Source organism: Lampris incognitus, chromosome 2 (assembly GCF_029633865.1).
Source record: "Lampris incognitus isolate fLamInc1 chromosome 2, fLamInc1.hap2, whole genome shotgun sequence".
Lineage (NCBI taxonomy): Eukaryota > Metazoa > Chordata > Actinopteri > Lampriformes > Lampridae > Lampris > Lampris incognitus.
The window spans coordinates 14,553,478-14,697,049 of NC_079212.1; the positions used below are offsets into that span (position 1 = coordinate 14,553,478).

The 143,572-nt window shown below is 43.4% G+C and overlaps 7 protein-coding genes and 1 pseudogene across 9 annotated transcripts in view; 7 read left to right on the top strand and 1 right to left on the bottom strand.

Moving 5' to 3' along the window:
• The window catches only part of slmapb (sarcolemma associated protein b), a 16,908-nt gene extending 3,633 nt beyond the window's left edge, over positions 1-13,275 (top strand). The window contains exons 4-13 of one of the 2 annotated variants that reach the window (XM_056273204.1): positions 218-594; positions 950-1,009; positions 3,569-3,697; positions 3,859-3,933; positions 4,208-4,513; positions 9,564-9,834; positions 10,017-10,188; positions 10,378-10,512; positions 11,018-11,105; positions 11,502-13,275. In XM_056273204.1, the coding sequence (XP_056129179.1) occupies positions 958-1,009; positions 3,569-3,697; positions 3,859-3,933; positions 4,208-4,513; positions 9,564-9,834; positions 10,017-10,188; positions 10,378-10,512; positions 11,018-11,101 (1,224 nt within the window). In that variant the 5' untranslated portion in view covers positions 218-594; positions 950-957 and the 3' untranslated portion in view covers positions 11,102-11,105; positions 11,502-13,275. The remainder of the gene's footprint in view (positions 1-217; positions 595-949; positions 1,010-3,568; positions 3,698-3,858; positions 3,934-4,207; positions 4,514-9,563; positions 9,835-10,016; positions 10,189-10,377; positions 10,513-11,017; positions 11,106-11,501) is intronic. The other variant, XM_056273205.1, reaches the window with a different exon arrangement.
• A 9,237-nt stretch (positions 13,276-22,512) lies between these two features.
• LOC130108412 (filamin-C-like) lies at positions 22,513-44,809 on the top strand (annotated as a pseudogene).
• A 4,224-nt stretch (positions 44,810-49,033) lies between these two features.
• abhd6b (abhydrolase domain containing 6, acylglycerol lipase b) lies at positions 49,034-53,015 on the top strand. Its single transcript, XM_056274855.1, has 8 exons — positions 49,034-49,158; positions 49,741-49,897; positions 50,635-50,748; positions 51,428-51,560; positions 51,720-51,877; positions 52,065-52,119; positions 52,229-52,329; positions 52,836-53,015. The coding sequence occupies exons 1-8, from the start codon at positions 49,034-49,036 to the stop codon at positions 53,013-53,015; spliced, it is 1,023 nt and encodes a 340-aa protein (XP_056130830.1).
• Positions 53,016-53,356: 341 nt separating this feature from the next.
• Positions 53,357-57,075, top strand: kctd6b (potassium channel tetramerization domain containing 6b). Its single transcript, XM_056274160.1, has 3 exons — positions 53,357-53,507; positions 54,470-54,576; positions 54,845-57,075. Exons 2-3 carry the CDS (start codon positions 54,550-54,552, stop codon positions 55,529-55,531), a joined length of 714 nt encoding a protein of 237 aa, XP_056130135.1. The 5' UTR covers positions 53,357-53,507; positions 54,470-54,549; the 3' UTR covers positions 55,532-57,075.
• Positions 57,076-58,722: 1,647 nt separating this feature from the next.
• Positions 58,723-60,188, top strand: LOC130107216 (ubiquinol-cytochrome-c reductase complex assembly factor 5). The gene is made up of 2 exons (XM_056273696.1): positions 58,723-59,081; positions 60,047-60,188. Exons 1-2 carry the CDS (start codon positions 58,928-58,930, stop codon positions 60,136-60,138), a joined length of 246 nt encoding a protein of 81 aa, XP_056129671.1. The 5' UTR covers positions 58,723-58,927; the 3' UTR covers positions 60,139-60,188.
• A 372-nt stretch (positions 60,189-60,560) lies between these two features.
• Positions 60,561-62,897, bottom strand: ognb (osteoglycin, paralog b). Its single transcript, XM_056273695.1, has 6 exons — positions 62,719-62,897; positions 62,508-62,586; positions 62,077-62,241; positions 61,722-61,924; positions 61,026-61,118; positions 60,561-60,881 (listed from the first exon to the last, which is right to left on the bottom strand). The coding sequence occupies exons 1-6, from the start codon at positions 62,815-62,817 to the stop codon at positions 60,711-60,713; spliced, it is 810 nt and encodes a 269-aa protein (XP_056129670.1). The 5' UTR covers positions 62,818-62,897; the 3' UTR covers positions 60,561-60,710.
• Positions 62,898-65,383: 2,486 nt separating this feature from the next.
• On the top strand, positions 65,384-69,908 carry LOC130107988 (14-3-3 protein beta/alpha-1-like). Its single transcript, XM_056274812.1, has 6 exons — positions 65,384-65,477; positions 66,545-66,846; positions 66,972-67,095; positions 67,295-67,458; positions 67,816-67,911; positions 68,038-69,908. Exons 2-6 carry the CDS (start codon positions 66,553-66,555, stop codon positions 68,092-68,094), a joined length of 735 nt encoding a protein of 244 aa, XP_056130787.1. The 5' UTR covers positions 65,384-65,477; positions 66,545-66,552; the 3' UTR covers positions 68,095-69,908.
• A 7,941-nt stretch (positions 69,909-77,849) lies between these two features.
• LOC130107129 (embryonic polyadenylate-binding protein-like) lies at positions 77,850-116,513 on the top strand. 2 transcript variants are annotated; one of them, XM_056273548.1, is made up of 15 exons: positions 77,850-78,042; positions 80,025-80,218; positions 80,911-81,026; positions 82,254-82,393; positions 85,534-85,628; positions 102,966-103,103; positions 104,351-104,446; positions 105,366-105,640; positions 110,329-110,393; positions 110,490-110,612; positions 110,725-110,850; positions 114,849-114,863; positions 115,418-115,498; positions 115,623-115,753; positions 116,439-116,513. In XM_056273548.1, exons 1-15 carry the CDS (start codon positions 77,850-77,852, stop codon positions 116,499-116,501), a joined length of 1,851 nt encoding a protein of 616 aa, XP_056129523.1. In that variant the 3' UTR covers positions 116,502-116,513. The 2 variants fall into 2 exon arrangements, with proteins under 2 accessions (XP_056129523.1, XP_056129522.1); XM_056273547.1 differs by lacking the exon at positions 114,849-114,863 and having other exon boundaries at positions 105,366-105,629; positions 110,306-110,393; positions 110,725-110,840; positions 115,390-115,498.
• Positions 116,514-143,572: the final 27,059 nt, after the last annotated feature.

Below are 143,572 nucleotides of genomic sequence, written 5' to 3' on the forward strand. Positions count from 1 at the left end.
CCCCACAAGGCAAAAAAAACAAGGAGAGTGAGAGCGAGAGAGAGGGAGAGGGAGAGGGAGGTAGAGGGAGAGGGAGGTAGAGGTGCATGTATGGTTCATCCCCTCACTGTCTGGCTTGTGGCAGGCTCGTTGTGTGTCACCCTGTAGATATTTTACATCAGTACCAACTGGCCGGGGAGCAGCTCGATTCCCTGAACAAAACCTCTCTGTGTTTCAGCATGCAGCTGCAGCTTCCGAGATGCCCTACTCGGATGCATGACCTAGTGTGGTGAGGCTGGGAACTTCAAACCTAAGACGGGGAAGAGGGGGGATTCTGTGTCACGGCAAATTCGTCTGACTCACCTCCGGAGTGCCATTTTAATCAGCCTTAAGGTATTTCCTCGCTCTTTCCTGTTGGTTTTTATTCTCCAAAGGGTTCAGTTCGACAAAAGTGTGGAGTCTGGTCCGGAGCGGTTGTCTCTGCCTGTGTTCTCCCCCCCTCACCAGATGGACTCTTCCATTTCGCATCTGAAAATTCAGATAGTTGGAGAGGAGTTCTTCATGTCAGGGACTGCTGTAGCTCAAGCACATATAATAGCCCTCGCAGCAACTAAGGTAATATCTTCTGCTAAGTTTATATTTTCTTGAAATATCTTAATGTAAATTGGACTTTAGGTCATATTCAGGGAAAAAAATGTATGTTGTGTAGTGACTGTCTTTAGTATGGTCATAGATGAAGATGCATTGTTTTTTTTTTAGTTTTTTTTTTTTAGTTGTCCTTGGGAAATGTTGGACAACTTTAATCCATTTACATTTTCAAATTCCACCTTTTCTCTGACAAATGCAGCAGTTTCCAAGCCGTACCCATGAATGTGCGTGTTAGCCTCGGCACCTGATTTAGTGACGTGATGTGTATCTCAGCCGTGTGCGGTCCGCTCAGGTGAACATGCAGTTTGGTCTTGTCTTACAGCACAGCAAATGGACGGGAAGGAGTTGAACGACCCCCTGAACAGCGTCTCCCTCATTAAAGGTAGAACAGCTCCTTCATCACTGTGTGTAGCACACGGAGGGACACAACAAGTGTGGATGACTTGGCAGTCCTTTGCCGGGCTTACCTGAACAGAGCCTGTTATTTACTTTTTTGATATGGCTGTAAAAAGGCAAAGAAAAGGGTGTCAAGACTGACAGGCTTGTCAGTCTTAACACCCTTTTTATATATAGCCTATATATATATATATGTGTGTGTGTGTGTGTGTGTGTGTATATGTATGTATAGGCTATATATATATATAGGCTATATATATATAAGGCTTTGTTTTAGAGGTTAATTTCTCCGGTTTCAACTTGTTACGAGAGTCTCTTAGCACCGGGCCAGCTCGGATGACTCATATGATTGTCCTCTGACATTTTAAGTGGCTTGAATGAGAATAGACTGTGATGCTAAGAATATGGGCAATATGAAGGGGGACGTTCATGACAAACACTACTGGAGTACATGTTGTTGAACATATCGGCATTTTGATTAATTATGCATGATGAACGAATTTGTAACGCCACACTGTACTGTAGGAAGGAGGCACAGGCACGCTATTGACATTTTTGTCCCTCGAGGCTTTTTAAAGCAGTTTCTAATGCGTTTTGCCACTTTGGGGCAGCATGGCTCAAGAGGGAGAGCGGGTCGTCTAGTAATCGGAGGGTTGCTGGTTCGAGCCCCGGCTCCTCCAGAGAGCGCGTCGAAGTGTCCTTGAGCAAGATGCTGAACCGCCTCACTGCTCCCGAGGAGCAGGTTGGCACCTTGTGTGGCAGCCTCCGCCGCCAGTGTGTGAATGTGTGTGTGAAGGGGTGAATGTGAGGCATGCACTGTAAAGTGCTTTGAGTGGTCGGTAGACTAGAAAAGCGTTATATAAATGCAGTCCATTTGCCATTTAATGGATATGGGTAATTTACAGCATGATTAGCAACAGAAATCCCACTGTGTTTTTTGGTTTTTTTTTTTTCTTTTTGTCAGGCGTTGTTATGCTGACGCTCGGACTGAAAGGCTAGCCATGTCATGTTACTAAAGATAAAACATGAATGCATCCGAGCACAATTGGAAGCCCTCTTGTCACATACACAGACAGGCGCATGGTCTAGCACGCAGTCTCGCTCAGCTTTGCACATATACTCGCACAGAGGACACACACTCAAGTGCATTTATCCACAACTCCCTCCGAACCCACTCGCATTCTGATGCTCGCTCAGCCAGTCGTACATATGCATGCATACACAAACACAATCTTAGCAATGGGCACCCCCCCACACACACACATATGCAGACACACACACATATACACACACATACACACACGCACACAGGGTCAGTGCTCCATAAACAGCAAAGCCAGAGGGGGGGAACATTCTGCCCTCCCATTCTCAGTCTGGCACACAGTGGAGTAGTCATGTGTTTGGGCCAGGGGGTGGCACTAGCCTCCAGCACTCATTCTACACCCTTTCATTTTATAGATGTCTATTAGCATAACTACATCTGATGGCGATGCAGTGTGTGTGTGCGTGTGTGTGTGTGTGTGCACGTGCACGAAAATGAAAGCAATACAAAACCCTCAGCTGAACTTCGGTGTTTTGTATTTCAGGTCCAGTTGCGTGTTTTGCATGTCATCTTACCTTGTCCTGTCTGAAAACCTGGATGACTGAAACCAATCTACACAGACATGTGTATTATATCTGTGTGTACATCCAGTCATGTGAACATACACACTTTGTGTGTGTGTGTGTATGTGTGTGTGTGTGTGTTTGTGTGCTCCTTTACATGCCTCGACGTGTGTTTGTATGTGATAAAGTGGATTCCCAGTTTTCAGCACTAATATAGCATTTCATGGTGATGTCACAGTCCTCTAACGTGTCCATTTATGGTGCACATGCTTGACCCGCTCTGGCTCTTGGTTTTTGCCTCTGCCAAAGGCTTGGTTTGAGATGAGGTCATCTCTTTTTCAAGCTGTAGCAGATTAGGAGGATCAGGATGTTCATTGGGTATTATAAAGCCCGAAAGTATTTGGTGAGCTTGTTTCCACCTTTAGGAAACATAACATAGCCCATGACAACCTGGGTTAGTTTATTTCCTTTGTGTATTGTTCAGCCTACTGTATTTTTATCACACTCTGTAGCTGTGTCAGAGACGTAGACAGCTTCTCACATGCTGCTGTGGTGTTCAATCATTTGGAATGAATGTTTTGATAGTATTCGGGCAATGTATGTCTGTTTCTGGGTTAGCAATTACTTTATATAATAGGCCCATTTCTTTTTAATGTCCTGGGAAATTATTCAGCATGTCAGCTCTGGCTAAATTTGTTTTTTGGGTCTGAAGCAAGATTTGGTTATTGTGGTTCTATTTTTATGACTGTCGTCGCTGTCTGAAGTGCCATTATCCACTGAGCTTCACGTTTCGGTGTGTTGCTGTGGGCTCTGTTTACCATGCAGGCAGGGGTGCTGATGAATATGTTACTTCAGAAGTCAGCTCTTACAGCTCACCAGATATTAGCTGAGTACAGAAATTTCCTTCCGTTAACACATCTGGCTTCCTTTCTGCTGTTAGATGAGCTAAACCAGTCAAACATGGGGTCATCTGGTGACTCGGAGAAGATCATCCAGCAGTTGATTGATGAGCTCCATGAAGCCCAGGAGCTCGCCAGCACTGAGAAACTCAAATGCATGGAGCTACAAGGTGTGTAGTACAAATACTTTGAGGTTAGAATGTGAGATATGACAATCGGTATTATGTAGCTCCACCCTCCACAACACACATCCCCCCACACACGTATACATACGTACACCTCGAAATAGTTCTACCATATGAAACCTTATTTTAAACTGATGTTCTTATAGGTCTTCTGGAAGATGAAAAACATGAAAATAAACTTCATGCTGAGGAATCTGCAAAACAGATAAAACTCCTCCAAGGTAAACCTGCATGTTGTTATGAGCTTGCTGTCTGTTTTCTGGTGTGTTTAAGTTGCAAATTGGAAATTTGTTATTAAGAATAATCCCTTGATGGGCCCTCTGGTTTTCATGGGGGTCCACAAATGGGCAAAAAAATGTTTCCAAAAGCTATCAGGAGGAAATGTATGCACCCACTTGACTACAAAATAGCTTGATCAAATTGCTATTCTCTCTCAATATAAACCTCATTAAAAAAAAATTTTTTTTTCATCAACACCGACTTTGTTTTGGGCAGGCCAACTGCAGCAGCTTCGGGATGAAATTGGGCTTCTCAGGGAGCAAAGAGATGACGCCTCCTCCACGTCACACCATGAACTCAAGAGTGCACGTGACGAGGTGAAGTCACTGCAACGTGCGCTGGAGGCAGCCGCCGCTGAACGCGAGCATGAGGTCACCGCTATCCAGAGTAACCTAGCAACTGTCACTAAGGACCTGGACAAATGGCGTCAGACTGCCAGCAAATATGAGCACGAGATCGGGGGCCTACAGGGTGACCTTCAACAACAGAGCAAGCAGTGGCAGAAAACTGCAGAAATACAAGGTACTATATGGTACAAATACACATATTGATACACAACGGAATAACAACATTTGGAGAACGTCGCCTTTGACGTGCGCAAATATTTATCATGATCATCTGACAGATCTTTATTTTACTAGGGTAAATTGCAACCTCTAAAAGAGAACTTCCACGTTGTTGTAAAGGTCTCCCAAATTTAGAATCCAGAGAATTAAAATGTTTATCCTGTGATGTCTTAAAGCACGCTTTCTGTGGTTGCATCATCGACATTAAATGACAGGATGAAATGGAACATTTTCAGAAGGTTTGTTTGAGCCATCAAAATGAGCTGAACTTTATTTTAGGTTTTCAAGTTTTGAATCGGATTATGTAGCCATAGCCCAGCATAAAATTGAGCCCTTGTTCTTTTTTGTCACAGCCGCCCCCGCACCCTCCCAGGGCTCACCCCCTTCATCCCAGTCTCCCTAATTGTCTCCCTTGTCTTGGCCACTCCCCCTGCCCTAGTTTCTCTCTCCTGTTTGTGAGTGTATGTGTGCTTCAGGATTGGGGGCACATGTGTGGCAGGCAGAGCAGAGGTCCACCGCCAGCATCTCAGCTACTGCAGTCAACCCTACCCAGCCTTGCCACATCCGCCTTGCCAGATCGTAGTGCCTGCTTATCCCATCTGCTCTGTCCAGCCCCTGCCTCCGGTCATTGATCTGTCTCCGTGGAACCTCACTTGTCTTCCTGTTTCCCGGTTTGGTCAAGGTCCCCCTCCCTTGTGCGCTCTTGCCCTGGACCCAGTGTTCCCTGTCTGCTCCTCGCTCTACTGGCTCCTCGTCTTGTCTGGCATTAAAGGACTTGTTTCACTGAAACCCTACCTTGAATCTGTCTGTGTTGGCATATTGGGTTCGGCCTTGCAGCCCCAGTTAACAGTATGATCTAGCCAGTTTGGACCCAGCCACCACAGACAGGCTCCAGCAAGCCCTCGCCAATCAGGGCATACTACTCGGGCAGCATGACAAGACCCTGAGAACCATCATGGACCAATGGGTTCCCCAGTCTCACCTATAGTGACCAACTTGTATAAGGAGGAAGTGGAAGAGAGGGCTCTGATATCCTAACCAGGGGCACCATCTAGCCATTGGTTCAGATTTGTGGACGACACCTGGGTTAAAATTAAATCTCAGGACGTACCACATGTCACTGACCACATTAACTCTGTGGACAACCTCATCAAGTTCACCAGGGAAGATGTGAAAAATTTCAGGTTATCCTTCTTCGATTGTGAAATTGCAATTGGTGATGGGGGACATTTGATTGTTGATGTTTACCATAAACCAACACATACTGATCAGCACTTAAGGTTTGACTCTCATCATCCACTGGAGCACAAACTAGGAGTCATCCGGATGCTGTACCACCGAGCTGACAACATCCCCACTGACACAGCGGCCAGGGAAGAGGAGAAATCCCACATTAAACAGGCCCTGGTTAAGTGTGGCTATCCTAACTGGGTGTTTGTCAAAGCCAGGAAGATGCTTAAACGGTGCACCAGCTGATTGAAGAGAGGACAACAGCTGCCTAAGTGTAAACCAGTGGTGATTCCATATGTGGCGGGAGTGTCGTAACAGTTGAGACATGTATTTTCCAAACACCGCTTCTCAGTTGCTTTCAAACCTCAAAACACGTTGCACCAGAAATTGGTCCACCTCAAGGATCAGGGCCCCTGGCACAAACAGAGCAATCTAGTGTATGCTGTTAAGTGCAGGAGGATTGCCATGACTTGTACATTGGGGAAACTAAACAGACGCTGGCCAAGAGGATGGCACAACACAGGAGAGCTAACACGTTAGGCCAGGACTCCACAGTCTATATCCATCTACAGGCCAGTGGCTACTCTTCCAAGGATGAGGATGTGCACATCCTTGTTAGGGAGGAACAATGGTTTGAACGGAGAGCCAAAGAGGCCATCTATGTTAAGAGGGAACGGCCATCCCTGAACTTGGGGGGGGGGCACTAAGAGTACATCTTTCACCATCTTACAATGCTGTGATTGCAAATATTCCCAAATCCTCTGTGAATAGTACACATGGCCATTGAAACTCTAGTTAATGGTCATGTCTGTTTGCATATGAAACTGATAGTTGGTTTCAGTTATTATGCAACTGTATTGTTTATAAGGGTGGGGATACCTGCAGTCACAGAAGAGGTCACTTAGATGAGTGATGAAACATTTCTGTCAATAAACGCTGAATCCAGAGGAACTGATTCAACTTTCTTTGAGTTGTCTACACTGCAGCCAGGCTGGCCATTTTATAGCCACATGCCCTGCGCACCCAGCAAAAGAGTCAGCTCGGCAGTAGTGGGAGAGATACTGCTGAGCCAAACCACTTACCCCTCCCTCTCTCGCCCTCAACTGGAGGCCACTTTGGTGTGGCGGGGCCAGCCTTGTCCTCTGTCGGCTCTTGTTGACTCTGGTACTGATGCAAGTTTTTTAGACCGGCAAGTGGCCAGACAGCTGGCTCTGGACTCCACTCCAGCGTCACGAAGAAGACCGTCCCTGTCCTCCTCCGTCTCTCCGTCAACCACCAGGAAAAGATCAGTTTTCACATCATTGACAGTTCTTGGGCACCTGTGGTTGAGACTCTACAACCCATATTTCAGGTGGACCATGGGTGAGATTAATGCATGGAGTTCATTTTGCCATCATAACTGTTTGCACTCAGCCTCTGCTCCAACTCTCCCCAGTGCACAGTCTCTTCCTGAGCCCCCAGACCTCTCCACGTTTCCCTCAGGATATCATGATCTATCCTCGGTTTTTAGTAAACACCAGGTTCTGTCTCTACCGCCCCACTGGCCCTATGAATGTGCCATAGACTTGAAACCTGGAGCACCTCTGCCCAGCAGCCGGCTTTACAACCTCTCCCAGCCAGAGCAAGAGGCCATGGAAATGTACATTTGTGACTCCCTGGCTACAGGTATTATACATCCCTCTACTTCTCCAGTGGGTGCAGGGATTTTCTTTGTGAGTAAGAAAGACTGCTCACTTAGACCATGCATTGACTTTCACGGCCTTAATCAGATTACCATTAAGAACAAATAACCGTTGCCTCTAATCAGCTCTGCTTTTGCCCCCCATCATGGAGTCGTGGTGTTTTCTAAGTTGGATCTCCACAATGCCTACCACCTTGTGCGCATTAGAGAGGGGGATAAATGGAAGATGGCATTTAACACACCTCTGGGACACTTCGAGTACCTGGTGATGCCATTCGGCCTGACAAATGCCCCCGCTGTGTTCCAAGCCCTGGTAAATGATGTAAGAGATATGATTGGATGGTGTTTGTATATCTTGACGATATTTTAATCTATTCCAAGGACCTCGACTCTCACCAGCTCCATGTTTGCCAGGTGCTCCAGCAGTTGCTGGAGAACAAACTGTTTGTGAAGGTTGAGCAATGTGATTTCCATGCGGCTACCATATCCTTTTTAGGCTACATCATTTCTCAGGGACAGGTGGAGATGGACCCTGCCATTCCTGCAACCTGCAAGCAAATGCAGCGGTTCTTGAGGTTCGCTAATTTTTATCGCCGCTTCATCAGGAACTATAACTGCCTGATAGCCTCCCCTCATGTCCCTCACCTCCACTGCCACGCCATTTTTTTTCTCGTACGCTGTTCCCCACAGAGATTAACTATGTTGTTGGGAACTGGGAACTCCTGGTGGTGAAGATGGCACTGGAGGAGTGGCGCTACTAGCTGGAGGGTGTGGAGTACCCCTTTATTGTCTGGACTGACCACAAGAACCTGCGCATCTGGAACCAGGCCCACGCTGCCCTGCTCCACACCTCCACCCAGTCCCAGTCCCAGGTTAACCATCACTGCACCCCAGCTTCTGCATGTCTCTGGTCAAGAGGTGTGGCTTTCCACTAAGGACCTGCCACTGAAGGAGGAATCCAAGAAGCTCGCTTCCCGCTTCGTAGGTCCTTTCCCAGTGGACAAGGTTATTAACCCAGTGGCCATATGGCTCCAGCTCTCATCTCCTCCATCTCCTCACATGGAAGGCGATGGCCCAGTATATACCATCCAGTAGCTTCTGGACACTGTTGGGGCTGCGGTCTTCAGTACCTCATGGATTGGGAGGGGTATGGTCCCGAGGAACGCTGCTGGGTCCCTTGCCGTCGCATCCTGGACCCCCCGCTCATCCAAGCTTTCCATGAGCCCTATCCTGACAATCTCGGTCAGGCGCCATTTGGCACCCGTGGGAGGGGGTACTGTCACAGCCACCCCCGCACCCTCCCAGGACTCACCCTCTTCATCCCAATCTCCCTAATTGTCTCCCTTACCTTGACTACTCCCCTTGCCCTAGTTTCTCTCTCCTGTTTGTGTGTGTATGTGTGCTTCAGGATGGGAGGCACATGTGCAGCAGGCAGAGCAGAGGTCCAACACCAGCATCTCATCTACTGCAATCAACCCCACCCCTTATATACCCAGCCTTGCCACATCCACCTTGCCAGATTATAGTGCCTGCTTATCCCATCTGCTCTGTCCAGCCCCTGCTTCCAGTTGTTGGTCTGTCTCCATGAAGCCCCGCTTGTCTTCCTGCTCCCCAGTTTGGTCAAGGTCCCCCTCCCCTGTGCGCTCTTGCCCTGGACCCAGTGTTCCCTGTCTGCTCTTCGCTGTACCGGCTCCTTGTCTTGTCTGGCATTAAAGGACTTGCTTTATTGAAACCCTACCTTGAGTCTGTCTGTGTCGGCATATAGGGTTCAGCCTTGCAGCCCCAGTTAAAAAATTTTTAAAAAACAACTTGGTGTGTTGATGGATGACCTCATGGTTTTAAGGCACAGTGCTTTTGTTTCAGGTTTTATGCAGGTTGTTCGTGCAATCAGATTTAGACTGGACCTGCCTGAGATCACCATAAAATGTCAATATGTGATAAATATGTTTTCAGAGAAACTCCACTCAAATCTAGGCGTGTTTGCCATCATTCCAGATAAAGCCATCTACCGATTTACCTCTAATGTAAATGTAATTTAAATGACCTCATGCACCTACCCTCACCACAGACATAAACATCTAAATGCTTTCCACAGCGAGTGAGCTGCAATCTATGCAGAAGGAGTGTAATGGCCTCCAGAAGGAGTGCTCCCTCCTGCGCTCTGAAAAACAGGACATTCTCAACAAGCATCAGCAGGAACAAAATGGTCTCCAGAGCGAATGTGCTGCCCTCAGGGCTGAGAGGGAGGAACTCCTCAAGGCTCACCAGAAGGAGAAGGGCAGCCTGCAGAATGACTGTGCAGCTCTGCACTCTGAGAAGGAGGCCTTGCTGAAAAAACAGCAGCAGCTAGAGAAGGACCTTGCCAGGTCAGTTTGTTTGCTGAGCATAGCCGTCGAGAGCCCAACTCAGCCCTCTACCTTCCTGCTCCCTGTCACATTTGCTCATTGTTAACTCCACTCCAAGTTTCAGAACCCATTTGGCGTTTTATACCTGACACTGCACTCTTTGTGACCCTCCGTCTCTTTATCCCCTTTGTTTCTTTTGCCAGTTTGCGTGCCCAGAATGCAGAGCTGAACAACAGCCTGAAGGCCCTAGAGAGATCCCAGGAGGAGCTGGAAAAGAGGCTGGGGGCCTTGCAGCTGCAGCACCAGGAGGAGAGCACCAAGCTTCAGACCCAACTGGATGAGGCTCAGAGCCACACCAAGGACCTGCAGAGAGAGGTAAGCTCTCAAAATTGATTTTCCTTAAGCTCATGGATAAGATAATTTTTCTACCCATTTTGTGGGAACCCATTTTTCTGTTCAGCTTAATTGTCTGAATAAAGAAGTAGCTGAGGTGCTTGTGTCCATGACTTTGAATGAAGTGGATTTGGAGTTGTAGTTGTAACGTGACTGTTGTGTCCTACGCAGTACGAGGAAGCTAAAACTGAGCTGTCAGACCTCAAGGAGAAATATGAGAAGACAGAGCAGGAAAAGCAGGCAATCACAGATGAACTTCAGGGGTGCAAAGCTGACATGAAGGACCTACAGGAAAAAGGGACCAAGGTAAGTCTCGCTCTGTCCATGTCTCACTAACAGGAACAAAGTGGGCTTTGCTTGTTCTTTACGAAATTACACTTTATTTTCATAAGCATCTTTGTAAAGTTCAGAAAAGCATCGTGGCAGATATCAGCGCCGGCAGCAAACAGCCTCAGCGGTGTTCAGTTCGGCAGCATGAGCTTTGCTTCCTCAAGTTTTGCAACCGAAACTGTTCTGGAACTGAACACTGATTCATTGCATAAAATATCTCCAGGCACCAAAGGTGAAACTTAGCATAAATCCACAAAAAACACTATTATCCCATCACACATTCTCCCCTCTAAACTCATCTCCTGTCTAGTTCCACTTACATGTAGACCTTGAGACATACCTGAGTTTGTAACTTCAACATTTGTAAATACACTGATCAGAAAAGCTGACTTGTGAAACGAAGGGTCAAATAATATACTCATTACCAGCTACAGTGTCTCCCTTTGTAGCTGATTACTGTAATATCCCTTCCCTCCTGTAGACTTCCCTTTTGCTGCCTGTTCAAGCCATAGTCACCGGCCTTATCCTGGCTTTGCTGTATTGGTGCTTCGGCGCATTGTGGTAGAAAGGTACCTACTACTCCTGTCAAGTCAGCCTACATCTCCCATCCTCATCGGTCTCGTTTCAGAATACTGCATGATTCAGTCAGCTATTCTTCATTCCTTCCCTGAATTCAGAAACTGTCTCCTCCGAGGTCTAACCTCTCTAATCATACAGTGTCAACATCTGACATCTGCTTGTCTTGTCTGGATGGCTAATACCTAACAACTGTTCCTCGCAGTGGGTTCAGATGGGCTTATCTCTCTGTTTGAAGGAGCTGTTTTTAGCCTGCATTGTTTATCTGTTCGCTGCCGCATTGGACTTCAAGGCGAGCTTCCTCTTTTCAAAGCTTTGGCCAGATTCAGATGGGTGGGTCGATGCACTGATGTTCATGTCTCCGTTTCTGTGTCACCACCTGTTTTCAGAAACCATGGATGGTGTGGGGGTCTGCGGTTGCTGTGGCTCTGACAGCTGTGACTGTTGCCGTGCTCTTCAGGACCTGAGGGCGTGTATATACACACATATACACACGCACACTGACGCAAGTGAATTTGTTTTCCGTCATCGGGTTTCTCCGCACCGAAACTGAAAAATCATTACCTCCTTATCGATTCTCCACTATTAATTGAGGGATGGCTCATAATTACACTCGTTAATTTTTAAAATGCTATATCATGGACAGAAGAGAAGCCAGTAAAAGTATGTCAGGTATGTGTGCAGATGACTGATCTTTGCGTGCAGTTTGGTCTAAGTAGATTTTTTTTTTATCATAGGGAATCTAGCAGGCCCATTTCTCCCCTTTACCATTTTGCAGTAGGACCTACAAGACATCCAGTAATGAATGTAAAAAATAACGCACACGCTTCACTAATTCTATGTAAACGATGATACTGCAGACGGATTCCCTCGAGGACCAGCTGCCCTAAACACAACTCACCTGTCTAATTCAAATGAACTGAAACTGCCACAGTTGTATAGGCCGCAGTTCAATGCATGATGAGACCCCGTAGGTAGTTAAAGCATTGGTACATGGTTGTGGTGAGCGCCGCTATGATATAGTGAGGCTATCTGTTAGCTTAACCAATATCAGTATAAATAAAATAGATGAAGAAGATATACCAATCAATCCTCTGTAGCATTTGCGAACCCATGAAATCGCCGGGAACATCAAGAACCGGCTCTTTTTCTCATCTCATTCATTTTTCTACCATCCAACAAGGTTTCTTTCACACATAGCTTGTGGAAAGTAATGAAAACAGAGAGTCCAGAACTGATTTAATGGATCTATTTTGTAGCACTTTACCTCGAACGATTGCCGAAACGTTCAAAATGTAGCTCAAAGGAAAGCCTTTATTTTTCACGCGTAATGAAATGAGCACGACAACAGCATCAGTTCTCATTAAACCGTGGGACGAGCGTTTCCCCCCCATCGGCTCACGCAATGTTGTATTCCATGGAAATATCCACTTTCCTTGTGTTTGACTGCTGTTGTTGTATTTTTGGTTCTTAATATTTTCTTTTTTTCCATCTAACATACATTACTTTGCAGGGAAACAAAAATCAAGCTAAACAAGAAAACCTGTTAGGGTTATAGTTCATGTTTATACCAAGACCTTCTCTCATTTTACTTGATTGACCACGGCAATTAGCTTCCAACCACTTCCCATGAAGCATCCCGTAATTTTTTGGGGAGAGGTAGAAGAGAACAACGGATTTTTTTTTTTTTAGTTGCATTGTTGGAACACGGCTGCATGTAGAATAGCGGGGTTTTTTTATATCTATATACAGCTTATCACAAAAAGCTACTAACTTTCACATTATGATATTGTTGTCCGCCACTAATAACTGTTGTTAAAAACACTATCTTCTGGTCCATGAAACTGATGTAACCCTAAACTTGACTGGTTAATTGATAATAAATAATAAAAAAAGCTTCATGTTGGCATTCACTCAGAACTTTCTTTGCAGTACTGTAAGCGTTCGGATGCATTTTACCACACGGCCTAAAGGTTCATGGGAAAATTACAATGCACTAGTTTATTTGAGAGTCACTGTGTTTAAATTTGGACTTTGCTTACATCCCTGTAAATAACTGCAAAATGTATTTTGTTAAAAGATGGAAAGGTATAGTTTCTCGAGTTCAAAGCTTATGACTAACTGTTCTGAAGTGTAAGTGTGACCTTGATTAAAGATCATAAATATCATCACGGCCTGTCTTGCAGTCATTCCCTGGAGGAGGCTTTGCATCATGTCCACGCTGTGTTATAGGGTTTAGCGCAGTCATCCTCGATGAAGCCCAAGCTTCTGTTAGATTTGTCCAAACACACACACACACACACACACACACACACACACACACACACACACACACACACACACACACACACACACACACACACACACACAGCATGGACAACCAGGTATGTTGGGAGTAACATCCTTTCCTATGCCACTGTATAGTTTATAAGGGTGGGGAAACCTGCAGTCAGTTTAGACCGAAGAAGTCACTTAGATGAGGGAAACCTTCCTCCCACTAAGTGTTGTGTCCAGATGAACTGATTCACCTTTCTGGAATATTCTTACCTGGATTATTGAGCATGCATCAAGACATCCTTTTCTGCAATATGGCTGTATGATTTGACCTGTCGCGGATGCCGTAATTGTTATAGGGATTCATTTTTATGTTATTATGGTTGTTGGCCAAACTAAAAAAAAAAGAAAAGTCAGCATGATTGGTTGTGCAGATATTAAGTTTGAATATATTACACTCCAGTCACCAAAAAGAGTAAAACAGTTTCAAATTTGGTGTTTATAAGCAAAACTGGAAACTATCTCCCATATACCACATGGGGATCTTTTATAACTCCCTGGGTGCTCTCTCTCTCTCTCTCTCTCTCTCTCTCTCTCTCTCTCTCTCTCTCTCTCTCTCTCTCTCTCTCTCTCTCTCCCCTCAGTGTTGTCCTGCCATCCATCTGAATGAGTCATGTCCCCCCCCCCACATACACACACACACACACACAGGAAGGAAACACAATGACACACTGAGGGGCCATCTACAGAGTCTATGTGATAACAATGACATTCAGTTGCATGATATGAATAACGTCAACACAGGCAGGGGGGTGGTTTTAAGATGAAATAAGGGCAGGAAGTTAGTCATCGAGTCCCCAGGGGGTGATCAGTTCTACTCCGGTGGCTCGCAGACAGTCTTACTGACCTCTATCCCATAAATCCATACATGTATATCCATCCCAGTGAGGTCGTCGGAGCCTGTTGTCGATGTACCTGTCTCTCCATAGAGAGACACCATGATAATGACAATACTAGGTACATATGTCAGAGGTTATGATCTTCCCGTGTGTGTATTCTGCTTCCCTAAGAATAATCCTCAATGCCCTTTGCAGTGTTGTTTTTTCTTGTACGATAACATGGAAGGAGAATATTTTGTCCCTCCCCCGAGCAAAAAAAGAACTCAGTGAGGTTCGAGCTTCTCTTATTTCCCACCCTGCCGTTTAAAAGCTACCCTTGCAAGTAACAAGGGGACCCTGCAGATTTAATGTCAAACAACCTGGCTGATATGCACCAGGAGCAGTATGTGGAGACTGTATTGTAGGCTGAGCGAGGTCTCTCGAGGTGAACACAGCATGTATGCCGCCGGGTGTAACCTGGGTGACGATGCGCCGTGGAAAAAGATTCAGAAGAATTCATTCACTCGGTGGTACAATGAGCATTTGCGTCACATGGACGGGGTGATCTATGACCTGCAGTTTGAGCTAAATGATGGACTGACCCTCATCACCCTGTTGGAAGTCCTGAGCTAAAAGATGACGTCTGGGAAATACCGCACACAGCCTGCCTTCAGGCAGATGAGACTGGACAATGTGTGTGTGGCCCTGGAGTTTCTGGAGCAAGAGAACATTTAGCTGGTATCTATAAGTAAGTCAGAGGTTAGAATGACATGAGTTGTGCTGAAGAAAGATGCCCAAGCATCCATGTGTATTCTGGTCGTTGGATTCAAGGTTCCTTGCACAATGAAAGCAATAAAATTATATTTTTCAAGACTTTCGTGAGAATTTTAACAATTCAGTTTCGTATTCATTGCAAATATTTCCACTCACAGCTCGTGCTCATGCTGGAGGTTTTATTTCTCTTGTTAGGACTTCCTTCACATGTATTGTCTCTAAATTTTACATCTAAGATTTCCAGCCTTTGCGTTTGTTTAAGTTTGATGAATCAGTGGTGCCCTTCCAGACAGTAAGGCTGTCGTGGATGGTAACATGAAGCTGATTCTGGGGTTGGTGTGGACTCTGATCCTCCACTACTCCATCACACTATCATCACACTATCAAGCAGTCTACTCTGTGTCTGTGAAATGCACAGAGACTGTACACAAAAGTGTCCGCCAGTGACATCAATGGGAGACGGTCTGTAAATGTGCAAAAGTACACTTAATTCCTGGTTTGCCGCTACCTGTGGTGGGCTACATCATATATGAAAGTGAATAACAATGCTACATAGAGCTTTTGTACCTAATGCCACTGAAGATGTTGATTAACTAAACTAAACAAAGGCATGTTATTATACATGATATCCACGACTGCAAGGATAATCGTAAGCTGCTCTGTGTGAACTGTCTGGTGTAACACTGAGCGTTTCTCTGGCTGGCTGCAGGCCTGTGTCCTGACTGGGAGAGCTGGGAAGAGGTGTAGTAGGTGGACAACTCCAGAGAGGCCATGCAGCAGGCAGATGAGTGGCTAAGGAGTACCACAGGTTAGCTCCAGGACATCTCTGGGTTAACGACAAAAAGGTTTATACTCAGTTAGAGACCGGCTGGGTGCTTTCCAGATGCTATACTTTACCTAGCAACACATCCCTACAGTACATCCAGGGGCTTAGCCTATTAAGGCTCTCATTATGTTAAAGTTGAAGTCTGTGATCTGTCCCTCCCTCAGGCAGCGAGGACTTCAAAGTGCAGCAGCCATTGTTGCTTGTGTGCCATCAGCTCGTCAGTAAACAGTTCCCACCCTTGTAAAAATGGCATCCTGAGATGAAAGTTAAACAATCTATTACAAACAGTGTTGTAGTCGAGTCACTAAACCTCGGGTCTTGAGTCCCCAGTGTTCGAGTCCAAGTCTGAGTCCGAGTCCCCAAACAAGAGTCCAAGTCGAATCCGAATCAAGTCCCCATTACCTGAGTCCGAGTCCAAGTCATCAAGGCTGAGTCCAAGTCGAGTTCCAAGATGGGCTCCAGTGCTCCACTCTGGCGCCGTAAAAAAGCTGACATACAAATAAAAAAGGTCGACATGAAACAAAAAGGACACAGCTGTCCCCATTTCAAAGGGAGTTTATTTACTTTGTGACACAACAGCCAAACAAATGCACTCGCAAGCATATGCACACACACCAGTGTTGTAGTCGTGTCACTCAACCTCGAGTCCGAGTCGAGTCTCGAGTCCCCAGTGTTCGAGTCCGAGTCCAAGTCATCAGTGCTCAAATCCAAGTCAAGTCACGAGTCCTGAAAATCGAGACTCAAGTCGGACTCGAGTCCGAGTCCTAGACTCGAGTACTACAATACTGATTTCAAACTACATCAAACTGTATGGCAACACTGTTTTACTGTAATATTGATTGTAGAACTGGTAGATTAACCGTCCAACAGAAGCATCGCCACATCATCATCATCGTGTTTCAGTTCTTTCTCCTGTTTGAGTAGGAACATGTTTGCCACCGCTTCAGTGCTCGTCCTACCTGGTCAGAAATTTCACTAGCGGCATATGGTGGTCTAGAGGGCCGTCTGACAGGACGCGGGAGCAGGGTGGGCTAAGTTAACTGCTAGCCTATGCAGACTGGCAGTTCTGACAGTCATCCTGGCTGGTGTTCATTCCCTTGGACAGTGATTTTTTTTGTTTAGTTTGGATATATGTGCTAGTTTGGATATACGTGTTCTTGTAGTTTTTGGATGTGTTTTTGTCTTTGTGTTGCACTGTTGTGGGCCGGGGGAAACGATATTTCATTTCAAATGAAATGACAAATAAAGTGTCCCTGATTCCTGATATGGAGAGTGTCTCCAACCGTGATACAGATGCCAGTGTTAGTATTATGTAATATGACTATTTTTTGGGGAGAAGGATTCCAGATTTCAGCTTTAATTCTGACCTCTTAGCTAGGAAACCGAGACCATGATCTATGCTGTGTGTCACTCTCTCTTTTTGCGTGTGTTATTTTGCCAGTTTTTTTTTTCAGTCAAGCCCTTCTGTTTCCATCCTAACTATTTTGTAAGAGATTTTGCAATTGCAGAATATCCTCTGGGGAACTTGAAGGTTACCTCATCATCACTCATAAGAGCATTTACCAAAGTATCAAATCTCAATAACTAGTGTCATTACTTTCACATTGTGGAAATATGACATCATTTTAACCGCTTTAGTGTCAATGGGACTGCTTTCATGACCTTATGATTGTAGAAATTTGGATTAAGCACAAAGTGGTGTCACATATTTTGCAAAAAGGCATGGCCAAACTAAAGGGAAGTGTTTCCAGCAGAATGAGGAATCTACCATCAACTTGTGGTGCAAGTTTTAAATCTTGAAATTGCCTCATGTCTGTAAGGTTATTGCTCCAGAGGACATCGTTACCCCAGTGTGGATGAGCAGTCCGTTATGACCTACCTGTCCATGTTCCCCAAAGCTCAACTGAAACCTGGAGCACCCCTCAAACCAAAATCAGGTGTGTCAATGCCAGTCTGTCAGGCCTGGGGCAAATACATGCAGCTGACAAGTGTATCATCCATCTTTAGGTACCAAGTGGAGTAAGAATGATATATTTATAGCCTGAGATATTAAATACTTTTTCAGTAAATCCCCTGAAATGAGAATCATTATATCACTGAACCTTTATTGAGTTGCTGAACACTGTCAAAGGTGTCTTGGAGATCATGAAATTCGTAGTAATTCAATTATGGGTGGCTAAAGTCTTACATTGAAGTTATGTTGATAAAGGAGGATTTCAGAAATTGTAAACTGAAACACCAAATAAATCAAAAACCAGCCCAGCTGTTGTGAACTGAGAGAACTGAAATGAAAGCAGTGGGTTATTTCTGTTTACAGTGTTGGTTACTACTGATGTACCCACATGTTGACTTCTTCTTCTTCTTCTTTCGGTTTGTTACCTGTTTCTCAGAGGTCGCCACAGCGTTGTTTGCCCACCATCCAAAGGAGCTGAATCGAGTGCAACTGGACTTGGTATTGTAGAGCCGAAGTAACGGAGAAGACCGTAGGTTCACACTTTAGCCGTGTAGGCAACTTTCTTTAATCCACGGTAAATCAGCGAGACAAACAAAACCCACAGCTCGACTGAGCGGAGGTGGCAAGAATAACCAGAAAACTGGCTGGACAACCATAACTTAACCCTGCGTTAACCTGCCAGGGCAACCATGACTTAACCCTTAGTTCCTGGGTTGAATTCTGTCCCCAATACGTGTCCACCACATGAGCCCCCCCAGAATTCGCCCTAGTAATCGAAGTCAGGCAGGCGCGGGTGGACGATAGGCCGTCCGCGGCGGGTCCGGATAACAGGGGCCGGAGTGTCTGTGGGAGGCATTGACGCGGGCCTGTGGAGGTCGGCCTGAGGAGCAGAAGAGGCAGCTCGGGCCTCCACGGGGGGAGGAGGCGGAGCCGGGGGACGACCGCGACGAGGAGGTTGGGCTAACTCCAACGGCTGCGTCAAGTCCAGGTGTGCGGGTTTAACTCGGTCCACTGAAACATGCTCGGCCGTGCCCCCAAAATCCACCACCAGGTGCTTAGTTCCCCGTTCCAGGACGCGGAAGGGGCCGTCATAAGGGGGTTGCAGAGGGGGGCGGTGTGCGTCGTGACGGATGAACACGTAGTCCGCTGACTGCAGACCTGGGGGCACCTGGGACACCGGAGCGCCGTGTTGGGCGGTAGGGACGGGTGTGAAAGCTCTGACCCCGTCCAGCAAGGAGGCTCGTTGGTCCACAGCTGACCAGGGACGCGTTGCATTGGGCATGAAATCGCCTGGGACTCGCAGCGGCGTGCCGTACACCAGCTCCGCAGAGGAGGCTTGTAGGTCTTCCTTCGGGGCGGTCCGCAGGCCCAGCATGACCCATGGGAGCTTGTCAACCCAGTTGCAGTCCTTGAGAGTAGCCCGAAGCGCAGCCTTCATGGACCGGTGGAAGCGCTCACATAGGCCGTTCGCCTGAGGGTGGTAGGCGGTAGTGCGATGAAGCTTGACGCCCAGAGCCTCACCCACAGCATTCCATAGCTCTGAGGTAAACTGTGGCCCACGGTCAGATGAAAGGTCGGAAGGCGTACCGAAACGTGAGACCCACGACCCAATAAAAGCCCGGGCCACATCAGCAGACGTCGTGGATGCCAGGGGAACAGCTTCAGGCCAGCGCGTAGTCCTGTCCACCACAGTGAAGAGGTAGGTGAACCCATGGGAGGGGGGTAGGGGACCAACCAGGTCTCTGAGCGCGAACTGTGCCTCAGCCTGCGCGAACCATGTAGCCGCGGAAGACTCCCAAAACTCCGGCAGTTTAATTGCAACGGCGTTCGTAGCCATAATGTGTGTGGTTTCAGAAAACTTATCCGAAAACCGACGTCGGGGTCACCAGTGTAGAGCCGAAGTAACGGAGAAGACCGTAGGTTCACACTTTAGCCGTGTAGGCAACTTTCTTTAATCCACGGTAAATCAGCGAGACAAACAAAACCCACAGCTCGACTGAACGGAGGTGGCAAGAATAACCAGAAAACTGGCTGGACAACCATAACTTAACCCTGCGTTAACCTGCCAGGGCAACCATGACTTAACCCTTAGTTCCTGGGTTGAATTCTGTCCCCAATACGTGTCCACCACAGTATATATCAGTGAAGACGTTTCGCCTCTCATCCAAGAGGCTTCCTCAGTTCGTGCCTTTCTGACTAGACCAAGCTAGTCTGACTGGCTGGTGATGAGACTCCGAATTTATCCTCTAGGGGTCGTTGTCAGAGCTATTGATATGCGTGGCTCTTTGTGATCCGGTGTTTACCAACGCCCGTCGCTAACAGAGCCGTAGATATGAGTGGCCCTTTTGTGTACCAATGTTTGGCCGCGCCCGTCGTTATCGTAGCGCATACGCTTCCGATGGCCTTTCGGTCTCACCACCCCACTTCTGATACAGATGTAGCGAATTCGGGGGGCAGTCCGGGAGACCGTCGCCATAGCCGGGACGCGAACCCGTATCTCCCGCTTCGCAAGCGACAACGTTAACCAGTCGACTGAAGGGTCCGACCCGTCAGCCAGCGGCCAACGTGTCTACTTATCCATGCACGTTACACTTCCGACACCAGTGCAGCGAATTAAGAGGGCAATACGCGAACCGCCGCAGCCGGGACGCGAACCCGGCTCTCCCGCATCACGAACGACAACGTTAACCAGTCTACTAAAGGGTCCGACCCGTTACCCAAGGGCTAACGAGCCTATTTATCCATGATCGTCCAGCTGCACTTGATTAAACTCCTTTGGATAACCATGACCTGGATGAGTGAGAACATTCACAGACATTTTGCCCACCATAGCTTTCTGTCTGATACATCCCTCTCCCACAGTCCAACCCTCCTCATGTCCTCCTCTATCTGGTCCATCTTTTCCTTTGTTGTCCTCTTTTTCTTTTGCTAGGTTTTTCCAGGTCCAGTATCTTTTCTGTATAGTCTATGCCTCCTCTCTGTAAATTGGTGCCACTGTGCTCTTTCTCCATTCATCTGGCATTTTCCCAGTCTGTATTATGTTGTTGAAGAGTCTAATCAGGAACTCTATGCCAGTATTGCTTAAGTATTTCCAGACTTCTGCTGGTGTATGGTCCAATCCCACAGCTTTTCCATTTTTCATTCGTTGCAGCACTTTTATCACCTCATCCCTTGTAATCCTTCCTCCTCTTTGGTCCTTGGTGGTTCATCTGTCCTTTTTTTCTCTGTTGTTCTCTTCATTAAGTTGGGGACTGAAATAATCCCTCCATTTCTGTAAAATAGCCTCATCTTTTGAGAGTACTCTTTCATCTGTGTCCTTGATCAGTTTTACTTGTTCAGCATCCTTGCTTGCTCGTCTCTCTGTTTGGCTATTCTATAGATATCCTTCTCTCCTTTTGTACAGGTCCTCATATGCTCTGGCCTTGCCATCACTACTGCTCCCTTAGTTTCTTTCTTAGCTTTCTTGTACTCATTCTTGTTTCGCTCATTCTCGTTTTTGTCCAGCTTCGTTTTGGCTAACTTTTTCTTCTTTATGCAGTGCTGCACTTCTTCCTCCCACCACCAACTTTCATGTCCCTTCTTTTTACCCCCTTGAGAGTCTCCTAGCACTCGCCTGCCTGCTTCCCTTAGTCCTTCTGCTGTTCTATCCCAGTGGCAATCTGTCTCCCGACAGCTCTCCTACCTTCATCCCAAAGCTTTTTCTACAAGGTTCCTCTTTCAGCTTCCACCATCGACTCGTCTTTACTACAGATCTTTGTACTCAGAATTTGCTTCTTGTCTTTGTTTGGTAGATCAGTGGTCTATGTTGCGTTGTTACACACTCACTTGGTATTACTTTGCAGTTCACAGCTTCCCTCAAGTGTGGCTTTCTGCATAAAATGTAGTCTATCTGCATAGTTCTGCCTCCACTTGTAGGTTGCTGTCAAATTTTCCCTCTTTTTGAAACATGTATTGACTATAGCCATATAATTCCTTGTAGCAAAATCAACTATCAACTCCCCGCCTGCATTTCTCATTCCCGAACCTGAATTTTCCCATGACATCCTCATCACCACCATTTCCTTCTCCCACGCGTCCATTCAAGTCTGCTCCAATAAAAACTCTTTCATCCCCTGGTATACCTGCCATTATTTTGTCCAGTTGTATCCAGGAATTCACCTTTTTTCCTCATCACAACCCACCTGTGGTGCATACGAACTTATTATATTTGCCAGATGTCCATACAAATCCAACCTCATCCAAATCAGCCTATCCGATTCCCTGTTTACTTCAAGGACCTTCTGTTGTGGCGCTCTGTCTAGGATTATTCCCACACCATTCTTTTTACTGTCTGTCCTACAGTAGTATATCTTATAATCTCCTCCAATCTCTCTTGCCTTGCTTCCTTTCCACTTTGTCTCCTGAACACACATCACTTGTATTCTTCTCCTGTCCATCATGTCTGCTATTTCTCCCCCTTGCTTGTCATTGTCCCAACATTAAGTGTGGCCAATCTAAAGTCTTTCTTCCTCAGTTGTCTCTTCTCTCTTTTCTGTCTTGCTTGTACCCCTACTCTCCTCCGTCTTTTCCCATGTTCCCCAACAGGCACATAGTTTCCATTAGTACCCTGTGAGGGCACAGCACCAATGGCAGTCATTGTTAATCCGGACCTCGACCGATCCAGTATGTCATTCCTGGTCTTATTAGTCTCCATAATGATTTGGCAGAATTTTACATCAGCTGTCCTTTCTGACACAACCATTAACCCTATAGATGGAGCACAGGTAAAGTGCTGGATCCCATCCCATTATTCATGGACTTAGACCCATGCCTGTCACCTGTGTACCCAAATGCTGACTAATACCTATAAATTCAAAATTAAACCTGTTAGCATATTTTTTCAGTCTCAAAGGCGAAAGCTTGCGGAGCCAGTGAGCGAAGGCTGAAGCCTCAAGCGGTGAGGGTAGGCCAGTTGGCAGCAGGGTGGATTCAAGCAGGACTGCATTTGGACACCTATCAATGTCCTAGGATCAGGTGAGTTTGTTTTGTTTGCTTGTTGTGTCTGGTTTTCTTATCCTCAGTTTGCCATCTGTTTATTTGTCTTCTATGTACATGGGGCAGTTTACACCCCTTGTGTGTATTATAACGTGCATGGATAAGTAGAAACGTTAGCACTTGGCTAAAGGGTGGGTGGGTGAGACCCTTTAGTCGACTGGTTAACGTTGTCGCCCGCGATACGGGAAACACGGGTTCGCCTCCCGGCTGTGGCGACGGCTCCCGGACTGCCCCCCTGAATTCGCCACAGTACTCCTTTATCTCTTGTGTGTGTTCTTTTATCTTCTACTACTACTTTCGGCTTTTCCCTTTAGGGGTCGCCACAGCGGATCATCCGTTTCCATCTCTTCCTGTCCTCTGCATCTTCCTCTGTCACACTAGAATCCGGGCCTCTACCGATCCGGTATGGAAATCCGATTTATGCTCCGCATATTTGATTTGATTTGGCAACCCTCCCCATTTATCTGGGCTTGGGGCCGGCACTAAGAATGCACTGGCTTGTGCAACCTCAGTGGCTGGCTTCTCTTGTTGTGTATATTCTTTTACGCATTTTTTTCTTTTCTTTACAGATGTCCTCGATGTACCTGTTGAATAGAGAAAGGCTACTGAAAATATGTTTGCCCTTCAGTATGAGCCCAGGCTAAAGGGCGATCACATCTTAATTACATGGACGGAGGAATGCATCTTCAAAAGGGGAGCAGATTGGCCGCCCTGGTGGCCGAGCGGAATAAACCGCCGTTCTTGCAGTCCGCTCGTCATGTGGCTGGCAGGTTCGTATCCCAGACTCGCCGTAACCGGTCACGGCCACCGCGTCCATGGGGTAAGGCATTCATTAGGCCACCCTTACTCGACGGATAGTCGGTGTAGTGTTCGGGGACTCGTCGTTCTTCAGCGCCCCCTCTGGCCCATCCGGGCGCCTGCAACCGAAAGCGTTCTCCCTACGTCTCCTTCGCGACCTGAGGGTAATGCAATCCATGCGAGGCTTCAGCGTGTAAAATAGCGAGAGCAGCCGACACGAGATTGAAGGAAGCTGGTGTTACGATTATCTCTTTCCTGTGGAAACGTGAGTCAGGGGAGTTATTCGACAAGAGTTCCGGCCATATGCCATTGGGTTAATCGGGTGGGATAACGGGAAAAACTAGACATAAATTTAGAAAAAAAAGTGGGCGGGGCGGCAGATTGCTTGGTTGCAAGCAAAGTATATCCTAAATTTTATAGAGTCAAAATTTGACTGTACGCTTGGTAGATGCTGTACAATAGAGTTCCCCCTGTATAAACTATAATATTTATAGACTGTTTACAGTGTGTTTTCTAATGAGGATAGCGCTGCTTTTTAACTACACATTTTTGTGTTTGTTGATAGCCCATTTGAGGTTGCGGTTGGTCCAAAGAGAGGTCCTCTGATGATTCGAGCATGGGGTCCAGGACTGGAGCATGGCATGGTGGAAATGTCAGCTGAATTTGTAGTTAAATCTACTGGGATGCTGGGTAGGAGTCACTGACAGCTCAATTACAGGGCAACATCCATCCATCCATCCATCCGTTATCTGAACCGCTTATCCTACTCTCAGGGTCGCGGGGATCCTGGAGCCTATCCCAGAAGTCATTGGACAGCAGGCAAGGAGACAGCCAGGCCATCACACAGGGCCCGCCCTCACACACACACACACACACACACACACACACACACACACACACACACTCATACCTAGGGGCAATTTTGTACGGCCGATTCACCTGACCTACATGTCTTTGGACTGTGGGAGGAAACCAGAGCACCTGGAGGAAACCCATGCAGACACAGGGAGAACATGCAAACTCCACACAGAGAATGACCCGGGACGAGCCCCAAAGTTGGACTACCCCGGGGCTGGAACCCAGAACCTTCTTGCTATGAAACGACCGTGCTAACCACTGCGCCATAGTGCCAACAGGGCTACATATTAATATGAATATTTGAAGTGTAATACACAGCCCAGGGAACAACTTTTCTGATAGGAGGGAACAAACTTACCTGAATGGGAAGTTGACATTTAATAGTTCATACACTAGTTATGTAATTTGTTTTCCGCAGGCTTTGCCATTAAGGGTTCATCTCAGGCTGGGATCTATTGCAATGATCAGGATGATGGTTCATTTGATGTAAGGTTCTGGCCCACAGAACCGGGGGGATATGCTGTGTATGTGACATATGATGAGCAGGAGATTGAGGACAGTCCTGTTATGGCCTATATCAGTCCAAATAAGAAGAAATGTTACCCGCACAAGGCGAGTCAGTTGCTCTAACCACAGAGCTCCTGTGTCCATTTATTCTGCTCCAGTTTGCATCTAGGTCATTAGTGGTGGACCAGCGATGCGGCAGTCCTGCAGCCCTACACCGGGTTAGATTCTATTTGCGGTGAAATCTCGAGGCATTGTTATGATTATGATTACACCGAGATCATGCCGATTCTGATTAAATCAGATATCTTTGTCTGATCTGAACATGTAGAACCGTTTAAACCCACCGCATAGATAGCAACACTGTTAATAGCATGTGGTTTCATTCGGAAACTCTGCATTAAACAGGAACTGAAATACAGCTGTCGGTTGATTTTTTTTCAGATCAACTAATATTGAATCATGACTAACTCTTGTTATAAAGAAAAATGCTAGAAAACCAATATGATGTAACGAATTATGTTGCTGAGACATGTTCTCCAGCGCTTTACCCTTGGCAGCATGTAGAATGCATATTTATGGGCTACAAAAATGTGCAGTTGAGCTTCAATATGCAAATGGGTTTCATTCAACAGTATTCACGTGAACATGTCTGAAGTAGAAACGGTATTCATATTTCCAGATAATTGCTGTGCCCTAGAATTACATTTACAACGCCGAAACATATTTGAATTTTTTACCAAGGTAGATCTTACATGATCTTTTCCATTTACTCATTTGGCAGATGCTTTCATGCAAAGTGACTAGCAAGACTCAGCAGTTAGCAGATAAATTATAATGTTATGGCTACCATCACCGAGTGCTACATGGTAATCATATCAAAGCAGTACTATAAGAAGTAGTAGTGATAGTACATTTTCTACAGTCATATCATAGTGACAGAGTGGTACAGAGTCATCATAGTCAAGAGCACGTGTCATATCAAGTGCATTTAGTGTAAGTACGCCTTCACCAAGAAGTGCTGAATAGCAAAACCAGAGTACAAAGTAGATTTACATTTTCACATATGAGTACAACCAGAATCAGAATCATGTATATTGACCGTGTAGGCTTGCACATACATGGAATTTGACTCCGGTTTCGTGGCTCTCTCAGTGTACTTAACATAGAATAGCAACACGACCACACAACAATCTTCAGATATATACTCAAGGATTGACTTTATACAGGCAAAATAAGAGGCACTTCATCACCATAAGACAATACAATGTCAGGTGCAGGAAGGAGGCCACATATCTTCAACTGAAAATGCTGTTTTTATATTTTGGGTGAAAGTCTTTGGTCAGTTGGGGCGAGTCAAATGGCTCCATTTTAAACAGCTTAATGAAGTTCACAGTGGATGCCAGGATGGCTGGAGATGAAGGTCTGGACATTAGGACTGGACAGGATGTTGTTGTTTGTCCGTCGCAGCGACGAGGACCATCTAGTCAACATGTAGGGGTCGATTTCTGTGGGTGCGAAGACGGCTGGTTAATCCAATCTGTACCCTGAATGTTCTTTGGCAGTGTGGGCATGGGATAGTGGGAGTAGCTGGGCTGGAGGGTTGCTGGCACGATCTTTCCTGGCCTGCCTGCGGCTGCAGCAACCCTAGTGACCTCACACGTTTTCACCATTTCGGACAGCTGCACGCCACTCTCCTCAGTTCAGAGCTTTCTGTTCCCATGTGTCGGAGTTGATGGTGAAGGCCTTTAACGAAACCTTCAAGGCGTCTTTGAAATGCTTTTTTTGACCATGGGAGCGTTTGCCTTGCTTGAGTTCGCCATATAACAGTTTCTTTGGGAGCCGGTGGTCTGGCATGCGAACTACAGGGCCCGCCCAACGAAGCTGTGATTGCATGAGGATGGTGTGTATACTCGGCAGATTTGAGCGAGTGAGGACCTCTGTGTCAGGAATCTTGTCATCCCACTTTATGCCAAGAAGTTTTCTGAGGCATGTGGTGTGAAAGCGGTTAAGTGTTTCTGCATGGCGTTTGTAAACCGTCCATGTTTTGCAGCCGTAAAGCAGTGTGGTGAGAACTATGGCCCGATACACTCCACGCATTCTTGTGGAGTCTGCCAAAAGCAGTACTTGCTTTAGCAAGTCGTGATGACAGGATACACACCGAACAAACCGTTAAACCAACTGATTATGCACGTTCTATAAATACACTGCCATAACCTGCAAGCACTGCTTGAAAATTATAACTGGATGTTGAAAAATGTCTGCAGACACACAACAATGACTACTGTATATCAACTTGCCCTGCTCTGTAATGCACAGAGCAATGTTGGGGTGGGATATGTGAAGAGCATGGCCTGCCTGCCTGCTCCTACACACCCAGCACCCCTGATAAACACACCATCTCTGTAACCTGAGGAGGCGTCAGTGTTCCTGGCAGCCCGTTCAGAATGACTCCTTAATACACATCCGGATGTGTGAAGAGGCAACCCAGTGATTATATAGTTTCAGTTAGGGCCATTAAGTCTAAAAGGTTCGGAATGAGATGGGGCTCTACATAATGTGTTTTGCTGGTAGTATGTATCTTTTTTTGGTATATTGTTTACAGTCCTGCTTCTGGCATAAAGTAGCAAAGCTCTTAAGTAACTAGGTGGCGGCACGGTGGCGCAGTGGTTAGCGCGGTCACCTCCTCTGTTGTTCTCCCTGAGGTTTCTTCCTATTTTTTCTCCCTGTTAAAAGGTTTTTTTTTAGGGAGTTGCTCCTTATCCGATGCGAAGGTCTAAGGATAGGATGTTGTGTTGCTGTAAAGCCCCTTGAGGCAAATTTGTAATTTGTGATATTGGGCTATACAAATAAAATCGACTTGACTTGACTTGACTTGACTTGACTCACAGCAAAAATGTCCTGGGTTCGAGCCCAGGGTAGTCCAACCTTGGGGGTCACCCCAGGTCATCCTCTGTGTGGAGTTTGCACGTTCTCCCCGTGTCTATGTAGGTTTCCTCCTGGTGCTCTGGTTTCCTCCCACAGTCCAAAGACATGTATGTCAGGTGAATCGGCTGTACTAAATTGTCCCTAGGTGTGAATGTGTGTGTGTGTGTGTGTGTGTGTGTGTGTGTGTGTGTGTGTGTGTGTGTGTGTGTGTGTGTGTGTGTGTGTGTGTGTGTGTTTGTGTGTGTGTGTCTGTGTGCACGCGTGTGTGTGTGTGGGCCCTGTGATGACCTGGCGGCCTGTCCAGGGTGTCTCCCCGTCTGCCGCCCACTGACTGCTGGGATAGGCTCCAGCATCCCTGCGACCCTAAGAGCAGGATAAGCGTTTTTTTTGCGGTTTGTTGTGTGTACACAATGACAATAAAGTATCTTTATTTTATCTTATCTTATCTTATCTAAGTGGATGACATTTGGCAAAGATCTGAATCTTATTAAATGCATGATTACAGAGGTTATGTATGTTTTTATTGGTATAAAATACCTCGTTTTTGCTTCAGATGAATCCTTGATTAATTAGGTTTGAGCCTTCATTCAGTGCCTCAAACACGAACTCTATAGAGTCTGTTGAAAACGGTGAGTTGTATTCTTCTCATATGATTTCTCATAGTTTCCATCAACCTCTCGAGATGACAGTAAATAACTTCTGAGTGACTGAAACACAGTCTGAGAGAAGGCAAGTAGATAAGGCAAGTAGAATGTTGTTAGTATTTGAAATACAGTTTAAATAATGCAGTCCTATTCTAATGTCATGTTGTGTGTTGCAGGAGAGGCTATGAGCCCGGATCTTGCTGAGAGCACTGGCCCTAATTCTATATTCAAACTTGATTTAAAAGTCACCAGTCCCAAAATGTTGTCAGCTGACCCCAGCATGGTACCTAAGGGCCCACACACAGAGAGAGAGAGAGAGAGAGAGAGAGAGAGAGAGAGAGAGAGAGAGAGAGAGAGAGAGAGAGAGAGAGAGAGAGAGAGAGAGAGAGAGAGAGAGAGAGAGAGAGAGAGAGAGAGAGAGAGAGAGAGAGAGAGAGAGAGAGAGAGAGAGAGAGAGAGAGAGTAGATAAGATAAGGTAATACTGCAGGGGAGGGGCAAATCTGGTTATGGTGAAAAAGTGGTTGGACCAAAGGCGAAACACACAGCGTCACTGTTTTTTCTCATGATCTCTGTCCAGGTCAAAGCCTCTTGACCAGGTCTGGAGGCTGGACTTGTGGGAACCTTGTCTGACCTGACAATTGACACAAATGACTCCGGTAGGACTCAGCTCACAGTGACAGTGGATGGTCCCTGCCCTACTAAATTAGAGTACTTGGAAAATGAGGATGGTACCTGCACAGTGACCTACCTACAATCGGAAAATAGAGACTATCTCATTAACATTCTCTTTAAGGGATGCTGGATCACCCTTACAAGCTGTGATTCAGATGCCCTTTGACCCCTCCAAGGTGGTTGTTTCAGGGCCAGGGCTGAAACGGGGCAAAGGTGGGGAGCCCTGTCTTGTGGACATTGACCGTGCCTTAGATGAACTCGGAGTTGTCTGTGGAGGCAGTGTCTGAATCTGGACAAAAGGCTACGACCGAAGTTCAGGCTAACAAAGATGGCACCTACACAGCGGTCTACGTCCTCCTCACTGTTGGTGTCTACACACTCCGGTTGAAGTATGGAGGAAAGGTGCTGGCTAACATCCTTATGAGGTGACAGTAGACCTGTAATGGACTGGCAGCCTGTCCAGGGTGTCCCCCTGCCTGCTGCCCAATGACTGCTAGGATAGGCTCCAGCATCCCCATGACCCTGAGAGCAGGATAAGCAGTTCGGATAATAGATTTGGATAATGGATGGTGCTGGTAGACTCTGCCATTTATACCAGCCAGGTGAAAATCTGCCAGAGTCCAGCTGATACAGCTGGTGAAAGTACCACAAAGTCTCATTTGGCCAATTCTATAATAACATCGCAGAGACTGAGGTTTTTCCTAATAATCATCTTATACTACCTTGTCTGGATCATTCCCTACATTTTTCTATCACTTTGGCTTTGTTTAATTTTTGAATATCAGAGAACAGCATCTGGGTAGCGTAGCGGTCCATGCCGTTGCCTACCAACATGGAGATCGCCGATTCAAATCCCCTCGTTACCTCCGGCTTGGTTGGGCATCCCTACAGACACAATTGGCCGCGTCTGCAGGTGGGAAGCCAGATGTGGGTATGTGTCCTGGTTGCTGCACTAGCGCCTCCTCTGGTCGGTCGGGGTGCTTGATCAGGGGGGAGGACGAACTGGGGGGAATAGCGTGATCCTCCCACGCGCTACGTCCCCCTGGCGAAACTCCTCACTGTCAGGTGAAAAGAAGCGGTTGGTGACTCCACATGTATCGGAGGAAATATGTGGTAGTCTGCGCCCCCCCCCCCCCCCGGATTGGCAGAGGTGGTGAAGCAGTGAGGGGAGAAAAAGGCAAACTAAATTGTTCCGAGGGTGAACATAGTAAAGCATTACCAATGGAGTTGGGCTCCTTTGGGGGCTAGCAGGGCAGAATTTTATATATATATATATATATATATATATATATATATATATATATATACACACACACACACACACACACACACACATACACACCTTCACCTGAAACGAGTAAAACACAAGTTAATACAAAGATAATATATACACAAGATGATAATAATTAAAGTTCATGAACTTGTCTCTGAAGGATCCTTTTTCCTTCTCCCCTTTTCGCTTTTTCTTGTATACTCTGACTCTCTTCTCATTTACTTGGTCACAGGTTTGATGAATCAGTTGTCTCCATTCTGTTCGGTTCTCTGCCTTTGGTTTCCATTGGTCAAGTACATCACCACATTTCAGAGCACTTTTGCACGTGTCTTTATATCTCAGTTTAGGGCGTCCAACAGGACGTGTTCCTTCAGTTAATTCACCATACAATAGGGTTTTTACAGGTCTTTCATTATCCATTCTGGACGCATGGCCTAGCCGGCGTAACCGGCTTCTAACTAGTTTCAGCTCTATGTCTTCCACACATGCCCTAGCAAGAACTTCTTCATTGCTTATGTAATGGTCCCATTTTATCTTTAAAAAATGTCTTAGATGGCGCTGTTGAATTGCACGGAGTTGCCTGACTTGATGATTGTATGAAGCCCAAGTTTCACTACCGTACATTAGTAGAGGCATAAGGCATTGCTTGTAGGCTTTTACTTTGGTGGTAGTGGTGAGGCCGCGTGAGTCAAAAACTCGATGGTGCAGTCTTCCAAAAGCACAGCATGTTGCTTGAATACGAGCTGTTAATGCTTCCTTCATTAAACAGTCTTTACTTACGTAGCTGCCAAGGTACTTGAAACGATTGACATTCTTTATTTTAGTACCGTCAATGAAAAATCCGGCTTCTGGTCCAAGGCACATAGTTTCAATTTTTTTGGTGTTGATGCACAAACCCATCTTTTTGGCAAGGTCATTGTAAGCAGTGAGAAGAATTTGTAAACCGACGGCAGTGTCACTGAAGATTGCTATGTCGTCTGCGTATTGTGCCTCTCTGATGTGTTTTGTGAGGACTTCGGTCCTACTCTTCAGTCTTCTTAGGTCAAATAAGTCACCTTCATAACAAAACCTGACTTTAATGCTGTGAGTGTGTTTGAGCTTCTTGTATGCAAGCCAGAGTAGAACAGCTGCATAAATGCCATAAAGTGTGGGTACTAGTGTGCAACCTTGTTTAATGCCGCTGTTGTAATCAAAAGGTTCTGTAAGCTCACCGTCGACGATAAGTCTTGCATGTACATTCGTATATAATTTCTTAATAACTCTGATGAATTTCGTTGGACAACCGAGCCTGCCCAAGATGGTATAGAGGAGGTCCTGGTTCACGGTGTCGGAGGCTTTAGTGAAGTCCACAAAAGCTATGTACATGTTTCTTCGCTGCTCTCTTGATTTCTCCATTAGTTGTCTAAGAGTGAAGATGCCGTCAGTAGTGCTTCTACCACTACGATATCCAGATTGAGATTGTGGATAGATCTTTTATACCAGATTTTTAAGTCTCTGCAGAATAATATCAGCAAACACCTTTCCAGTAATAATCACTTTACATAAATAACAAGCTAATACAATTGGCTTTATATAATTTTTCACTGACATGGTGGAGCAGGAAGCATGGCTGTGACAATAGAGGGCCCATCAGCTGTCAGGCTATGCTGTACAGACAGCAGCGGTGGCCATTTTGATGTATAGCACTGATGCCAGGCCTTTATGAGGTAAGACTCTATGGATAATTTTTCCTGTTGATAGCCTGTTACACTTGGAGCGAACAGTCAATACACATCAATTCTGATTCTTCTCTTAAACACAGGAAGCCCCTTCAGAGTGCCAGTGAAGGAGGATTTCCACCAAACGGAGGTCAAAATCTCTGCTCCTGGACTGGAATCTGGTACGTTCAACATCCCACAGAGTTTAATTATAGACTGGAATAAAGCTGGGGAGACCCTGCAGTCCCTGGCTGTTATGACACCCAGTGGTACATCAGCATGGCGTTATATTTCTCTCTTTTTTTTCGTCATTGTGTTTCAAAAAATGTGTTTGTATTTCTTAATAGGAAGAATAGAACTTGTGGAAGTAGAGGACAACTGTGATTTACCTACTCTCCTTCCAAAGAAGGGCGATCACTGCCCGATGGTAAAATGTGCCGACAAAGAGACATTTTCCAGATAAATTATTCAGAAAAGACAGAAAAGCAGCACTGACAGATGGATGTCACCCTAATTTTTCTTCATTTCTAAATATCCGTTGACTTTAGTTGACCTCCTATGTTTTTGCATATCAAAGCCCTGTAGTATTGCAAGTGCTGCCAGCTAAAATGCCGACAAGGCAACCATATCAGAAGAAAAACTGGGATCAGAGGTTTGTGCCCACATCCCTCAGACATTTACTCTTCCTCCTTGCAAGACTGGGGAGGCCCCGAACACAGCGGCTCTCATGACACCTGGTGGTCAGCCTACGTTAGTATATATGCTCTCTTCTGCAAGAACACCACACTTCTTATTTACTCCTTTGTTCCTATTTTTCTGTCTACACTTTTGGCACTTCATGCAAAGTTTAAGCTTTGAATGCTATTTATCTTTCACAATATTCAGCATTTCTAAGCTTTGTGACGCCCCCCATTGAAGATGTTTGATACCGTTTAAACCGTTTGAGATATTGAACTGTTTTCCTAAAGTTGAGAGGACTCGTGATGTGATAATTTACCCCTCATAGACTTTCGCTGAACTTGTGGTTCAACTGAAATGAACACAAACATTTCCCCTCTGGGTTTTTTGTTGTTATTTGATGCAATAACAACGGGTTAAGTGATGTTTGCATTATTTAACGTGATCATGCAAGATGGACCCTGTCAAAGTGACAGAGAACAGGGATGGGACATGCTGGATAGTCTGCTCTCCCTCAGTGGAAGGTGTTCACTGTCTGGTAGTGAAATACACTGACGAAGAGCAGTGTGATAGGTGAGAGTGTGAGAATTAATGGTAGATTTCACAAGTCAGTCTTGTACATGAAATCATTATCAGTGCATTTCCTGTTTGTTGATCTTTAATTACTCACAATTTGTGTACTTGTGAATTTCAATTGATTTGTTCATGTTCGTGTAGGTCCTTCAACTTCCACGTTCTTCAAGTTTCTGGTGTAGTCCCTCAGACCTTCATCATTACCTCTGGCAAGACTGGAGGGGCCCCAGAGTCAGGGGCTGTTATGACTCCAAACGGTAATATTCTTCACTTGTTGGGATATTATTATGTCAGCAGTAATATCCATCCTTTGATGAAACAGGTAACATGGAGGTGTGGCGGTCACAGACAACAGGGATGGGCCAGACTCGGTGTCCTACTCTCCCTCTGTAAATGGCAAATATTCTTTAAGTAAGTAAGTAAGTAAGTAAGTAACCTTTATTGTCACTGGACACAAGTGCCAGCGAAATTAACCATCAACCCGTCCGTACATACACACAAACATACATACAATATGACAAGGGGGGTAGACAGGACAGGAAGACAGGGATGGAAGAAAATACAGCATAACATGAGGAGAGGGGAGGAGGAAAAAAAAGCAACCCCCAGACTATGCTCCTGTGGGGAGTACAGTGTGGGAACAGGAAAGAAAACCTCAGCAACATAAGCACATAACACTTTACAACATGAAAGCTCATGACTTGCAACAGGGGAGGGTGGAGTGGGGGTGATCAAACATACTGATGAAGATGAATATATATGTCGAGTAAAATTTCATTTATGAAAATGGTCAGGATTGCAATGAAGTCAAGGCCAAGAACATGACTTGGTAGTCGATTGATGTCAGTAATGTCCATAAAGTGTCCTATATGTCACGTTAGGTGAAACAAATGTTCAATTGTAAATACATATACAACTGCCATATATTGGTCACAATTATTGCTGTTATTGTTGTGGTTGTAACATAGGTATCTAATATAGTATGTAGTGGTGAGGTGGATGGTAGGTGAATATAAAATGCATACTTTGGTATACAATATAGTGTAATATAGTGTGAGTATATAGCATTGTATATGGGCATGATGGGTTGTGGTATTGGAATATAGTATAATGTATAGGCAATATAGTATATAAGCAATACGGTATAATATATAGGTTGTTGATTCAACTATAACAAAACCCTGTATGGTATAGGCATAGCTGTTGTGCATACATGCTTGCCTCCAATGTCCTGTTGTTTTTCCATTTATTTCTTGTGGGACTTTTTTTCTTTTTTGTTTTTGATTTGTTTTCTTTTTTGTGTGTGTGAGTGAAGTCTGCAAATGCTAGAAGCTGCTGTGAATCGGAGTCAAATTCCTCGTGTGCATGGGCCCACTTGGCCATTAAAGTTGATTCTGGTTCTGATTCTGACACAGGTTTTGGAGGTAACCGCAAACACAGAGAGGACGAGTTCTGCTGCTTTTTCTCCTTCTGTGGATGGTTCTCATTCTTTCGCAGCTGAAACCACAGATGGAGATGAGCCCAGATGGTAAAACTATTAAGGTTATGTTGCCAACATTATACTATTATTGCTGCAAAAAGCTACATTATTTGACACAGCACACTATCCAAACACATTATGAACTGGATGAACGATCCCATCTCGCTCCCTTCCGGTCTCTCCAATTTCCAAGCGCTGCCCACTAATGAGACCATTAAGAAAAACGTCTCCGGGACGAGGACCGGAGTCAGAACTCTGTGCCACCGTCACCCAGACCTTCAATACTGACTGTGGCAAGAATGGGGATATTCCTGTGTCTGTAGAAAAAGAAAGAAAGGAAGAAGAAAGCAGGCCACTTTATTTTGTCATGGTGCAGGTTACAATGACATGTGTCTTCTGCATTTAACCATCCTATTGTATAGAAGCAGTGGGCAGCTGCAGCGCTCGGGGACCAACTCCAGTTCTTCTTTCCATCTCCTTGCTCAGGGGCACAGACAGGAGTATTAACCCTAACCTGCATGTCTTTTTGATGGTGGGAGGAAACTGGAGCATCCAGAGGAAACCCATGCAGACACAGGAAGGACACTAAAACTCCACACAGAAAGGACCTGGGACGGCCTGGGGTTCAAACCCAGGACCTTCTTGCTGTGAGGCAACAGCGCTAACCACTGGGCCGCCATGCCACCTATAGCTGTCTGGACACCGAATGATGAGAGTGTCTTTTCATTTTTTTTCTGTGTAACGTGAACCCCTTTCATATACTGAGGTAGTTTCATTGTTCCATTCTCTAACAATTTGGATTCTTCAACCAGGCATAATGGAGCCTGTTGAGGTGACAGATAATGGAGATGGGACTTTTTCCATGGCCTACACTCCCCATTAAGACCGTGTCCACTCTCCGGTGGTTAAATATGCTGGCCAAAGAGGAGTTTTGCAGGGGTGTGTGACATTAAACCTGTTCAGCTGAACCAACGTGTGATAGAGTTCATCTCAGTGCAGTAGATGTGCAGTAGACGTATGGTTTTAAGCATCGTTGGTTATCTGGTTATCATCAATGGCAGAAATAATCTGAATGTCTTAGGTCCAGGACTTGACTCGGTCAATATTCCTCAGACCTTCCAGATGAACTATAGTAAGACAGATGACACCAAATCTGTGATACGAAAGGAAAAACAAAAACCAAACATTAATACATTTGTTGTAGACATAACTACTATATGTTGATGTGTAGTAATTATTTGAATTGGCAAAGTAGAGCTTACTGAAGCAACAGACAGAGGAGTAGAGCTGTTCTCTGCGGGGAATTTTTCCTCTGTGAGGGATCTTCATCCTCTGGTGGTCAAAAATACTGACGAAGAGGTGTCTTACATGTACAGGTGGACTGTAATGGTGTCATACAGCGGCCTCGAGGCAGAGGAGCTCCACTTGGTTATTGCAGTTTTGGTCTGATGCGTTGGCATGTGTGTGTTCGAGCTGAATGGGAATATGGAGGGGTTGTGAGAGTGTGGAAGAAGACTTTTTGAAGTGGGAGACAAGGAAAACTGTCCTCGTCAGGAAGGCGCACAAGTTCGTGACCACTCTCGCCATTATGTAAACATTGGATATGCTCCCCTGCAATGGTAATGTGTAAAAACCAAAACGTTCACCAGCGATGCTAGCTGCGTTTGCAGCTCTTTTACTGTGCGATCAAGTGACGACTTGATTCTTTCCCCCGTCTCGGTCAAATATGAAGGCCGCTGACTCTGGAAAGTGCCGGTTTCTAAGTATGAGGGATAGTGCACTTAAAGAGTTGTTGACGGGGACGTTGCCTTGACGAGAGAGCGCCACCTGGTGGTTCCACCCAACAACAAAATGAGTTTTTGCAGTCATCATTAAATACATTAGAGGCCGCTGTTTCACACCATCACAGATTCAACCTTTGTTTTTGTTATTGTTTTGTGTTGTCTGGTTGAGTGCATATACATGTATCTGCACTGAAACTGTACTTGTGGTGGTATGGGGTGGCACGGTGGCCCAGTGGTCAGCACTGTTGTCTCACAGCAAGAAGGTCCTGGGTTTGAACCTCAGGCTGTCCCAGGTCCTTTCTGTGTGGAGTTTGCATGTTCTCCCCATGTCTGCGTGGGTTTCCTCCGGGTGCTCCGGTTTCCTCCCGCCATCAAAAAGACATGCATGTTAGGATGAATACTCCTGTCTGTGCCCCTGAGCAAGGCAATGGAAAGAAGAACTGGAGTTGGTCCTCGGGTGCTGCACGGCAGCTGCCCACTGCTCCTAGCTACACAGCTAGGATGGGTTAAATGCAGAGAATGAACATCGTTGTATGTATGTATGTATGTATGTATGTATGTACAATGACAAATAAAGTGTATTCTATTCTGTGTTCTATTTCCTTTTTCCGTCCTCATCACTTTCCAGCATTACCAAGTGATTTCATTTGGAAAGTGAAAGTATCAGTACCTGGACTGGAATCAGCCATCTTGGCCCAAATCCCTCAGCTCTTCACTGTTGGTTGCAGTAAGACTGGAGGAGACCCACGCTATAGAGCCCTGCACGGGCCATAAACTCCAGCCCTAGCCCGACCCAAGGCCGGCGTAGTATGCAATTTTTCAGCCCGCGCCTGACACCAATATCACGTTACACTCTCTCTGATACATGCAATCACACATACTGCATGGTCAACTGTCACGTGTAATGCACACGTCATGCGTATGAATAATATTTATAATATAATCAATATAACTCATAGAGTGGCCGATGTGTGCTCTGCACGTATATGGGAAGTTAAATGAGCCCGAGTCCGACCCAAGCCTGATCTATAAAAGAAAAAAAAATGGCCCAAAGCCCGGCCCGAATCGACTCAGTATGTCGGGACCTGACGGGCTTGCAGACCTCTACCCCACAGTCAGTGACCCTTATGACATCCACTGGTAAATGCTTTATCATAGAGGATTAAAACCAAGATTTAAACATTTCCCTGGTAGTAGCATTTGATGGGAAATCATGCTTTTGTTTAAATTGTTAATAAATAAGCATCAAATACACAACTGAATATTCAGGGTAACGGAGGTTTTGGAAATGAAAGACAATGGAAATAGGCCATATTGTGTGGCCTACTCATGCTCATTCAACCATGGTTAAATATATCAAAGAGGATGAATTCGACAGGTAACATTTAAAATTATACATGATGATTAATGGAAATATAGTATCTCTGTCATAGTATTTTTTTTACTTCCACAAATTGGACTTGCTTAAAGTGATGTCGAGTTATTCTCACTACTTTTCAGTTTATCGGGTTTCTGGTCCAGGACTTGAGTCAGGACTTTGTGTCAAAGCTCCTCAAACTTTCAACCTTGACTGTAGCAGGGCAGGAGAGATCCCAGATTCTGTAGCACCAAAAGGTAGCGATATGGTTTAGGCTCATCTATTGTATCTTTTTACAAAATTGTACATTTTTCCTAACCCTGTGATAGTCATAAAATGAAGGCAACACTGTGTTTCACTGATTCTCTTAATGAATAAGGTGACATGGCACTTGCTGCGGTGTCAGACAATGGACACGGGACCTACTCGGTGTCTTACTCTCCCTCAATGGAGGGTGCTGATTGTTGATCAGATATGCCGGTGAGGAGCAGTTTTGCAGGTAAACCAGTGGTTGTGCTGATACCTTTGCAGTTTCATTTGGACTTCACTGATGTAGTACATATTTCACTATTTTTTCCTACAGCCCTTACAACTTTCATGTTCTAACCACCAGTGATGACAACACACTGATGATCTCTGGTTCAGGTCTGGACACAAAAACTTGTGTTAAAGTCTCTCAGACCTTCAATATAGACTGTGGCAAGACCGGCGAGGCGCCAGAGGCTGTGGCTGTGTTGATGCCAAATGGCAGTGGATTTCGTCTGTGTTTATTTTGCATTGAATCATGTTATTCAAAATCTGAATCAACTTTACTAGTCAAGTGTGCATGCACACCAGGACTCTGGTACACAGCAGCTTCTAGCACTTGAAGACATCACTCACACAGAAAGAAGAAAAAACAAAACAAAACAACAGCCGGACATTGGAGACCAGCATGTAGTATGCACAACAGGTATGTCACTACTATGCTATACTATGCTATGCTATGCTATGCTATGCTATGCTATACTATGCTATGCTATGCTATGCTATGCTATACTATACTATACTATACCATATATCTTCTGCTGGATCGCCACCTTGCCGTTGTGGAGAAGCATGTGTACCAATGATCCCAAGAGCTCTGCCGTCCACAGCTTGTCTCCTGGTAGGGTCACCCAAGATGGATAAGTCAAGTGGGAGGTTCCAGACCAAGCGCGATCCAACAAAGACCTCAATGCGGAAATGGCGGAAGATGTCTCCAGGTCACAATGGCAGTAAAGGGGATGAAGGCTGCAACGGAAGGTGGTTCCCAATCGTCTTGGTTCTCCACGTGATTGGACTCTGGCCACCCCCCACCAAGGACCATGTGGTGGCTGCAGGCGCATCAGCCACTCCTCATAAAAAGCTGTCATGCACAGGTGTCCTCCAAGTTTGCGGCTCCAGGGTCAGCCTCTACACCCACCTGAAGACCCAGAGGGACCCGAGAATGGTCATACTCGATGCCGAGTGACCGCCAATGACACTAATATGCAGAGTTTTGGTATGGTGGCGTAATCAACAACCTAGGCCCTATTCAGGAATTTGACCCCCAAACATTACCCTTTCACTATTTCTCTTTCACATTACTCTTTCACAATTTAAAAGTTCTAGGAAAATTTGACTTTGTAGGTGTGACAGACTGTGGAGAGGGAAATACAAGGTGGTATTACCATCTACCATGGGTGGTTCTCATTCCCTCATGGTCAAGTATGCAGATGAAGATGAGTAATGCTTGTAAGAACAAAAGTTTTTTTTTTTTTTAGGATTAAAATAATAGCATGTGACCTTTGAGAGACTTGGTCACACATATTCTGTCAACTTCTGTCCATTTTGTAGTCCCCTCCCCTTCCGTGTGCTGTCTGATACCAGTAAAGTGTGTGCCCGTGGCCCTGGGCTGTTATCTGGCCTACATGCCAGAACTGCCCGAACACTTTTCTGTTGATGCAACAGAGGTGGGAGAGGGTCATCTTTCAGTGGAGACTGTTGTGAGTTGTTTCTTTTGCTCACAGTTCCCACTTTCTGTTTGTGGGGAGAAAAACACCGTTTGTTTGCTTGTTTTTTTAATTTTGTTTCCATGTTTCTTCAACATTGGATTTACCTTAGGATCCAGAGGGCATAAAAAGACCCAGAGTTGGGGATCCCCGGTGGCTCACCTGATAGAGCTCATACCACATAAGTTTGAGTCCTTACCTTAGTGGCCTGGGTTCGAATCTGGCCCAGGCCCTTTGCTGGCTGCATGTCATCCCCTCTCTCTCCCCTGCCTTTGCTGTTTCTCTCTCTACTGTCCCTATCAAATAAAAGTGGAAAATGCCAACAACAAAAAAAATCTTAAAAAAAAACAAAAAAGACCCAGGGTTCATGATAACTCTGATGGCACCTACAAGGTGTCCTACATTCCCAACAAAGTGGGGGGCTATAAGGTTGCTGTTGAATACAGTGGAGATGAGATCCCTCCATCGTCCCACCATGTAGGGAATGCCAACAAGTTTATTGTCACACGTGTGAAATGAAATGAAATCTTCTTGTTAGGTTTCAACTTCTAACTTTTTGAATACTGTGACCAGGGCATGTCGGTGCAGTCTTTGAATTCACTGAACTGTTGCATATCCAATCTAAACTCCTTTTCAATATGTGCTTTCTTTTCAAAGGCCCTGAGCTTTGCTCCATTATTGACACAGGGGAGGAGGTCAGCGTTGTGGCGACCACTCAGTCTGCAGGCCTGGGGAAGGTCTCCTGTTTGTTCCGACACCTGACAGGACTCAGGTGGAGGCAGATCTCACTGAGAAGACGAATGACACATTTGAGATCTGCTACACGCCTGTTCAGCCAGGGACCTACGTCATCTCAGCATGCTTTGGAGGAGAGAATCTGTTTACCAGTCCATTTAGGGACGTAGAGAGAGATGTATGTCCATTGTCTCCTCTCTGAATCTGGTGTATTCATGCTTTGCAAATTACGAAGATGCAATAGTTCGCGATATTATAAAGATTTGGGACTATACAGTTAGCGTTGAAAACTGATTTCAGTTTGTTTTTCTTCTTACCGGAACTTTGCCTTTTTATGTGCAGACAGATGCATGATAACAATTTGGAAATGAGCCATCATGGAGAAGTGTCCAAGTCAAGGCATGAACCTTCATCTAGATTCTGTCTCCAGCCTCTGGTATGAGTAAAGATTGTGTGCATTGGAGTTGTAGTATTTCACTGAAGATGCACTCTAAAGGGGGGGAAATACTTAGTTCTGTTATCTGCTTCTTTCTCTTTTCACAGATGAAGCATGGCCATTACATTCCCCTAAAATCTGTCAACCAACAAAATGGGTTAGTGCCCTTAGACATTGCTTTGGTTTCTGGCCTGGCCGCAGATGACTCATTCAACACAAGCATGTTCAATATCAGTTTTTGTTGCTCACTGACCTGTACTTCTTACATTAATAATAATAATAATAATAATAACAAAATTACTTTTATATAGCGCTTTTCTAGACACCCAAAGCGCTTCACATTTGAAGGAGGTAACTCACTTCAACCACCACCAATGTGTGGCACCCACCTGGGTGATGCATGACAGTCATTTTGCACCAGAACGCTCACCACACATCAGCTTGAGATGGAGGAATTATTGAGCCAATTACATGGGGGGGAGGGTGATTAGGTGGCCAGATGAAGAGAGCCAGGTTGTGAATTTTGTCAGGACACCGGGGAACCCCCTACTCTTTGCTATAAGTGCCATGGGATCTTTAATGACCACAGTGAGTCAGGACCTCGGTTTAACGTCTCATCCATAGGACGGCATTTCCTATAGCACAGTGTCCCCAATCACTGCACTGGGGCATTGGGATTTTTTTAAAATGTTTGTTGTTGTTGTTTTTAGGACCAGAGGGAAGACTACCCCCTACTGGCCATCAACACCACTTCCGGCAGCAACTCGGTTTTCGCGGGAGGTTTCCCATCCAAATACTAGCCAAGCCCATACCTGCTTAGCTTCCAATTCCAAGACATTGATCATAAGCTCTGATTGCTTTATCTCAACCTTTGTTTATTTGAAGAAGTCCATATGCCATCAGGGAGTAGGGCCCAAGCTGAGGTAACTGATAATGGAGATGGAAGGATCACTTTAAAGTATGACCCCGCAGAGGAAGGCTTGCATCAAATACACATGAAAGTCAACGGTGCCACTGTGTCAGGTACAACTGAAAACTAGATACTTCAAGTTCAACCAGAAAAATATATTCGACGGGGATTGAACATTGTAATATTCAGCGGCTGTTCAAGACACGTGTGCTTATGTAAGCCCTGTGATTACTATTACAGAGCACCCTCTCCAGTTTTATGCCAACAATGCTAGCAACAGGGAACTGAAGGCACATGGGCCAAGTCTTGTCTATGGCATGTCCAAAGAGATTGCAGCCTTCAGAGTTTGCAACACAGTACAGGATAATGCATCTCACTGAAGAGCCCATACAATACAGCAGGACAGAGGAAAATATGCTGAGATGTAAAAAATACCTTCAGAAATGACAAATTATATTTCTCTATTATCAATCAGGTGAATTTGACATCTCTCTAGAGGGTCCGTCTAAAGCCAAGATCCACTGCTTGAAAAACAGAGATGGTACCTGTACTGTGACTTACCTACCCACTGTATGTGTCATCTACAACATCTTCATCTATTACAAAGATAAGGCTACCACAGGTAGTCCTTTTACTGCAAGGATTGCTGGTGTGTACATTATGCATTGGTTGAGAAATTGCAGGGGATGGCCTTTTTTTAAATATACAGCAATATTAAATGTTTTTCTTTTAATTGATACTAAGGATGAACAGTATATCTTTTCAGAATCGACATTGTGTGATACACATGCAATAGTCATATTCCAAAGGATGTAACATGAGACAAACTGGGCCCATCAGTCATATTAGCCTTAAACCCATTGCTTAATAGAAAATTAAATCTTGAGATTTCCACTTTTTGATGACTGCTCTTGAAGAATAATACTCTATTGCATCTAACAAATAATATAATTTAGTCTAATTTTATGACTTCTTGGAAAACTGCCTTATTTCGTCCCCCTAAAATCATCCCAACACTAGAGTAATAAAGTCTTTGCAAATGGAGCTATGAAAGCTTAAAGATGAATCTAGATGAAATTATACAACTCCTTTTTGATATTGCAATACATGTTGCAAAAATCAAAGCAAACACAGTGTTGATTTTTTTCCTTTGCCATTCAGCCTTAGTTGATACAAGCTATTCCTCGGTGTTGTGAATGTTAGCCTCACCTGTATGACCTTAGGTCCCCGTCTGGGAGCTAAAAGTGATGTTAGGTCCCAGCTGAGGTTTGGCACAGTTGCAGACTTCCCCCTGGACATCACGGAGGAAGACCTCAGCTTGCTAACCGCTAGCATCATGTCTCCCTCGGGACTGGACCTCTTAGCATCTCTCCTGTAGAGATCGGAGATGCCAGTCAGGTCAAAATGTTTGGTCCAGGTCTTGCAAAAGGAAACATCAATGCAGTGTCACATTTTGTGGTGGACACACGAGAGGCAGGCAAGTTTCTTCAAATTCACCTGTGACATGATTTTAAATCATACATCCATCCATCCATTATCTAAGCTGCTTATCCCAATTGGGGTTGTGGGATGCTGGAGCCTATCTCAGCAGTCATTGGGCGGCAGATGGGGATACACCTGGGACAGGCTGCTGGTCCATCACAGGGCTTACACATTCACACCTAGGGACAATTTAGTACGGCCGAGTCACCTGACCAACATGTCTTTGGACTGTGGGAGGGAACCGGAGCACCCAGAGGAAACTCACGCAGACATGGGGAGAACATGCAACCTCCACAAAGAGGACGACCTGGGACGACCCCCAAGGTTGGACAACCTCGTGGTTCAAACCCAGGACCTTCTTGCTGTGAGGTGACCACACTAAGTACTGTGCCAACATGCCGCCCCTTTAAATCGTACAGTTGAGCTATGTTATTGTATTGAGCTGACCTGTCTGACAAGTGATGACTGACTTATAACTACTGATAGCTGATCAAGTACCGTCCTCAACAGGCTATGGTGGTCTAACATTGGCCATTGAAGGTTCCTGTAATGTGGAGATCCAGACAGAGGAGTTGGAACATGTGGTGTGTCTTTCTGTCCAACAGAAGCTGGAACATATACCGTTTCTGTCAAATTCCCCAATGAACATGTTCCAGGTAATGCTGGAGTAGTGGAGTCAGATAACCACTTTTGCACCGTTGGAGTTAAAGAGTTTTATCTTCTTTTTTTTTTAATCGAAATTGTACACACTGATGTTCTTCTTAAAAGCTTTGTATACAGGTGTCCACCAAATGACATCTGAGATAAGCTTTAAGAAAATACTGACTTGATAATACACTGTGCCAGTCACATGAGGATTTTAACAGTTAGAAGAGAAGGCTATTCAGAGGGTTGCTCTTGTCCTAGTCAATAAGAACCCAATTCAATAAGATCCCAAATTCCTTGAACTATTTTAAGAGGCTCTGGCCTCAAACTGTGTCTTTTGACCTGATTAGGGAGCCCTTTCATGGCTGTGGTGACAGACAGTGGCCATATGACAGACAGCATAGCTCATTACCAGCGGGCGGCCACTATTGCCCATGTGGGGAGCACATGTTGGATTAATCTCAAAATGCCACGTACAGGAGCACGCTGACGTAGCGTATGTGACATCTGATCAAATGACCACACACAATAAAGACTTCACAGATTTGTACATACAACGGGTGCAAACACTTGGTCACCGGACTTAGTGAGCATGTACATTACAGCGCAGAGCAGAGTGTCATTATGCATGCTCATTAATCCAGGTAAGAAAATGCCAGAAAGTTGGATCAGTTCATCTGGACACAACGTGTCATTGCCATTGTAACTCTAGTTAATGAACAGAGTGGTTCAACCGCTGTAAACCCTTTGTCTTTAACTAGGACGTGATCTCAAGCGTGTATCTGCAGAGGTGTCCACGCCACAGAGAGTCACTGTCGCCATTCATTTGTACACTGATTATGGGTATTCTCCTGTTTTTCATCATTGTTTTCATCAATGTGAAGCGCTTTGGGTGTCTAGAAAAGTGTTATATAAATGTAATGATTATTATTATTATTTCTTTCGTGTTTCCTGTTTTACATCCTGTAGAGCCGGGTCCAAACTATGGACCTGAGGCACTATAGGGAAGATGTCACTTGATTGACAGTACTCATCGTAATATGTGGGCTGTTCCGAGTAGGGCGATCTTCTGGACTGCATGGATGTTGATGTTGCCTGGGATACGGTTGGGGAACTTTTCCATTCCCTTCTTCATGAGTCCTAGAGCTCCGATGACCACTGGTGTTGTTTGGGTCTCCATACCCCACATCCTGTTGATTTCAATCTCCAGGTCTTTGTACTTGGTCAGCTTCTCTGTGAGTTTCTCTGAGGTGTTTGTTTTTGGATGGTATTGCCATGTCGATGAGCATGCACCTCTTTTGCTTCCTGTCCTTGATAACGATGTCGGGGCTTGTTAGCTTTTACCTCTCTGTCAGTGTGGATGGGCATGTCCCAGAGGATGGTGACATCATTGTTCTCAGTGACCGTTTTTGGCTGATGTTCATACCACTTCTTAGTCGTCTTGATTTTGTAACTCCTGCAGATCTTCCAGTGCAGGTATGCTGCTGCCTTGTTGTGCCTGTACATGTACTCGGTTTTTGCCAGTTCTGGGCAGCCTGAGACAATGTGGTTGATGGTTTCTTCGTACATTCCACAGATTCTGCATTTTGAGGCTGTTCCATCTTTGATGATGCGCTGGTGATGGAATCTGGTTGCCAGGCTCTAGTCTTGAGCAGCGATTATAAGGCCCTCCATCCTTGCTTTCAGTCTGGTGCTCCTCAGCCACTGGTGTGTCTTTTGTTGGTCCACGTCTGCGTCTTTCATTCTTTTTGGGTACTTTCGTGCATTGCTTTGTCCTCCCAGGTTTTTTACAGTTGCTGCTGGCCATGGTGTTTTGCCTTCTGCCTTATTATTATTATCATGATTATGATTATGATGATGATGATGATGATGATTATTATTATTATTATTATTATTATTATTATTATTACAGGATGTGACGTGTACTCTGTGAGCTTTGTGCCTGATGAGACAGGCATGTACACAGTTATCGTACAGTACAAAGGCCAACCAGTCTCAGGAAACCTTTAGCATTACACTTGAGGGACCACTCGGGGAAGGAGGACCAGAGAAAGTGAAAGCTTGAGGCATGGGGCTGCAGAACACCAAAACAAATGTTCCAGGTATAGCAGTGCATAAACCATGATGCTGGATTTACCTATTAGTATAATAAATCTTAACACTCTGGGATGCATTGGGATGCATTCTTTCTCCGTAACAGCTGCTTTCAGTATCTGGGCACGGGAAGCGGGGGCTGGCCGTGTATTGGCAACAATAAAAAAGTCCTGAGAAGGCAGGACTGGTTTTCAAGGACAGACAAGATGGCTCCTATGGGATCTCTTACGTTGCTACAGAACCTGGTACCGATAAAAAAAAAAAAGTCTGCTAACCTCATTATGATTTCCTCACAATTGAATTGTATGATTTTCTCAAAGTTAATTCAAATTTTTCTTTGTAAATATCAAAACTTTTGCTAATTCTAATTGTACCAGGTGTATCAAAAATATCCAATATCTAACATTTTTGCGGGATAATTACGATTAACAAAGGTGATGTTATCAAAGCAGGGCAGCTGGTTCAGAAAGTCTGAAAGTTTGAGCTTTTTACAGGTGACTATGGCATGTCGGTCAAATTCAATTTTGAACACTTTTGAGACGGTCCATTTTTGGTCCCGTTATGTGTGCTGCTGCAGATGGTGCTTTGGGACAGAGCAAAGCCGCAAGTAATGCCATTGATTTCTTTCACACAATATAAATAACTGATGCATAACATTTATAGACGGAAATAAATTTCCACTTTGCTCCACCATGTTTGGACAGTTCTCGTCCGTCCTTCTAGTGTACTACACTGAGTGTGATCACTTTGGGTCATAGGCAAGAAAATAAAAGCAGCAAATCCTTTATTGCCACAGACAATAACTTACCACCCTCCACAACCACGAGTCATCAGGAGAATGGATTTAACAATGGCAGCAGTGCGTCATGCATGTGGCACTCCTCCCTGTCTGATGCCGCCAAAATTTCCAGCTCTGACCCAGGCCTGACAGACGCTTTTATCGGGGAGAGAAAGGTCTTCAGTCTGGACTGCAGCAAAGCTGGTTAGCTCAGGTTATAAATAGGATGATACATTACAAAAACATGCATTTGGCATTCTAATGCTCAGCTTTGTGTAATTAGACTTTTGAGAAACAGGCGAATTGCACTTGTATAGTTGTAGTTTGATTTACCTTTTTGCACCAGCCCTGCATCTCTGCAATGTTTACAATGATTGATTGTTTCTCTCTCCAGTCACAAACCTCCTTCTGGCGGGTATGCATGGCCCCGTCATCCCATGTGAGCAGATGTCCATCACACACAATGGCGACAACCTCTGTGACATCAGTCATTAAGTCAGGGAGAAGGAGGGTAGCTGTATCCTGGCAGTGATGTGAGGAGAGAAGCACAGTCCTGGATCCTCTTTCCACATCATCGCGGCCTAGGGTCCACTCAGAATGTGACACGGGCTAAAGCCGGTGTAGAAATTCCCTCATTATTGTTATGAAGCACTCTTTGGGTGAACCGCAATTACTGTGATGTCTTCAGTTTCTGCTGGCGTGTTTGGTTGATTTAGGCTATTATTGAAATTTAGTTTAATTTGCAATAGTGGTTTATGTTATACTATCTATACCCTGTTTTCTTTCTTTTGTTACATAAATGTGTAGGTCAATACCAAGTGGCTTTTTTAGTACCTTGTGAGTTGCCACCTACACTGTATGAGACACCTTTAATAATTTCCAATGTTTGGTTCTTTGGAATGAACAATAATTTTTTATCAGTATACTAGATGACATTTACAACATAAAATGCTAAAATGTCCAACCATGGAGGAGTTCGATGTGATGTTGACCCGACTCCCTCGGGGCCCCGTCTGGCCTGTGCTTTCACTTTAACGGATTGACTGCATCATGTTGTGGCCCGGTTTAAAACAATGCTATTAATCAATGAGCTCAACAAAGAAAAGATAATCCGTCCGGACAACTGCACTCCGCATGGACCGTCTCTGCCGAGCGTCACCGCCAGTTCCAGGAAGAGAAGCTGAATATTTAAACTTTCTGTACATAATCAGCGACTGCAAAAAAGGTACCGAATCTGCATGCGGATAGTGCACCCGACTAGCTTCCTTTGGATCATCAGTCATTTGTGCTGGCCGAGGTCACAGCAGTCGAGACGACCGAACAACAACAAAAAAAAAAAATCTAAAAAGTAAGCTGGAATATTTTGGGTTGGGATGAACACATTATGTGTGGGTCTGTATTGCTCACTTGGAAAAGTGTCTGTTATTAATATGTTGTTATTACTGTTTTTACTTTTTTAAACTTTTTTGTTTTTAACTTTTTTGTTTTTTTAATTTTTTTTTAAAATTTTTTGTTTGTTTGTTACTGTTGTATTGCTGCATACAAGCTTTACTTGTGTGGCCCATACTACTAGTGCGCTTGAATGGGAAAATGCCCTTCCCTTAATTACTATCTGCCCCGTCAGATTGCTCAAGAAACTTCATACTGCTTCTCCATTATGTGTGTGTTGCTGATGGTGTAGACTGGTCATGAAGCTTTTATGCACATTTCAGTATAACTAAGGACTGCATGGTTATTCATATCGATTATGCACTTCCTCCAACATTTTATCCACATCAGGCATTGCATGTGTGTGTGTGTGTGTGTGTGTGTGTGTGTGTGTTCGTTTTTGTCAGATGAGCCATGGCTGCTGACCTAGATGTGCTGAACCTATTTGTCATCGCTGGGGGAACACTGGCCCTTCCCATTCTGGCTTTTGTAGCGTCCTTTCTCCTCTGGCCCTCAGCGCTCATAAAAGTGTACTACTGGTAAGGCAGAAAATGGTGTTACCCTGCCCCCCCCCCACACATACCCCCCCCCCACCCCGAACATGTTTTAACATCTGTGATGCATTCCTTTGGGAACGTCTCTTCAATGACGGCGATAGCCAAACACGAATTAAAATGCGTTTTTGTCAAAAGTCATCATTCTTTTACAAATAACTTCAAAATAAAGTACGACACGCTGATAGCAAGACAAGTCTCTCACTTTTTTTTTCTTTTTTACACAAATAAATGTATTAGTATTCCCAAGCTGAAAAAGTAGGAATTTGAAAAAGTGATACTGTTTGTGAATTTAAGGAAGGTGGCCAACAAAATGTTGCATCCAGGCCCATTATGACCTCATGAGTAACCCAGGTGTCACATTTGATTAAACTTATGATCATCACAGCCACACTTTGACCTAATTAGAATTCCATTCCAGTTCGATCATATTTCTTCATGTGTGTGTGTGTGTGTGTGTATGTGTGTGTGTGTGTGTGTGTGTGTGTGCACGCGTGCATGCATGCATGAGTGTGTGTTAAGCGAGAAAGTAAAATGAACTCCTTTGCACTATGGACTCCTCTGCAGGTACTGGAGGAGGACCCTTGGCTTGCAGGTGCGCTATGCAGACTGTGGGGGCTACCGCTTCTGCTACTCTTACCGGGGAAAACCAGGGATGAGACCCTCGATCCTGATGCTGCACGGTTTCTCAGCTCACAAAGACACATGGCTCACTGCGGTCAAGGTGAGAGGGCTCTAGGACACACACCGCTACACACATCTTAATTCAAATTTGAGCGTTTGAGCCAACCTCCAGTTAAAAAAAAAGTGTACTGTGGTCACAAGTATGCATTGTGTGTGATGACCAGCTCTATTGTGTGTGTTCAGCTAAGCAGAAGTGGAACGAAACAAAATATTTTAGTCAAGCACCACTAATTTCACTTTTGAGGTCTTTTTTTCTTCACTTATGTTTCCGTTCATTTGCCTTTGCTGTGACTGCTCAGAAAATTAAGTAGCAAATACATCAACATTTTTACTTAGGTAATTGGGGTGGCATGGTGGTGCAGTGGTCAGTGCGGTCACCTCACAGCAAGAGGGTCCTGGGTTCGAGCCCCGGGATAGTCCCACTTTGGGGGTCGTCCCAGGTCCTCCTCTGTGTGGAGTTTGCTTGTTGTCTGCGTGAGTTTCCTCTGGGTGCTCCAATTTCCTCCCACAGTCCAAAGACATGTAGGTCAGGTGAATCAACTGTACTAAATTGTCCCTAGGTGTGAATGTGTGTGTGTGTGTGTCAGCCCCGTGATGGATTGGCGGCCTGTACAGGATGTCTCCCCACCTGCCGCCCAATGACTGCTGGGATAGGCTCCAGCATCCTGTGACCCCGGTTGGGATAAGCGGCTTGGATAATGGATGGATGGGCATAGGTTAATTGTTTGAATTCTGGACTTTTTTCTTTAGTAATGGATTTATCTGTTTCTTCATCAGTATCTCCCTAAACATCTGCACATCCTGTGTGTGGATATGCCCGGCCATGAAGGGACAACACGCATCAACACGGACGACTATTCCATCCAGGGCCAGGTCAGGCGGATCCATCAGGTATGCCGGCTCTGATATTTTCTATCGTACATGAGTGGGGTTGAAAATGAGAAAGAGCTCCATTTACTTATCAAAAGCACGTCTACATCTGATGAAAAGCCCAAGTTATGGTATAAGATGAACAGTCATCTTGTTCTGCAAATTGCACCGATTTGTTTTTAAATGAATACAGTTTGCTGTCAGTCTCACCTATGTACAAGCATATCCTTTCCTACTGTTTAATTTCTGTCAGTTTACATCATTTTAATCTGATAACATTAGTTTTAACACCAAAATTCACACTCATCTTTGAACCTGCGTTGGATCAAAACAGTGCTCTATAGAAATAGCAGCCAGGATATCAAGTGAGAGGAAGTCCCCTCTTGAATTGCATCACTTTCTTGCAACCATAACCTCTGTAGGAAACTCTTCCTATATAGGTTCAGCAGCAGCGGCGCCTCATAATGTGCCACACAGGGCCACCCAGTCATCAGCTTGTATACCGCTGGATTGTAATGACAACCTGTATATACGTACTACACGGTCCTCCATAGCACATGGTCAGGCACGGCCGATCAATAGTGATACTCTGTGGCTCTAAAAACAACAAATTAGTACAGGACTTTGTTTATTATGGCATTGTTTACCCATTAAACAAAATTGTCATGATTATACCATGTTATTGTTTCTCCTTTTGTAGTTTGTAGAGACCATTTACTTGAACAGGAAACCCTTCCATCTGGTTGGAACTGCAATGGGGGGCAACGTGGCCGGGGTCTACGCAGCCTGCTATCCCTCCGAAATATGTAGCATGACTCTCATATGTCCAGATGGTTAGTCACCATGTGTGCGTGTGTGTGTGTGTGTGGGTGGGTGGGTGGGTGTGTGGGTGTGTGTGTGTAAACAGTTAGTTCCTTTACTTTTACCAGCAAAATATAATTACCCAACAGTTTTTTTTGTTTTTAGTGGAAACTCCTGACTTTAATCTACAGGTATAAGGCATCCATGTGAGACCAAATTTGACAATCATCTGCAGGATCTTGAGCATAGCCATTACACACTGAACATCCCACTGATTCCAACAACACCGGAGGAGATGGAGGACATGCTGAAACTTTGCTCGCATGTTCGCTTTAGAATCCCTCAACAGGTCAGGCCCATGCACATTGTGAAAGCTTTGCCGGTTCCACCGTTTATATGCATATTCCATCGCATTCTCATGATGAATCGCACATTACAGCCACACAACACGGCGCTCTGACAGAAAGTGGTTGAAGTGTTTCAGTCTGAATACATCCTGAAGTTTCTGCTCATAAAATCTGTTAATGGCTATTTAGATTCTTCAAGGACTGGTGGATGTTAGGCTGCCCCACAATGACTTTTATTACAAAGGTGAGTCCTGTTGGTTTGATCGTGTTTTAATCGACATCTCCTACAAAGCCACAATACATGCTAAATGTTGGCTAAAATGCCTGGAATAAATCCTCTGATATCTCTTTAGTTTTCATGGAGATTATTGGTGAAAAATCAAGATATGCCTTGCAGGAGCACTTACATCTGATCACTACGCCATTGCAAGTGATATGGGGGAAAAGAGACCAGGTAATGCTAAAGGTTAGGTACCAAGTATCAGTGCTATTTAATGATTATAAAGAACTCATAGAATGTCTCGTGTGCAATCACAATATTTGGTCGAAACTAAATGAGGTATAATAAAAGTGAGATAACATTCATAATGTTCCAAAAATGTAACAACAAAGAGACTATTATCAGAACAACTAAAACAGTGCTGAGTCACAGTCTCTCTATGAATAGCATGCATAGCAGTGATGATCAAGTTTTGTCTTTTGTTTTTTGTTTTTGTTTTTGCCTCTTAAGCAATCATAAACTTCTTGTAGCTGTGTACTGACTTGTGGCCTTAGATCTATTGCCTATGCCTATTTAAAATGCCTTGATCTCTGGCATTCTTCACTCCAACTAATGACTGAAAGGGAAAACAACCTGTCATTGAGTCACATTGGTTCCACACAGGATTTCAGACACACAGCCTACTATATAGGTGGCATGCTGAATACAGTCCTTGTATTTTCCACCCAACTTCCATCCAGGTGGTGGACATCACTGGGGCTACAGTAATTGCGGAGGCCTTGCCAGGGTGCCGAGTCGACCTGCTGGAGAACTGTGGCCACTCTGTGGCAATGGAGAGGCCTCGGCAGACGGCCAAGCTTATACTGGACTTTATTATCTCCCAGCAAAATGTCAAGGGCAGTACCAAGAAGTCATCGTGAAAACAAGAATTTCTTCTTAATTCCCCCTTGCAGGTTGTCACATGCTCCTCGTGCAAGACAGACATATGTTGTTGAGATGTGAGGAGGGGTTTTGTTTGTTTGGTGGTTTTTAAGCTGGGGGGGGGGTACGTTTCAAAACCTCTCTACCTACACGAGAGCATCGCTCGTGTATCAACACAAGCAAATGTTGTACCTTTACTGATTTCCCTTGTAATGTGTGTGGTGGCGCAATAAAATTCCTTGAAGTCTTTTGGCAAAATCTACTGAGCTCCATCCGTGACGTGGTTCAGCGCGCTGCGCGTGTGCGTTGCTGCTGCATTACGTGCGCAGTTCTGCTGCAACCCCGATCCGAGGAAAGGAGGCGACGCCGAACCGCCGCCTCGGCTTTTCATGTGTCCGCGGCGCGTAGCTGTCACTCCCCACCCGCATCGTCCCAACTGTGCGGGGCATTTCTTGGTTCGTTAACAAGGACAAACGGGCAACAGCGAGTCGGTAAGCGTTTTATTTGAACTCGCGTTTCCATTAAAAAATATGGTCGGAGGGGGGGGGGGGTCCCGTCATTCAGCTAAGAGCTAACTCCGGTCAACGTTGGCTATCGAGCAGCTAGCTCGCTAACGTTTCCTGTAGCTTTGTTAACACGCTAGCTAGCTAGCTAGCTAGCTGGGCATTAGCCGGCAAGCTGATATTGCTGCATAGCGGTGCCCGTGGAAGATTGGGTAGCCTGTGTTTCTCTTCGTATCAAGTGTCGCAGCGAAACCCTTCACTGAAAATGGATTCGAATAAAACTTCTGACACATTAACGTTGATTTTTGTCGTAAGATTCGCGATCCAGTGTCCTTTGTTCCATGCTAACCCTGCTCGGTAGCTAACCTGCCTTAGGTCCATTGCAGAGAAACACGGGTTTGTAATAGGTTAGATTATTATCCAGCCGATTTAGCGGCTACAGTTTAGTTTCGTTGCGGCTTTTGCAAACATGCACGTAGAATGCAATATATAAACTTGCATGATGTTTGAACCTTCAACTCTTGATTTAAGCAACATCAGATGTCACTGGTGGTGTGTGGGTTTGACTCTGAGAAATAATTCCATGCATGCGTTTACATGGCCTCTCCTTAATAATAATAATCAGTTTTGTATTTTGAACAAGCTGGCGCCTTTATGGACAACATTAAATAACCATTTTAATGTCAAGCATTTGTATTTCCTTTACCCATGCATGCAAGCTGTCTGGCACAGCGTTGATTCCAGTGCATGGTCTTTGAGTAACTAGCTAGTGCTGTCGGATAATGCTGTTTTTTTTTATATTAACTGCAAGAAATCGACAGCATTTGAGGAAGCCTACCTTATTCAAGACTCTTCATATTAAGGAATGAAAATGTTAAAATTCCCCTGAGCTTTGTTGTAACTGATTGAATGCAAAAGTCAGTGATTACATTTTTTTTTTTTTTTTGCAGGTGCTATTGAAGTAAGTCAAACTGTAACCATTGCCCTTCTGTTCTGGTTCTGACCTTGAAGTGGGTAACTTTGCCTACAAATGGATAATGGAGACTGGGGCTATAGGGTGAGAGATGGTTTCAAAACAGTGTAAAGACAGAGCAATGTCAGATATTTTTGGTGGAGAACTTTACTTTGATACTCAATGTAAATGCAAATTATGAGGTAACAGTATTTCATCTATTCTTTAGGTTTTATTTATGATTTATCATTCTGTGTGTTTAATGCATTTCACATTATATAGCCTTACACTTTATAATGCAATGGATAATTTGCTTGATTATCATAAAAAAACATGTAATGTTTATCTTTCTCTTCCCTCTCCTTTGCTCAAGATGACTGATCCTGTTACCTTGAATGTGGGAGGCCACCTTTATACCACCAGTTTGTCAACCCTGCAACGCTATCCAGACTCCATGCTGGGAGCAATGTTCCGGGGAGATTTCCCCACAACGCGGGATTCCCAAGGAAATTACTTCATCGATCGTGATGGGACACTTTTCCGGTACATCCTGAACTTCTTGCGAACATCTGAGCTTACTGTTCCTATGGACTTCACAGAGACAGACCTCCTTAGGAAAGAGGCAGACTTCTACCAGATTGAACCCTTGATCCAGTGCCTTAATGATCCCAAGCCACTCTACCCTCCTGACATCTTTGAGCAGGTAGTGGAGCTCTCAAGCACACGGAAACTGTCAAAGTATTCAAATCCAGTGGCTGTTATAATCACACAGCTAACCATAACTACAAAGGTCCATGCCTTACTAGAGGGTATTTCCAACAACTTTACAAAGTGGAACAAACACATGATGGACACTAGAGACTGTCAGGTGTCCTTCACATTTGGACCATGTGACTATCACCAAGAGGTGTCTCTAAGGGTTCACTTAATGGACTACATAATGAAGCAAGGGTTCACTATTCGCAACACGCGTGTGCATCACATGAGTGAGCGGGCAAATGAAAACACAGTGGAACATCACTGGACTTTCTGTAGGCCAGCTCACAAAGTTGAAGACTGAGATAAAAGACAGTTGTGGGTAGATGACATACTAAATTGGGACAGTTTAAAACATGATTGGAAAATGAATGAATTAGATTTTGAAGATGTATCACCAAAAATTGGCTTTTTTTAAAAATTTCAATTAATGTGGTACATAAAGGGAAGGAACATGGTCATGACAGATGGCATGAACATCAAACAGTTTTTTTTTAATTTAATGGTCAACAGAAATTAGATAAGGTATTATGGAAACTTTCTAAAATGTAATGCATAACCACCTAGTGTTGTGCTTGGTACAAAGAAGCTATTGCATTGATTCACTCATTTGACCATGTGACAAGCTGTTGCCATCGGAGGGGTTTGGATGAAAGGAACACCGGATTTATTTAATACAATATCTCCGTGCACATTCCGTACGGCTGGTACACTCAGGTGCTGGTGCCGCTGCTGCCTCGCTTGCTCTCACGCTCTCCTTCAGAGCGACATCTAACTCGCTTTCTCTCTCGCTGGTGTTGCGTCCGCCTGTGTTCACCTCCCGTGTCAGTCCAGGACCAAGATTCACTGTGCTATATAAGCCTAGAATCAGAATCAGAAAACTTTATTCATCCCCGAGTTAGGCACACCTGAGGCTGATCGCTAATCAGCCGCCCTAATATCAGAACGCTCTCCTGTGAAACACGGCCCTTCTCTCCGCTTCCATCCGACACTGTACCACAGACCACAATTTTTCTGAATGTGTCAAGGGAAATGAGTACTTCTATTTTATCAGAGCAATCAACAAGATGTGACTACAAAGGATCAGAAGCATCTGTTTGCTTTGTTTGTAATAAAGCATTTGTTTTCTATTGTAAAAGCAACCCAGTCTATCTTATTTTTACTGAGGAACACTATTTTACCTTTAATATCAAAGCTATGGTTGTGGGTAGAATGATGTCCTTAAGATTAATTATGTATCTGATATTATTGTTCATGTTGCTGGAGTCTACCACCCTGTTTTACACACAGATCAGCCATAACTGGTTGACTAATTGATTTAAATGTGTAAATGTACCTTAAGAGCGTACAATTTAGAGGTTGAAATGAGTATGCTATTTATCTATTATTCACTCACTTTGCTTGTAACAAAAATAATTTTAGATTGTAAAATATTATGCATATTAATGCACCTTGTACAGCGGATTGTCTTGCTTCGGGCACTAATTAAGTACTGTTTTGGGTGACCATTTTGGTTGAGGAATACCCTGTTTTACCACAGTTGGACCAAGATAGTAAATGTTATGCCAACGAATTTACCATAAAAATAGGCATACAAAATATGATTAGGCCAGTTTTTCTGAAGACTGGCAATAGATTGAAAAATTTGACTTTTTAGCACTGCATTACTAATTGTAAGGTACTATTTGTGAAAGCCCTTGTAGTGTTGCATGTGTCTTGAGTTCCTTGTGTATGTATATGTATTTTCCAAGTGTATATCTGCACTGTTAAGTCAACATGTTACATGATAGCGCTCTTATTACCAGTGGTGTAATTGGTTCCTGAAAGTCAAATAAAACCATCTGTTTACTGGTCTTTCCTCAGCTTTTTGTTTTCTACATAGGAATGTTGTATCAAGAACATTCACAGCCTTGTTTACAGTCCACATCATTGTGTTTTGGGTATGATGTAAGATATTTTATCAAATGGGGAAACAAGCTTACTTTCCAAGTTGGCTGGTACTATCACGGTTGTGTTGCTGATTGAATCCATCCAACACTGCTGATTGAATCCATCCAACACTAAGTTGCTTTTAGATTGAGAAATCGGTAAAAAGAATTCCACATCTCCTTCAATATGTTACATATTTCTGATATAAAACCTTAAAACAATATAAAAGGGTCACCTTGCCTTTAGATTACAAAATGTCTGAGTTCACACCATGGACCAGTGAAAATTGCAGTTTACAGGTTTGTTCTTGAGTTTGCACATTTTGTAAGCTGATTAAAATGGTATCAACAATTCCCTTTCCAATATCAACAAATAACATTTTATCTACTTAAACCTGAATTACAACTAGCTGTAATTCAATTTCTGATTAAAAAAAACAAACATTTTAACCAGTGAAAATTGAATTTACGATATCACATTTTTTTATTAAAAGCTAAAATGACCTGCCATATCTTTTTTTAATTATTAATTCAGTGCCCGAACATAATACAATGAATTACATCATAATATACATCATAATATTCAGATTCAGACAACTTTATTTAATCCAGAAGGGCAATGTATAAATATAAAGGAAAGAAAAACGCTAGAGATAATTGACTCAGTATTAACATAACATTTGATAAAAATGTGTTTTCTTAGCTTTCTTAATTTTATTTAATCAATTATGGTTTCATATCATATGGATAAAAAAGTGCAAAATTAGACCTGGAATCATTCCATTTTCCTCAGTGTACATGGAACTTCCCAGTTATTAGCAATTGTTTAAAATAAATAAAACTTTTTTTATTTTAGCATTTGTAAAAAAAAAAATCCTACTAATTGTGCTGTATTTGGCCAGATTTTTTTTTCTAGTGTTCACCATCAGCCCAAAACATTTTGTATTGAAACATAAATTGCCAGTGGTTTCCTTTCTAAACAACACTCATACAAATATTCAATATTCAGTCGAAATCTCACCAACACGTGTTATACTGGGTATAAACTATACAAACATTTAAAGGAACTTCTTTTATTTATTTATGTTCTGGGATTTTTTTTTCAATTGAAAATATAAACATACAACAGTCAGTCAATCCAGTCCATTAAATGAAATTATATACATAAAACAAACATAATAATTGTCACTTATTTTGAATATAAAGATAAAAAAAATATGTACCATGGTAAACATTTTTATTTTGCTAGGTAAATTTCCTATCCACAAAGCCAGCATTCTTAAATCAAGACCTTTATCCAAATTATGTTTGACAGCTGTTGAATATTACTTTGAGTCTCTGAATTGCGTAACAAACAAAAGAAGAACTTGTTTTACTTTGTTACTGACAAGATATTTATCTCAAATCTCCCATGATTTATTCCAGTACACGGTGTGCCATTGTTTTTTTCCCTCTTCTTCGTCTTCTTTTTTTTTTTTGCGGCACTCTCTTTTTCGTCGACGCACCCTCTCGACTGGACTATTACGTCATACGCAAAGCTTCGCCCCATTAAACGTCAGACGTAAAAACGTGCTTCGTCTCCATTGTCCCTCGCTGTCATGACAGATGTAGTAGAGGACAAACGAGTTTTGCGTAATTTACCCGGTTAAAATAAAGCGACCGGACGTGCTGATCATGGCGATATGTGTTTGATTTTGCTGGGCACCGTCACTGCTTCTCCTGCGTCGTCCAGCGGGGTCTCGTAAAAGGCCGATAAACATTCACTGTCCGACATGTTTAGCAAGAGTAAAAACGTCAGGTATTTCCTGAACCTCGTACCTGGTAAACGTCGTTTCGGGACGTACCGGTTCCTTCCCATCTTCTTTTGTATTGGAGGGGTGATGGAGTGGATCATGATCAACGCCAGGATAGGAAAAGAGACTTTCTGTACGCTGAGTATAAAACAGATGTCGAACCTTCTCACGAGAGGAAACTTGACTACCTGCTTGCTGTATTAGTCCCATGGCTCTTTGCACTTGTTAATGTCTGAGGATTTGTAGCAATGCTTAACTTTATTAGTTTTAGAGAGACGATCGGTCCGACCTCTAATTCACCCAAAATGCATGCATGGCTTCCCTTTTGAGAGACAACTTCAGTCTCAGTTTTAGCCCTTTGCCAGGTGATATGATTATTGTTTGATAAATTACCGCTGTAGAAAGAAAATACTGCAGTATTGTCTCCATTATATTATGCTTCTTATTGCCTAACCTCGCCCATTTCACATTAGGGCGAATCTAAGAGTACTGTAATGTCTCCATGAAACACCCTGCCTTTCTTATCCTGTGATATCCTCACTAGACTAATGACCTTATTTGCAGCCACTTGGATATCTATTATGATGCTATGTTGGGGGCGCCCCGGTGGCTCACCTGGTAGAGTGCGTACCACATAAGGCTGAGTCCTTACCACAGTGGCCTGGGTGTGAGTCCAGCCCGGGGCCCTTTGCTGCATGTCATCCCCTGCCTTCCCCGTGTGTGTCTCTCTCTCTACTATAACAAAAAGGCGGGAAATGCCAAAAAACAAAATTGTATACTATGCTTACCATTCCTACGTAGAGTGCAGGTTCTGTACATTTTTCCATAGACGAAGAATCGAATGGATCTGGATGTGCTCCAAGGCACACAGATTGACATCATCAGTTTAGTAGTCTAAGGAATTGAAATATGGACCGGTCCACAAACCCACTTGCCCGTCAAAATGAAACCTTGGTTTCTAAGTTTAAAGGATCCAGGGTGGTACGCTTATCCAGAATGTAGCATCAGTCATCTACTGTCCTGCCACATTTGCTTGTTCCAGCTGCTCCTTTAACCAAATGGTCTCTTTATAATTGTGTTTATATTTATCTTCCCCAGATGATGTCTACAGAAGAAAACAATCCGAACGGGCGTACCAGCAGAAGATTACAGAGGGCTTGGTAGAACTGAAGGAACCAGCAGCAAAGTGACTAATGGTGGAACATAACGACGTTTTCAGGACACACCTTTGCATCCTTTTGGATACTTGCTTGACCAAATGTGCCCTTTATGGAGTTGAAAAAGACTTTTTAGTGAACGGTCACATACAACTCATGAATAAACCTGGAAAGTGTAGTGTCATTTTTAATGTGCCATTATAAAAGCAGTAAAAAAAAGTCAGGATTTTGTTCTGGACCTCATTTATTTTTCATTGGCAAAAATAACAAACATTTGATTAAATTCATGTTTCTAACCCTTGGCAATATCTTGCAAATTCCATGGCTGCACTTTTTCTATTTGCACCATGAAATTGTGTGGAAACTTGTATTGCTTTTGAGGGAAGCGAAACGTTTTGACATGCACACAGTAAATGTAGTTCATTAATGAAAATCTCGTTGTTAAACACTAATACTGAACTGTTTGAAGGTTTTATTGAGCATATATCAATGTAACTTAAGAACAGCATTTGTGGTATTAGTAATTATGTGTAGAATTGCATAATACACTATTCACTTCAGGAAGGACTTCACTCTTTGTTTCCTCAGACGTTGCCTTGGTTAGTTCATCGGTATTTACCAACCGGGAGAGCCCGCAGACAGATGAAGCTGTTGGGGTATTGACCCAGCACGAGTGGGTTCCCATCCAATCTCACCTCCTCCATGTTGGTTCGGATGTAATAAGTGCTGTTGCCTTTGCAAAATGTCTCATCTGTTAATGTTGTGATGTTGTTGTTCTGCAACAGGAGGAAAGGAAATTGGTATGGTCTATACAAGCTTGAGAGACTTAAGGAACAACAAAACAAAATGTCTGATTCCAGTGCATTGATGTACTTGCGCTGAAGACTTCACTGTGCAGACCTTGCTGAAATGAAACTTACATTTAGGTGCACAATTCGAAGAGACTCTGGGAGTTGTGGTATTGCCTCCAGCTCATTGTTTCCAAGGTATAGATAGGCCAGTCTTGTGAGTTTCTGCAATAGCACAAGAATACGCGGGTTATTTCAGCTAACGTTATCAAGCTAATATCCAACCATTTTTATTTTATTGTATTTTCTCCCCAATTGTACTTGGCCAAATTACCCCGCTCTTCCGAGCCGTCCGGTCGTTGCTCCACCCCCTCTGCTGAACCGGGACGGGCTGCAGACTACCACATGCCTCCTCCGACACATGTGGAGTTGCCAGCCGTTTCTTTTCACCTGACAGTGAGGAGTTTCGCCAGGGGGGGGGGGGGCGCGTAGCGCGTGGGAGGATCACGCTATTGCCCCCAGTTCCCTCTCCCTACCGAACAGGCGCCCCGACCAACCGACCAGAGGAGGCACTAGTGCAACGACCAGGACACATACCCCCATCCGGCTTCCCACCCTCAGGGACACCCGACCAAGGCGGAGGTAACACGGGGATTCTAACCGGCGATCCTCGTATCGGTAGGCAACGGAACAGACCGCTACGCTACCCGGATGCTCCATATCCAAACAGTTTCAACTGAATTGGAGCTATTACTTGCATTGCAACAGTTCAAATGGAGGCTATCGGGGGACTTAAGCAGGATTTTGGAAACCGAGTCCCCGGCTTACTTTAAAGGTATTTGACTTGACACTCCGCGTCCTAAGGAGGTTAAAATTGGCATTCAACGAAATCAGTTTGGTCGGCAGCACTGGAAGTTTGGTCAGTCTGTTCTCTGCAAGAGTGAGCTCCTCGAGATTGGGAAGTTTTGAAAAAGCCCCGTCCTCAATTTCGCTGATGATGTTCCCACTCAGGTCAATCCTTTTTAATGTGGCTGGGAAGAGAAGTACAAAACAAGGAAGGGGGGACGTCAAATGTGCCATTCAATGAAGAATAGAGTTCAAAACGGACAAAAACCTGCAGTCCGGTGTCATTTCTGTATAGTTATTTTTACATGGCATGATATTGGAGTAGTATATAGTTTACCCATGTCTGCAAAGTTTTTGTTGGTGATTTTGGCGATCTTGTTGAAGCGTGCATAGACATATGCTGTTTCTTTTGGCAGTGCAGGAACAGCTGACAATTCTGGGGACACGTCCTCACAATAAACAGATCCGGTCAGGCAGACACACAGTAGACAAGTGGGCAACTCTGCAAACAACGTTTTTTGTTATCATTATTAGTATTATTATTAGTGGAAAAGCTGGTTCTCCTATTTAAGTTGTCCACAAGTGATAAGTCTAAAAGGTGTTACTTTGAAGCCACATTGCGTGCATATTGAAATGGGACACTGGGACAGAACTGGCATTACATAATATGGGCTTTGGCTATAATGTAAGGAAGAGTGGCTCAACAAATGTTGGATTTCCATCTAAAAAATGCATCCAGTGGTTAAAGAGTCATTTTGTGCAGACAACCGTCAGCTTTTGGATCTACTGCTGGGCTAGTGTCCAAGTCCTCAGGAGTGCCATAGTCAGGAATAGTCACAATGTCTTTCTGTAGAAAGAAAAAGTCTTAGCAATACTTGACGGCTCTCACCAACACTTTTCTTCCAAACTTGGAAAGTACAGTGTACCTCTTAAGACTCTGAGGTGAATGTCATTCGAAATCTAAAAAAGGTGTTTTTACCTTAGGTTGTCTCGCCTCCATATATCCAGTTCTTGCTGCTGAAGATAGCATCCATGGAACCACAATAATTGTGAAAATAAAAGTCCTCAAGTCCATCATTGTCTCTCATTTGCTGGGGAAAGTTTTGTGAAGAGAGTGCTGTCTGCTGGGCGGGGGTCTGAGGTACATGTGAGCAGCAGAATTTTCCATCCAGTTTTTTTTTCTTTTTCATTAAGCTGCCAGTAGACTGTTGAGTCTAATGGAAGCAAACTTTAACTCAATATATGCTGTGCTCTTTTAGTTTCCTGTGAGACTGGTATCTTACCAGGCACCATTCCTATACCGTGTTGCTTTAAGGAACTATAGGCTTGTTTGATGGCACGTTTGTAACTATATCCACTGAACACTGGGATTTTGAGATTCAGTGAGAGTAAAAAAAAAAAGGCCCTTTGTCATGGGCGGATGAACGAAGTAGTTAAGTGTGTTTTGGGAATTGATGGGGGGAAAATATCGCTGGAAAAAAAAACGTTTGCTTTTGCATCTGTGAATTTCCCAGGATAACGATGGCTCGAAGAGAGCGAGAGAGAAAGGACAAGAAACAGTGTGATAATATCACAGGAATTTTGGCACGAAGTGATTATAAAATGAAATGCCAAAGCAAGCAATGAACTGGAGAGTATAACGTTGACCAAGTTTTCCCCATTTAAACTTCGACAGGGCCACAGTTTACTTGGAAAAACTTTGATTTTGTCTACAAATGCTTTGATTTTGCTCTCTTATTTCCTCATGACAGCACCACTCCCATCTTGGAGCTGACCCTACATTTCTGAAAGAATCACTAATAGCCAAGGATATAACTGCAAAGGTTTTGGATTACTTACAATAAAGGCAAAGGGAGATTACTTGAGTTCAACTGCAACTGCCAGCATTTGGAAGTCTACTCTGAAGACTTACGCAAGCACATTCTTCCTTTTTAAATGGCAAACATTCCATATCCGTTGTAGCAGGACAGTTTTCCCTCGGATCGAAATTCTTCAACATTAGCTCAGTTTTCCAAGAACAAATGCAGGGCACTTCTGATTTTTCACTTCCATTTATATGGCTTTTTCTCCCATAAGCAGCTTTCAAGATGCAGTACTGTGCTTAAGGTGTGGAAACATCATTATCTTCCATTTACATGCAGCAAACATAAATCCATTCAACAGAATTTTAAATGATTTACTCTTTTCATGATTCTGTCTCACACAAGTCCCCCCTTTCCTGCTTTCTTTTTCTTTTTTAAAATAAATGATTAAAGCAGGTGTGATACCGAACATTTTATTTGGTCATAAATGATGCTAATACCCACTCATAATTGTTTTATGTGTTCCGAAGGTTAACATAACAAAGGCTATAGGCTGCAAGGTGCATTTTTTCCTTGCATGTCTAACGGTGCATTTGCTAGCACTGCAAATGAAAAATTAAGTTCAGGATGAAGTTGATAGGAATCAAAACAGTGGAAATACCGCTGTCATTTAAATTACATGCTACAGGTTTGTTTACTCATATGAGAAACCTGGGTTTTATGGTCTAGCTGGGATTTTGTATGGTCCAAAGCTAACCCAAGGCCGTGAGGTGCCATTTTTGCAGTGACCCTCTGCCCCCTGAACTGATACGAGTGAATGTCGGTGTGAGGTCATTGATGACCTTTTAGGGAAGTTCACTATTTTCTTTAAAGCGGATCAAATGAAATTGATATGTATGGCCTACAGAACGTACATTCTTTGTGACATTTGGTGTCAGAAAAACACGGTTTTCAGCAAGTTGTATGAATTACACGACTAATACTATTTTCTGAATTCGGCGGGTGTTTTGGCACAGCCAATTGAAGTAATAACATTTCATCTGTTATCAAAAATGTCTTTATCCTAGTTCAAGATATAATTAATCACCTGATTTTTTTTGGGTGGGGGGGGGATTTTTCTCCCCTTTTCTCCCCAATTGTATCCAGCCAATCACCCTACTCTTCCGAGCCGTCTCGGTCGCTGCTCCACCCTCTCTGTCGAGCCTCCTCCGATACACATTGAGTCGCCAGCAGCTTCTTTTCGCCTGACAGTGAGGAGTTTCGCCAGGGGGACGTAGCGCGTGGGAGGATCACGCTATTCGCCCCAGTTCGCTACAATATCATTGTTGCCTCCCCCACCACTTCTGAAATTATTCCGGCGCGCCTGATTCGAACCACCGCTCCCCGTGTTGGAAGGCAACGGAATAGACCGCCACGCCACACAGACGCCCAATCACCGAATTTTCATAGCTAAGAGGGAATAGGGTTTGACCCCGCCCACCAAAATGTAAATAGATAGAAATACTCATACAAACGATCGCTACACCAGCTATATTTGGTTCGTGCTCTAAAATCATTGCTGAATACTGTTATTTACAAAACGTATATAGTAAAGCATTTAATTGCACTGACCGTTCCTAAGCATGGACGCGTGAATCTATACATATAGTTACATTTATTATAATTTATGTCTTGTATATCTTTTATGAAAATTTGTCGTTTGCCTCAAACAAACATGTTGCATATTTGTTTCTGAAGCGCATCATCTACCTATTCTCCTTGGGTCTATCGATCGGGGCTGCTGTTGCGTAGCAGATGTGGAGGGAGGGAAGGGGGGGGGAGAGGAAATACAAGTGTCAGTGTAACGGAAGTGGTACTGCCCTGAACGATACGCTAGACGGAGGACGGAGGCTGAATCGTCCAGAGGAAAAAGTAGGATCTGAGAGTTGCCAATATTGTGAGTGTGTTAACCTTCCAGTTGCGAACAGCTGAGTGCATTGTTGCAAATTCCCATTTTATGTTCAATAGTTTGTAGGTCCGAGTCTCCGTGTTTCCCGTCAGTTCCGTGTAGAAGCCCCGTGATGCTAAAGGGGAGCGTGCTAACGGAGGCCGACCGACGCTCGAAGCCGAATTCCGTGACACGGTACCTCTGTCGCGCGCTCGCTAAACACCGCAGGTGACGTCACCGTGTTTTAACTCGGACAAAACACGTTACGCAAATGATCAGGATACAAAAAAAACGTCTCCTTCTGTCAAATTACCATACACGACAATCATCGATTTCCCCCCCCCAAGCCTTGGAGGGCAGCGGTAGTTGAAAGCAGCAGTCAGCCATTGCTAACGCTGGCCTAGCTCGCTAGCGGTAGACGGTGATCCGTACGACGAAGGCTGGCGGCTAATGCTAACGCCCGGGCGCCCGTGCCCGACGTTGTCATTACACAACAAGATTAGGGGTTATATTACCGGTGCGGCGTAGCTGGCAACGATCAATATGAACCCAAACGACAAGAAATAAATGGCATTAACGGCTTCTCGTGATTCAACGCTGGTATGCGGATGTCATCAACCCGACCCGTGAATACTGCTAACATCGAGTGGGCCGTAGAGCCTGACCCCAGGAGTGCTTCAGCTAAAGTTAGCAAATATCGGTCGTCATACACGAATGACGGGGCCTCGTTCCGTTCCTTACTTCACCTAAATATTTTAATGACTGTTAGCGTATTTAACAGGTCCGCTCAGAACTGGGTTAGGGGGAGTAAATGAGTCGTTAGCATGCTAGCTAATGCCAGGTAGCTGTGATGTATGATTGACCTGGCTGCTAACGGAACAGTGTTTGGTCCCAACACTATGACTGCACATCCTTCAGTCATCATTGAGTGACATTGTTTTTCTACCCAGGACTCTTAAAAAAAAAAGTAAACTTATTTCAAAAATGTTTTTGAAAATGAATGCCAGCACATAGATAAGGACCTGCCTTTCATTGTCTTCTTATAACTACCTCTACATTGTATTTTCTTCTTACAGTCTAGAAAATGGATAAGAACGAAAAGGTACAGAAGGCCAAGCTTGCTGAGCAGGCAGAGCGCTACGATGACATGGCTGCTGCCATGAAGTCTGTGACTGAGGAGGGTGGGGAGCTCTCCAATGAGGAACGCAACCTGCTTTCTGTTGCATACAAAAATGTGGTTGGTGCACGCCGTTCATCCTGGCGTGTTATCTCCAGCATTGAGCAGAAAACTGAGGGCAATGAGAAAAAACAGCAGATGGCTCGTGAATACCGGGAGAAGATTGAAGCTGAGCTACAGGACATTTGCAATGATGTGCTGGTAAGAGCTGCTGATTTATCAGCTAGTTTTATAACAGACTTAAATTGTCTGGTGTAGTGGCAAATGTGTACATGGATTATTGATCACAGACTTAAAAGGCCCAAACACTTCTGCGTCACTTTCAGGGGCTTCTGGATGAGTATCTCATTGCCAAAGCGTCCTCTGCTGAAAGCAAGGTGTTTTATCTGAAAATGAAAGGCGATTATTATAGATACCTCTCTGAGGTAGCATCTGGGGACTCCAAGAGCAGTAAGTAAACAGGATTTCATTGTAGATTTTGAATTTTTGTTGTCAAAACCTTTTTCATGAACAGCAGTGCAGGAGGGTAGAACTGGTAAATAACAGTCTAAGTGTACAGCACAATGTGTTGTAAATGCAGCGTTTTGAAACAGTAAAACTATCAACAGATTAACAACAATCTTATTTTGTATCTTTGTTTTCCTTAAAGCTACAGTTGAAAACTCCCAGCAAGCGTATCAGGATGCATTTGACATCAGCAAGAAGGATATGCAGCCAACACACCCCATCAGGCTTGGCCTTGCCCTCAATTTCTCGGTCTTCTTCTATGAAATCCTCAACAACCCGGAGAGGGCCTGCCTCCTGGCCAAGTCGGTATGAAAGTAGCCCTTGGGCGGTGTTTTCATAACCTTCCAGACTTGGCAGTCTTTTTAGTCTTTTTTTTTCCCCAGGGACTCTGAACTGATTCTGTTAGTATATACCTTATAAAACACCCTGATTCTACACTAGTAATTTACATACTTTTTTTGTAACGTGGTATTATAGAAAATACAATTGATGGCACAAGTTACTTTTTCATGCTTGGCTTGGCAAAGTAAAATGCTGCTATTTTGATTTCATACATGGTTGAGGAATTTTTAACATTTGATTTTGTCATCATGACTGGCATAAATATTGTGTATGCAGCTGGAATAGATGCCTCTTAATTCTCATGTTTCCTCTTTAATTTAGGCATTTGATGAAGCCATTGCTGAACTTGACACTTTGAACGAGGATTCCTACAAAGACAGCACCCTAATCATGCAACTACTTAGGGACAACCTGACTGTGAGTTATTGGGATATTGCTGTTCTAAAATTGCCCCCCATTCCTAATTGTTTGTTTTGTCCTGGGTTTATACATGCTCAATGCATCTATAGAAATTGATATTTAATATCTTTTTTTCTTCCACAGCTGTGGACATCAGAAAACCAGGGAGATGAGGGAGAGACCGGAGAAGGGGAAAACTAATGGAATTGCACTGTTAATCCACCTACACTCTTATCTTAAACACAGACAGCTTATATACATCCCCCTCCACTCCATCAGCCCCTCCCCCTTCTGTATGACAAGCAGCCTGAATTGCTCCTGACCAACTAGTTTACCCCTCTCAGTTCACTGTGAGGCGACAGGGTAATTTTCAGTTGTTAGCAGGTTCAGTCACTTTGTGGAAAATCATGTATTGAGTAGCAAGTCCATGTTGCTGTTTTTGTTGGCTTTGTGTGCATGTGTCTGCTAGGTTGTGTTTTGAGAGAGAGCTGGTGTGATTTGACTTGAATGGCTGACTGGCTGTGAATGGGGTGTGTGCGTGCGTGTGCGTGCGTGTGTGTGTGTGTGTGCATGTGTGTGTTTATGTGTGTGTGCGTGGTGGTGGGGGGGTTGTGAATTCTAATCGTCCTTCCTTAATGCCTTTGTCCCCACTAGGTTGTTGTGTGTTTTTCCATCCTTTTTTTTGTTACATTATTTTTTTTGTGATTCGTCATGGTATTAACAGGTTTTACGTAAGGTCACTAAACTGGCAGTTGATTTTCACCAAACACTGTGATGCTAGGTGTTCCGTTTGCTTCACAAACCAAATTGTTTGATTTTGAAATTCAGTCACTGTACAATCCTGTATTTAAGTAACTGCAATTCTGCTGTGGGCTCATACAGAAAGGAGGCAGGCTGTATTGTGACACTGGCATCTTGGTGTTGTGCTCTCTGATCATGTTCACAAATTAAACATTTAAGTTTGATTAAGGGAGCCCTTAGTGTCATGTTAGATTTCCCCAATGTAAAACATTCCACTTTATTAGTTTTTTTTTTCTTAAGGCAGTGCTTTTTTATATAACTGTGGATTGTTGTTGTCGTAGTTAAACTTGCTATTCAGGTGCTGCTTGAACTCAGTACAATGAAAATTGTATGTGCTTAAATGTGGTTCCATGTATTTTGCAAGACTGGCTTATCATCTGTATGTAAAACATGAAGTAACCTTTTATTGATGTTAATTGAAACTGTTATCACACTGTACCAACCCTGCTTGCAAAATATTCCTCTTACAGCGGTTGTTTTCTCAAGTTTTCGTGCCTGGCTTTCTCTTGCAGCCTCTGGTATTTTAGTCAGTGGCAGCAGCTATTTTGTTTTTCTTTTTAGAGAAATTTCAGGAAGTGCAAGTTTGACTGGACACATTTCCATTCACAACAAAAATTGAGATTTTGTCTTAACCAAGGTGTTTCACTCATCAGTTTAAGGTCGCCAGTATGAACAATGGGCTCTGAAATTATTTTTACTTTCGATATGCACATATGAGAACCCCTCCATCACTTTGGAAGAAGCTCAGTGTCACAATACCATGTTCTCCACTACATTCCACATACTGTAGTTGAAGACACCATTCCACATATAGCTGACAGTCTGTTTACTTTGACAATGTTCCAATGGATTGAGATAATCTTAAGTTGAAAAAAAATTGTGTCAATTTATCTCTATGCTTGATAAAAATGCAGTTAGTGAATGTGGAACAAAGCCTGTCTGTTTATCAGGTATCTCAACTTGCTTTGTTTTTACTGACAAGTCTTCTGGCTAAAATTTGCTTCTGTAACAGTCTATTACCCAGTGCACACGTGGTTGTGAAAATTTTAGAATAGCTCAAGAGCAATGATGAAATGGAGATAAACAATGGTTGGTGTAATTCTAGATTTGTGTATGTATCTTAAAACCATTCTAGTTTCACTATACATGTAAGAAATAGGAAAGTGTCAAAGACCATTCAGTGAAATAAAGTTTCGTTTAAGATAACAGGCAAATTGTGTCTTGTCTTTGTTATACCTGGTGTCTTCACTGTGATTTTAATTCAAGATATGCTCATTTTAGAACAAACGTGTGGGATTAATATATTCCAGTTTTGAAATGTGTTTTGTGACTACTAGCACTCTTGCAGTGCTAATTTTACAGACATGCAATCTTACTTAAACTAGAAGTTTTTGGTGAATCGAACTCGCAGTGAAAGAATATAAAAACTAATTTTAGTACCGGTCACCTGCAAATAATAATGAAGACTTTTAAGAGGAAAACGGTAATTTGTAGCTAAAATGGATTGAAAGTTGATTTTCATACACAGAAATCGAAGAAAACCAATGGTTGTATGGAAAAAAAAACTGGTGACTCTGGGGGAGGGGACGGGAGTCATAAAATATACTTGGTTTCTAGAATCAGATTTTTTTTTATTGCCATGTGTATTACATGCACTAGGAATTTAAAACGATACACACATTATCGATCGATCCGATCTATCTATCTATCTATCTATCTATCTATAAGTCAGCCAAAACATTGAAACCACTAACAGGTAAATGAATAACGTTGATTATCTCATTATGATGGCACCTGTCAAGGGGTGGACTATATTAGGCAGCAAGTGAATAGTTAGTTGTTGAAGTTGATGTGTTGGAAGCAGGAAAAATGGGAAAGCGTAAGGATCTCAGCGACTTTGACAAGGGCCAAACTGTGATGGCTAGATGACTGGACCAGAGCATATCCAAAACAGCAGGTCTTGTGAGGTGTTCCTGGTATGGAGTGGTCAGTACCTACCAAAAGTGGTCCAAGGAAGGACAACTGGTGAACCGGCGACAGAGTCATGGGTGCCCAAGGCTCAGTGATGCGAGTGGAGAGTGAAAGCTAGCCCGTCAAATAGAAGAAATATTGCAGCTCAAATTGCGGAAAAGGTTAATGTTGGCCATGGCAGGCAGGTGTCGGAACACAGTGCATCGCAGCTGCGTATGGAGCTGCGTAGCTGCTGACTAGTCAGGCTGCCCATGCTGACCCCCTTTCCACTGTCAAAAGCGCCTACAATGGGCATGTGAGCGTCAGAAGAAGGTGGCCTGGTCTGATGAATCACATTTTCTTTTGCATCATGTGGATGGCTGGGTGCGTGTGCGTCGTTTACCTGGGGAAGAGATGGCACCAGGATGCACTATGGGAAGAGGGCAAGCCAGCGGAGGCAGTGTGATACTCTGGGCAATGTTCTGCTGGGAAACCTTGGGTCCTGGCATTCATGTGGATGTTACTTTGAAATGTACCACCTATCTAAACATTGTTGCAGACCAGGTACACTCCTTTATGGTAACGGTATTCCCTGATGGCAGTGGCCTCTTTCAGCAGGATAATGCGCCCTGCCACACTATAAAAAATGTTCAGGAAGGGTTTGAGGAACATGACGAAGTTCAGGGTGTTGACTCGGCCTCCACATTCCTCAGTTCTCAATCCGATCGAGGATTTGTGGGATGTACTGGGAAAACAAGTCCGACCCATGGAAGCCCCACATCGCAATTTGCAGGACTTACAGGATCTGCTACTAATGTGGTGCTAGATTCAGATCAGATTCAGCTTCAGACAACTTTATTTATCCCAGAAGAGCAATTCCGTTTTTACAATCTACCTAGACCATACACAAACTCACAGACAAGTGGCAATCATCATTATGTCAGAGACAATAGACAGATCAGTACCAGATCAGATACCAGAGGATAGTGTCAGAGGTCTTGTGGAGTCCATGCCTCAACAGGTCAGAGCTGTTTTTGCAGCACGAGGGGGACCTACACAATACTAGGCAGGTGGTTTTAATGTTTTGACTGATCGGTGTATATCGTTGTTAATCTAGGCCTCGACCAATCCGGTATGGTCTTGTCAATCTGCATAATGATTTGGCAAAGTTTTACATCGGATGCCCTTCCTGACACAACCACTAACCCTGTGGATGGGGGCACAGGTAAAGCGCTGGATGTCATATCAATATTCATGGACCTGCGCTGCATAGCAGCTGGATAGCTCAGTAGGTAAGAACGTTGGCTTTCTATACCGGAGATCGGGGGTTCAAACCCCAATTGGAATAAGTCTCCAATAAGACTCCGTGGCTTAGACTCCACCTCTCTAGGCTCTCCTCAACGTGCACCCTACTCTCGCTACAGATCACAATGTCCTCCGCAAATGTCATAGTCCACGGAGATTCCTGCCTGATCTCGTCCATCACCATTGCAAACAAGAAAGGGCTCAGAGCCTATCCTTGATGTAATCCCACCTCCACCTTGAACCCATTTGACATTCCAACCACACACCTCACCGTTGTCACACTTCCCTCATACATATCCTGCACTACTCCTACATACTCTCGGCAACTCCTGACTTCCTCATACAATACCACACCTCCTGAGTCTGCGGGCTGCCCGCAGGTCTGGTAGTCTTGAGTGTGGTACTGCAGTTGAGGGCCAGTGAACCTGCTGAACCAGCTGGTAAGCTTCAACCTCACTGCTTGCTGCTGATTCCATGTACTGGTGTCAGCCATTGCCCCCCTCACTCAAAAGGTGGGTTTGTGTCTTATTTGGAAAGTCACAGTTGTAATGGCGGAAGTTGTGGCTTGTTGCTGCAGGCACAGGGGAGGGTTGGAAGCCTGGTACTACAGTAGAGGAACCCTCCAGCTTTAATGGAAAATCTGCAGTCACTCATCAATTTAAAAATTTTTTTAAAAGTAAAAAAATTGCTATTGTCATTGGATGATTGTGTGTATTGGTGGTATATGTTTGGTTGTGAGTATGTAGAACTGTTACTTCTAGAACTGTAAAGCATAACGGAAAAAGTGTAATACAACTATCAACTCATAACTACATTTGCATTAAATTTGAATTAAATCCCAATTGTCAGTCCACAGTTCTATGTCTAACTCAATGAACATGAATGAGATCAACCAGCAACACTAGCTTAATATTAGTCACAGATTGTTCATGTAACCGGTTATTTTCTTGCCCGATGCGGGATTCGATACGCGGTGTACTGCACCACAAGGTGACATCACTAACCGCTCGGCTAAAGGGTCAGACCCGTTGGCTAGGGGCTAACGTGTCTTATTAGTAGTTTACATTCATATGGAAGGGTCTCACACTGAATATACTTTTACCATTCAAGTAGCAGTTAAATCTATAGGATGTGACGAAGTCTTCAAATCAGACAACACAAGTTTCATTACAGCCTTCAAAGGATATGTTGGAGAAGGTGAATATCCTGCCAGCACAGGTTCACGGGCAATAGCAGTTCAATTCAACAGACTGTCCACTCACAAATGGCAATCTCTCTTTCTCTTCAGTCTCGAAGTACCACAATCCGGGTCACGGCACCAAAGATGGAACCCACTGGTGCTGGAGCCTCTCTACACACCCTGGCACTCTGCGTTGTGTTTCTTTTATGAGTAGTGGGGTATTGTGCAGCGAGAAGACAGCACCGGACATGGGGGCTCTGAATTGTGGTTGAGAACTGGTGGCCCTTTATTGGCTCACAACAGCTGCTGGTCCATAACCTTATGAGGTAGCCAAACAAACTAAGGGAACATGGCGTCCCACACGGAACACAGAATCAGAACCAGAATACAGGGACAAACAGCGACAACTGCTGAACTCTCAGAGGAATAGACAGCGCAATAGCGCAGTAGCGACCTCCAGTGGTCTACCCCGGCTACTGCCCCCCACACACACGTGTGTAGGGCAAAGATATAACTGGAGGTTATATATATATATATATATATATATATATATATATATATATATATATTCGTAATGTGTGTGTGTGTGGTGTTAGTGTGTGTGTGTGTGTGTGTGTGTGTTAGTTAGTGTAGATAGCGGCACCGAAAACTAAAGCACTAATGATCCTAATTATTTTTGGAGGTGATAGGTATTGTTCCAGAGAGTACGGGAAAAATCTCAAAAAATTAAAATTATGCATAATTATGCATAAATATGCAAAATAAGCATTTTTCTAAAAATGGCTAAAAACCACTTTTCTCGGCATTTCAGATGATTCTGAGCATCTTTGATTTTTTTTCACCTATATAACATTTTTTTCTGGGACAGAAATATTTTGGCATTATGCAAATGTTTGCAAAAATGCACTCATGATCCTAATTTTTTTTGGAGGTGGTAGGTATTGTTCCAGAGAGGACCAGAAAAATATCAGAAAATTAAAATAATTATGCATAATTATGCAAAATATGCATTTTATAAAAATGGCTAAAAACCACTTTTCTCGGCATTTCAGATGATTCTGAGCATTTGGGGGGAGGGAGTTGGAGTGGGGGGGGGTTTAGGGGCAGGGGGAAGGCGGTTAGCTGGCAGGATGAAGAGGAGGGAGATTTAGACGGGTGGATAACCAAACCGCTACATTGTAGCGGGGTTCTTCTAGTATATATATAAGATTGAGATGGCTTGGACATGTGTGGAGGAGAGATGCTGGGTATATTGGAAGGAGGATGCTGAATATGGAGCTGCCAGGGAAGAGGAAAAGAGGAAGGTCAAAGAGGAGATTTGTGGATGTGGTGAGGGAGGACGTGCAGGTGGCTAGAGTGACAGAGGAAGATGCAGAGGACAGGAAGAAATGGAAACGGATGATCCGCTGTGGCGACCCCTAAGGGGAGCAGCCGAAAGTAGTAGTAGTAGAAGATATACCTACATATATATTGTAGCGAATTCGGGGGACAACGCAACCACAGGAACTGCCGCGGCCGGGACGCGAACCCGTATCGCCCGCACCGCGGGAGACATCGCTAACCGCTCGACTAAAGGCTTAGACCCGCCAGCCAGTGGCCAGCGTGTCTACTTATCCATGCACGTTACAATATGAATTAATTAGGTCAGAACATGCAGTCATTTACGCGTGGAGGGAACTATTTCCTCTCGCGGATGGAGGTCATCTGTTCGCAGGTGTTTTCACGGCAACAATCGAATAAGAACAAAAGTGACGTGTCTGAGCACCGCTCGGTCAATTTAACGAAACAGACGAAGTCTTGCGATTTGGAGCGCTGTCACGCCGTTGGCCAGGTAGCAAAAGTAAGTATTATTCTTGAAGCTCCAGGCCGACTTTGATATGGACAATTTAACGGTATAATTTTCATCCGAATCCGTTTTGATGTTTGAGGCGCTCGGGGTCAGATTAAGCTAACATTAACAAAGCGCACTAGCGTCAACATCGGATACTGGAGTAATGACTAAGTAGTCATCGAGCACATTTTTATATCCAGCTGCGACTGAAGTCCGGGGACGCGTTTTGTTTGGCTCAGGCTAAGTTTTCCGTTCGTCAGATATCCTTTCAATATAAACAACTTATTGAACCCAGTTTGGTGATGCTATTTTTAACGGAAACGGATAATTCGGTAACATTGTTAGGGATATATTGAGCTGTACTATTGTATGTCATATGAGCTTTATCAAATCTATATGACCAAGTATGTTATCATACTAAAATGGAAGACATGTTTGTGCTAGTGCTAACTGCTTGCAGCCTGCCTCGCTTCCACGTCCTGTCAGATCGCCCTCGAGTTTTCCCTTTTCGAGCCCAGCTGCGGGCAGGGCCGTAGTCCTTGGGCCCACCAGGTGTAGAAGATCAAGCTCCCAGGTGGAGCAGATCCAACGCTAGCTCTCCCAGCCAGACGCCTTCGACACACCTCCCCGCACTCCGCACGACGACACTAAAACACAGCTAACGCTAGGCGAGGCGCCGCCAGACCGTCCTCGGCTGTTATCAGAACCGCCGGTCTGCGTGGGCTAGCTAGCAGTAATCTTAGCCTGCCCCAGACCGCCCTCGGTGTTGCCTTTTCGTGCACAGCTCCGGGCATGGCCGTGGTCCCTGGACCCACCGGGCGCAGCGGACCAAGCTCTCCCAGCCATCAAACGAAGACACAAACTTAGACGCAGAGGTGGACAAAGACACTGCATGGACGGTACTTGGCGAGGCAGTCACAACCGTGAATTAGCGCCGCCATCTTCCCACGCCGGCACTCTTCTTCTTCTTCCTTTTTTAATTAGCAAATTTACAACACACAGTGGCATGATACCGTGTCTTAGATAGTTATCCAAGCAACAGACGAGCCTTAAAATGGGCACATACAAAACAAATGGGTATAACAAGAGGTTAGAATGGGAAAATAATGGAAATTTAAATCAATTAAACAAAAATAAATAAAAAGTAGGGAGTGGGGGGAGAGAGCTAGGGGTCATCTGCAAGGTCAAGCTTCTCAACTAAATTGCGGTTTCATTGCATTCTTCTTCATACATTTCAGAGAGGAAAAGTAATGACAGCTCATGAAAAATATAGAAAATTGGTTTTATTGGGGTTTTTAAAGTCTATTTTTATGTATAAATTATTTTCCCAACGTTGATGATTGTTGATTGCCAGGTCATGTCAGATCTGTTACAGGTAGACCAAACAAAACATTGTCTTTTGTTAGATTAGAGAAATTAACAAATTGAGGCCATAACCAATCATGCAAATCTTCCCAAAAAGTATTAACAAATGTACATTCATAAAAAAGATGATCAGTTGTTTCAACGTGTTCATCACAGAATGAGTACTTGTTGTGATTTGAGCCAAATTGACACCTTAAAAATTCTGCAGTGGGGTATGTTTCGTTAAGAATTTTAAAGTGAACTTCTTTCGCTTTTGGTGCGATAGGAAACAATGAATTTTGATGTCAAACTCTTGGCTTCTTTTTTAGAGAAAATTTGTAGAATTGAGTTTCTGTTTGATGAGAATGGATAGAATTCTTTGATAAAGGTTCGCCGGATTGTGATATTAGGTAGTTTTAGATTTATTACCATGCACCAAAAGCGAAGGAAGATTTGGGTTTACATTGCTCTGAAACAAGTTACAAGACATCACAACTCTAGATTGGAGAATTGCTTTGATAACATTATTGTACTGTTTTCTGTCATTTAGGTTAAATTTAGAACAAAAACCCTCAAAGGGTAGAATGTTTCCGGTATTATCCAACAGACCATATGCCTTTCTCCAGCCATTTTTTGTAAAATATGGATTTATTTCAAAGTAAAATATACCTGCAATTCCATAATGGGATGTTATGGGGACTAAAATTATGCTTGTAGATTATTTTCCAATACTGTAATACTTGTTGGTTATGTTGATGACCTGTTATGTAGAAGGCGGGAGTTGGGAGTTGCAGGGAAGTATTTAGCAGTGGTACAGGATATGTGAGAGGGAAGTGTGACAGTGGTGAGGTGTGTGGTTGGAGCGACAGATGGGTTCAAGGTGGAGGTGGGATTACATCAAGGATCGGCTCTGAGCCCTTTCTTGTTTGCAATGGCGGTGGACAGGTTGACGGACGAGATCAGGCAGGAGTCTCGGTGGACTAAGATGTTTGCGGATGACATTGTGATCTGTGTACCCCCGGGTCTCCTCCCAGTTGGCCGTGCCCGGTAAACCTCCAAAGGAAGGCGCCCAGGAGGCATCCTAATCAGATGCCCAAACCATGTCAACTGGCTCCTTTCGATGCGAAGGAGCAGCGGCTCTACTCTAAGCTTCCTCCGGATATCCAGGCTCCTCACCCTATCTCTAAGGCTGAGCCCAGGCACCGTACGGAGGAAACTAATTTCAGCCGCTTGTATCTATGATCTCACAAGCGGCTGAATATTTTGATAATTAAATAAAATAATTTGAAGTTACACTCACTGAAGAGGAATTTTCCTATTATGGTTCAGCTCGTTCTTACATTGTGTAGATGTGCCCATGCTACATGCTCGATGAGTTTTCCTGAGAGTCAACTCGTGTCTTGAGCAGTGAATGAGACTGCACCCTATTCAAAAGGGGACATTGGGCCAATTCTTAATACCAGAGTGGTTTCTATAGAACTTTATCACTCATAAAAATAATTTTTAAATACAACACTTTTTTTCCCCAGGATCGTGTGACCAAAGATGAACAGCAGTGGAACAACATACCCTCTAGCATCGTTGTATGTAGGTGATCTGCATCCGGATGTTACGGAGGCCATGCTTTACCAGAAGTTCTCTCCTGCTGGGCCCATCATGTCAATCCGTGTGTGCCGTGACATCATCACTCGCAGATCCCTTGGCTATGCTTACATCAATTTCCAGCAACCAGCTGATGGTAATGTGTCCCATTTTTACCTTATCAAAGTGAAAATCCATTGTGAAACAGACCCTAAATAATTATTTTTTTTTTTTTGCACCTTTTGAGCTGGTGTAACATTTCGCTCCCATAGTACACAATACTACTTGATAAATACTTAATTAAAAATTACCCCAAAGACAATGTATTTATTATAATACAACACAATATACAATTTTTCGTTTTTACATATACTTATTACACTGTTTAAAACCTGAAGATTTTCAATTAAGGTATATCGAGTACTTGTAATACTTTTCACTGATTAATATGGTAAAATAGGTTGAAGTAAGGTCCCTCTGATCACTACAGTTTTTTCCAGCAATTTTCGTTGATTGGAGTGAGATTGCTGCACATGACTTGTTAAGAAAAAAATCTTTCTTGAGCAATTGTATTTGATAATGATTAACAAAATGTGGATACAAAGACTGTATCTATGGTGGTGATTTACTTGGGTTTTAAGGACAGTTAATTCAGATGATGATTTTATGGTGATAATAGTTCAAAATGGTTCAAAACTAATGGTCTGCAAAAGTATTTATTGTAGTCTATTTTGTTAACCCATCATATCTTTTCCCTTTAACATCAGTGCTATTACTTTAAAAAAAAAAATCCCCCCTTTTCTCCCAATTGCCTCCGGCCAATTACCCTACTCTTCGGAGCCGTCCCGGTTGCTCCTCCACCCCCTCTGCCAATCTGGGGAGAGCTGCAGACTACCACATGCCTCCTCCGATACATGTGGAGTCACCAGCCGCTTCTTTTCACCTGACAGTCGGGAGTTTCACCAGGGGGACGTAGCCTATGGGAGGACCACGCTATTCTGACGGACTGACCAGAGGAGGTACTAGTGCAGCAAACACGGACACATACCCACATCCGGCTTCCCACCCACAGACACAACCAATTGTGTCTGTAGAGACGCCCGACCAAGCCGGAGGCAACACGGGGATTCGAACTGGCGATCCTCGTGTCTGTATGCAACGGAATAGACTGCTTTGCTACCCGGACCCCCCATCAGTGCTATTACTACAGGAGGTGCAGGTCAGGTTTTACTCACAGACGGCGTCCAGGTGGGAGTGGCAGTCTGTTCCATTGCCTACCAACACAGGGATCGCCAGTTCAAATCCCCGTGTTATCTCTGGCTTGGTTGGGCATCCCTACAGACACAATTGGCTGTGTCTGCAAGTGGGAAGCCGGATGTGGGTATGTGTCCTCATCGCTGCACTAGCGCCTCCACTGGACGGTTGGGGTGCCTGTTCGGTGGGGAGAGGGAACTGGTGGGAATAGCATGATCCTTCCATGTGCTACGTCCTCTTGGCGAAACTCCTCACTGTTGGGTGAAAAGAAGCGGCTGGTGACTCCACATGTATTGGAGGAGGCATGTGGTAGTCTGCAGCCCTCCCTGGATTGGCAGAGGGGCTGGGGCAGCGACCGGGACAGGTCGGAAGAGTGGGGTAATTGGCTGGGTACAGTTGGGGAGAAAAAGGGGGAAAAATCATTAAAAAAAAATTACTCACAGGTCTGATGTGGCTTGATTCTCTGGTTTCTAGCTTTGGGAATTCAACATTCTTTGGCCTTTGGAGTAATATATTAAGCTATTTTATCCATTTATTAGCAACTTGTATTCCTCTTTTTAAAAGTCAGTGATTTTTATTATAGCTTTGTTTTTAACAAATATTAGTTTGCTTTGATAAATAAAACACTAGCATCAATGGTGCTGAAGTAGGTTACTAAGCGGCTGATCTCATTTCATGGAGGCCTGGAGAAATTCAAACAAAAATTTGGTGAGAAAAGGGTGGAGACACAGTGCGCCGTCTTATTTTAAACTGTTAAGATTACACTATGGAGAACTGAGAACTAAATTCCTCATTACTGCTACAAACTTCAATAAACTGTTATGTATTACACATGATCTGTTTAATGTGTATTAGATGATTTTGCTTTATATTCTGAATTTTTAGCGGAATGCGCCCTGGATACAATGAACTATGAAATTATCAGAGGTCGTCCCATCCGAATAATGTGGTCTCAACGTGACCCGGCACTCAGAAGATCTGGTGTAGGCAACATTTTTATCAAGAACATGGATGAATCTATTGACAACAAGGCCCTCTATGATACTTTCTCAGCCTTTGGGAATATTTTATCCTGCAAGGTGAGTTCATTATGCATGGAGCTGTCCATTTTTGTGAGTTACGCAATTGCACAGTTCAATGAACATAGCTCTTCTTGTCTGTACTTTAGCTAGTCAGCCCTTTTGTTGGGTATTGTGATCTCTGATTTTCATAACCTCTTTTGTGTTCCATGAGACTGTGCAAAAACATTTATAGCTCAAATGAAAACTGTAACCCTACCCTAGGTTAGAGATCCTGCATCATCTGCTGGATTGTCATCTTTTTTTCTAAATCAAGCAGTAAGTTAGTTAGCTCAATCTGATGTGGGAAGAACTTGATAATTTATGAATATTGCTTTTTGAAATGTAATTATTACTTTCTCAGCTTCCAGTGGTCAGTTACTTGCGTATTGTGACAGTCTTGAATATTTTGGTCTCATTTTCACAGTAAGGCCATAATAGCATCACATCCTCATGAGTTATTATGGTCTTTTCTTTTATAAAAGCCATATAATGCCAACTAGTGGGCAAGTTAAGACAGCTGTGCCAGATGTAAAAAGGGTGAAGATGAGACTTCAGAAATAGTTTGCAGACAAAACCATTTTTCAGTTGACTTGAATATTCTGTGGTTTTGTGACGGTAAAAATTCTGCTGAAAGGTTACATAACTTCAAATATGATTGCTGCTTTCACCCAGATTTATAACATAAACTGATGAAGCTTTTTCCTTTTTAGGTTGTTTGTGATGAGAGAGGCTCAAAAGGCTATGGCTTTGTTCACTTTGAAACTCAGGAGGCTTCAAACCGTGCCATTGAAACTATGAACGGGATGCTGCTGAATGATAAGAAAGTGTGAGCACATGCAAAATGCTATGATTTTGAATTCATACATTTGAAACTGATTTAAACAGCAGCATGAAACTAGATTAGACTGAGGTAAAGAATTGCAGAGGTGTAAAAACCAGGTCATTTGCTTCACATGGGGATGCGGGATGTCAGCTGAATCAAATGTAATGATACTTTTCATTGAATATATCTACCGATAATGTGGCAATATTTTGGAGATGATCATTGATGCTTATAACCAAGCAGGTAGAAGCGTTCATTCTCTATTTCACACAGCTCGAACAGTCTAATAAATTTAGACAATTTTATCACTTAACTATAATGCAGCCTTTAAGACCAAGAAATGACAACATTTAAGTTATATTACCAATAACTAAAATCTCTTTAGTCTCATCAGGCTATTGATATAATATTGGTATCTTACCTAGCTTTCATTCCACTTATGTGCTAAACCATATGTGGCAGAGGACAGGAAGAAATGGAAATGGATGGTCCGCTGTGGCAGCCCTAACGGGAGCAGCCGAAAGTAGTACTAATACTATGTGCTAAACTAGCCAATTCACAAACTACTAGTTTCCCCCTACCTAGCTGAAGAGTGGTGTTAATTATGATTAGCTGGTTTAGTTCATGAGTGAAGCAGCTTATACACAGTTGAGACCTTTACTCTCTGGACCTGGGGTTTACAACTGAAGCGTTTCAGAGATATGCGTTATAGATATTGGATGTTAATGGATTTTAGTGATATTCAGAACTTTCTGAAGATCTTACCGCATGTTTTTGTGCTCAGCCTTGAGGAAGGTAGAGAGTTGGAATCTGGCAGTGTCACCCCAAAGGCCCATTTCCTTGGTGAAAATTGCCAGATGTCCCAGATTAGGTCAGTGAATTGGTAGGATATAGGTTTTCACATGTACTTACTGAAATATCTAGGGGGGAACAATAGGGCAAGATGCAACATCACCAGAGACTTGACATTGTCAGTTTACAATAACTGTTTTTGTCCCATAAGATTTACTTAGTTTTTTTTATTCTGTTTTGTGGTAAGTGGAATATTTAGATAAAAAAATATTAGTATGTAGGCTGTATATTTTGATCTGGAAAATAATGTAAATGTAGCCAGATTTATGTCATTACTACTCCATTACTAAAACTGAAATAATTGATTATAATTGTACTTTGTGCATTGCCTTCTTTTTGTTCTGTCCTGATTGTTTCTCTGTTGGGCTCCAAATGCAGTTTTGTTGGCCACTTCAAGTCCCGCAAGGAAAGAGAGATCGAGTTTGGGGCCAAAGCCATGAAGTTCACCAATGTCTACATCAAAAATTTTGACGAAGACTACACTGATGAGGATCTCAAGGAAATATTTTCCAAATTCGGTAAAATGTTATTATTTTAATAACTAATGTTACAGGTTGATGTAGTCCATATGTATTTGGAGAGATTGTGGCTTGATCACTGGACAACAAATTTTTTTTCAAATGTTTTGCTTCCTGAAAGAAAATTAGAGCTCACGATAGACAATGTCAAGATGAACACAAAAATAATTTCAGATTTGCTGTATCACGTAGGAATTTGGAGAAACATTACAATAACTTAAAATCTTCAATTGCATATTGATGCTGACACATTGTGTTAGTTATGTGTTAGTTTTGCAGCTGATTTTCGTTTGTACTCAGCATCTGGTGCCTCTCGTGTCAGTATCCAACAATAGTTGGCCAGCATTGATGGATTCCACTTGCCCTGATACCTGTTTTCCATGGTCGCAATGTCCTGGGGAAACCTTTCACCATGTTTGTCACTGACTGCAGCAAGATCAGCAGGGAAGAAGTCCCAAGTGTGAATGCAGAAACTTAAATTTCAATGGCATGTTGCCCTTCATGGTTTTGTATGCTTTAAGCATCTTGTCAAGCAGCTCAGTGTAGTTTGGTGCTCTGTAGTTGCCAAGAAAATTCTCAACAACATCCTCATAAATGCCTTCCATGCTATTTTCTCTGGCCCCACTAGCAGATCTTCTAACTCTCTGTCACTGATGACCTGTCTGATTTGTGGACCAACAAAAATGCCTTCCTTAATCTTGGCATCAGTTATTGGAAACATCTGTCTCAAATAGAAAAATCCATCAACTTCTTTGTTCATTGCTTTCACAAAATTTGACATCAATCTGAGTTTTATATGAAGAGGAGGCAGAAATATCATAGTTGGGTTGACAAATAGTTTATGTGCCACACTTTTCTGCCCTGGAACAAAATGCTTACGGAACAGCCAGTTCTTTTTAATATAATGTGACTCTTTAGCATGGCTATCCCATTCACAAAGGAAACAACAGTACTTTGCATATCCGAGCTGCATTCCTAGTAGCAGTGCCAATACTTGTAGCTCACCACAGGTGTTCCCGTTGTAATTGTTGTACGTTATGGCTTTCAACAACAGTTCCATGTTATTGTAGGTTTCTTTCATGTGTAGTGCATAGCCAGTTAGTACTGAAGGGTGGACACTGCCATTGTTTAATAGGACAGCTTTCAGGCTTAACTTTGACGAATCTATGAAAAGAGGCCATTGTTGTGGGTCATGCACACAACCCAAAGCCATGAACAATCCATCAATGTCTGTGCAGAAACAGAGGTTGTCAACCTGCATATAGAAGTTTGCCAAATGTTCTTGACAGTTTAAAAGATAGAATTTTTTACCTGGTGACAGCAAACTCCATCCCTGGCAATCTTGAACGAAGTAGTTCTGCTTTCGCTTTGGACAAATCTAAGTCCTTGACCAGGTCACTTAATTCTGGCTTTGTTATCAGATGAGGATAACCAGGCATTCAATTGATTTCTTATTTTTAGTAGAGAAGCCAGATACATTGGTCAGACAGAAGTAATGTGAACCTTCTGTTCTCACCATATTATTGGGACTCCAAATGGCATTGACTTCCGAGTACTTCTGAGCCCAGGCTCTCGGGTTTACTGCACATGTTGAAAAACAAATGTGAGGCGCCCAGGGTTTCTCTTGGTCACCAATTTTACATCTGAAGTGGAGCTCATGGGCTTTCTTAATAAGTGTAGTCATGGTGCGTTTTTGGGCCTTAAGCATACACTCACCACAGATGTAACAGAATGTGTAGCAGCTGTTGCAACATTGACGAGACATTTCTGCTGTATTCAATCTTCCTGAAGAAAATAAATCCTATTAAGTATACTCACTATGCTATTGCCTGAAGAACATGTGCATCAACATGCATCTAACCTGACTAAGCATGCCTAAGACAAAATTTGCATAGCACCTACACTGAGTGTATGCCTGGGCATTCTTGGACTGACCAAAATAGCTTGTTTTGTGGGCAATATACTAGTAGACTTAAAATATGATGGGAAATCACAAAAATAGGTTATAGCTACAAAATGGTATGTGATGGGAATTTTTTCAAGATTCTTTTGTTATTTTCCGCCTTTATTTGATAGTGATAGTCAAGAGAGAGACAGGAAAGACACGGGAGAGAGGGGATGACATGCAGCAAAGGTCCTGGGCCGGATTCAAATCCAGGCCGCTGCGGTAAGGACTCAGCCTTATATGGAACACGCTCTACCAGGTAAGCTACCGGGGCACCCCGTGATAGGAAAATCTTAAGGTGATTTTTGTGATCAGCAGCCCAAAATCCATAAAATACACCCAAAAGTGTTCAGGAAGCAAAATCTTTGTTGTCCAGTCACACCTTGCTGAAGCCTCTGAAATTAAGCAGCTGATCGCTAGTAAGAGGTCAATTTATAGACAATGATTAATCATAAATGGTATAGTGATAAAAAAGTATGCAAATTTCTTATTATAATTTATCTTTTCTTCAGACAACTTAAAGGAATTGTTCAGAATTTGTCCATCCCTGTTTTATACTCCCCTGTCGTGTAGTACATAGATAAGATTCATTTTCAGTCATAATTTCTTGCTACTGGACATGCAAGTCCGATTACCATCTACAGTTCTATGCAGTTCATTGGGGACAATTTCACAATCATCATTCAGTGCAAGAAAACACTCCACGGTTCAGCCAAAGCTAACATGACGCTACCGCAGTCTCATTGCGAATTTGAGTGGGCATTTAAAAAAAAAATGTTTGGCTACAGTTGGTTTTGAAACCATGCTGCTTTCTGCAACACAACCTACAAGCAATTACCAGCAGGAAGTCACTCCTTTGCAGAACAGCAAAGCAAACATGAAGCGGGTATTTAACAATGAAAATGTCTCGCTGTTCAAATTTGCTTGAAATAAACTTGCTAGCTTTTGCTAAAGCTTGGAGTGATTTTTTGCACTGAACGAGGATTGAGGAGTTGTCCCCTTTAATTGCATTTAACTCAAGATGGCAATCTGGAGCTGCATGTCCAGTGTGAAGGAACGGATGACTGAAGGTGAAAATGAAAACTGCCTGTGTTCTTCATGAGTGTTCTTCATGAGTGCCGAGTATAAAATGGGGACGGATATGAAGAAGTTCGACCTGTTCCTTTAAGGTTGGTTTTTGTGTTCTGAATTGCAGGCAGGACCCTTAGTGTGCGAGTGATGAGAGACGAGAGAGGCTGTTCGCGTGGTTTTGGCTTCGTCAACTATCACAATCACGAGGATGCGCAGAAGGTAAAGGGTGTGCCTAGGTTTAAGTCAATTCTTCAAAACTTTTTTTTTTTAATCTTTTGTCAATCTGGAAGCCATAAATGTAGGAACTAGACAAATTCCATGATGCCAAGCAACTAAATATGGAGCTATCCCATTCACGGCGGTTATTTATGTCCCATCAAATGTTCTTTCCTTTTATGAAAGAAGAAAATAAATGAGAATAACGGCTCAAGGCAATTTTTCTGCGAAGTCGGTCTCCTTTATCTTTCCAGTGTCTTTTTCACTCACATGATATATTCCTAGTTCACTGGGGAGAATCTCAAGTTTTCCAGTTTCCCCAAAGACAACATATCCATATTCACAGTCAAACAGTTGAGTTAGAATGTACCGTCTGTCTTGGGAGAGAGATCTTTTTTCCCCTGTTAAAGTTTTTTTGTTTTTGGGAGTTGTTCTTATCCGATGCGAGGGTTTAAGAACAGGATATTGTGTTGCTGTAAAGCCCCTGGAGGCAAATTTGCGATATTGGTTTATATAAATAAAATGTAATTAATGGCTCTATTGAGGTTAAAGACCTTTTATCACAATTCACCACCAGTATATTGGATATGTCCCTAAGAAAAGCCGAAGCGGCGATGAAGCAAGACAAAAGCAGAAAGACAAACACTCTGAGCCCGACCAAAGCTAATACCAAAGCACCGCCGACATGGTTTCTTGAGGAAATGGATATAGCGATCAACAAAATTCAAGCCTTGTTGGACCACAAGTGGGATGTTCTATCTGACTCGGTGGAAACACTTATCAGTGACAACCGTGCCACTGGGGCAACGGGATAAAGAGATCAAAGACAAGCAGGTGAACTACATGGAAAGCTTCAATTTCGTACACCAGCATCTCGATGACTATAAAAAAAGACAGAGAGAAATTAACGATTTAAAAGAAAAGGTTGATGATTTGGAAAATGGCGAGAAGGCAATCTAAGACTGGTTGGCTTTCCAGAAGGAGTTGAGGGGAAAAATGCAATCGCCTTCCTACAAGAATGGCTCCCGAAAATACTAGGTCTAGAGACCGGGGCCTCAATTTAGATAGAGTGGGTTTACCGTACAATCCAGTGGCGTCCCGTTGAAGGTGGCTGCCCTTGGACCCTAGTGATCCATCTGCTTTGCTTTACAGGCGTGACGAAAATCCTCGACATGGCACGAAAGAAAAGATCACTCAAGTATGGTAACTCCGATATTATGATATTCAGAGATTTGTCCACTGCTTTCTACAAGAAATGGGAGGCCTTCACACCGATAAAGAAAAAACTGCATGACAATAACATTTCCTTCAGACTACTCCGTCCTGCTAACCTGGTCATGGATCTACAAGAGGGCAGATGCGCCTTTCCTCTCTGGTGTCAGCAGAGCATTACTTGGGAAAACACCACCCGGAAGTGCTGGCTTGATACTGTGACCCAGGAAAACAAGGACTACACCATGGATCATTCCCAGCCCCCTCCTCCCCCCTCGCCTCTCAAACTCTCATACCTGTCAACATTATAAGGCACACTGTCTACTATGGATGTTGTGTTGCTGTAAAGCCCCTTGAGGCAAATTTGTGATATTGGGCTATAAAAAAAAATTGACTTGACTTACTAGGAACGACTGGTTCCTTACCCCCCCTTCAGCTCATGTCTCCCTCTGCTTACTGGGTATGGATCCTCTGCTGCTGTTACAGCCCACCCCGGGCAGCGAAGAGCAACCCTATCCATCCATCCATTATCCAAACCGTTTATCCTGCTGTCAGGGTCACGGGGATGCTGGAGCCTATCCCAGCAGTCATTGGGCGGCAGGCAGGGAGACACCCTGGACAGGCTGCCGGGCCATCTGCAATTGCTGTTTTGACCAGCTTCAGCAGGAACAAAATGTACTCAAAGCGCACAGCTACTTCATCTAACCTGACTCCAGTTGAACGCCAGCAGCCACAGCCTGTCTCAAATAATTGCGCAAGTATTATTTGTTTTTTTCAGGGCCAATACCGATTATTGGTAAGTTATGGAGGCCGATAGCTGATATTTGGGGCCGGTCTTCAGTTGCAGTAAATGTAAAAAAAATAGAATAAATTGTGCCAAAATTTACAGCAACACAAACCCCAACCAAGACCGCCTTTAAATGAACATATGTTTATTTGAATTTTGTGTAAAACAGAAAGTATTTGGAAAAAAAAGTGCATGATGTTCAAGGCACTAGATAACAATCTGAGTGGAATTCTTTTTTTAAATAAAATTAAATAACTTCCAAAACATAAAAATGGAATGAATTAAACCGCAAGGACAGCAGGCAGTAAACTTTGATCAATAACTCCACATAAATTGGTTAAAGTGCTCCCAACAGGCTTTGACTGAACTGAATGGGGAAATGTACATTAGTGTCATTATTTTTCCTTATCTTTAAATAATAATAATTCTTTTTTTTGAAGTGTGGTTGTATGAGGTACTTATCGATAGTCAGTGTCTTACCTGCAGTAGATGGGATTCTGTGCGCTCCCAGTTTGGAGATTCAGCAGGAGAAGCAACTCCTTGCAAGCGCCTGTAAAATTGGTTCCACAGTCGGAACGGATTTGCTTAACAGGTCCTCGTATAGCAAAGAATCGCCGCAATGCATTTAGGAAACTGAATGTATCCATTGCCTCGATGAGCTCTATGTGCATGGCATGCGTGCTCATTCAGGTGAATAGTACAGCCCACCTTTTGCTGTTAGCCTGGCAGCCCAAGGGCCGAACACATCAAGTCCTGCATAGGTGAAGGGTGGCTCGGTGCTCAGAAGATCTGATGGTAGGTATGCCATCTTCTGTTCAACAGTTCTCCCACAAAGTTTGTTACACGCAACACTTTTAGTGGAGGATACGGTTACTGCATTTTTTTGGCCCCAACGATCCAGAATCCTGCTGTGTGGACAGACCCCTCTGTGAAGACACGAACTTGGTGCTTGACCTTTTTGTGGTAATGCCTCACAAGCAGTGTTGCGATGTGGCTGCCGCCTGGGATGATGAGAGGGAACTTTTCTCCTGTGCCGAGTGTCACATGGTTTAGCCTACCTCCTATTCTCAGAAGGTCCTCATCATCTACACGGGGGTTTAGCTTTCTCAGAGGACTGTCTTTTGAGATGGTTTTCCCAGCAGCCAAGCAGGTGAACTCTTTGCTGTAGGTCTCTCTTTGCACACACCTGATGATGAGAGTGTCTGCTTTTGACAGTTCTTCTGCCATCTGTGGCCTTTTGCACTGATGCCAGCCTCTACATGTCTCATGCTTGGCTTTAGCTGCACTTCTTTTGGGACTGAATAATGTGCGTCAGGGATGTTCTGGCTCACACCAGAGACTTCCAGGAAGAGAACCGTGCGAAGCAATGAGATCCCCGATTAGATGGAGGAACCGAGAGTAGTGACGTGAGAACACACCTCAGTGTTCGACTCTGGTTCGATGAGTCAATATACTCTTCTTCTGAAGTGGGCACTCCTTCAGGTAGGGACAGGGATGAGGGTCCTGTGAGCCATGTCATGCTAGCCAGCTCAGCTGCAGGTACAGATTGAGGGGCATGATCTGCTGAATTCTGCTCTGAGGAGGGGTTCCCCACATTCCATGGAGGGGGGTCCAGGGTGAATTGCTGCAACATATCCGTCACTCTCACATTCCTTGCACTTCAAGGTTACATTACAGTCCTTCACCAGGTGAGTAATAGAGGAGCAACATCTAAAGCAAACGCCATTTTCTTTCAGAAAGGCTTTGCGTTCAAGTGACTTGCTCCGAAAAACTCTATACTTTTTTAAGAGGATGGGGTTTTTGGTGGATAGGGCATTGTCTGTCAATGTCTACCTGCTTGCTACTTGAACTGTCTGACAGAGACGCAGATCGATATGATGCGACTTCAGTGTTGTGAGCAGAGACGTGACTTTTGACGTATCCTGATCTCTGTTCCACTCATTCAGGCTTCGATGGACCCATAGAGAAGCTGTAGGAACTGTTCGATGGAGCTGTGGGGGACGTTGAGAGAGTGAAGCTAGGGTCGTTTCTTCTGTGTGCTTCTTCACATATGAAGTTTGTGAAGAATGCAAATAGAGGAAAAGAGACATTGTGCTGCTCCTTGCACTGCGAGCCTTGAAGTAACCACCTCTCTTGCAGACCCAGCAGCAACTTCTCAACAATAGGGTTGACACCCCTGGCAGTGTCCAAGTATGAGAGCCCAGGCAAGTAGCCCTCAGAGTTGGCAGACTCTAACTCCCTCAACAGGTCTCCCAGCTCCCTGAGCTTTAAGGGGTCCTTGTGGTTGATTTTAGGAAAGTTCTCGATCCTCTCAAAGAGAGCTCTCTCAGTGACTTAAGGGGAGCCATATCACTCCTCTAGGGGTTCCCAGGCCATTCTTAAGCCTATGTCTGGGCTGGCGACATGCACAGAACAGATCCTTGTGACGTGCTCCGAGGATTGATTTCCTAACAGTTTTGATAAGAGGTCCAGCTCCTCGCTGGCAGTTAAGTTTAGTCTTGCAGTGACATTGAGGAAAGAGGACTTCCATGCCCAATAATTTTCTGGGCAATCATTGAACTTGATGAGGCCAGAATTCACAAGCTCTCGATGTACCAAGTATCTTGCCTGTCATTAATATGCAGCTGCAATGAGGCTCCGTTGAAGGAGGAAGAGTGCAGCCGAGCAGAGGGGAGGTTAGCAAGCGGGCGGTGACGAACTGCTGGTGTTGGCCTTTCAGGTTGCTGTGCCTCATGGTTGTCGTTGTCCCTTGTGTGTTGATGAACCACTGGTGTTGAACTCTTTGGCTGCTGTGCTGCATGAACATCATTCTTGGGTAAAAAGTGAGGAGCTCTGCTGTCGAGACCACGGGCATGTTCCTGCATATCTGATTGGACATCAGGTTTGATGAGAGGTGCTAGAGATGGCGTATATGGTTCAAGTACTTGGGGTTCTGCATCACTAGGATGTAGCTGGGGGTGGCGTTCGACATAGTTGTGGGTGCGCTAGATGGTGACACGGAACTGTATCGTGGTGACTCCTACTGCCCTCTCTCTCTACCTTTGATCCCTGCTGCTACCTCTCTCTCATGCTCCAATGCTAATAACGCAGCAGCTAGGTGTGCTTCTTCAATCTTTAAATCAGCTTCTCGCTGAATAAAAGTGGTGCAAGCACGTGCAGCTTCAACTTTAGCTCAAGCCTTGGCTGCGGCCCTCCTAGCTGAAAAAGATTTAGACGAGGTGTATGAGGTGGAGTATTGTAATCTTGATTCATGTGCAGGGTCTTGTTCTATGACACCACCATCATTGTTGAACAATTGTTTCAATCCAACTTCACTAGTCTGTGACATCATGAATTGCGGTGCTCCAAGGCTTTTGCGTGTGTGGGGGAGGAGTGCTTGCACAATATCTTATTTTTCTGATGCTGAAGTGCCTGCCGTGGAGATGTTTTTTTACTCTTGTACACAAACTAGCAGATAGCTAACATGCTTCAAGAGAAAGTCGGAGGCTGGAGTAAAGTTGAAGGCTCTTTACTGTTGTGGTCATTCTCATGAAAGGATAAATTTGTAAAACTGAAATGATACAGAAATTAACACAAATTACTGTATGCTATATAAATCACATTATACATCCCGAGACATAAAATTATGTAAAATGACAACAGGTTACAATGTACAAATATCCCATTAAAGTTATATGTAAATAGCTGTACATAACTTGTTAAATATCTTGCAAATAATGTATACAACCATCGCCAGCTTCAGAACACCAATAGAAACAACACTGGCATATTTGCAGCAGGAAACTATCAAATAGCTATTAGAACAGGAAACGCTATAGCCACCCATAGTTAGTCCAGCCCCGACTGCATTCACATGCAAACAAAACTAAATATTTAAATGCAACACAACAGAACACACCACATGACACCCACACACCACTCCGCTCAACTGTGAAAGTAAATATAACTCACAAGCCATGTTTTCCAGGGCACAGAAGAGCGAAAGGATAAGGTAACTGGAGCTGCAAGCTGGCCACGTGATGAACAACAAAAGCATGTTCTGATCTGAATCTCTGAAATGACCTTGCAGTGTCATATGATTACTCCTAAATGACCACTAGAAGGAAGAAAATACTAAAAATATATGCAAGTCCTTACAGAACACGACACTGTTCTATTCATATTACTTTGTATTATTATCCTCTTCTGGGTGGCACGGTGGTGCAGTGGTTAGTGCGGTCGCCACACTGCAAGAAGATCCTGTGTTCGAGCCCTGGGATAGTCCAACCTTGGGGGGAGGTTATCCCAGACAGTCCTCTGTGTGGAGTTTGCATACTCTCCCCGTGTCGGCGTGGGTTTCCTCCGGGTGCTCTGGTTTCCTCCTACAGTCCAAAGACATGTAGGTCAGGTGAATCGGCCATACTAAATTGTCCTTAGGTGTGAATGTTTCGTTCCTGTGATGGCCTGGCAGCCTGTCCAGGGTGTCTCCCCGCCTGCTGCCCAATGACTGCTGGGATTGGCGCCAGCATCCCCATGACCCTGAGAGCAGGATAAGCAGTTTGGATAATGGATGGATGGATTATTCTCTTTAGTGGTAACAACACCATTGATACAGATACACAGGAGAGTGCACTTAAAAGATTTTGTCATCTTTAGTTTTGTGCGCTGTCAACAGTATCTAGAATGACTTTGATTAGCATTTTAGTGTTCAGAGCAGAGGGTTGTCTATCCTTGTTATATTTTATTCAATTTGCCAAACGATATCGATCAGATTTTGTAGTCTGTGCGCACACACGTACATACACCAATGGTAACCCTGAAACCACAGAGATCCTTACATAACAAATCCCAATTTAACCCCTGCTGCTTGATACCTTTACCTTTGTAATGTGATGCTGTATAACAAGGTAATATACAAGTTGTGTGAGATCGAATGCCTTTAGCGATTATGTCACTCGTATCTTTCACTGTCTCTATTGTATCTGTTGAACTCATCCAAGTCAACCAATCCCACGACGTCACGGGTTACAGTACTGCAAGATGGTGGCACCCTTGCCACGAAAGATATAAAGGGGCTTCTTTTTTACTTTTATGTTGACATTTGTCATGTTTGTTTGTTGATTAGCGTGGAAATACTTTTTAGTAAATTATGTTAACTTGACTGCTTCATGTTCACTTTAAGTATCATAAATGACAATAACAAAACCAAAAAAATGACAGAGCCATGTCATTTTATTTTTCTATAAGGAAGTTGTTGAACACTGGGTATTGGGGTTGAACTGGGAAAAGGACTAGATCAATGGAGGGAACATCAGTGGCGAAAATGCATCAGCCTCCTAAAGAAGCGCTGGAGACAGCCCTTCTTGCTCTTGACCTTATGCTCGGTTCCTGCCCTGACCACCACCTCCTCTTTATCAGGGGAGGGTGTTCCTGCCCTGGCCTCCTCCTCCTCTTCATCAGGGGAGGGTGTTCTTGCCCTCGCCTTCCCCTCCTCTTCATCAGGGGAGGGTGTTCTTGCCCTGGCCTTCCCCTCCTCTTCATCAGGGGAGGATGTTCCTGTTCTGGCCGCCACCTCCTCTTCATCATGGGAGGATGTTTCCCCTTGGCCATCTCCTCCTCTGCCTCTTCATCCTCTTCTACAATAGCGGATAATCCTCTTAAATGATTTTTTCAAAGATTTTTTTTTTTTTGGCATATTTGGCTATGATTTTGTGATTACGTGGCATGTACCTGATAAATTTGGCTACTGAGGCGCCTGCCTTCTTCTCCTCTTCAACAGAGGAGGGTGTTCCTGCCCTGGCGTTCTCTTCCTCCTCATCGGGTGAGGATGTTTTCCTCTTAGATGAAGTTCTGTAAAGTACAAAACTCTTGTCATTCCACTCCTACCTAAAATGACCATGGGCGGTCAAATTGACGGACAGTTTTTAAACTCTCTGTTCTGTCAAGATAAATCCCCAATTGAGATATTAATACATTGCATATGTTAGTATGTCTGTTAGGAAACGACTGACACCAAAATTAACATTTTAACAACTATTTTTAAACAACTTAAACTTCAGAGAGACATGGTCGAACTTAAAGTGATACTGACATCAAAATCTGAAAATTCCAATTGATAGGCTATGTTCCGAGTTGGAATGTGACCACGGAGAAATTCAGTGGCCAAAACAGCTCATCTGCGGCCACTCGAGAGAGATCTGTGATTGACTGTAGATGGTGTCCATTGACAAATTGTGCCGGTGGATACGTAGACACCAGTCAATTTGCATATAGGGTTACACAGCCCTCTGTACTACGTATGAGAGCTGTGGATAACTGGATCCTTGTCAAACGTCACCGCGCTACCGCTCATGTTTAAAACCCTAAAATACAAACTTTATATTCACGTACCTGTGTGTTATTGTTGTTTGTAACAGATTTTGAGTTATGAAGTCAAAATACTCACCGAATTGTGATATTAATCGACGTTTATCGGTCAGTTATCATGTCGGCGGACATGAGCGGTAGCGCGGTGACGTTTGACATGGATCCACCCACCCAGGGAGATGGTAGCCAATAGCTTTGAATTCATAAAACCACAGTTATTTTCGGTTATGATTCAAACTCCCAGTGTTAAAAAATGTGTTCAGAAAGGGCATGTCGGTCTCTCTTTAATAACAAAATTGAAAAAGTGAAAATATTACCTGGAAAAACAAAACGGAAAACACATATTGCTAATCTAACAAATGTAATATAGCCTATAAAACGTGAAATTTAAAAAAAAGAACTGAAAATAAATATTGAAATGGTCCCAAACAATGACCAGAACTTAAAAACTACTAGAACGACCACGGTTTTTAAACTGTATATTTTGTCAAGATAAATACCTATTTGAGATATTAATGCATTACATATGTTATTATGTCAGTTAAGGAACTAACTGAAACCAAATTTAACATTTTAACAACTTTAATACTATTTTTCAAATAACTTAAAATGGCCGCTGTCCAACGCCTATAAATACTGCAAATGCCTTGGTGGTAGTCATGGTGCGTCTGTAACGGTGTCTGTACCCAGACATGCTGGCAATAATCAAAAATCAAGTTTAGACTATTTCTCTGCACTGGAGAACACTAGTTTTTTTTTACTAGAACAGAGCAATAAACTTCGTGAAGGAAATGATGTGACCAAAACATGTCATAAATAGTGACATGACGTGCACAATCGTGCACAAATTACATGCGGTCATTTTGACTGGTCATGGTCGTTTTAGGTAGATCTTATAACTTTTTTTTGTGCAATTGGTCTAAAACTTGTTTTAATGCAAATATATGCAATTTTAGGAGAAGTCATGGAGTGGCAGGTCTGTATCTTTTTTTTCTTTTTTTTTGACAGTTATTAAACTTTGAAAATTCAAAACGGTCATAATGACCGTCTTGGTCGTTCTAGTGTTTTAATACACTTGAATACATCCTACCGCTGTACACCGATTGTCTGACATTACTGCAAATTTATTTGATCCATTTCACTGAGACATGGTAAGGACGTATAGTGTGCATTGTTTCTCCCATCTACCACTAGATACAGTGATCATACCTGTCTGTGTCATCTCTACTGCCATCCATGGAACTCTCATCCTTTTTCAGGAGTTTTTTGTCTTTCTTTCATTTTCTTTATTTTTTAAGTTCTTTCTCCTTCTCTCTCTCTCCTGCTCTATCTTAGCCAAGTGTCTTTGCTGCTTTTTCTGCTTATTTTTCTCCTCCTTCTCCCTCTCCTTTCTTGGCCTGGAGTTTCTTCTTGTGCTCCCTCTGCTTGGCCAGCAAATCTGGTGCTTGGAGCTGTGTCTCCTCCTCCTGTTTGAGCAGAGCAGAACATCTCGGATACAGCCTGCTGCTCTCAGCTCCTTTTCAACATCCCCCGAGCTGCCTGAAGGAGGCAGGTCCTTCTCCCTGCGACGAAACGCTTCTCGACGGTCTCTCTCCTCCTGCGACTTTTGGAGGTGCATATTTAACTTCTCAACCTGAAGGAGGGTGACCGTAATCTCTCATTCACACTTCTCCTTGGCACAAATAGCGGCCCATATCTCTTCATCTTTGACCAGACACTCAGCCATGAGGGTGTCATTCTGAAAGAGAAGTGTGTAGCGGACCCTATGGAAATAATTCACCATAATTGGTTCTGGTCGCTTTAAGAAAGTTTTTCTGGGTTGACTGGGTGAGCTACAGCGATGATTGGTTAAGGCAGCAGCATGTTGCTCGGGCTGTTGGTTTTGTATACAGAGAATAAAAGATGCACATGTTCATGTAGTCAATGAGAGAAATTGTCCGTCTCTCCTGTAATTCCTACATTGGTGACCCCAACGTTTGTCTGCTGTACGTTTCCAGAGACAACTCTTCATGAACATGACGACTAATGCAGTCTCTCTCAAGCTGCCAGAGTTCTGGGAGGAATCAGCCTTGGCTTGTATTTAATATTACAGCCATATAGAGAGATTGAATGTGTTCGTTGCACAAACCTTAGACATTTTAAAACGATAAAAAAAACAAAGTAAACAGTTTTGACTACCTAGGTCAGCGTTATGTCGGCATCATTGTTTTACTGCTAGAAGGTCCATCATAAATTGACATTTTTATCAATCTTTTTAGCCACAACTTTACATTACTTTTAACTTTTAACAACTTCAATAGCTTTTGGTAACTTTTAATTGATTTTATGGTTTGCTTGTGCCGTTTTCTAGACTTTATCGGCTCATCAATTGTTGCACGGACTTGGGATTGCGCTGGAGTCTCCAACTGTAGTGCTTTTACTGTGTGTGGCAAGAACTGTATGGACTCAGCACTCTACCGTGGCCATGATTGGCGATTTTGTTTGTTTGTGCTTCCTTGCAGAGCTTTTTTTCTGATTTCTGGAAATACAGCCGTGTTCCAATTTTCAGGCTTTGGGAAAAATGCCTCCCCTCTCTTCTCCCGCCACTGAAGGCACCAACTGTGCCACGCTCGGTCAGAAAATCGCAGACCTTGAAAAAAGAATCTCTATGCTTTACCAAATACAAGAGGATGAAAAACGTATTGCCATTCTGTTTGATGCTTCCTAAGCTGATGTCCCAGAACCAGCAGACGATCAAAACCAGGGACATGAAACACGTTGTGAAATGGCTTTTGGACCTAATGAGCCCTACGCTGATGACTATGCAGACACTATTCCCTGGTCTGGCCTGAACTCACTTGAGACGGACACCACATCGGATCTGGATATGTGCTATTGGCTAAACCAGGGAGCAAGACCAAAGACCTGTTCTACCCCCTCTGTGTCAAACCCTGTGCTCTGGACAGATGTTATCCAGGTTAAAAGAAGAGTCAAATACAACAAGCACAGTTCCACTACTGGTACGGCTGGAGAACGGGTTTATTATTTTGGATGAGCTGCCTGTCAGTGAGCACAATGGTAATGCCACAGCTATCATTAGATTCAGATTTGGACAACTTTATTTATCCCAGAAGGGCAAAGCAGTTTTACAATCTACCCAGACCATACACAAACTCACAGACAAGTGGCAATCGTCAGTATGTCAAAGACAATAGACAGATCAGCGCATGGGCAAGAGATGCACACTGTCACCCTTGTGTGGCCTTGCATGCAGACTCACACGAGGACCAGGCGAAGAATAAAAATTCATGTAAGCTATAAGAAAAGAATAAATGAAGCATTCTAAGATGCATTGCATATTACATTCCACCACTACATACAGTGAATGCACAGGCCCACAAGCCATGTGAAAAACAAACAAGGTATAAACCAACTATTGTGGTTTAAGACAATATAAAGCATTTATTTAAAAAGACTACTCTTGGCATTTAACAGCCTGATGGCAGAAGGAATGAAGGACCTAGAATAGCGATTCGTTTTCCTAGGAGGCACTACAGTGAATTCACTGGACAGGACGTGATCATATTAGCTAATAATTCCTTTTGCGTTCTGGGCCACACGTTTTTCCCAGAGGAAGCACAAGTCTCTGCTGGACTCCCGATTGTTTTGGAGCAGACCTTAACGATACTGTTAAGGCTATTCTTGTCCTTCCCAGTCAACCCATTAAACCAACAAATAAAGGAACAAGTTAAAAGACTTTCAATAAATGACCGGTAAAAAATACATAAGATGGTATTACAGACATTAAAGGAGTTACGCTTCCGCAGTAAGGGAATTCTTTGTTGTCCACGCTTGACAATTCAATCTGTGTTCACATCAAACTTGAGTTGGGAGTTGAACATGGTTCCAAAGTACTTATAAGTGCCAATAATTAGAACATCCTCGCCATGTATAGTGCTAGCTTTTTTGGGTATGTCACTGTTCTTCCTAAAATCAATGGTGAGTTCCTTAGTTTTTGACACGTTAAGGTCAAGGAAGTTATCATCGCATCAATCAAAAACGGCAGATAGGGCACAACCATGATCTGACTCCGAGCCCTAAAGAAGAGACAAAAGTGCAGTATCGTCAGAGAATTTCACCAGGTAGCTACCCTCTTTAGAAGATGTGCAGATGTCTGTATACAAAATAAAAAGCAAGGGGGAAAGAACACAACCCTGTGGTGAGCCCCTGTTTGAGACCAGGACATTGAACATAACTCCATTAACTAAAACCTGCTGGTTTCTGCCTGTTAAAAAGTTTAAAAGCAACATTAAAAACTGATCAGGAAAATTAGCACCGCTAGCTCAAAAGCTAACTCCAAGACCCATGCAGCTAATGGCCCGTGATACAGCTAAGCCCTTGAGAAGTGTCTCTCGGCGGCACCCAGAGGTAAACAACAGATCAATAGCTGCTAAAGCTAATGTCACATGATCAAAAAGACTGCATCACAGCAGAACATCAACTGGACGTTTGGAAAAATAAGTTAACCAAGCTAGACAAGACATCAAACCAAAGACAGCTCTGTTTTTAGGTGACCATATAGTAAGAGATGTCAAAAGCCAAGTTTTGAAAACTTATCTGTCTACCCCAACATTACGGTTAGTGACACGGTCCAAACACCGCCACAAATGTTATTCAGCCATCCAGGCACGGACTCATTTACTGAAGATGTTGGAACAAATGACACTTGTCCTGGAATGATACATGGCTCAGAGTTGTTAAAAAGAGACTTCATACACCTAATGGACATTCTACAAGTCCCAGCTCAGATATTTGTCAGGTGTAATCCCAACTATAGTGAAAGGAATTGAATGTTACAGCCACTTGCTGGCATTAAATATCTGTCTTTCCTCCGCATGCACTGCTCAAAAACTGAACTTCATTGACAATTTCAACCTATTCTGGCAGCAATGAAACCATTTAAGAATGGACGGGATCCATCTAAACAGAGTGGGGGGTTCACATGCTTACTGCCAACCTAACCTACGCCCTCCAACACCTCACTGCTTGTATTTGGAAAGGGTCAGGAAAATCTGGGAAAAGTAAAACAATCGTTTCTACGGACTCTTTTTGATCAGGAAAATGAACAACGTCCAGAGATGTCCTTTGGGCATCATGGGCGCATTGTAAGTGTTTAACTGGCTGTTCCTTTGTTGTTATTTGGTTGTTGAGGTATTCCTACTTGGTTAATAAATACTCTGATTTAGTTTAGGCAGCTTGGTTTCACCTGCTAGGGTAGTGTATGTTGTTGCTACGCATGACATTGGGAAGAAATATAGGCCAGTTTCCGCTCTTATGGGGTGGGTAGCAGACAGGGCAGTTCTTTTATTTGAACTTGACTCACCAATATTCTTATACTTATTTTTTGTAAATTTATTTTCATTCCTCCTTTTATTCAAGCTACCCCTCATGGTACAGCAAAACCATGTGTTCAGTTATCACGCTATAATTGTAGTTGCTGTGACCTACTAACTGTATCCATTTTTTTATTTTTTTAGGGAGTTGTTCCTTATCCAATGAGAGGGTCTAAGGACAGAATTTTGTGTTGCTGTTAAGCCCACTGAGGCAAATTTGATATTTGTGATATTGGGCTATACAAATAAAACTGATTTGATAACAACCACATGTGCGCAGCCACAACATAAGTTTTTGAGCTGGCACACTAACGGACTTAACCAACCGACCAAGTGATGTAAATTCCTCTGCTTCCTGAGAAGGCATAAAATTGGTGTGGTTCATCTACAAGTCTCACCTAAATGACAGAGCATTGCAAATTGGGAAAACAATGGCAAGGCCAAATATTTTATTTCTCTTTTATCTCTCTTGTAAGGGGGGTGGCTATTCTGATAAGGAAAGGGGTTCCCTTCCAAGCAGAGCAAAACAGGTTGAGAAGGATAGGGAGGACAGACTTATTTTAGTCGGGGAACATATTGGAGATCAATTGATCACTATGCTTAACATCTACGGACCGAACCAAGACAACACTAAGTTCTTTGTGTATCTCTTAAAGTATCATGCGCCCTCTCAGAGCTTATAATTGGTGGCGATCTCAATCTGGTAATAGACCTGTTATGGACAGGTCCTCCTCCACTCCTAGACTGTAAACTTCAGCAGCTAAAGCCCTTAAAAAAGAAGCTAAAGCCCTTTGAAAATAACTTCTAGACATATCTTTACTCAATATTTGGTGGGAAGAACATAAACCCCAACATGAATAGAGCTTCTACTCGCATATGCAGAACAGCTACTCTAAGATTGATACCTTCTTTACTCTCGCAGCAAAAACCCACCTTGTCCCATGTTGCGAATATTTAGCCAAGACACATTCAGACCATGCGCCCCTTTTGCTTCAAATTGCTATTAAGGACCCCCATGGCCTTTATCAAAATAATTAATGGAACACCTGGACCGGTACTTAACGTCAAACAAAAATTCTGCTTCTCCATCTATCGTTTGGGAGGCCCTCAAAGCTTATATAAGAGGTACCATAATTAGTTCTTCTTCTTGGGGAAAAAAAACAAAACAATATTAATCCAAACTAAACTCTTTTAGATAGAGACATTAAAGAACTTGAAAAGCAACATTTTTGGTCACAATCACAGGCAATTTTAGATCATTTGATAATCAACTGATCTAAAATTGTCTAAAATTGCCAGTTTCAGGAATTACATGGGAAACATTCCGCAGTCTGTCATTAGTTGATGTTTTGAATGTTCCGATAATATTGTGTCCATGTTTATTTCACAAATTGTACCCCTTTCTTAATCCTTATTCATTTTATAATTGTTATTGTAACTATTCATTGTTTTTTTCTTACTTTACTATTACAATTTAATTCATTTATCTGTGTGTGTGTTTTTTTTTTCTTTCTCTCTTTCTGACTCCATTGCCTCTATTATGCCCCTTGTCTGGTGAAAGGGGGGGTGGGGGTGGTCTTGGGCTATTATTACCTTATCATGGTAACCTTATTATGCCTGGCGTATTACCTTATTATGCCGGGCATAGTGGCATGTGCCTGTAATCCAAATCACTGGGAGGCTGAGGCTGGCGGATCAATTGAGCTCTGGGCTGCAGCGGACTGTTCCGGTTGGGTGTCCGCACTAAGTTCGGTATCGATATGGTGCTGCGGGGGGAGCCCGGGACCACCAGCAAAAGCGTCGGATAAATGATTGTGATGTAATTATTGTAAGTCGCTTTGGATAAAAGCGTCGGGTGAATGACTGTAGTGTAATGCAATGTAAATCATGTTGAACCTATTTTTTTCCCTTATCCTTGATAATTAAACTTTGTTTTCTACTGCAAACTACAGTGTATATGAGAAAACCAATAAAAATAAACTGTTAGAAAAAAAATGTAATGGCTCTATTTCTGCTTTTTACAGATGGGTAGCTACCTTGCTCATAATGGAGAAGTTTCCTGTTGCAGAAGCTGTTTATAGTAAAAGTTATACAAATGTTATGGTTAATATTGTCTTCAAAATGGGTAAAAATTTGTTTTTGCTTCTTTCTTTTTTTTACATCAACTTGGATATAAATCATTAGCTGACAAGGTAGTTCTTCTGTGTTATGCCAGCATCTGTTTGGCTTTCCTGATGTACAAGTCATGGCAATCCCCCTGGCACAAACCGTATACTATATTGCTGTTTGTGCCGGGGGACCGGATCCTTGGGGCCGGACCAATTTCTAGCACAGCGTGTTTTGGGGTTTGAAAGCTGCCAATCACGCTGCGGTCATGGCAATTTGTATATGAAACTGATTGTTGGTTTCGGTCATTATGCAGTTGTGCTGTTTATAAGGTTGGGGGGATACCATGCAGTCAGTTGAGACTGATGAATCACTTGGGTGAGTGATGAAGCGTCTCTCCCACTAAACGTTGTGTCCAGATGAACAGATTCAACTATCTGGGATTCTTTACCTGGATTATTGAGCAAGCATCAGGACATAATTCTTGAGAGAAATTCCCGTCTTGTGTGGGTATCTTTCATTGGAAAATACCGAACTACTGTGTTGAGCCATCCTTTTATTGTTTTGCCAAGTATGTAAAGTTGACCTAACTTTAATGATAAACAGTAAGATGCCAACACCTGCAGTAAATTAGCTTTGAATTTTATAGAGCTCAACCCATACTTTTCATTTATGGAACAAGCATTAGCAACAAGCCACTGTTATCTAAACCAGTGGTTTTCAAACAGGTCCTAGAGGATCCATGGTACTGCTGGTTTTATATTCTACCAGGTAGTTAATGATGTTCACCTGTTTGGGAAAACACTCATCAAACGTTTCTTTAGCTAAAGCTGCAGGACTTGGCCTGCCAGCATATATAAGCAATATGTTTTCTTATTGTCTCTTATTGGCATGGAAGAACCCCGCCACAAGTCTTTCCATTGTCAAGCAGATATTTCCCCATGATGATGGGGCTATGCACCAGAATCAGTTTTGCTACAGTAATGTAGGATGTGCTGTATTAAAAATTTACATGTTCCCTTGAAGTCTTTCGTTTACTCTTCAACTTGTCAATCAAGAGTTTGTTATGGAAAAATACACACCCGGATTTCATAAGCAGGGCCAGATGTGTGAAATCATTGGTACATAAAATCTGTTTGTGAAGAAACTTTGAATAAGTTCCTAGACTATGCCTATTTCAAAATAGCATCCGCGCTTATGTATGCAACATTTCATTTCATCTGTTTCATCATTTGTTGAAACTCTTGTGAATTTGTTGTTCTGTTGCATTTATTTTGACTTCTGTATGATATTATTTTGTTGAGATCCCCAGAAAAACTTGTTACCAAGGAGGCAATAAAAAGGGATCCTAATAAAACATCAAGAGTGCCTTGATTTCTAAATTTGAGACTGAGTCACATATGCAGATTGAATTGTCATGTCAACATCATAGGAGTAACCATATGCAAGTCCTGTTTTAGGGAAGATTTTCTTTTGTTAGAGGTCAGTTTGTCAAAGCTCTTGCACTTTATCTTTTAGGCGGTTGAGATGATGAACGGGAAGGAGCTCAATGGGAAAGTCCTCTATGTAGGGAGAGCTCAGAAGAAGCTGGAACGCCAGGGAGAGCTCAAGCGCAAGTTTGAGCAGATCAAACAGGATCGAATTCAGCGCTATCAGGTGCTACTACATAACTGGAGTGTCAAATTTTGCATGTGGTATCATGTTGGTTCATGTTTTATGATTGCAAATACAAACTGTTCAACCCATGTAAAAAAAAAAAAGTTGATGAACAGTGAATAATGACTAGAGAAATACATTTCCTGAAAATACTTGCATGTGTTGGTGTGTGACAGCTGTCAATGGCTTAAAATTCGTACATAATTTGCACTTAAGTTTACTCATTTATCAGATGCTTTTATCCAAAGCAAGAGAGTCAGCAATTGGCAGATAAGTTTGAATGTTACGAACTTGCATCGCAGTGTGCTATATTGGAATCAAGTCATAACCAAGAGTGCATGTCAAGACGAGTGCATTAATATAGGTGAGCCTTAGAGGACCAACGGGCAGGGAATTGCATGGGATTTTTTTTCATAGTAGTTTTCCAAGTTTTCCAAGTAGTCTGTTAGAAATGACATAATAGGAAAAACTGTAAACTAGGTTAATCTCTACTGTTCACTCACATAAATGAATTATGGGGCATCTGAGTATATCAAGTAACGTCTCAGGTCCACTGAATTCATTGCTAATGTTGTACACATTTGGTCAGTCTTTTTGAAACAAAATCAAAAGTACAAAGTGGAAACACTACATTAGGTTTCACAACTGTATGCTGTATACTAATTTTAGGTTGAAAGTGCAATTTGTAATCCTACTTTGATACCTTTTTGGCCAGTGAAAATCTGACATTTTTTTTAACATTTTCAGTAGATATAATTTGTTGGTATTGCTTACATGATATTTCAGTCATTACCATTCAGCAACCTGTTGAGATATGTGCTTATGCCACCAGGTTCCCAGGCAACAAGCCATTTCAAAATTAAGCTCATTGGGATGTCTCACTAGGAGGTGACTGATCCAAATCTGGACCAAAAACTACTCCCCGTAGTTCTCTGATTAGCCCGGCATCCAGCTAGCGGGCACAGTCATTTCAGTCAGTGAACTGAGCTGAGCTTGTAAGCTTTAGGCTGGCTTCACAAAGATAGCTTTTCCTCTCTAATTCCCATGAAAATCTGAACAGACAAGCCCAGACATCAGGCCATAACAAAAATGTAAGCAAAGTGCAGTAACCAAGCGGTGCTTATTTGCCTAGAGGCCACTCTTTGTCATAATTACATCGTCTACCATTAAAGTGTGCATTGTATATTATTTAAAACACATCCCTGATCTCCAGCCTGCTAATATTTTTGTCCTCTTTTTGATTCCAGGGGGTGAATTTGTATGTAAAGAACTTGGATGATGCAGTAAATGATGAGAAACTCAGGAAGGCATTTGCTCCCTATGGTACCATTACCAGTGCTAAGGTACAGCAGCAAGATGGGAGTTGGTCTTTTGTTTGCAGTGCTGTCTCACTTTAGAGGAGTGTGGTATTGTTTTCTCATAAGCTTTGGTTCGACGGGGGTTTGAGAACCTATTTAATAACATTAGGTGAAGAACCATTGTTCTAGATTTTTGGAACAAATACTATGACTCTTTTTTAAAAAGCATGTATTGCTTTTTCATCTCGTCTGCCTCATTCTTGCAGCAGTAATGGAGGGTGAAATAAAACTTAAAAACAAGCAGTTAAACTAAACATGTTACAGTCTAGTCAACACATTAGCAGTACACATATTGAATTTTCTGGCTTTATTTTCACATGAAGGATAGTATCTTGTAAGAAAAGTAATATCATCAACCCACTCCTTCATAGTGTGCTATTTGTAAAAAAATCTATTTGATAGGCTAAATTGATCTTTTTAGTCAACCAAATAAGAAGCATTTATCTTCAGTCTATTTTAGTGAAACCTTATTCCAGACTCTTTGACAGTTCATTTCTCTGTTAGAATATCGCAGCAGAGAGTCTCACAGATCAGATGAATTTAACCTGCCAGTGTGTCTATAGATATGGTTCTGCTTGTTGTCTGTAATGGTGCTTCTTGTAGCCAGAGCACTTTTTCCTTACATTAGCCACTGAATGGCAGATAGAAATAGAATGTGGCTTAGATGGGCAAAATATAGCTGCCACAGCCTTAAAAATCATGAAATAGTCATCAAAAATGTACAGAAAACTTAGTTCATCATGTACTTGCGTAAATATACATCAGTCCCTGTTTGCTAAAATGTTTTCAAGCTAGTTTTGAAACTGGTTGAATCGTTTTAGTATGGCTCCTCTGTTTTTTTTTTGTTTTTTTTTTCATTGTCAAATTCCATTAAACTTTTCTTCGGGCTTCTTTTTTCACTAAGGTCATGAAAGACGGTGATCAGAGTAAGGGCTTTGGCTTTGTGTGTTTCTCATCACCTGAGGAAGCAACCAAAGCAGTAACTGAAATGAATGGACGAATTGTTGCAACCAAGCCCCTGTATGTGGCTCTGGCTCAGCGCAAGGAGGAGCGCAAGGCCATCCTCACTAATAAGTACATGCAGAGGCTTGCAACAGTGAGGACCATGGCAAACCCTATAATTGACTCATACCAGCAGGCAGGATACTACATGTCTGCTGTGCCACAGGTAGGGTCGTTATATGTTGGCAAAGGAAAGGAAGTTGTTTTTTTTGCTTCAAAAAAGTTGTTGTATGTGAAAATTAGAACGATTATATGTTGGGGAAAATCTATACTAGCTTTACTGCTACTAGTTTTGGCTGCTCCCATGAGGGGTCGCCACAGCGGATCATCCATTTCCATCGCTTCTTGTCCTCTGCATCTTTTTCTGTCATGCCAGCCACCTGCCTGTCCTCCCTCATCACATCCATAAACCTCCTCTTTGGCCTTCCTCTTTTCCTCTCCCCTGGCAGCTCCATATTAAGCATCCTTCTCCCAATATACCCAGCATCTCCTCTCCGCACATGTCTAAACCATCTCAATCTTGCCTCTTTTGCTTTGTCTCGAAACCGTCCAACCTGAGCTGTTCCTCTAATATACTCATTCTTAATCCTGTCCTCCTCCATCACTCCCAAGGAAAATCTTAGCATCTTCAACTCTGCCACCTCCAGTTCCGCCTTCTGTCTTTCGTTAGTGCCAATGTCTCCAAACTATATAACATAGCTGGTCTCACAACGATCTTGTAAACCTTCCCTTTAACTCTTGCTGGTACCCTTCTGTCGCAAATCCCTGCTGACACTCTTCTCCACCCACTCCACCCTGCCTGCACTATCTCCTGCACTCCCTGCTACTTTGAACAGTTAACCCCCAGGTATTTAAACTTGTATGCCCTCGTCACCTCTACTCCTTGCATCCTCACCATTCCGCTGGCCTTCCTCTCGTTCACACATATGTATTCCGTCTTGCTCCTACTGACTTTCATTCCTCTTCTCTCCAGTGCATACCACCACTTCTCCAGGCTCTCCTCAACCTGCACCCTATTCTCGCTACAGATCACAATGTCATCCGTGAACATCATAGTCCACAGAGACTCCTGCCTGATCTTGTCTGTCAACCCTTCTATCACCATTGCGAACAAGAAAGGGTTTAGAGCCGATCCTTGATGTAATCCCACCTCCACCTTGAACCCATCTGTCATTCCAGCCACACACCTCACCACTGTCACACTGCCCTCATACATATCCTTGACCATTCCTGCATACTCCTCTGCCACTCCTGACTTCCTCATACAATACCACACCTCCTCTCTCGGCACCCTGGCATATGCTTTCTCTAAATCCACAAAGACACTATGTAACTCCTTCTGACCTTCTTTGTACTATTTGTAACCCTGGTCACTATTTAGCAATAGGTTACAGTAGTAAACTAGCTTAATAGGTTATCAATTATGTGAATGTGGACCGACCTCAGAAGAAACTAGGACGGCAAGAGCCTGAGGGTTTGAATATCAATTAAGAGAATCACACACCAAAATTAATTTATATGAACACGTATATTATTACACAAAAGTAGCAGTTAAACATAGACAAAAGCAATTTACCCAAAATAACAAACTAAATTAATAAGATGCGCACAAAAGAAAACCCTTTTTTTTTCCTTGAGCTCAGTCTTTCAGTCGTTGGGCCCAATTCAGTTTGTGTCTGTGTCTATCCTACCACACGATGAGCGAGGAAGGGAATCCGTTTCACAAAGTCAAAATCACTATCACAGGCTGGCTCTCCACCCAGTTAAATGGGATCTCTTGAATCTCTCACAGTAGATGCTCCTGTATGACCCTTTATCCCTCAATGGAGTGGACTCCTGGCATCAGATGCTTCGCAGCATCGGAATTTGCTAGCGTCAGTCTATGGGAATTTACACATAATTAGCTTCGCGGCTAATGGCCATCTTTTTCGCTCCGTGTTTCTTGACAATTTTCACTTCCCTTAGCACCTAACAACCTTATTACACTCACCGCTGAGCGGACTAAATCCCATCATAATCCTGCTGGTCCAGCACAATCGAATTTCAGTATCTTTTGCACACTTACAGCCAACAAAAGGTTTAAACAAACTTGGTTGCTCGCTCTGGCAAAAACGGCAAGATGTCCGTCGGCTGCAGAGAAACTCTGCTGATTGGCTACCCTGCGCCAGAGTAGACCACCTGATTGGCTCACTTCAGGGTGAATCACAAGCAGTCGAGAAAAATCCTGATACCTTTCACGATAAAATGTCAGGATTATCTCATAACTTTTTAAAATTTAAAACTACACCTCCATTACATGAATTATTATTATAAATCTGTTAAAAAATTAATTGATTTTTTAAAAAGAAATATGGCAGAGGAAGGATTTTTTTTTTTTAAAGAAAATATCAGAGGAGTGTTCATTAGACCTGGGCTACATATTCCATCAACATTCTCAAAGCAAACATTGCATCTGTAGTGTTCTTTCGTGGCATGAAACCATACTCCTGCTCGCTAATTGTCACCTCTTCTCGTAGGCTAGCTTCTATTACTCTTTCCCATGTCTTCATGCTGTGGCTGATCAACTTTAAACCTCTATAGTTGCTACAGTTCTGCACATTGTCCTTATTCTTGAAAATTGGTACCAGTATTCTTTTTCTCCACTCCTCAGGCATCCTCTCAGTTTCCATGATTGTGTTAAACAATCTAGTTAAAAACTCCACTGCCATCTCTGCTAAACATCTCCTTGTCTCCACAGGTATGTCATCTGGACCAGTCACCTTTCCACTCTTCATCCTCTTCATAGCTGCCCTCACTTCCTCCTTGATAATCCACCACATTTTCTGATTCACTAACCCCGTATCATCCAACCTTCTCTCTCTCATTTTCTTTATTCATCAGTCCCTCAAAGTACTCCTTCCACCTTCTCAACAAACTCTCCTCGCTTGTCAGCACATTTCCATCTCTATCCTTGATCGCCCTAACCTGCCGCACATCGTTCCCAGCTCAGTCCCTCTGTCTAGCCAATTGGTACAAGTCCTTTCTCCTTCCTTAGTTTCTAATCTCTCATACAACTCACCATACACTTTTGGCTTTGCCTTTTGCCACCTCTTTCTTCGCTTTACGCTGCATCTCCTTGTACTCTTGTCTACTTCCTTTATCTTTCTGATTAGCCCACATCTTCTTTGCCAACCTCTTCGTCTGTATACTTTGCTGTACTTCCTCATTCCACCACCAAGTCTCCTTGTCTTCCTTCCTTTGTCCAGCTGACACACCAGGTACCTTCCTAGCTGTCTCCCTCACTATTTCTGCAGTACTTGCCCAGCCATCAAACAACTCTTCACTACTTCTTGCTACCCAGTGCCTGTCTTAACTCCTCCCTGAACTACACACAACAGTCTGTCTGTTTCAACTTCCACTTTGTGATTTTTGGCTCTGCCTTCACTCCCTCCCTCTTCTTGGTCTCCAGTCATCCTACAGACCGCCATCCGACGCTGCCTAGCCATGTTCTCCCCTGTCACCACCTTGTAGTCTCCAATTCTTTTAAGATCGCATCTCCTACATAAAATATAGTCAACTTGTGTGCACTTTACTTGACTCTATATGTCACCCTGTCTTCTTCCCTCTCCTTGAAATATGTATTCACCACAGCCATTTCCATCCTTTCGCAAAATCCACCACTATGTCCTTCCATATTTCTCTCCTTGACACCATACCTACCCATCAACTCCTCATCACCTCTGTTCCCATCACAAACATGCCCATTGAAGTCCGTTCCAATCACCACTCTCTCCCCCTTGGGTACACTGTCCACCACTTCATCCAACTAACTCCAGAATTCTTCTTTCGCTTCCATCTCACACCCAACTTGCAGGGCACATGCACTGATAACATTCATCAATACACCTTCAATTTCCAGCTTCATACTCATCACTCTATCTGACACTGTCTTCACCTCCAACACGCTCTTGACATACTCTTCCTCCAGAATGACCCCTATCCCATTTCTCCTCCCACTGGCACCATGGTAGAAGAGTTTGAACCCTCCTGCAATGCTCCTGGCCTTCCTCCCCTTCCATCTGGTCTCTTGCACACACCGTATACCTACCTTTCTTCTCTCCATCATATCAGCCAGCTCTCTGCCTTTACCAGTCATAGTACCAACATTCAAAGTTCCGACTCTCACCTCCACACTCTTATCCTTCCTCCTCTCCTGCTGCCTCTGTGCATGCTTTTCCCTTCTGCTTCTCCTTTACCCAACAGTAGCATAGCTTCCACTGGCACACTGCTGGCCAACAGTATCGGTGGTGGTCGTTGGTAACGTGGGCCTCGACCGATCCGGTATGAAAATCTGATTTATGATCCGCATATTTGATTTGTTAAAGATTTTACGCCGGATGCCCTTCCTGACACAACCCTTCCCATTTATCCAGGCTTGGGACTGACACTAAGAATGCACTGTCTTGTGCATCCTCAGTGGCTGGGTTAAAAACCTATACTAGAGCTGTCTGTGAATGTTCTCATTCATCCAGGTCATGGTTATCCAAAGGAGAGGCGAAACGTCTTCACGGATATATACCAAGTCCAGTTGCACTTGATTCAACTCCTTTGGCTATACTAGAGCTAATCTACAAAATAAGGCAGTTAAAATCATGGTTATTTGGAGTGTTAATGTACTTCATGATAGTGGGGTGGCTGCTACAGTTGATCTTTTAGGTCCAGCTAGATTTGCCTTTTATGCAAAGAATACTTTCAAAGAGGTTAGGGCATTGTTTGAAAAAGTTGGTCTGCAATATGAGGATGTGATTCTGATGCATTGTTAAGTCATCATTTAAAAGCACATAAAACATTTTTTTCCTGCAGCCTCCCTCTCGTTCCTACTACACCCACAATGCTGCCAAGAGTATGAGAGCAGCCCCTCATTGGACAGCACAGCCACTTAAATCTCAGGGTAAATGGATGCTGTGGGTCGCTCTCTGTGCACATTAGTTTGTGCATGCAGGAAAGAGGAAAAGCGTAGCAATGTTGACATTTTTTCTCCTTCTAGGTACTTATTCACCCCACTGTGCCGGAACAGCCTTTCCTCGACGCACATCCACTACCATTGCCACTGTCAGACAGGCCTCTACCCAAGTGCCACGCATTACAGCTTCATATGCCCAAAAGACTAGTAAATGTCACACGTAACTCTTGTGTATTTTCTGACAAAAGAGGATAAATTGTTTTGTCTCTTGGCTTATTTAGATGGAAGCTAGTGGTTGACCTTTCTCCTTTTTGTTCAGCTAATATTGGCACCCAGACAGCTGGGGGTCGGGCTGGCAGTCAGAATAAACACTCCTCTGCTGTAAGACATCCTCCACAGGCCATAAGTGTGCCTGCAGCCATGACAAGACAACAGGTAAGGAGTAGTTGTCACCTCGTGTCAGCTTCTACAAATTAGTGAACTTTTTTAACTGTGATGGTGGCTACCAAGGTATAACGGCTATAATTCTATGATTCTGACTTTGTAAAGAATAGTCACATTGTTTGAGTGAATTGAGTCTTATGTGTACCATTGGCCAGCTATTGGATGTTGATGGTTTTCAGGCCATTTTAACATGTATTAATTTTAAGGCGTTACTAAAATTTAGACATTATAACTTATTTTTTAAACACTAGCTGCTATTCTGACTGTCACTAGTTGCTATTGTTAAGTCACTAGTTGCTAGATACTAGCTCTATTAGAACAAGACTAGGTCAAAACCTAGTACATGGCTGGACCATGTACAGTCAATGTTCGAAATTGTGGCCAATTTGTTAGGATAGTCAGTGGTAGTGTCTAGATTGTGAATTCCTGGATATTAAATGTTCATCTGCAATTTTCTGCGGTGGTCCCAATAATATTTGTTTTTAAAGTGTACTGAAGTAGCATATCAAATGACACGGTTAAGCTATGTTTGAGTAAAAAGATTTTTTTTAAAAAAGGCTATAAATGCAGTTGCAAGAACAACACTTTCCTCTCATCTTGGGATGTTTGATTTGAAGGAGAACTTTATGCCTACTTTAATTCTCTGTTAACTCCCCCTCTTCTTTCATCTGTTTCTATTTGGGGATTTCTTGTTTTTCCATAGTTTAGTTTAAACATTTATTTAGGAAGGGACAACGTACATTAATCAACATTCAAAACAAATGTAGATGTACCCGAGTTAGCTAATAGGCTAGTTTCCATCGGTAGTCACTTTGCCTGATGCTGTTAGGCATCCTAGGATAATAAAATAGTACCAAAGAAAACCAAACATACAACATAGTTTATATAACTGTATTGACAGGTGAATGCACTAAGAATGGAATGTGGCTGCTGATAGTACCATGAATTGTGAATCACTTGCAACTGCTATCTACCCCGTCTCGAGGTCCAATTCACAAAATAATATTGTGCTAAGGATATTACAGCATAAACACACCTAAAGTTTTGCAGCTGAGTGCAATTTGCCCTCGTTTTGCGTCTGAATGCAATTATCCATGCGGCTAATCATGTAACTTCAGTCACATTTTGGTCACCTGATTCAGCCATCCAGTTGTGTCAAACATGATCACTCAGTCAGCCTGTAACTCAGTCAGTCAGCGACTTTCGCGTTTGTAGGGCTGGCCCACTGGTCCGGTCCAGCCAACAAGCACTAATTACTAATTTGATTATGACGGATCATTCATCTTTTACTCGGAATTAAGGTTGTCCCTAATACATTTCTTGGGCTTTGAATATTCGGCAGCAAGTATTTGGAGGTTTTCGAAGCGGACGACTGACTGTGCACTAATCAGATTAAATAAATTACAGCCTTAGACTATAAAAAATTGCTCACGTGGTCGCTTTCATGTGAGGGTCTGCCTAGCAGCCTGCGCATCCAGACAGGCAGAACATTATTAGGTAGATTTTTAGCTTGAGTGCTCAATATCAAAAACTATTTTTTTCCATATTTCCCATTTGATCGACTTGGGCACTGTGCAATAGTCTTATAATGGCAGTGTGGCAAGGTAACTGCCACTACCTGGGTTCCCTGTTGGAGACACGGGCAGAGATCACCGATGAGGGCACAACAGCCCATTTATTTAAACAGTGTTTAAAAACACCAGAGTTGAAACCCATGTAAAAAGACTAAATGCAAACATTAATTAAAGTCCCCTGGCATCCTCGTTTGGGGTGTGGAACCAATTTATCTGTCCTGAGCTAATTAGAATAACTAAGGACAGCAGGTCCCCCTCACTCTGAGACTGGGGAGAAACCCTGGCTAAAGCCTCCTCCTCCCCCAAAGGGCACTGTAGGGAGAGAGTGCCTTCCTGCTCCTCTTCGCCCACAGGATAGGTCGAGGGCACCGGTTCTGGTATGTCTTGTGGCTAGCCATCCGGACTCTGACATAGGGTTTCCATACCTCATTTGGATAACCACCAGCTTGTCCCAATACAAAAGCTCCCAGTGATCCGCTGATGGAGGCATCTTCCCTGACCCTCCACCTTCCCCGCTGGGTGGACGGGTGGGCCCAGTTCCCTCGACAATGCAACCTCCCCCATTCTCCTCCACGAGGCGGCTCCCTGCCTTTCATCCTTGCAAGACCGGGAGAGATGGTCACATCGTTTGTTGTAGGGCAGATAGACTCCGGACCGCAGAGTTTGTTACTAGGCGAGAAGCCGATGCTCCCAGTGGGGATGGAGAGAGCTGGCCGGGTAGAGCTGCGTTGAGCACAGGCTGTTGTCCCTCAGCAACTGGTTGGCACCACCCTCACTGGCTACTGGCCTGTGACATAGAGAGGTCGAATTTCTTCTCAGCATTCCTGCCCGTCACCAGGTCCATGTCTCTTTCCCATGCCAGAGCACCGATACAGACCACCACTGTGTTCAGGTCGCTGCCACTACCTGGGTTCCCCGGCACAGAGACACAGATACATATCATTGATGAGGGCACAACATTCCATTTATTAAAACAATGTTTAAAAACACCAGGGTTTAAACCCATGTGAAAAGTCTAAAAACAAACATTCATGCTCTGGTGTCTTTATATGGGGTGTGAAACCAATTTATCTGTTCTGAGCTAATCATACTAACTCAGGACACCTGGTTCATACCTCTTTCTGCCACAGGCAGTAAAAACACTGGTTTTTCTGTCCATGTGTGCGTGTGCATTTCCCTTTTCCCGGTAGGTAAAAAAAAGGGGTGGTTTGATGTCAGTTTTGAACACTGGAGAAGGGGAGATGTGTACGCCTGACGGAGATCTGCACTCTGAGTGCACTCCTCTAGATGCTATTAGAGTTGTTTTAGAGACAAGTAAAAACGTATTTTTAGACCTAGTATCTATTTTATAGCAGCTAGTAACTTTACAGTGGCAACACATTACAGCCAAAATAGCAACTAGTATTTAAAAGATAAAAACTAGTCTTTAATTTAAGCCATCCTTTTTATGATGGGTTGCACTTAGCTGGCGAACTAGGGGCCATTTAGGTACTAGTTGCTAAAACTTAAAACACTTTTACTTCATTTTTTTTAAACTAGTCACCATTGTGAAGTTACCAGTTGCCAAAAAAATATGATTAGACAAGAGACTATTGCTTTTTACTTGTAAATGAAATAAAAACTAGTATTTATTGAATTGTTACTAGTAAAAGAAGTGATGAGTCGTGATGAAATTAGTAACAAGTGCTTATTCTAATAGAGCTCGCATCTAATTTTTAACAACTATTGGCTTTACAATAGTGACAGTCAGAATAGTGACTAGTCTACAAATTAAGTACTAGTATTTAAATGTTAGTGACTAGTGCCTTGCAATGAATAAATGATAAAACTGCTTGCCATATACTGTATACTTGTGTATACTGGTGCAACTTGGACACTGAATTCACTTTACATAACCTGAGTTCACTTTATCTGACCTGTGTGTACATGTAAAAATCACTGACAGTTACTCGCCTGAGTCAATCCAGAAAATGCCCCATATTTACCTGTGTAATCGTAATCATTAAGATGCTGTCAAACAGGCCTACGTTTTAGCTCAGTGAAGAGTGAATTTTTGATTGCTTTAAATGTATTATTTATTTTTACCTGATATATTCTGTTCACTGTATACCCAAGTCCAAATTTTAATTCATGTGATACCGTGTCGGAGGATCCATGCCAAGAGATGGAACAAAACTCTTGGAGCCAATCGCTAAAGCCTTGATTAAAGTTGTGATCAGGTCGCAACGCTGGTCCACACTGCTTGGCCTGGGAGGATCTAGTTCCACGGCAACACAAGAGTAAAGACGATGGGATCCGCTACAGGTTGCACCCAAGTGATGGTCGGATTGGGAGTCCGGACGGCCCACTTGTTAGGCACTTACGAGCCAAGGATGTGTGGGATTTTTATAACCGCCAGTCCGCAGTTCTGTTAGGCTTTAGCCAGCTGAGTGCTGCCCAGGTTACGCCAACTCCACAAGTGAAGTCTGGTCAATACCATGAGGAGGGGCCTATCCGGGGTTTGTCATGCATGCAGGAATCGGTAGCCTGAACCTTTCAGCCTACATCACATGACGCTTCAGCAACCCCCATAGCAGAGCATTGCTAAAAACGGTTCTTTTCTTATTTGACATGCATTAGCTGGAACGTCCTGTTTGTAGTACAGACAGCACATGATGTCTCCTTTGATTCAACACTGTCAGCTCTATGTAATTGGCTTTAGACTATACATTGGTCATCACTTTGAAGTGATGTCAAAGTGTACCAAATATGTACAAATATGTTAAGGCCATCAAAATAATTTTTGGGTGGTAAAACAAAAATGTACAGTGAAGCAGGGTCTAGACCACCATCACTACAACAGTGTTTAGGCTGCTATGTAGTCAAATGACAAGACATAAACACGTTATCAAAATGTACATTGCTTTGCTCCCAAATCTCATTTAAAGGTGTGTTTTGTTTTTTTCCCGGCTGCTCTGTATTGTAAGGTTATTCCGACGTCTATGATGGAGCGAGCAGTGCACATTCGAGGTCAGGAGCCCCTCACAGCCTCCAAGCTGGCTGCAGCTCCTCTCATGGACCAGAAACAGCTTCTGGGTATATATCCTTGACAACACTGACTCAGACTTTTACCACTAAAACAGATTGAGACATTTTTCTGTTTAATATATTTTTATTTGAAATTTTCAATTTGCCAATCAGTTTCTCATTTTCTGCATAGGCGAACAATTGTACCCACTCATTCAGGCTCTTCAACCAAACATGGCTGGAAAAATCACTGGAATGTTGCTGGAGATTGACAACTCAGAGCTGCTACACATGCTAGAGTCTCCTGAGTCTCTGCATTCTAAGGTATGGTAATTATCTTCTTGTTGACTGTTTAAGGCCAAGTACAGTTGTATTGCAATGATCATGAGTCAGTAATTGCAGGGTTCCAGTGAAACAAGGAAAGGGATACAGATTATAGGAGACATAAGGGAGAGGGCTTTTGAGGAATCAGAGCCCAGGATGGAGGGGACAGACATTGTAGTAGACATTCAATTTAGTCACTGAACTGTCTCTGGGCACCTAATTCTAATTAAAATTCAGAGGCACAATTTTTCAGTAAAGGAAAAAAGAATTGAGAGAACAACCTTTTGATATCAAATTTCATGCAGACATTTAAAAAAATATACCTTTTTCCAATTCATCTGAGGATTTACATCCTTGGGACCCTCCTTGTGTTGTTAACCATTCAGATGAAGCCATTTCCGTGAAATGCTTTTTAATTTCCTAAGAGGCATCAAACACGTAACTACATTGCACTCTGCCTCGTAATACCACATGGTTACCGTACTGATTTCAGAAAACTAAGGCTAGCTATGACTTCCCTTCTATTTGAGCTGTGCAAACCAAAATGTTGACTCATTAGCAACTGGTGCAACTAGTACAACCCTGTCTAGTGTCTTAAATCTTTTGCTTTTGTCTGCATGAATGTTAATGTGGTTTTTGTGTCAGTGTTATGAGACTAATCCAGTAGCTTCCCCCCTGCTAACAGGTTGAGGAGGCAGTTGCTGTGCTGCAGGCTCACCAGGACAAGGAGCGCCCTCCTAACAAGTAAAGGACCCTTTCAGGTCAGCATCAACTTGTCTTCCCTCAGATCTGTTTGTCGGCAATAACAGAACAGTAAGTAAATGGGATCATTGAGCAAATTATGTAGTTTTCGTGCTCATGATGCAGATCGGAGATGGTTTCTTAAAACAGACCATCAAGTTGTTATGGGCTACTCGGGTCAAGCATGCAATACTAGTCCTAATCTGAAGTGTGTAGAAAAGATGAAAAGCAGGGGAAGAAACAGAAAGGAGGACTGATTTCCAAGACTAGAGAACTAGCCGGAGGTGGGCTAGCTTACTAAGGTAGCAGGCTAGCAATTAGAGGGTTCCTTCGAAAAGGCCTCGGCCATATGGGCCTCAGCTCCCATAAGCAGCGGACTCTGTCTTGGTATGTTAGTTTAGTTTAGGTTGATGGTGTTCAGCTGGAAAGGTGTGAACCTGTGGTGTCCTGAACAGCGTGTTCAAAGTGGCATATCCTGAGGTGTATGTATGCAAACTGCTGCCATTAACTAACTCCAAGGGATGTGCAGGCACCTCACAATGACGTCCTCTTATAACACTGCTTTACCATGCCTCCAGTAATTTCTCGGTGAACACCAGTCCAAGTATGTAAGAAAAGGAAGAAGGGAAAAGGGCAACTATAACCCCATATCACTTCTAACATTCCTCCCCCCTTACAACAAAAACAAAAAACATTGGATTCAACCTATTTTTTTTTTGTTTTATCATTTAATTTTCTAATTTTTTAAAACGACAGCGTAGACACCGCATTAGTAAAACCATCATTAGTGACGTCTAACTACTCTAAAGTTGTGATGATCAATTTGAAAGACTATGTACAATTATAATCTAATCTCCATTGATTCACGTGCATTACTATCAACAATGCACTCTTAAACTTTTCAAAATACCCAGACCATATGCTCATCCCCTTGACAGGGTGTCCACAATAACATTTTCTCTCCCTGGCAAATGCACTACTGTTAGGTTATATGGTTATAAAATTAAACTCCAACGGAACACTCTGGATGTTTTTAACTTTGACAGGGATGTAAGTGGGTTGTGACCAGTGAGGACTACCAGGTCAGTTCCAGCACTAGAGTCGTACACCTCAATGTGTTGGACTGCTAGGACAAGAGCCAGGGCCTCTTTCTCAATGGTGGAATATCACTTCTGATGGCGAGTCAGTTTCTTAGAGAAATATGCAACGAACCTGTCTATTCCTGATACATCAGTCTGTAGCAGCACCACCCCCACTCCAACATCACAAGTATCCACTGCAAGCTTGAATGGGACAGAGAAGTCCGGAGCAACCAGCACCAGTTCACTGGCTAAAATTGCTTTAACCATTTCCAGAGCTGTCCGACAATCCGCTGACCAGCTAAACTTCAACAGGTTTGTGAGTGGTGTTGTCACAGCTGCGAATTTGGGAACAAACCGCCTATAAAAGCCACACATGTCCAAAAATACATTAGCTGGTGTTTTGTTTTTGGAACAGGCAGGTCTAAAATGGCTTGCACCTTGGCAGTCCTTGGTCTCACTGAAACTTGACCCACCTGGTGCCCCAAATATGTGACTCGCCCCTTTCCAATCACATTTGGGCAAGTTGATTACCAACCCCACTTGCTTAAGACGTTCAAACAGTCTCATGTGTTCCATGTGATTAGACCACGAAGTGCTACAGCAAACCACATCATCTAGATATGTGACAGTGTTTTGCAATCTGGAGTTTGCCAAATTTATTCACCTCTGAAAGGTTGCTGGTGCATTTTTCATGCCAAACAGAAGAACCTGACAGTGATACAAACTCTCTGGCATCACAAATGCAGACACATCTTTTGCCCTTTCTGTCAATGGTACTACTTGCCAGTAACCCTTTAACAAGTAAAATTTCGACACATACTGTGCGTTGCCAATCTTATCAATGCAGTTCTCCAGCCTGGGTATAGGATATGCATCTGTATTAGTTACTACATTATTTACCTTCGGTAATCAATGCAAGGATGCACAGTTAAATCAGGCTTGGGAACAGGGACTAAGGGAGAGAAATCCATTCACTTGAGCCTTGTTAGATCACACCAATTTCTTCCATGTAGAGCAAATCTGGTTTCATCTGAGCCCATTTTTGTGGGTTAATCCAGCATGGATGATGTTTAATGGGGGTTGCCTCACCAGTGTCTACATCATGGAAACATCAAAACAAGCTTCGTGCTTGTTTTTTTAAGTTACTGTTTTTCACTTCAATCTTCTCTTTCTCTAATGTCAGCTTTGCTAATTCAACCTGAAACAGCTGCTCCCCCTCATTCTCTCGCTCTGCTCTTTCATGTATGGGATCTTTTAGGTGTAACACTGAAATCAGGGTCTCCACACAATTTCTGGCTTTTTAGTCTGTGGAGTGATGTCTACCTCACAATATTGAGCTACTGTAAGCAAATCTTTTTAAAGCTTATGCTACTCCTTGCACCCAAAAAACTCCTCTATGTTGAACATTGCCATGGTTATTATTATCAAATTCTTACAAAAATAGGCCAACCAAAAGAGACAAGACTCTCACAAAATTACCTCTAAGGTAACTATTGCCAAATAGCCTTACCAACAAAACATATAACCTGCAACAAGAGGTACAGTTAAAGTCAAAATTATTAGCCCCCAAGGAACTGTGGAACATTTCCCTAAAATCCTGCCCAATGTTTGCATCATTCATGAAACTTTACATAATAAAACATTCATCAATGTTAAGGCCCCTATTTGGTACATTTTGGAATGTAAAATAAATCTTGAGGTTTTCTTTGTACCAAATGTAGTGAAAATTGAGGTGGTCAAAATTATTAGCCCCCATGTGATTTTTTTTTTTTTTTTGCTTTCAAACCACACCTGAGCAATCAATCAGCATTGAACTTTACTTAAGGGATGCCAATGAACAGGGCTAGTGGCATTGAACACTTGATTGAAAGAGACTACTCTTAAATTCTTGGTAAGAAGTAATTTCATCATGCCAAAAAGTAAAGAAATCAGTCTGGAACTCAGAAAGAAGATAGTGGATGCTCATCTTACGGGAAGGCTATACTGCCTTTTCCAAGTGTTTCACAGTGTCTAGAACAGCTGTGCACTGCATCATTGCAAAGCACAAGGAGACAAATTCTGTTAGAAACCAACCTGGGTGTGGTCGAAAGTGCAAGATTTCAAAAACTTTGGAGAGGAAAATAGTCAGAGATGTCAGCAACAATCCCTAGATCTCTGTCAATATGACTGTTGCTGAACTGGCCTCTTCTGGACTTGATGTTTCATGGAAGACTGTTGTGAGGGCTCTTCATCGTGGAGGGCTTCAAGGTCATCGTCCAAGAAAAACTCCATTGCTCACACAGCGGCACATCAAAGCCAGACTGAAGTTTGCCCGTGAACATTTGAAACAGGGGCATGAGTTTTGGAAGTCTGTCCTTTGGTCTGATGAGACTAAACTTGAGCTGTTTGGGCACATGGGTGGTGCTTTTGTTTGATGAAGGAAGGGAGAGGCCTTCAACCCTAAAAATACAGTTGCCACAGTTAAACATGGTGGTGGGAGCATAATGCTGTGGGGCTGTTTTGCTGCTTCATGCACAGGGAACCTTGTTCGGGTGCATGGGATGATGAAGAAAGAACATTATGTTGACATTTTGAAGGATAACATAAAGAAATCTGCTGCCAGTCTACCTTTAAGTCGCTGCTGGGTCTTCCAGCAAGACAGTGACCCGAAGCATACATCCAAGTTGGTCCAAAACTTTTTGAAGGACATCAAAATCAAGGTCCTGGAGTGACCCTCTCAGAGCCCAGATCTCAATCCTATTGAGAAGCTGTGGTGGGAGCTCAAGGTTAATGTCCATGCTGGAAAACCATGCAATTTGGGTGAGCTGGAACAATTTGCCATGGAAAAATGGGCTAAGAACCCTCAAGAGACATGTGCCAACCTAGTTACTACCATAAGAGTTTGTTGTCAGTTGTGAGTCAGAAAGGTCACACTATTGACTATTAATTGTCAGAGGGCTAATAATTTTGGCCTTGTCATTTTTGTTTTTTCTTGTTTCAATTCAGCGCATCGGTAAAATATCTTAATCAAGCTTAGTGGAGATTTCGTCTTTGTTCTTTTGGAAACAATTAAACTATAAATGCTTTTGGTTATGGTCATTTCAATGGAAAAGTTAAGGGTTTTGTTTAATTTCATAAAGGGGGCTAATAATTTTGACGTTAACTGTGGCTCATAGGTCACTATATTCCCAGAAATTGATTCAAACAGGCCGCACACAGAGCGCTCACAACAATGCTAACATTACTCGCAGACCACAAACCGATACACTGCAGTACACACCAGCAAAACACCTGCCACCATTAGCCAAGTAGCTATCAGCTAACCAGCCAAACCAACCTGTTATCAACCTGTAGATCTATATCCCCATTTTTAACCTCAACACACATGATAAATGCATTCACTAACTTCCCTTCTAGCTAGCTTAGTTTTACATACATACACAACCATCTGTTTTAAATGAGATGTTAGCACCATACAGCTGTTCTGCATGTAGCTGTATGTCCGTGGCCTACTTTTAAACCTAGCAACATATGGCTTTTCCCAAGCTGAATCCAACTCAATTGTGCCTCTTCTCACAAACAGAATGCTTGGATGTAACTCACTAATTGACATCTAATCACTAACCGGTTTTATTGAACATTAATATACATTAATCTTCAAATAAGTCCCGGACAAGCCCCTAAATTATGTTACGAACTAGTCGGGTCTAGGCGGTTAAGGGTTAAGCATGCAATACTAGTCCTAACCTGAAGTGTGTAGAAAAGATGAAAAGCGAGGGAAGAAACAAAAAGAAGGACTGATTTCCAAGACTAGAGAAATAGCCGGGAAGTGGGTTAGCTTACCGAGGTAGCAGGCTGGCAGTTAGAAGGTCCCTCCAACAAGGCCTCGGCCATATGGGTCTCAGCTCCTGTAAAAGGTAATATATAAATATACCCATATCACTTTTAACAAAGTTTACAGTTGTTCAAGTCATAATTTAGAGGCATTTTTGTTTGATAGCCATTATTGTCGAGAATTACATTACACTCAGATATGTAGTTTCAAGTTAAACATTACAGAAAAAAATATTGTATAGAAGTTGTTGGAGTCAGATGCTCTGTTTTTAAAGAAAAAAAGAAACCTCTCTAGAGCTGGATATTTGTAAGTAAAGAATCACCTGAGAATTAGAATCAGATCAGAATCATGTTTATTGACCATGTAGGTTTACACATACATGGAACTTAACTCCAGTTTATTGGCTCCCTCAGTGTACTTAACATAGAATAACAACATTACAACACAACACAACAATCTTCAGATATAGCCACAAGGATTCACTATATACAAGCAAAACAAGAGGCAATTAAGTGCAATGGTGCAGAGAACATATCAGAAATGCTGAAATAAATGTTGGCGGGTTACTTGGCGTGCCTGAGGTAGATGGACATGACAGAGCCTACCAGTACATTGGCCATGGCCATGTAGGTTGCACTACATGGAATTTGACTCCGGTTTCATGTCTCCCTCAGTGTACTTAACATAGAATAACAACACTACAACATAACACAACAATCTTCAGAAATACAACAGACAGATATACAAAATGGTTGGATTTATTTGACAGTGTTGTTCATTTGAATGACAGCCTGCAGAAAGAAACTGTTTTTGTATCTGGTTGTTTTGGGGTACAGTGCTCTGTAGCGCCTATCAGAGGGGAGGAGTTGGAAAGGGTTGTGACCAGGGTGTGATGGGACTGCAGTGATGTTGCCTGCCCATTTCCTGAGTCTGGAGGTGTATAAGTCCTAAATGGAAGGCAGGTTGGCACCAATGATTTTCTCTGCAGACTTAACTGTCCATTGTAGTCTGTCGCTGTTCTGTTTGGTGGGCGATCCAAACCAGACAGTGATGGATGTGCAGAGGACAGACTGGATTATTGCAGTGTAGAACTGAATCCGCAGTTCCTGAGGCAGGTTGAATTTCTTGAGCTGGCGGGAGAAAGCATATTCTCTACTGGGCTTTTTTGATGATTGTGTCTATGTTGGATGCCCACCTTAGGTCCTAGGAGATTGTAGAACCCAGAAATCTGTAGGTTTTCACTGCAGACACTGTGCTGTTGAGTATGGTGGGGGGGCAGTGTTGGGGAGCTCTTGAGGCAGGATGGGACTTGACAAAGCTCCAGTGATCTGTTGAAGATCAGTGTGAAAATGGGGGCCAGCTGGTCAGCACAGACTTTCAGACAGGAGGGTGACACGCCATCCGGGCCCAGTGCCTTCCTGATTTTCTGTCTCTGGAAGAGCTGGCACACAGATCGTGAGTACAGGTGGGGGTTAAGTATGGAGGGGAGAGTAGCTGGCAGGAAGTGCAGTTGGTTGTCTGCTGTAGCTGAAGAGGGTGAGGGGTGTGAAAGTTTGCTTTTCAAACTTGCAGTGTGGGGGGATGCTCCCCTGTAGTTGGTAATGTCTTTCAGACCTTTCCAGACTGATGCTGGGTCGTTGGCAGAAAACCTGTTTTTCAACTTTTCAGAGTAACACCTTTTTGCCACTCTGATATGAGTGTGTTTCTGGCTTTGTTGTACTGGATCCTATCTCCACCCATGTAGGCCTCCTCTTTGGCATGACGAAGCTGCCTGAGTTTTGCTGTGAACCAGGGCTTATTGTTGTTGAAGGCACAGAAAGTTTTGGAGGGCACACATGTCCTCACAAAAGCTGATAAATAATAATGATAATAATAGTAATTGTCTTTTTAGACAGAAATTCCTACGGATAGCCTTCAACACAACTAAACACAAGGAAATTTGTGTTTACTTTTTGCCATTAATCTCATTTTGTGAACACAAAACGGCTAAACATTTTCTTCTTTTTTTCAGGAGACCACACTTCAAAGGGCCTGACTTTCCAAAATAAAAAAAATCTGGAGGAGGAAAAAGGAAAGAGTAAAATTTAGAGAAGTGAGAAAAAAGGTTGTACATGGCATCTTTGTGTGAACTGTATGTGTAAATTCATTAAGAGATAAAGTTGTGCCACTCTCTTTCTAACAAAAGTACCATTGCAAAAGTAAAGTCTAGAATTACTGCATTAATTCTGTGTAGTGTTATTTATTACGACAAGCATACAAGCATCGGCATAAACTATTATTGATGCATGTACCTGAAAGCACAAAGGTAAATGCATGATATAATTGATTTTATCATTGTTATACAAATGTATTTCCTTCTTTTTAGACTGCACATTTTCTTGCAGTTTAAACTGTTCATACATATTCAATTTGTTCAATGGCTCCGTCTTTCCCATGAGTTGAGATTGTGGGGTGGAGCTAGAAGAGGATATAATATTCTGTCATGTGTCCAAGCCCTTGACATTACTATGGATAGACAGGAGACAAGAACTTCCCCATAGCTTCAGTAATTGGACATTTGGGTGGTTCTGTAAAGAGCAGAACCTCAAACAAAATCACCAGTAAAGTGGCACACAGTCATGGTTACGTGTCTAAGAATGGGAAGCCACATGGTCTGTGAGCCAGCCTCTGCGGTGGTTAATACTGGGGAGATTACAAGGAAAAAACTTAGTGCCCTCCCCTTTTTTTCTCCCCAATTGTACCTGTCCAATTACCCCACTCTTCTGAGCTGTCCCAGTCACTGCTCCACTCCCTCTGCCGATCTGGGGAGGGCTGCAGAGTACCACATGCCTCCTCCGATACATGTGGACTCGCCAGCCGCTTCTTTTCACCTGACCGTGAGGAGTTTCGCCAGGGGTACGTAGCATGTGGAAAGATCATGTTATTCCCCCCAGTCCCCCCCCCCCCGAACAGGCGCCCTGACGGACCAGAGGAGGCACTAGCGCAGCGACCAGGACACATACCCACATAAGGCTTCCCACCAGCAGACACCGCCAATTGTATCTGTAGGGACGCCTGCTCAAGCCGGAGGTAACAAGGAGATTCGAACTGGTGATCCCCATGTTGGTAGCCAACAGAATAGACCACTACGCTACCCAGACACCCAACTGATAGTGTTTTTGAGGCCTAGGTACATAGCAGCCCTATTTTAATTAAAACTACCCATTTAAGAAAAACTTACTGTTAAAATATCGAAGGTTGAGTTCAGAACAGAAGATAATTGAGGATAAAAGTTTTGACCCAACATCCAAATGCACTTTTCGCCTTTAGACATGCATGTTAGGGTTAACACTCCTGCCTGTACGCTTGACCAAGGCAATGGATAGAAGAACTGGAGATGGTCCCCGGGCGCTGCTGCTGCCCATTGCTCTGATACAATAGGATGGGTTAAATGCAGAGAACAAATTTCATTGGAACCTACAATAACATAAAGTAGCTTTTCCGGCTCGGTCGGGCATCCCTACAGACACAATTGGCCGTGTCTGCGGGTAGGAAGCCAGATGTGAATGTGTCCTGGTCGCTGCACTAGTGCCTCCTCTGGTCAGTCGGGGTGCCTGTTCAGGGGGTGGGGAAACTGGGGGGAATAGCATGATCCTCCCACGTGCTACGTCCCCCCGGCGAAACTCCTCAATGTCAGGTGAAAAGAAGTGGCTAGCGACTGACTCCACATGTATCGGAGGAGGCATGTGGTAGTGTGCAGCCCTCCCCGGTTCGGGAGAGAGGGGGTGGAGCAGAAATCGGAACGGCTCGGAAGAGTTGGGTAATTAATCGGATACATTTGTGGGAAAAAAAGGGGCGAATAAATCCAAACAATGTAAAAAAAAAAAAAGTGGCTTTCTTTTTTTAGTGGGCAATATTTGTTTTTCCTAAATTAATATTTTTGCATTGTACATGTGAGTTATCGTTCCTACCTCCCCCCTTCCATTAATGTCACATTGCTTGTTCAACACACCAACCAGGTTCCTTGTATTTGTCTGTATTTTTACAACTTGTATAAGGCTGAGTATTAACTTGCAAAGTAAGAGGGCCAAGTGTAGTAAAAAGGGCTGTGTAAATACAAATACATAGAGTGATAACCCAAACTTAAAAAAGGGGACAGAAGGCTTAATTATACAAGTTTTATTTGCGAACATAAGTATTAATTCTTTATATAGTTAACAAAAAACTGCTTTTGATACTTTAATGCCTATTTCTCCAGATTATACCTATGCCATCGTGTATCCATCCATCCATTATCCAAACTGCTTATCCGGCTCTCAGGGTTGCGGGGGATGCTGGAGCCTATCCCAGCAGTCATTGGACAGCAGGCAGGGAGACACCCTGAACAGGCCGCCAGGCCATCACACCGGGCCGATACACACACACATTCATACCTAGGGGCAATTTAGTATGGCTGATTCACCTGACCTACATGTCTTTGGACTCTGGGAGGAAACCAGAGCACCCAGAGGAAACCCACGCAGACACGGGGAGAACATGCAAACTCCACATAGAGGACTACCCCTGGGCTCGAATTCAGAATCTTCTTGCTGTGAGGCAATCATGCTAACCACTGCGTCACCGTGTCGCCCGCCATTGTGTTTATATATCTAAAACAAAATGGACAAACAAATTTAGACTGCTAAAGAAACGGCCATTAACAATTGCATTTAAAAACATGGAAATTAAATGTATGCAAATTGGTGGTCGATTGTTATCAAGAAAATTTAGGTTCAACAAGGAACTGCTTCATTCTCTGGTTTATGAACAATTCACAATCAACCAATGGTTAACATGTCCATTTCAATTTACGAAAAATGTACTGTATATACAGTCGGACAATGTTGCATTGACCTATCAACGTGTTGGCATTAATAGCTGCTTTGCTGTTACTGAGTCAGGGAAAAGGTTATAGTAGGTTAGTAAAGGAATGTAGGCAGCTGTGATCATTTTGCCTAGGAGTGAAGAAACAAGACATTAAGTTATGTTCAGCCAGTATGCATGCCAGTAATTTCCTAGTTTTTATTAAGACTGAAAAATACATCTATTTGAAATATTTAGAAATCACCTCACACTTGTGTGTGTATATATACCTGCAAACCAGCATCCATGAAGGGCATTTACAGTAGCCATCGCTGCTGGTATTGAGGGACATTTCACATACACATTACCCTGTATTTGGAGAGACCGTTAACATGGAGGAATTAATTCATTTGGGATTATAATGGTCTGCTTTATGAGCCAAATTTCTTGTTACAGAAAAATCTAACCATATCCTAAAAATTAGTTTGTAAAACCTCAACTCACCTGAGTGGAGTTCTTGTCAACATAAATGTGAACAACTCAATTGCATCCTCTTTGATCTCATTATCCCATCTGGGATCATTTTTCCTGGAAAACAAAGGCTATGTTGAGTAATGCTAGAAGCCAAGTTGCTTCAGGACCTAAAAGGGCTGTCAGTTTCATGGAAAACTGAGGGAAATCTAAAGCAATGGTGCCAAATAATAATAAAAAAAGGTCTTAAACTACCAAAATGACACTTAGGACTGTGGGTTGAACAAGTTGGACAGCTGAAGGCAGTGTGTGGCCAGTGGTTGTAATGGGAGGTTTGCAGCCGGGTTCTGCACAGGAGTCGGAACAGCTTTAAAAAAATAAAATAAAAGGTTGTTGATAATGATCTAAGTCGTGGTTGTGTACTACCCACCAGGCCCCCTTGGTGACTTTCTGGAGGAGCTTGACACACTTGTCTCGCACTTCCCTGTTAATGACTCTGCAATTATCCTTCTCGGTGACTTCAACATCCACAGTAACAAGCTAGATCTTCTTCTCTCTTTCCTCTCCTCCTTTGACCTTCACCTCTCACCCTCTCCTCCTACCCACAAGGCCGGCAACCAGCTGGACCTTATCTTTACTAGACACTGTCCTATTTCCATCTCTCTGTTACTCCCCTCCCAGCTCTCTGACCACTATTTTATGTCCTACTCTCTCTCCCTCTCTTCACCCCCCTCAGCCCCTTCCCCTACCCACATGGTTTCCACCCGTAGACACCTCTGCTCTCTCTCTCCACCACTGATCTTTCTTCCTCTATCCTCCCTACACCTGAATCTTTCTCTCTCCCTCCCCCTGACACTGCTACTGATCTTCTCTCTACCCTCTCCTCTTCTCTGGACAATCTCTGTCCCCTCACCTCCAGGCCTGCACGTCCAACTCCACCTGCCCCTTGGCTGACCGACTCAGTACGTACTGACAGACGGAGCCTGAGAGTGGCAGAGCGCAAATGGAGAAAAGGCAAACTCCCAGATGACCTTCTCAACTTCCAAACTCTTCTTTCAACTTTCTCCTCCTCTCTTTCTGCTGCTAAGACTGCCTTCTATCGCTCTAAAATCCTATCCTCTGTCTCTAATCCTAAGAAACTCTTTGAAACCTTCTCTACACTTCTTCAACCCCCACCTCCTCCTACTTCCTCCCTTCTCCCTGATGACTTCGCCCGCTTCTTTGACAAGAAGGTAAACGACATCAGAGCCTCCTTTTCTCACCACCCGGTTAGTGCTGCTTGCACTATCCCACCCTCTGCACCCTCCCTCACCTCTCCACGTCCCACCCTATCCCACCTCGCTCCCCTCTCCCCCGATGGTGTTCTAAACCTCATCACATCCAGTCGCCCCACCACATGCTCCCTTGACCCGGTCCCCTCCCCTCTTCTTCAGTCTATAGTACCTGAACTCCTTCCCTATCTACCCCACCTCATCAACACCTCCCTCCAGGCAGGATGTTTTCCATCTGCCTTCAAGACTGCTAGAGTCACCCCCCCTTCTCAAGAAACCACCAATTAACCCCTCTGACGTCAAAAACTACAGACCAGTTTCCCTTCTACCTTTTTTATCCAAAACTTTAAAACGTGCTGTCTTTAACCAACTTTCTGTGTACCTCCACCAGAACAACCTCCCGGACCCCAAACAGTCTGGGTTCAGGGTCGGTCACTCGACAGAGATGGCCCTCCTTGCAGTGACAGAATCGCTGCACTCTGCAAGAGCAAACTCTATCGCCTCTGTTCTGATACTCCTGGACCTATCAGCTGCGTTCGACACAGTGAACCACCAGATCCTCCTCTCTACCCTCGAGGGGCTGGGTGTCACAGGCTCTGCACTCTCAATGTTTGCAACCTACCTGACGGGTCGCTCCTACCAGGTGACATGGAGGGGATCTGTGTCGGAGCCTCGCAGACTGACTACAGGCGTTCCACAGGGTTCGGTTCTGGGTCCTCTCCTTTTTTCCATGTACACGACATCCCTGGGTTCTTTTATTCGCTCGCATGGCTTCTCTTATTGTTATGCCAATGACACCCAGCTGATCTTGTCCTTCCCTCCCTCTGACACACAAGTAGAGACATGCATTGCTGCGTGCTTGACTGACATCTCGGAGTGGATGGTGACACACCACCTGAAGCTCAATCTGGACAAGACAGCTGATGTTCCTCCCAGAAGGTTGCCCGCAACGAGACCTGGCCATCACCATTGACAACACCGTGGTGATGCCAACTCAGACTGCGAGGAATCTGGGTGTGATCCTGGATGACCAACTGTCGTTTGCTGAAAACGTTGCATTGGTTGCTCGTTCCTGCAGATTTCTCCTCTATAACATCAGGAGGATTCACCCATTCCTCACCGACGAGATGGCACAGGTGCTCATCCAGGCTCTGGTCATCTCCCGGCTGGACTACGGCAACTCCTTCCTTGCTGGCGCCCCGGCGTCGGCCATCAGACCTCTGGAGCTTGTTCAGAAAGCTACAGCTCGTCTGGTGTTCAACCACCCTAAGTTCTCCCACACAACTCCCCTTCTCATGTCCCTACATTGGCTCCCAGTAGCTGCTCGCATCCAGTTTAAGACTGTGGTGCTAGCCTACAGGGCAGTGAAAGGAACAGCTCCTTCCTATCTCCAGGCCATGCTCAAGCCCTACACCCCCGCCCGACCACTTCGCTCTGCTGCCTCAGGATGCCTGGTTGCCCCATCGCTCGGAGGCCCTTGCTGCCGATCAACCTGGTCACGGCTCTTTTCTGTCCTGGCCCTACAATGGTGGAATGAACTCCCCACTGATGTCAGGACAGCAGAGTCGCTGCCTATCTTTCGGCACAGGTTGAAAACTCACCTCTTTAAGAACTACTACCCTGTTACTTGTTCTTAGCACTTATTGTATTCCCTCTTTTTTTTAAAAAAATAATCTCATTCTTGCACTTTTACTTTAGCACTGGTTTTGCTCTTAGCTGCCTTTTTAGATGCACTTATGACCTCTGATGACTAGTAGTTCTCCTGATTTCCTACGTTAAATGCACTTATTGTAAGTCGCTTTGGATAAAAGTGTCGGCTAAATGATTGTAATGTAATGTCTATTAGGTGTACATGAAGGCTGTGGAGCTGAGGATAACCAAGGGAGTAGGGCTGGGCAATAGTGACAAAATCAAATATCACTATTTCGTTTCGATAATGTGATATTATGGGGATGATTATTGATGTCAATATATTTACACAAGATTCTGAGAAGTGTTTATTAATGTCGATAGAGCAGGTACAGGTATTGTTCATTTCAATCAGCTAAAACGGTACTAAGTTCAGAAAATTGTATTGCTTTATTATTAATACAGCCTTTAAGAGCACACAGCATCATTGTCTTTATGCATACTCAATAATGCAGGTAAGGAAATCACAGAAGGCTGAATTAGTTCATCTTCACACGTTTAGTGGGAGAAACTTTTCATCACTCATCCAAGTGACTTCTTCAGTCTCAACTCACTGCAGGTATGCTCACCCTTATAAATGCCACAGTTGCATAACGACTTAACCAACGATCGGTTTCATATGCAAACTGTCATGACCATTAACTAGTTACAATAATGTGTAATATTCACAGAGGTTGGGGAATAGTTGGAATCAGCATTGTAAGATGGTGACAGATGTACTCTCAGAGGTCACTTAGAGCTGAGTGATGCAACATTTCACTCAATAAACATGTCCAGGTGAACTGATTCAACTTTTTGTGATTTTCTTACCTGGATTATTGAGCGTGCTTAAAGACATTGTAACTCTAGTTTAATGGTCACAGCAAATTGCTTGAAACCAGTCGTTTTCTGTCAACATGCCACTGTATTCTTTACAAGGATGGGGATACCTGCAGTCAGTTGAGACTGAGGTGGTCATTTGGATGAGTGATAAAAAATTCCCCCAATAAACATTGTGTCCAGATGAACTGATTAAACCTTCTATGATCATAACATCTAGTCTCATGATGGATATCTATTAGTATACTACCCAGCTCTACAAGGGACTACAAACTGATGTGTAGCATCTAAAGCCAGACCTGTTGTACCTGGCCAAAGGGGATGGTTCCACTCATTTGTAAAGCCTGCTGTGCAGCAGGAGGAATCTTCAGACCAGTGCCTGTATTAAGAGAAAGGCAACAGATTTACCACTGTTGTCATTACAAAAATTAGAATATCATCCATCCATGCATCCATTATCTGAACCGCTTATTCTGCTCTCAGGGTCACGGGGATGCTGGAGCCTATTTCGGCAGTCATTGGGCGACAGGCGTGTAGACACCCTGGACAGGCTGCCAGGCCATCACAGGGCCCACACACACACACATTCATACCTAGGGACAATTTAGTATGGCCGATTCACCTGACTTACATGTCTTTGGACTTTGGGAGGAAACCCACGCAAACACGGGAAGAACATGCAAACTCCACACAGAGGACAATCTGGGACAACCCCCAAGGTTGGACAATCCCAGGGCTCGAACCCAGGACCTTCTTGTTGTGAGGTGACCATGCCAACCACTGCGCCATCAGTGAATTGGAAATATAACATGTTGAAAATTTGGTACTTCAGGGCTATATGACACAACTACAAAATTTTCTGATATTGGCATTGATCTTCACACAGTCACAACTGCAGAAACTAACAGAACATAAATACACATTTTGAAGAGAAAAAAAACAAGGCATATTTCTTTTTCATAAATTGTGAGAAGTTGTAAAGTATGTAACCTGCTAGTCTGGCAATGAGTTGCAGATGCCCTGTAGTGCCAAGGTCAATGCCTGTCCTTTCTAGCTCAACATTGTCCAGGAAGGAACTAGCAGTGGAAGCATCATGTTATAAGGGGTGGGGATATCTGCAGTCAGTTTAGACTGAAGATGTCACATAGCTGAGTGATGAAATGTATCTGTCAATAAATGTTGTACCCAGATGAACTGATTGAGGCTCTTGTTCTTGGTCCATCTCCCTCAGCCAAGAATAGACTTAGCTCAGTCCAAATTGTGATACTCTGTCAGCCTCCTGGCTGTTACTCGTTATTTCTTAAAGAATTTGGAGAATTTGTCTCAGACCTTGTTACTCACTCTGATGATATTCTAATTCTTGGTGATTTCAATATTCATCTGAATAAGGCTGCTGATCCTCTAAGTAAAGCCTTTCTGGCACTAGTTGATACTTTTGGGTTCACTCAGTTTGTTCAAGAGTCGACTCATTGCAGTGGTAACACCCTTGATTTGGTTTTATCTAAAGGGATAGCTGTTTCTGATCTGAATGTCTTGCCTACCACATCTGCTTTGTCAGATCATTTTCTCATCAAATTTGAAGCATTATTGGCCTGTCTAGTTAATGTCAGCACAGATGTAATTGCCACTCGCCAAACTGGTCCCACACTAGCTGCATTTGGCCAGCAGCTGCCTAAACTCTTGGCTCCTTTCACTGTGGTTACTGACTGTTGAAAATTTCCCTAGTGACTTAAATGTGGCCCTCTCTAGTCTCCTTGATTCAGTTGCACCTCTCACTACCAGAGCTAGGCGATTAAAGAGGCCTACACCCTGGTTTAACAATGAGACATGTGCTCTTAAGCGGGCCTGCAGGAGACTGGAACGTAAATGGTGAAAATCAAAATTGGACTTCTTTTTTTTACCTATTGTGGCATGAGTGTTTATTGAAATACAAATGCGCTTTATCTGCTGCAAAAACAGTATATCGCTCTCACTTAATATTAAGAAACATAACCCCAGATTTCTCTTTGACACTATCTAAACTTAGTAAAAAGCAGCCATCTATTAGCTGCTCACCACTCACGGCCCATGAATTTCTATATTTTTTTCTGCAATAATGTTGATGAGATCTTAAACAAAATTAGTTCTTCAACTCCAGCTACTCCTGAAGATCCTGTCTTACCAAATTCATATCTATACAATGAGTCACTGATAGTCCCTGTTATTACAGCTTTTGAGTCTATCTCTCTTGATACTTTGACTAAACTCCTTTCAGCTTCTAAAACAACTACTTGCCTACTTGACCTCTTACCAGCAAAACTTTTTAAAGACCTCTGGCCTTTTCTGGGACCTACAATGTTAGACTTTGTTAATTTATCACTTACTACTGGCATTGTTCCCAGCAGTTTTAAGACAGCTGTGGTTAAACCTCTACTTAAAAAAACTGCACCTAGAGCCAGGGTCTCTTAATAACTATCGACCAGTCTCTAATCTGCCATTCTTTTTTAAAGTACTAGAGAGAGTTGTGTAGCAACAACTTTCGACCCATATAGAAGAAAACCATCTATATGAACCTTTTCAATCGACTTTTAGGCCCTGTCACTCCACTGAAACTGCTCTGACCAGAGTGGTGAACGATCTTTTACTAGGTATGGACTCTGATTCCACTTCTGTGCTTCTACTACTGGACCTCAGTGCAGCCTTTGACACCACTGATCACTGTATACTATTGGACAGATTAAATTGTTGTTTTGGTGTCTCTGGCTTAGCTCTCTTGGCTTAAGTCTTACTTATCTGGAAGAACACATTGTGTCTGCTATAGTAATATTACATCAAAATTCTCTGATGTTAAATATGGCATACCTCAGGGCTCAGTTCTTGGCTCTCTACTTTTCTCTCTTTATATTTCACCTCTTGGCAAAATTGATCCTTTGTTAAGTCCCGCCCATGTCCCGCTTTCCTATGTTACTGTTGCTAGGTTAGACAAACAAAGCTCTGAGAGGGTCCATTCCCATAGAAAAACATTGAAAACTTGTACACGTAGTTAACATTAAAACTCATAATTTTGATTCTTAAAAAATGTAAAAAGCATACAGTGAACAAGTGTTTGTACAGTGGAGGGAATAGCCAGCACATAACGTCTAAAAACGGATTAAAGGTAGGTATTTTTACCAATGGCTGCCAACGTTAGCATGGCTGCTAGCCTCCACAGACTTGACATTAGCTAGTCTAGACTCTATCAGCCAGCATTTCTGGAGCCAGTGGTCTCGAATATCTTCTAAAGCCAGACAACAGGGACTTCAATATGCTTTGGTGCATTACGTTCAAGATGTGACATTCACAGCTACATCCATAAATGCAAAATGCTATTGCTCAATAAAAAAAAATAGAGACAGGATTAGTGCTGATGCTGCACCAATCCTGCTGCACGGATTGGTGCAGCATCAGCAGTAATGCAGATGTTGTACCGGACCAATGTGGCGAAGAAGGAGCTGAGCCGGAAGGCAAAGCTCTCAATTTACCTGTCAATCTTCGTTCCAATCCTCACTTATGATCATGAGCTTTGGGTAGTGAGCGAAAGGGTGAGATCGCGGATACAAGCGGCTGAAATTAGTTTCCTCCGTAGGGAGTCTGGGCTCAGCCTTAGAGATAGGGTGAGGAGCTCGGACATCCAGAGAGAGCTTGGACATGGTTCGGGCATCTGCTTAGGATGCCTCCTGGGCGCCTTCCTTTGGAAGGAGACCCCGGGTAGACCCAGAACTCGCTGGAGGGACTACATGTCCAATCTTGCCTGGGAACACCTTGGGATCCCCCAGGAGGAGCTGGAGGGCGTTGCTGGAGAGAGGGACGTCTGTAGTGCCCTACTTAGCTTGCTGCCACCGCGACCCAGCCCCGGAAAAGTGGCTGAAGATGAGATGAGAGATATATACACTGCTCAAAAAAAATAAAGGGAACACCTAAAAACACAATATAGACCTCGATGAATGAAATATTTCAGCTGAAAATCTTTATTTATTAGACAGAGGAATGTGTTTAGAGCAAAATAACCTAAGAATGATCAATGGAAATCAAAATCATTAGCCCATTAAGGTCTGGATTCAGAATCATACTCAAAATCAAAGTGGAAAATGAGAACATAGGCTGATCCAACTTCTGTGGAAATTCTTCAAGACGATTCAAAATGAGGCTCAGTAGTGTGTGTGGCCTCCACGTGCCTGTATGCACTCCCTACAACGTCTGGGCATGCTCCTGATGAGACGACGGATGGTCTCCTGAGGGATCTCCTCCCAGACCTGGATCAGGGCATCGGTCAACTCCTGGACAGTCTGTGGTGCGACATCGCGTTGGCGGATGGTACGAGACATGATGTCCCAGAGGTGCTCGATTGGATTCAGGTCTGGGGAACGTGCAGGCCAGTCCATAGCATCAATGCCCTCGACATACAGGAACTGCTGACACACTCTGGCCACATGAGGACGAGCATTGTCATGCATGAGCAGGAACCCAGGGCCCACTGCACCAGCATATGGTCTGACAATGGGTCTGAGGATCTCATCCCGGTACCTAATGGCAGTCATGGTACCTCTGGGTAGCACGTAGAGGTCTGTGCGGCCCTCCAAGGATATGCCTCCCCAGACCATCACTGACCCACCGCCAAACCGGTCATGCTGGGGGATGTTGCAGGCAGCAGAACGTTCTCCACAGCATCTCCAGACTCTCTCACGTCTGTCACATGTGTTCAGTGTGAACCTGCTGTCATCTGTGAAGAGCACAGGGCGCCAATGGCGAATCTGCCAACCAAGATGTTCTCTGGCAAAGGTCAGTCGGGCTGCACGGTGTTGGGCTGTGAGCACAGGCCCCAATTGTGGACGTCGGGCCCTCATACCATCCTCACGCATTCTGTTTCTCACTGTTTGAGCAGAAACCTGCACATTAGTGGCCTGTTGAAGGTCGTTTTGTAGGGCTCCGGCAGTGCTCCTCCTGTTCCTCCTTGCACAAAGGACCAGATAGCGGTCCTGCTGTGGGGTTGTTGTCCTCCTGCGGCCCCCTCCACGTCTCCTGGTGTACTGGCCTGTCTCCTGGTACCTCCTCCATGCTCTGGACACTGTGCTGGGAGACACATCAAATCTTCTTGCCACAGCACGCATTGATGTGCCATCCTGGATGAGCTGCACTACCTGAGCAACTTCTGTAGGTTGCAGATACCGCCTCATGCCACCTCTAGTGGTGAGGGCACTAGCAAAATGAAAAACTAACCAAAGATCGGCCAGAAAAGATGAGGACAGGCAAATGGTCTGTGGCCACCACCTGCAAATCCATTCCTTTTATAGGGGTTGTCTTGCAAATTGTCTAATTTCCACCAGGTGGAAATTAGACAATTTACCAACAGCTGAAATTGATTCACAAATCAGTGTTGCTTCCTAACCGGACAGGTTGACATCTCAAAAGTGTGATTGACTTGGAGCTACATTGCATTTCTTATGTGTTCCCTTTATTTTTTTGAGCAGTGTACATACTATATATTGATGGTTGCTTATGGCATGAAACAGGCTTGTGCTGTCTCATAAATAATTTACTTGACTCACTGGATTATTTTGCTCCTTATTTTATAGTCATTTAATCGTGGCGGCACAGTGGCAAAGTAGTTAGCGCGGTCGCCTCACAGCAAGAAGGTCCTGGGTTCGAGCCCTGGGTTAGTCCAACCTTGGTGGGTCATCCCGGGTCGTCCTCTGTGTGGAGTTTGCATGTTCTGCGTGGGTTTCCTCCGGGGACTCAATACAACATCGCCGTCTCGTGGTGACATCAGTATAAGAGCACACACATAACCTTGGCTTTGCCAATATTGTAACACAAACCAAACAGGCCTTGTAAAAAACTCTGTCTATAGGCAGCACCCAAAAAAATTCAGGGAAGCTTGCCCTTTATTCAGTCAGCGGACAGTCTTTTTACGATAAGTATGGCATATTTACTGTGTTATTTTATTTGACCCAGTATGGATGCTCAAAAAAAGCAATCAGGTTCACTATATTATGAGAATGACTAGAAGAACCCCGCTACAATGTAGCGGTTTGGTTATCCACCCGTCTAAATCTCCCTCCTCTTCATCCTGCCAGCTAACCGCCTTCCCCCTGCCCCTAAACCCCCCCCCCCACTCCAACTCCCTCCCCCCAAATGCTCAGAATAATCTGAAATGCCGAGAAAAGTGTTTTTTAGCCATTTTTAGACAATGCATAAGTATGCATAATTATTATAATTATATTTTAATTTTCTGCTATTTTTCTGGTCCTCTCTGGAACAGTACCTACCACCTCCCAAAAAAATTAGGATCATAAGTGCATTTTTGCAAAAATGCATATTTTGCATAATGCCAAAACATTTCTAAGTCCCAGAAATTTTTTTTATATAGGTGAAAAAATCAAAGATGCTCAGAATCATTTGAAATTCCGAGAAGTGGTTTTTAGCCATTTTTAGAAAAATGCATATTTATGCATAATTATGCATAATTTTAATTTAATTTTCTGCTATTTTTTATAGGTGCCCCTGATCATCCCCAATAACCTCCAAAAAGAATCAAGGCCCCAAGCTTTAGTTTGGCCGTTTATAGACTCTCACACAGACACACATTGTGAAAATACAGGAGAAGATGTTCCATCCATTGAATAATGTTTATTAACAGTTAAATTTTTCTATTTATTGGAAACCAAAGTTTGTGTCAGCCTCCCTTTTATGTTGCAGGCTCACCAGCCAGGCTGTAACATATTACGATTGTTTTCTTGAATGCAGTTTGTTGCCTTGTATTTTTTGCACTGCTGATTTTTTATTCGTAATTATGCATGTGTAAACTACTAATAAGACACGTTAGTCCCTCGCTAACGGGTCTGACCCTTTAGCCGAGCGGTTAGTGATGTCGCCTTGTGGTGCAGTACACGCCGTATCAAATCCCGCACCGGGCAAGAAGTTAACCGGTTACATTGGTGGCAGCGGTGGGATCCGGAAGTGTGCAGATCCTCAGAAGTCTCTTCGGAGCGCGGAATGACAAAGCGCGATGGCGCGCTTCCGGGGAGGGTGACGACTGTAAACTACTAATAAGACACGTTAGTCCCTAGTTTGTGTACTGTCTTGTGGTGCAGTACACCCCGTATCGAATCCCGCACCGGGCAAGAAAATAACCTGTTACACATGCTTACAATGTATGTTAAAGTCAGGGATCATATCAGAATAATATCAGGGATGTGTGGTGGAGCTAGGGTTACCTTTGTCTCGTCAGAAAACTGGACACCAACACGCTGAATGCCCACTTGCTAATACGTTCCAACATCAAACGTTTGACAGATCTTTGACAATGCAGGTAAGTGATGTACAGCGCAAGTGTATGTTTAAAACCGTTGATATTATCAACAGGAATGTAAAGGGAGGTTGATTGATGGTTAATATAAAGCCGACTACTACAGGAAACTTGGTTATGTAATGTGTGCTAACATAGCGTATGCTAATATGAACGAAAGAACGAACTCTTTCCCTCCAAAAAAAAAAAATGATATAAGTAACTCATGAAGTTGTCCCTCCGCCACTCCACATACCAAATGAACATTAACGTATATGAAATAAATGTAAAAGCAGTTAAAAGTACAAAGAAATGGTTTCATGTTTCATATTTTAGTATTTACCGTTTAATATCGCACTCGCTGCTGTCTGTCCCATAGAACATGACAGCGCGGGGATTGCTGGAACTATTGACGTGTACATGAACCACGTGATCGCGTGGCGGCGGGATCAATCAGTGTCGTAACGCTCTCTCAACGGCTCTGGCTTTACCCATTCATTCAATCAACCAAGTTGCATTTTATATAGCACTTTTCTAGCTGCAACAGCCACTCAAAGCGCTTTACATTTCTGGTCAAATCTGAATTTCAGACACCTGTTATAATGGAACACAAGCCGTTTTCTGTACAATCGCTACCTATTTCGTATGCATAAGGCCACCAAAATGTGATTTATAACGATTAACATTCAGAAAAGTTCTCTCTTTTTGCCCAGTCTGTGTTGTACGTTGTAAATCGTTTTTTCTTTGATGGTGGTGGTTTGTCTGATTTTGTTCTCTCGTCCCCCCCCCCTCCCCCCCCATTTCACAAAAATGACCAAATAAATCGAAGGTTTAGGCTAGTAAGCTAGCTAGCTGAACTCACTCATGGTAGGGTCGCTGAAGTGGATGCGCGCGGCAGACCGATAGGCAGGCAGCCCGGGCAGTTGCTAAGTGATAAGGTACACTTATTTCTGCTACCAATGAAATAAAAGTATACATAGGCCTATGGCCAATCGTCGCTGTTTTACCAATTTTTACCTGTTTACAGACTCATGATTGGATGTCTAAACGTAAACGGCAAGAAAAACAAACAGCATTAGAAGAAACCAAATGAGGTTTTATTGGGAAATACGACATTCTAAATTAGAAGTACATTTTCACACACAAAAACAAAACAAAACAAAAACAATAAAGCCGCAAGCGGCGTTGGGAGGGGTCCAGGCATTGGCACTGTTGAGCCCCCTATGGAGCAATTTGAATGGTTTTGTCCTCATGATCATATACCTTCACCCAACGTAAATAATTAACGCTATGATACGTAGGGGCCTTTTATACACCTAGCCTGCAATAGACTACCGTTTCAACATGAAACTAAACCGCTGTTGGTAGTGTAATAAAGATTGAAGAATCTTGCTTCAGAAACAGCAGCCTACCCGAGTTTCCAACTAGATATGACAATGTCGGATTACTGGGGTCGCCTGTGTCCTAGACGATTACCTCATTTTTTTTAAATGTTGTAACACTTCCATTGCTTCAGAAACATGTGCCAGAGTTTCCAAAACTGGACCAGACGGTGTTTGATTTCTTGCGTTCTAGCCGACTGCCGTAAAAAGAAAAAGTATGTCGTTAAACCCAGGTGTCCTGGCGTGTGGTATGTAGAGCTGCAGCGCTTCCACACCAAATAAGTCAAAATAGCGGGCAAACTATATGACTGACATAGGTGGTCCCAATAGTAAAGTTGTAGTGCCAGAGTAGTGGATGAATCCACCTATCAAATTTGGTTGGTCTAGGACTTATGGCTGCTGAGCCTCAGACACTTTTAGCTGAGAAACCGCGCCCAAACTAATACAAGTCAAAATGGCGGGCAAACTATATGGCTGACATAAGTGGTCCCGATAACAAAGTTGTAGAGCACATTCAGATGCATAGGTCTGTGCAGTTTTGTGTTGATCTGACTTATGGTGTGGGAATTATAGCCTTTTACGCATGACCCTTTGTTATAGCTCCACCATCTGGCTGACATAGGTGATTTGTGGTGCCTGAGTAGCGGGGGGCCATAGGAATCCACGTACCAAAGTTGGTTGGTCTAGGACTTACGGTTGCTGAGCCTCACACACTTTTAGCGGAGAAAAATAATAATAATCTAACAAATACAACAGGGTTCCACCAGCTTCGCTGATTGGACCCCTAAAAACAAAAAACGGACAATTCGTGTCCGCCTCTCCCCCCATTTCAGCGTTGCCACTCGTCCCGGTTTCCGAGTGGGAACACTAATGGCTGCTGGAATAGGCTCCAGCATCCCCGCGACCCTGAGAGTCGGATAAGCGGTTAAAATAAGGGATGGATTGATTAATCGTGGCGGGAAATGTTTCCTCTCGCGGGCTGCGGTTATCTTGGGGTTTTTCCACGGCAACAATCGAATAAAAACGAGTAGCTCTCAGTCAGCCTAACGACACGGACTAAAGCTTACCATTTAGAGCTCCGTTACGCCGTTGGCCAGGTAGCAAAAGTAAGTAGCAATTGTGAAGCTCCAGGTCGATTTTGATACGGATAATTTAATGTTAAAATGTCCTGTCATTTTGATTCATCCGAATCCGCTTTGATGTTTGAGGCACTCGGGTTCCGATTAAGCTAACATTAAAACTCACTAGCGTTGGCTACCGTCAACGTCGGATAATGGAGTAATGATCAAGTAGTAATCGAGCATATTTTTATATCCAGCTGCGATTTCAGCCCAGCGACGCATTTTGTCTCGGGCCAGCTGTGTTTCGTTTTGCTCAGGTTAACTTAGTTTTCCGTTAGTCCGATACCCTTTTTAGCGGAAACTACGTGTTGACCCTACCACCTGTTGTACGTGGAGTTTGGCGAGGCCCTATTTTTATGGAAACTGATAGTTCTGTAACACATAGGAATATACTGAGCTGTACGTCATATTAGCTTTATCAAATCTATATGAACAAGTATGTTATCATACTGAAATGGAAGAAATGTATGTCCTTCGATTTTCTCGACAACGGTTCATTGGATCGACTTCACACTTGGCGGGTTTATTGCGGAGGGCCCAGGGAAGTGCATACGTTACATACATGGAGACGTACTTCTCGCGGATGTGCTCGGGGTCCTGCGACTACAGATGACGTCACTACTTCACGCATTATGATTTTGGGTAGGGGCTAGTTCAGTTTAGTAACAGCGGGGAAACAGTAGATTGACGTTAGACGCAGCTCGGGCCTTCGGCCCTCGCGGCGCGCGCGTTCTCTCGCCCCCCCCCCCCCCCGCGTCCTGAGCCTGCGGCCTCGCTCTTTAGACGCAGCTCGGGCCTCCGGCCCTCGCACCTTTACTAACCAACTCTATGTCAACGTGGATTGTAAAAAAACACACAGCTAAATAACTTTTTTTCTTTTTTCACAGCTAAATAACTATAAAGCTAACGGTAGCTAGCACCATAATCCGTGACGTCATATGTAGTCGAAGGACCCCCGAGTCGATATTGTATCTGAGCTGAAATGGAACCCACCCCGGACGTGCCACGCTGCTGTTGTGGTTGGAGGGGGGATTACATCCGAGCGGGTATGCACTAGTTTAAATAATTACAGAGACATTGACACGAGTAATCGACTAAACCAAAGCTTAGATCATATGTAAAACTTAAGCAGTTCTACAATACTGAACCCAGTAAAATATCAAAATAGGAGTCAAAAGTCCTCGTATTTTAATTTTAGATCAGATAGGTTCACGATTATACAGGAAGGTATTGTAAGTGGCCTACACACAAGGAGCCCGGAATATGACTTTTTAGTCGTATTTTACGGCTGTTTTTGTTGTTGTTGTTGAAATGGTGTGACAACAGTTGAAATAACTGGTTGCAACAGCGCGACTTGCAAATGCCTGTTGTTTCTTTTTTTTTTAATCATCGTATACTACGTTAATTTTTTAGCTTCGATAGAGAATTAGTGTGCTTGTGTGTCAGAGGAGGTGGAGATGGCAGCCAACGCAAGGCATAACTGAATTTCATCAGTATCAACCAACATTAGACATTGCATTGTTAAAAAGAGTGCTTATAATCATTTTATTTTGTCTAAGGAAAAATCTTTTGTTTACACGTTGCTATCGCCCTGTACTTCTGGCTGCTCTGATTGTTTATTTTCAACGCAACGTTTGGGAAAATCCACCATACAGTGCATCTGGAAAGTATTCACACCCCTTCACTTTCCCCACATTTTCTTATGTTACAGCCTTATTCCAAAAGGGATGAAATTCCTTTTTTTCCCTCATCAATCTACACACAATACCCCATAATGACAAAGTGAAAAAGGTTTTGTGGAATTTTTTGCAAATTTATTAAAAATAAAAAACGGAAATATTGCATGTACATAAGTATTCACACCCTTTGCTATGACACTCAAAATTGAGCTCAGGTTCATCCTGTTTCCACTGATCATCCTTGAGATGTTTCTACATCTTGATGGAGTCCACCTGTAGTAGATTCAATTGATTGGACATGATTTGGAAAGGCACACACCTGTCTATATAAGGTCCCACTGTTGACAGTGCATGTCAGAGCAGAAACCAAGCCATGAAGTCAAAGGAATTGTCTGTGGACCTCTGAGACAGGATTGTATCGAGGCACAGATCTGGGGAAGGGTACAAAAAAATGTCTGCAGCTTTGAAGGTCCCGAAGAGCACAGTGGTCTCCATCATTTGTAAATGGAAGAAGTTTGGATCCACCAGCACTCTTCCTACTGGCCGCCCAGCCAAACTGAGCAATCGGGGGAGAAGGGCCTTGGTCAGGGAGGTGACCAAGAACCCGATGGTCACTCTGACAGAGCTCCAGCGTTCCTCTGTGGAGATGGGAGAACTTTCCAGAAGGACAACCATCTCTGCAGCACTCCACCAATAAGGCCTTTCTGGTAGAGTAGCCAGACGGAAGCCTCTGCTCAGTAAAAGGCACATGACAGCCCGCTTGGAGTTTGCCAGAAAGCACCTAAAGGACTCTCAGACCATGAGAAACAAGATTCTTTGGTCTGATGAAACCAAGATTGAACTCTTTGGCCTGAATGCTAAACGTCACGTCTGGAGGAAACCAGGCACCTCTCATCACCTTGCTAATACCATCCCTACAGTGAAGCATGGTGATGGCAGCATCATGCTGTGGGGATGTTTTTCAGCGGCAGGAACTGTGAGACTAGTCAGGATCGAGGGAAAGATGAATGGAGCAAAGTAAAGAGAGATCCTTGATGAAAACCTGCTCCAGAGCACTCAGGACCTCAGACTGGGGCGAAGGTTTACCTTTCAACACGACAACGACCCTAAGCACACAGCCAAGACAACGAAGGAGTGGCTTCGGGACAAGTCTGTGAATGTCCTTGAGTGGCCCAGCCAGAGCCCAGACTTGAACCCCATTGAACATCTCTGGAAAGACCTGAAAATAGCTGTGCAGCGACGCTCCCCATCTAACCTTACAGAGCTCGAGAGGATCTGCAGAGAAGAATGGGAGAAATACCCCAAATATAGGTGTGCCAAGCTTGTAGCTTTATACCCAAGAAGACTTGAGGCTGTAATTGCTGCCAAGGGTGCCTCAACCAAGTACTGAGTAAAGGGTGGGAATACTTATGTACATGCAATATTTCAGTTTTTTATTTTCAATAAATTTGCAAAAATTTCTACAAAACCTTTTTCGCTTTGTCATTATGGGGTATTGTATTGATGAGAAAAAAAAAGGAATTTAATCCATTTTGGACTAAGGCTGAAACATAACAAAATGTGGGGAAGTGAAGGGGTGTGAATACTTTCCGGATGCACCGTATACGCTGTCCGTTGATCACGGGA

What these genes read in the sequence shown, in the direction of transcription:
- abhd6b (XM_056274855.1), top strand. Translation starts at nt 49,034, where the DNA reads ATGGCTGCTGACCTAGATGTGCTGAACCTATTTGTCATCGCTGGGGGA. An exon ending in CATGGCTCACTGCGGTCAAG is followed by an intron (nt 49,898 to 50,634) that starts GTGAGAGGGCTC and finishes TTTCTTCATCAG; the next exon opens with TATCTCCCTAAACATCTGCA. An exon ending in TATGGGGGAAAAGAGACCAG is followed by an intron (nt 52,330 to 52,835) that starts GTAATGCTAAAG and finishes ACTTCCATCCAG; the next exon opens with GTGGTGGACATCACTGGGGC.
- kctd6b (XM_056274160.1), top strand. Translation starts at nt 54,550, where the DNA reads ATGGATAATGGAGACTGGGGCTATAGG. An exon ending in ATGGAGACTGGGGCTATAGG is followed by an intron (nt 54,577 to 54,844) that starts GTGAGAGATGGT and finishes CCTTTGCTCAAG; the next exon opens with ATGACTGATCCTGTTACCTT.
- LOC130107216 (XM_056273696.1), top strand. Translation starts at nt 58,928, where the DNA reads ATGTTTAGCAAGAGTAAAAACGTCAGGTATTTCCTGAACCTCGTACCT. An exon ending in GATAGGAAAAGAGACTTTCT is followed by an intron (nt 59,082 to 60,046) that starts GTACGCTGAGTA and finishes TATCTTCCCCAG; the next exon opens with ATGATGTCTACAGAAGAAAA.
- ognb (XM_056273695.1), bottom strand. Translation starts at nt 62,817, where the DNA reads ATGATGGACTTGAGGACTTTTATTTTCACAATTATTGTGGTTCCATGG. An exon ending in CAAAAACTTTGCAGACATGG is followed by an intron (nt 61,925 to 62,076) that starts GTAAACTATATA and finishes TTCTCTTCCCAG; the next exon opens with CCACATTAAAAAGGATTGAC. An exon ending in TCAAGTCAAATACCTTTAAA is followed by an intron (nt 61,119 to 61,721) that starts GTAAGCCGGGGA and finishes GTGCTATTGCAG; the next exon opens with AAACTCACAAGACTGGCCTA.
- LOC130107988 (XM_056274812.1), top strand. Translation starts at nt 66,553, where the DNA reads ATGGATAAGAACGAAAAGGTACAGAAGGCCAAGCTTGCTGAGCAGGCA. An exon ending in ACATTTGCAATGATGTGCTG is followed by an intron (nt 66,847 to 66,971) that starts GTAAGAGCTGCT and finishes CGTCACTTTCAG; the next exon opens with GGGCTTCTGGATGAGTATCT. An exon ending in TACTTAGGGACAACCTGACT is followed by an intron (nt 67,912 to 68,037) that starts GTGAGTTATTGG and finishes TTTCTTCCACAG; the next exon opens with CTGTGGACATCAGAAAACCA.
- LOC130107129 (XM_056273547.1), top strand. Translation starts at nt 77,850, where the DNA reads ATGAACAGCAGTGGAACAACATACCCTCTAGCATCGTTGTATGTAGGT. An exon ending in ACAGCCACTTAAATCTCAGG is followed by an intron (nt 110,394 to 110,489) that starts GTAAATGGATGC and finishes TTCTCCTTCTAG; the next exon opens with GTACTTATTCACCCCACTGT. An exon ending in TTCATATGCCCAAAAGACTA is followed by an intron (nt 110,613 to 110,724) that starts GTAAATGTCACA and finishes CTTTTTGTTCAG; the next exon opens with CTAATATTGGCACCCAGACA.